The sequence below is a fragment of the Alligator mississippiensis genome, chromosome 8 (genome assembly GCF_030867095.1).
Source record: "Alligator mississippiensis isolate rAllMis1 chromosome 8, rAllMis1, whole genome shotgun sequence".
Classification (NCBI taxonomy): domain Eukaryota; kingdom Metazoa; phylum Chordata; order Crocodylia; family Alligatoridae; genus Alligator; species Alligator mississippiensis.
This window is the reverse complement of record NC_081831.1, coordinates 63,563,683-63,694,141: the sequence shown is the minus strand read 5'-3', so window position 1 is coordinate 63,694,141 and position 130,459 is coordinate 63,563,683. Positions and strand designations below refer to the sequence as shown.

The following is a 130,459-nucleotide window of genomic DNA, read 5'->3' as shown; positions in this document are numbered from 1 at the left end:
ATGGTTAGTGGGACGTAAGGTGCAAAAGGGTGAGAACCGCTGATCTAGTCCAACCCTCTGCTCAAAGCAGGACGAGCCCCAACTACATCGTCCCAGGCAAGGCTTTATCTAGCCAGGTCTTAAAAACCTCCAAGGATGGAGCGTCTCTGGGTGCCGTATCCCAGTGTTTTACTACCACTCTGGTGAGAAAATGCTTCCTAACATCTAACCTAAACTGAGACCGTTGCTCTTTGTTCTGTCATCTGTCACCACTGACAACAGTCCAGCTCCATCCTCTGGAGCCACCTTGCAGGGAGTTAAAGGCTGCTCTTAAATCCCCCCTCAGTCTTCTTTTCTTCAGACTAAATTAACCCAGTTCCCTCAGCCTCTCCTCACAAGTCATGTCTCCCAACCCCCTCATCATTTTCGTTGCCCGCTGGTGGACTGACTTTCTCCAATTTGTCCACATCCTTTCTGTAGCGGGGGGCCCAAAACTGGACATAGTACTCCTCACCAGTGCTGAATAGGGGGAAAAAATCACTTCCCTCGATCTGTTGGCAACACCACTACTAATGTCGCCCAGGATGCTAGCAAGGGCACATTGGCTCGTGTTCAGCTTATTGTCCACTGCAACCCCCAGGTCCTTTTCTGCAGGGCTGCTGCCCAGCCAGTCAGCCCCCAGCCTGTACCGGTGCCCGGGATTGTTCCATCCTAAGTGCAGGACTTTGCACTTGTCCTTGTTGACCCTCATGAGATTTCTTGTGGCCCGCTCCTCCATTTTGTCTAGGTCACTCTGAATCCTGCCCTACCCTCCAATGTATCTACTACACACCCCAGCTTCGTGTCATCCATGAACTTGCTGAAGGTACAATCCATCCCATCTTCCAAATCATTAATGATGATATTGAACAAAACCAACCCCAGGACCAACCCCTGGGACACTCCACTTGACACCAGCTGCCAACTAGATGTTGATGCTCCAGCCAGTTTTCTATCCACCTTACAGTCCATTCATCCAACCCATAATTCGTTATTTTGCTTACAAGAGTGCTGTGAGAGATGATATCAAAAACCTTGCAAAAATCAAGGTATATTATGTCTGCTGCCTTCCCCACATCCACAGAGCCAGTCCTCTCATTACAGAGGCAATCAGGTTGGTCAGGCATGACTTATCCTTGGTGAATCCATGCTGACTGTTCCTAATCACCTTCTCCTCCACATGCTTGGAAATGGATTTTTTGAGGACCTGCTCCATGATTTTTCTGGGGACGGAGGTGAGGCTGACTAGTCTATAGTAATACTGCCACCCTTTCCCCACCAGGGCAAACGTCCAAGCCCTCTTGGGTGGGGCATAGCTGGGCCACGAGCCTCACCTAGCACAACCAGGTAAGAGCCAGATCATGTCCCCTTCACAAACTCAGGTTGGGGTCAGTATGCACACCCTCCTCCTCCCAGTCAGGGCCACCCCCTTGCCTGCACCCAGCCAGGTTGGGGCCAGGGCAAGTCCCTTTCCACCATGAAGCTGGACTGGGGCCAGGCTGCCCCCCCTCCACCCTCTGCGTGGCCGGATGGGGTCCTGCTGGTGTAGCCCAGCTCCGACCCATATACATGGGACTTAGGATTTTGATTTGCCACTGCTCCCCTATCACCATATTTCCCAAGCCAAAGAGCACCCCACAACCCAGATACCATGGCTCTGCAGGTCACATCTGGCTCATGGGCCAGAGGTTGAGCACTCCTGGGCTAGGTGAACCCTGACCCAGTATAACATTTCTTATATTCTTTTGTTGTTAATGTAACTCAGTATATAAGATGAGCTGCTCAGACCTTATGTGGATCACCAGAGCTTTTCACAAAGGGAAGTAAGAGGGAATTAATGAAAAGCAACAATATCCCATAAAATCTAGATTGTTATTCCTTTTATAGATTTCAAGTAATACACTTTACTAAAGCTTGGGCTACAAAACTGCCTTGCAACCTGGATACACAGAAAGATGGCATTAAAGTGCATTATTCACCTTCTAGAACTTAAAAATGGTGCTCGACACTTAAGAGCACAGCCTACTCACCGAGGAAAGGCTCCGCTCTTGACCAGAGCTGGCAGGTTTCAGAACTCAATGAAAACAATGCTCATTAGCTACTAAGACAGCTGGCACTACAACTTTAATGCAGTGCAAAAGTCTATTCCCTTATTTTGGAGAGGGCTTTAGACCTCTAACAGCTGCTTGGAAATTGATAGTATAAGTATCTAGTAAGTTAATGGTTGTTTTAAAAGCCTAGAAATTGAGGGCTCCTTGTCAGTTTAATCATTTATGCTGTTAAAGGGAGTAGAATCAGATTTCAAAAGACTGGGGTTGAAAGATGCTGTGCAGGTAATCAGTTTATGCACTAAATTTATAATCAGTGCTTGTTACAATGTAAGCAGAAAGTTTTAGTCAACATATTGGGACTGGCATTGTACAATAAAGTTAAGCAAATTATGCCTTCATTAGATATGCACTGAAGCGGAGTATACTGCATCATATTACAGTTTTGGGGTTTCTTCCTAAGCCTCTCGGGTGATCCTATTCCATCATGAAGAGAGAGGATGTTAGTTGTGGAAATTTATCTAACTTAATGCATCTTTGTTATTACAGATACTGTATTTTTTATTTACTAAACTCTTTGCCTTCATACAATATCCTGCATCAGCAAATTTCACAGATTAATGATATGCTTTACAACACAGATTCCTTGTACTTGATTCTACATTTGTTTCATTTTATATTCATGGCATGCTGTCCTCTTAGATAACTAAGTTCTACTGTAATTACCATTCACCTAGTGCTGCCTCCATAATGAATATTCATGACACCTTGCCAACTCAGGGATGATGAAGTTTTCCCAGGCGTGTACCTAGAAACCTAAAATCACCTTGAGTTTGGTGAGAAGTGACTTCAGGAAGGATATCTTTGTATCAGTTGTGAGTATCATTCTACAGTTCCTGAAACTAGCAATTGTGATTAACAGGCAAGCTGAATTGAAAAAAAAATGGAGCAAAAAGACCTTTAGTTTTCTTTGCCCCCTTAGAAAGTTGGAAAGAACTGATTTTCCCTATTTCCTCACCATTTTGCTATCCATCAATCTAAGTATCCTAAGTCAGAGGTAATTTACTTGAAGAAAAAATGCTCACTATTACATAATTTTCCAATTTCTCTGACAAAACTCTTAGGACCATCTCAGTAAAATAGGTGGGAACCCCAAGCTTTCTAATCTGCCTTGCCCTTTGGGCACTCTGTCTCTGATGGGGAGGAAATGAAGCACAATGATATTCAAATAAGGAAATTTGTGAAGCTAAATCATCTCTGATATAATTTCATTTGATAATGCATTTGGTGCATTATCCCTGGTCTCCTCTTTGTTTGGGCTTGGAAAGTATGCTGCATTTCAGTCCAAAATTGTTTTTCCTTTACCCCACTGTGAGCTTTCAAGAGAGATTGTCTATTATTATTTTTATTATTATTTATTATTATTATTTAATAATAATCATGATGATGATGATGATGATGATGAATGCATATAGTGGTTGGCAGTAATGGAAGGCCACAGCTAGGTTTGGACCGATTGTATGAGGCACAGTACAAGAATAATCAATGTCAGTCCCTTTCCCCAACAGACAAGACAGTCCAAATGAAGAAACAAGTAAATAGGCTGGGACAAGGAGCAGAGGAAATGGGATAATAAATATAACAAAATGGGGACATTTCTTAGCCCTCCCATAGCTTTACCACAGTTCACCACCTGCTCAGCTGTTATTAAGTTGTAGAGGTAACTTTAGAAGAGGGACCTGAAGGAAGCTAAAGCGGCTTTTGACTGGCTTTTGAACATTTCCGCTGACTCATGTGGTTGCATAGGAAAAAACACCAAAGGCACAGAAATAGGTGATGGTGGCTGGTGTCACTGGCAGAGAGAAGGTATATTAGACTGCGTAGTTAGATGCGTCTAAATTTTGAGGCTTCTGAAAGCAGGAACAATAAGTTTGTCTTCAACATGCTAGAAGTGGGGGAACAAAGAAGGAGGTTTAAGAATGAGAATACAGCAATGAACCAGTAAGGTTGTTCCATCAACAGTCATGTTATGAATGTATTTGGGGACTGGGTGAAACACAGAGAAGATCATAACACAGAATCATAGAAAACTAGGGTTAGAAGTGACGTCAGGAGCTCATCTAGTCCAACCCCCTGCTCAAAGCAGGAACATGCTCAACTAGATCATCCCAGCCAAAGCTCTGCAAGCCAGGTCTTAAAAACCTCCAAGGATAGAGAGTCTACCACCTCTCTGGGTAACCTGTTCCAGTATTTTACTACCCTCCTAGTGAGAAAATTCTTCCTAATATCTCAAAGTAAGAGATGATTGGCCTTAGACAAGGCAGTCTCTTGACAAAGTGCCTTCCTTTTGTTTTTTCTAGTTCCAGAATGCCCTGCTTTCTAGTGATTTTCCAAGGGTGGTAGAAAGAAAAGAAAAGAAGCTTGATCAAACTCATAGCTCAGATAGGACCGAACTACATTTCCTATGATTAAGCTGAGATCTAAGCTCTTGGAATAGCTTTAAAAAAAAACCCTCTGAATTAAACACATCAGAGCATTGATTTGCTCATAAGGAATAATGTGTCTGTTGTGTTGAATTGAAGGCAGGATTTAGAGAGGAACAGCTGCAGTTCTAGGGTAACAAATGCCTGCCAGAAATTGACTCTTGGAATGAGAGAAAGAGGCTTCATTATTCCCAGGTTTCAAGCGGAGCCATCAGGCTGAAAGAGTACAGACAGTTGTGGCTCTGGAATGTGGCTTGCTTCTCCAAAGGGCTGCAATGTCACAGAAGAACAGCATGTGTCCTTCTGTTTCACCTGGTGCCCACACTTGCACCCATTTCAGTCCATTACAGAACTGGCTGGTGTGGGATGTTTTGCCTGGGGAAGCCCCTGGATCTACCTCAATTCAAATGCTTCTGCTGGGTATCACGAACCCCATTTTACAGATGAGAAAACTGAGGCAGAGTAGTTACATGCCTTGCTTAAAGTCATCAAGAGAGTTGGGGTCAGAACCATGGTTCCTCATATCCAGTCCACAGCATGTTCAGCCTATAATCTCTTCCCTTCTCCCTTAAGTCTCCATTCATTCACGTGTTCTACTGTGAAATCACTGCTGCACATATTCTTCTTTCTTGGAAAAGACCTGCAAATTCTTTTAGCTTTCAAATGAGGCACGTATTTCAATTTTAATCCTGCCATTCACATTATGAGCTATTGCCAGATGAGACTTCAGTATTGCTACAAACATTAATTTGGCCTTATGTATAGATTAAGCGACTTTAAGAGTCCTGGTGTTTGTATTTCTGGGTAACTGGATTTCCATTCTGAACCAGTCAACCTGGAAGATCAGCTTCCTAAAGCTGTTCTACATTCTGAAACTTTATTTAATTCCAGGAGTGCATATTAGGATGTCAGGGTGCTGTTTTAGTCTCTAGTGAAATACCTGTAACCTCATTTTTATTGTAGTCACCCATAATTTGGGAATCTAAGCAAACAACTAAGCTTCACCACACATGTTGGCCAACTCCCACTTACCAAAATGGTCAGGGTTGGGATAATTTGACCGATTGCATTTTGTGCAGGAAACATTTGGGGAGAACACTGAAATTCTTTATTGAGTTTACCAATAAAAAATGGCAGTTCCCAGACACCTGTATCTGCAGACTCCTGGGAAGGGTATGTCCAAGTACCTATTAACAACGAGGCCTAATTTAAAAGTGTTAGCAGAAGCACAGCTGCCACAGACAACAAGGTAACATGCTTGGGTCTGAATAAAGAAACACTTTTGGAGAACATGCACAGACCCCTAAAGAAGTGCTGGATTGTATAGTTTTGCAAGTAGAGATCTTAATACAGTGAGTGCCCTTGTGGATCATGATTCTCTAGTGAGTTACCATATTTTCTCATATAATACATGCCCCAGAATAAAATACATACTTTGTTTTGGGAAGGCAGAACAAAGACAAAAAGATATTTCCAGAGTTATGGCTCAATACAGCATGGACAGAGCTCAAACCAGTCGGCAAGCCTGTGAAATAGGAGAAGAAAAACCAAGAGTAGCTAGCACAGCAAAATTGCTACCAGAAGAAAGGCTAGCTTGATTAGCAAAACTTCAAGATCAATAAGAAGGAGACACTATTGTTAACACTTGTGGAGTGAAGAACAATGAGTCATTAAATCAGATGACTCCCTCAGCTTCCCAAAAAGAAATTCCACACTTCTGCTGGGTAGCTGGTTTTGAAGCAGGGATTGAAGTGGAGTGCTTCTATTTCAGGCAGAAAAATCAGCTTCTGTGCTTAAAACACACCCAACTTTGAGAGAGGCTGTTGGAGGTGGGGTGCATGTTATGCATGAGAAAATATGGTAATTCAGCTAGGCCAATCCTGGCACTGCAGCCATGTGTATTTCTGAAGTGTGTGGCTGAGACGAACATTTCAGAAAGAAGCAGTGAAATTTGGTCTGCCCTAACACTGTGACACCCACTGTGTATTCTAGGGGCAAAGTTCCTTGCTGCTGCAATGACATCCAGTTTGGTACAATAAGGCCAGGGATGAATTTGACCTTTGGTGTTTGTCTTTCTTGCTTTAATGCTCAAGAAATAGCTGTCTTTTTCAAGAGACTTTAGAGCCTTAGGGAACAGGGTAGCTTGGATTTTATCTCGTACTTTAGGATTTTGACTGGCACAAATATATTCTTAAGTGACTTCCCAGAGGAGAATATTTATAAAAGTAGTCCTGTGAGGCCAGTGAGAAGCTTAAAGGCAGAACTGGGTACAGACGCAGGCTCCTGCAATCTCTGCTGTGACCTCAAGAGCCTCTTTTATTTAAGACACCTTTCAGAAGAAGGAGGCTTTAAAGCAGTTTTCAAGACTCTTCAGGGGTGAAAAAAGAGAAAAATTCTGAACAATATAGCTAATAAAGTATCTTTATACGGATGTTAAGATGATAATTTAGATTATTTTCCAAACTAATCCTGAGAAAAAAAATTCTGTTTACAATTTAAACAGTAATATTATGTAAAAAGTATTAACAAATCCACTATTACAAGTTTTCAAGACTCTTCAGGGGTGCCCGGGTTTTGTTTTACTGGACGATTCCAGGGCACCCCTGCACAAAGAAACACATTTTTATGTAGCTTGGGGGGAATTCTTAAAAGAAGCGGGGGAGTCTCAGAAGAAAAGTCTGTATTACAGCTTTAAGTGGTGCCTCAGTGTCCTGAAAGCTTTTCCCTCACTTGTCCAACTTGGCTGGCAATCCTTCCAGACCACCGTAAACGAGCCTGGGTAGTAGCAGCCTTCTCCGTGCCAGATGTCTGTGTCACATAGGCTGGTTGCAAAGGCCTGGTCAGGGACCATGGCACTGGCATTGTAACTTTCAGAAATAAATTCTTGTGACATGAAGGACTACATTTTCGAATGCATGATGCTGGCTTTTATTTCACCTCTCATTTCTTCTCCAGGAGTCACGCAGCTAACACAGCACGCGCTTTCTCCAAGATGTTATGCCGAATGTCAATCGATAGCTGTGTCGCTTAAACAAAACTACCCAGTTGTGACTCTCCCCATCTAACTGCCTTGCTCTGCAGAAGAGGTGGCAAGAGCTAACACACAATAAGCAAACTGCACGGAGGGGTCTGTCGCTCACCTCAGTTAAATTCAGCACAATCAAATGGAGGGGCTCAGGTGTCTGTGGTACTTTTAAGCTCCCATGTTGCTTTTCTTCAGTTTGATAATCTGCTAGAGGACATGCTGTGGTGGGGCTGTGTCACCACACCTCCAACTCGCTCAGTCAGAGACTTTTCAGCTAATTAAAGCAACACTTGCAGAGACTGAAAACCACTAAGGAGACATCAAGTAGGAAAATGTTCAGATGAGTGTTTTTATTTTTATAGCTGTTGTGGCTAGATATGTTTAATGGAAAGAAAACAAAAGACATCAACATTAGCTCTGATGAAATCTCCTGGTACTAAGTCCACTTCCAGCAGAGTTTAGGAAGCTAATTGCTGAATGCGTATTTTGATGTGGTTTGTTGCTCTATGAGCTGAGCTGAATAATTTCATAATGGATAAATTATTCAGTGAAGTTGCCTGCCATTTCCTGGGAAGATCCGTGAACAGACTGTGTTGTTCTTAGATGCGTTGATTATTCAAAATTATACCACCAAATTCTTCTTAAAGGTTAAGTCTGTGTCTTGTGATTCAAAAGCCAGAATTCAACCTGGGTTGCTTATCTGTGAATGGTTCCATATTTTATATGACCCTGCCTCTTTTCCCTGAGTAGACACACAGTCCTGGAGCATAATGAGGCACATCCATAGAAAACTCACAGGCTTCAAGTATTGGAGGATGTGAGTGTAGAATTGCACATTCAAGAAAATCTCAGTTGACAAAGGTTGGTGGGATGGGATGGAGGACAAAAAATTCCATAGGCCAGAGCAAAAGCACTTACAATTTCAAACAAATTTCTCCAGAAAAAATATTCTTTACAATGTGTGTCCAGCAGTGCAGGCTAAGAATAACCTCCTAGACCCTTCAAACTTCACAGACCCTGGGCAATCCTGGCAACGCAGAATTATCCTCTCAGACCCCTATGGCTATGGTGGGATGTGCATGCTATTTCTTGGGAACATTCATCAAAGGGAATTCTGCTGTGCTGAAGGGCTCAGCTCCCAAGTATATTAATCTCTGAACAAAGATCCTGTGAACTGGGGCTGTTTTGTGTTCAGAAGTTCCTCTTGATACTGCCATTGGTTGCTTTAGTGTAAGTTAGAGGCTGAATTTAATTCACTATCTCCAGTTACATCTGAAAATAGGTAGGGATAAGAGCCATTTTATATGTTGCTTTGGACCTAAAATAGATAAGACACTTCATTAAGTTGATCTGACTAGGTCACCATTTGTGATTTCTCTCTAACAGAACTGCTTGTCTAACCAAAGATAAGAGAAGCTGTGCTTAAGAAAACAGATGTCTAGAAAGACTGCCTCAAATAAAATAGCTTTGCAATATCCACAAGCTTTACAGCCATAAACTGTTTATTCCAGTAAACAAAACACTGACCTAACCAACTTTGTCAGCAGTGGCAGTTTTATTATTAACTTTATTTTTCACTGGGTGAATATGGAGTCGTTCTTTTTTTCAAGACAGGACTCAGTCCACAGCGACAAAAGGTGGATTATCTGCCCCTCAGCAAACTATTAAAATTTATCAAAGTGAATTCTGCTGTGAGTTTAGGGAAGGTATTGAAAACATGCCAAGGATTGTGCTATATAGTCAGGGGGAGAAAGCAAGGTATTGAAATGGAGTATTATATTAGAAAGTTGGCAGCATTTGGAGAACTGAGTAAGAAGCTGTGCTTGGAGAATGTACAGAAAGGAATAAAATTCAGGACCAGAGCCAAACACGGGCTTTACTTGGCTGCCGACAGAATTTCGTCTGGGGTTTTGCCCTGTCACATTCAGAAAATTGTTCTTTCTTTTCCTGTAATGAAGCTCAGTTGCCAGAATGGACTGCAGGTTGGTAGTTTTCCTAGCGGAAGTACACTAGGGACCCAGACCATGTCCAGAGGTGGACAAAAGGACTTTTGGAGGTAGCAGCTTGTTAAAAACTAAATCAAAGGGGATTATTTCTGGTATCTTCATTGCACAATGTGTGCTGGAATGATTGTATATGTTGTCTTCCAATGTACATCTTTATGTTGCGCATCTCTGTGAATCCTGTCTTGTTTGCTAATTACCGTTCTAACCATTGCCATTCACATGTCACCTCCCATTGTAAACAAAAAGAGTTTTAGGCTCCATTTTCTTCTCTTTTTTTCCTCCTTCAAGCAGCTACGTAAATTGGCTTTCTTTTTAAAGTGACTGATTATTTTATTGTCAAATCATGTGTTCATTTAGGTAGCCTTATTGAGTTGAATCATTCCATTGTCATAGAAGGCACCCTGGGGAACAGAGATGAACAATTGTAGGTTGTTTGTCATCGGCACTGTTCCGTGTGCTCAAAACACACAGACACATAAACAGCATGCTGTATGCTCCAGATACGTAAGGCACATTCGACTGTTAGGTTGGAGTCCTAAGTGGTTACGTACACAGCTACGAATCCAGGACCCTATCCTGCTTCTATTGACGTCAGAGCGGGTGGGAAGCCAAATCAGAACGAAGTTTGCCTTTCCTTACAAGATGTTCAGCAGACAGAGTCTCCCCATGGATTGGATGTAGTCAGCCTCCAGAGGACCAGGTGGCAGCTATTCCAACCTGCCACATCTCTTAAATGTACAGAATCAGTTGCTGCACTGCACTGCCAGGAAGGCCAGCACAGAACATCTCTGGCATAATTTTGCCTTCTGATATGTAGGCAGTCACATAGGCCAAAACTGTCCCTAGCCAGATAAAGGCGACCTGGGGACTGCTCTAAGTTTTAGGTGTTTCCCAAATGCTGTCTTTTGTTTCCAACACAAGCCAGAATGCACTGTGGCCTCCTTCTTCAAACACCCCTTCATCATGATCCCCGCACAGCCCAACATCAGAAGTTATAGGAAGTTTCATGGGGTCCCTTACGCAGCCCAGCCCTGTGTCTGCATGAGAGAAATCCCCATCTCCTTACAAGGCCTGGTGCAGGGGGTAGAATCTCTTCCACAGTGTCTACATTGCAGCACTGTTTGAACAGACCTCTATGGGCAAACAGCAGCATAGAGGAGAGATGGGGGAGAAGTGTGCTCTACTCACCCATGGGAATATTCCACCAGAGGCATGAACAAGCCCTCTTCCTCACTTCCCCTATACCATGTGCTTCATATTTAATGCTGAATAGCAAACATGGTGCTAGGCAACAAATGTAACTTGGCCATTACAGAATAGGAGCAGATCCTAAATGGATACCAGGCCCAGGTTACCTGAACCCACCTAAGGAATAACATATGCATGCCAGCTATTTATTATTCTATTACTAGGATATTTTTAGAACAGTCCTACAGCTGACTTCTCCTGATACTACTTCAAGAGAGTTGAAGTCATATCCATACTTGTGTTAATGAGGGAATGATTCAAGTGAGTAAAATACCTGATCAGGCAACTTTAAGTAAACACCATTGAAGACAACTCACAAAGCCAAATTCTGTTTCCTACTGAAGTTAATGGCATCTGTTAAAACAGAATTTAGCCCCCGCTTTTACATCTAGAATTCTTCTGCTGTATGTTTTATGGCAAGCAACCAGTGGGCCATGTTGGTGAGACCTCCTAGAAGAAGTCAGAGACCATAATGAAATCTAGGAAAATAAAATATAGCAAGCACTCCAACTTAATTATCCTTTGATCTGCTGAGTACAGACATTTGACCTGGTACTGCAGAACAATTGCTTCTCTACTGGCCTCTAGTACAGATATTCTTTTTCTTGTTTTCTTTTTTCTACTGCCTTTTGTGAACCCGAGCTAGATCTTTAAATACCAAACCCATTACTAGCCATCAGCAATGAAAGCATGAAAAAGGCCTTTCATTTAACCGCCCCACACGTATTACACCTTGTTTTTAAGGGGATTCACTCCCAGACTAAATTAAAAACAACAAGATATACTGTAATTACTTTTTAGCCTATGGATAAGTACTTAATAACTAAAGAATAAGAAAAGTTTGGGAGGAAACCAAAGCCTTCTTTCAAAAGGAACTAAAGCTGGCTTCTTGCTTTAGCCAGGAAAGGGTAGTTTATTGAGTACTTGTTTTATTCAATTCTCTGTCACATATAGGCACAGAGAGAAAAAGGTATCAGGAGGCAGAGTGTAGAGGTTTAAAACATGTATCTGGTGAAAAGGGCAGCCTGTGTGTCAGTCCTGTCTGAAAGCTGTTTCTAGCCCACTGTTTGGTGCATCAGATACTGTGCTTTCTGAGCCTAATGCCTCCTCCGTGAATTGAATTCAGTGGAGTGACAGCAGAGAGAAATCTGGCCATTTCAGAAATAAAGCTGGACTGGGAGGCAAACATAATTCACAAGCCCTAAATCTTCTTACTGAGATGAGCCAAATCATTTGCGACATTGGCAGTTTTACTTGCTTTCCCTCTCTTTTGAAAGCGTTTCTTTCACTGAAGTCATAAACATGCAAATCAAAGCAAAACTCGCTCAGTTTGTGCACTAATCTTGGATTCCTCCATTTTTGTGGCTCCTTTTTTATAAATTATGTAACTAGCTCTCTGACACACCCTCCAAAGCTGGGGGATCTTGGATACAGAAGAAAAGCTGTTTACAGTTTTTTGCATGGCTATTTCAAGAATTCTTCCTTCAGGCAACACTTCCTATTTGTTTTTCCATTTATAAGTTTCCATTCTTGGTAACTTTTATAGACTTCTGGCAATAACTCTATACTTTGAAACATACAAACCCCATTTCTTGTAGTGGGAATCTGTACACACCTAAGAGTCTACTGTAGCGTGTCTTTTTAAATAATCAAGGCGTAAGTTCTAAGTACCCTTCTCCACTGCACTTCCTCCAGCACAGGTTGAATGACAATGATCTCATGGACATGTATAACTGAGCCTGTATAACAATTTACATTGCAATCCTATTAAGCTACAAATGTCGGTGGTGTCTATCATCATATTCCCTTCTGTATTTCCAAATGGAAAGAGTAAAAACTAAGGATAGGGTATCAGGTCTCCTGAGGTCTGTTCCACATTCTCCCAGTGATTCCCTGTGTGATCTCCCGCATTTGTCTCCCTGCCTGTAAAAAAGGGAAAATAATTATAATTACCTATATCAGAAAGGTCAGAGAGGGATTTGAGTTGAGAATGGGATTCCCAAGACAACCCAGCAAGACAACCCACAAAGTTTGCAAACAGCTATGCCACAGGCTCAAAAATCTGAACCTGCATGATCTTGTTAAGCTTAGAAATGTGTGAACCCCAGAATCCTGACTAACATTGCCCTCAGCAATCCTCAGGTTCTGTTCTACACACTTCTTACTTTGCAGTCATACCTGCACGTTGCACTGTGCATTCTTGCAGGTGTTTCAGTTGAATATCTTGGCCATAGGACTCCAAACTAGAACCTGTGGAGGACGGACAGGGAAGTCACTTTAAAAACAAATTGCACAGTAACATAAATGGGTGCCTGTACTGGAATGATGATTTAATGTGCATGTCCCGCATGAAGCTGAATTGCTATCCAGCTTGTAAGAGATCACTAACCATGATTTCACAGAGACTATGGGGTGGGTCAATATTGGGCTGACCAACAATCAGTATTCTGCTACAACTTGGAAGTCAATAAACACAGCTGTTGCCTTGGTTGTTGGCATTTTGACTACCAGCAAGCCTTCTGAATCTCTGTACATATCATGCTTTGGATTATAAACAAAGCACTGGACAATATGCCGTATGAAGCAATCATGAACTAGAAGGACAATGGAAATGATGATAGGTCTTCTCTGTCTGCAGTTTTTACTGATTATATTACATGAGTTTGTTATATTGAATCTTAGCCATGCCTGTGGTTAAAGATAGGTTAGCTTTAATTGACATCTGTACTCCCATGATCCTAGGTCAGCTGAGAGAAGATCAGTGTAAGGCAAAGCAGTCTCAAGGCAGATTAAAATTATCTCAGTTACCAATGGCTGTAAGGGACTGTTGTAACAGTAAGGGATTGACACAGGAAACCCCCAATCATGCTGTAGGAAAAAAAAATAGAATGGGGACTTCTCCATCAGCTCTAAAATGGGGTGATCTTTCTGTTTTTTGCTGCCTTGGCTTGAGGACTGCCTTGTGCACAGAACAAATAAACTGTAATACAGGGTGAAAGTAGGGCTATGAGTAAGCATCTTTCTCCATTCCTGTATCTCCCCTTTTCTTGGGAGGTCTGTCAGCATAACTCCCATCATATGAGACTAATTATCAATTACATGCTTTATTTATTAACGTTATAGAAAGGTCCAAGGTAAGTTTATCCAACTGAATCCAAATTAAGTAATTGGCAGGGTTTGGTTTTGAACATCTGCTATTCACACTGAAAGCGCCAACAAAGTTTTAGTGTCACATTCAAATGCTGTGCTCTGTGTCACAGGGAGGCAGCAAGCAAGTTGCCCCAACCTGCCCATGTCAGTACAATTCAGCCCCAGCCTGCAATAGCCCTTAGTCCACTGAAACGTCCACAGCATAAACCAGTCCTGACCTACAACATCACTTGCTATTTCAGCCAAGATCCGCTCCTATTTAGTCTACCCCTCTGGATAAACTGTGTAGTATTGTATGAGACTACTGAGTGTTGAGACAAGGTCACTAAGTCGACACTCAGAACTGTGTCTCACTTGAACCATGTTATCCATGAACGCAAGCTGGTTCTTTAAACTTAGGATAACACTTATCTCTGCCAATTCTCCCTGTCCCTGACTGTGAGGCGGCTAATTCCAAAAAAGCAATAATGCAGAGCATCTGATAAATACATTAATATACAAAAGTGCAAATCCACTCTGAAAAGTGTCTTGGAAAAAACAAATCTTATCAGAGTGGCACATGCATTGTCTATCAGTTGCTCCATTCCATAGTTGTTAGGAGAAAAAAAATCCTTTTACTTCTTAACTGAGCTATTCCCATACAATCAGCCTGGATGCATAAAAGTCAGCCTAGATCCAACCTCAATTGGGGTTCTTTCTGGCACACAGATCATCACTAGTAAACATATGGAGGCCAAGCAATGCCATCCAAAAAACTATTGCGTAGCTGATGGTTTGATTTTAAAATGAAGGGATTGCCCAGGTGGCTTTGCAAGTGGATCTTAACTAATACTGTTTTATCTGTAGATAATAAGTTAGATCCCTGCTCACTCTCTCAGCTCTGCTCATCCTAGATGACTAACAGGAGGACAAGAAGCAACACCCTCCCCCCCCCCCCCAAACCAAAAACTTGCTCTTCTCTCTAAGGGGACCCTCTGTAATTCTGAATCCATCCTGGAAACAGACCTGGCAAGTGAAAAGGTGCTCTTTTCACAATTCCTTTCAGAGAAAAACTCATGTCAGTCCACATCTCTAGTTGATATGAATCAGGCTCGTCAGTTTTACACAAAGTAGATTTTCACCTTGAATAAAAAAGTCTTGGCTGTAAATATTTTTAGTGATGTCCAAGAACCAGATATAACCCATGGTACCCTGAAATGCACCCCTGGCTGCTTTTACAGCATACGATATGACTTGCTGTGTCCCAGTTACAGAGATCCATGGCAGAGACTCAAGTCAGCTGTCTCCTTCAAATGGCTCCGTGACCATGTTGGGGTTTTATTGCAAAATTAGCAAGCTCAACCAACAAGCAGTTTCTCTTCTAGTGGGGGAGCTGAAAACATAAAGCTGGTATGGCTGCATGTGTCATTCTTCATTTTGGTGAATGCACAGATCGTCACCCTCATCTCTGGAAAGCTGCTGTGGCAGTCCTGAGTTTCCCAATCAATTCTGCCCCCTGGTGGCAGAGAACAACGACTGAAAAGCACTATCAGAATAGCCTTGTCTGGATTGAAAGGTTTGGACTAAGAAAAGGCAGATCTCGCTGATCTCCTGCTGTCTGGCTACTGATCTGTCAGTTTTACTCCCTGCAGCCTTCCCTGTTCGCCCTGGGGTTCTGACCTGCTGTATCTGTTTCAGAATTTTTGTGAGATAATGAGGCTTGGGAATTTACTGCTCCTGCATTAATCCAAAAGACAGATTAAGGTCTAATTTCCCCTCGATATATGCCTAGACCTTGTTGATGCTAGTGGGACCTGACATGCACATATTGAAGGGAGAACAGACATCTTTGTGAGAGAAGGCTCCGCAGGGTTTGTACTCTGCAGCTGGTGTCAGCCCCCTGTGCCAAATGGAAGGAAGTTACTGGGGGAAACTGCATAAATAAGAATCCATTGCTTTGCCCCTTTCTCTCCTGAACATCACTACATGCACATCCGCCACTAGTTGGAGCCTCCGGAAGAACATAATTCTTCAGCCTGCAGACGATAGAAATGCCTCACATCCGTGCAGGCTCTCGACATCTGTTCAGCCCACAGTTTCCCTGCTACATGGAGCACAGGAACATGCCAGCCACAAAGGACACGACTCAATCATCCTGCAGGTCTTGCTCACCCACAAAAGCACAATCATGAACAGCAACGTGGGATGTGTTGACAAGGTGCCTAACACATGGGTGCTGACAAGAACTGGCAGTTACGTGTTTGAACAAGAAGGGAACTTCTGTCCAAAACATGGTTATCGATGGGCTGTCTGTGCCCAGTGGCACCTCTACCACCAATCATGGTGATGACTGCTTACCTGACTAGATTTCTGGCTCTGGTACTACTTTCTTTCTAGTACAGTCCATGTCTTCATGCTCGGTCTGTGGTCTGTTTGGAGAAAGCTGTGCAGAAATAGAGCAAGCACATGACATGAGGGGTTTAAAAGGTGCTGAGGTATACGATCTGGTAAACAGTTTCAAAAGTATAGGTGAGATGTTAGTAAATACAGAAGTCATGGTACGGCACTGGAGGACTATCAGAATTAGGACTCCATACCACGTATTTCAGCAGTACCCATCCTGCAAAGAAGGTGGATTAGAAATTGTCATAAAAGCTAGGGACAGAACATGGGCAACTGGTGCCACTTTAGTCGGGGGGGCAAATGCCCCCCCCCCCACACCTATCTTGCCAACTGCAGGGGGGGGCGGTCCCCCTGCAGCCAATTGGAAAGAGGCTGTGGCGCTCCCGGAAGCGGCCACGGGGCTTCATCCAGCACTCCCACTCCCAGGCCGGCAGTCGCAGAGGGGGTACCAGCACTCCCGCCTGCCCCCTCCCCCCTCCCCCCGCCATCAGGGGGTGCATCAGTGCTCTCAGGAGGTGCGCATGCATGCCCATGAACCCCCTACGCATCACCCTGGGACAGAAGTTATACAGAAACTGATTTAAGTGATCAGAAACTGATTTAAACCTGTAACAGAATAGGGTTAAGTACAGACAGTCAAAAAGCCTGAGGCTGAATCAATTCAATCTAGGCAGCTTCCTCTAAGCTACATAGGTTGACCCGATAACCAGCTGAACTGACATTCAGCTTTCAATTGGGGAAAAAGCAGGGGAATGCCTGCGCTGACCCAGACCAGCTGGCGGGGGCCGCTACAGCAGCTCTCCCAGCCTGCTGGCCATTGCCAGCCTAACCAAATGTCCCCAAAACTCTGCTGTCTCGCCACAGGGGATTAAGGATCCCCCTGTCCAGGTACTGGCCCACCCTGGGGGAGCCTCCCCCCCAGGAGGTTTCCCCCAGCCTGGGTTCCCCAGCCCAGGCAGCCCTGTGGAGCTGAGGGGGATTCTTGCCCTCCCAAACACTAACCCCTTGCCTTAGCTGCTGCATGTCAGGGATAGCCCAGGGAGCCAAGGGAAATTCTTCTGTTCTCCTGCATTAGTTTTGCCTCCAACTTATAGCAACTAAGGCAAAACTGGCTGCAGAGAAGCAGGAGAATTTCCTTCTGCTGACTCGCAGGGACTGAGGCAAACAGCTCTGCAGTTCAGGAAGGGAAGAATTCCCCTCAGCTCCCTGGGGGTGCCCTAGGCTGGGGGGAAGCCCTCAAGGTGGGAGCTCCACAGTGCCCCCATGCTGGGCTGCATGGGCAGACACCCAGCCTGAAGCACTGATTCTCCCGCCCTTGTGTGGCAGCCCCTGAAGCAAATCAGCAGCTGGGAAGGGGGAGGGCTGCCAGGGTCTGAAACCCCCCCACCACAGGGGCTTTCCCTCCCCCCACATGCTGTGTAGACCTTGACTAGAGGGACTGGGAGGCTGCTCCATTGCCCCTATGGGCCAACAAATACAGGCAGGAAGTAGGCTAAGAAGCAAAGGGGAGGCAGTACACCTCAGGGCTGCAAAGCATCCTGGGATGCTAGGGGAGTGAGTTAACTTGAACTGGGAAAGGATTTGGAACAGAAGTTCCATAAACTGGTTTGACCTAAACCGGTTTATGAAACTTATGCCCCAGAAAACGTGACTCCAACATACACTCTCAGCCACACAAGCAAAATCAGGTTCAAAGCATGTTAAAACATTGAGAAGGGTTTTGTGTGGATGGTAAGGGGTTGATCTGAAACCTAGTAACAGCCTAAGTTTGCTGTTCAGTGTAGACTTACCCCAAGTGATTGCATTAACAGCACAGAGTGATTGTGTTAGCAGGTGATGAATTGTGCTAACTTAAGCTGTAGCTCACACCCCATGACAGGCCAGCTCACCCAGTTACAAACAGCACCACATTGCAATTAAGGGTTGTGTATGGATGGGACTGGAAGTAGGGGTAACAATCAAGTTACAAGCCCTTAATGGACCCAAGCCCTTGAAAAGACAAAGCACAAACATCACTAAAGCAACATTTCAGTCCTGCTCTGCTCTTTCCCTGACATTTGCATGGCATAATTAAGTAAGCCTCCACACCTAAGCCAGCCTGGTGTGAGCAGCCATACTGCAAAGCCCTGCTGGAGTTTATAGGTCCCCAGTAGTGTTGGTTCCATGCATGTGCATTTCTGGACACTCGGAGGACAAATAACACATCCCATGGCTCTTTGTGCTGAGTCTCTCTACGATTCTTTCCTAGTGAGTGGTGGGAAAACATATCTGACATGGAAGGAATTATGGGAAAACAACAGAGGACTGTTAGCACTCAACTGATTTAGCCTGCCTCCTCACTGCCAAGTAGGTAGGTTATGTTTCCATAAGAAAGTAGCATCCATGCTCCCTGGCCAGCCAGTGAATCCAGGTTTAAAGTATCAAACTTGTAAGAGAGGTTTTGTGTGTTGATAAGAAGGGGTTTAGGGATAATGTCCAAGTAAGGCTCAGTCTGCATTACAAATGTGCATAGAAACAGTTGTGCTGGTCAAAGCATAACTACATCAGCAAAGACCACTTGTGGTTTTGCTAGTACAGCTTGCTTTGCTTGGGGGAGGAGGGGCTGGAATAAGATACACCAGAATAAATGTAAAGTGGCTGGCATAAGCTGTGTCCACACTACAAGTGCTTGACCAGTATACCATATACTGTATAACTATACCAGCAAAAGATTTCCAAGCGTTGTCCTGGCCTAAGAGCCTGGTCTGCAGTACAGACATACCCCAAGAAAGTGAAGAGCAGCAGCAAGTGACCATGCACAGTGCCTCGACACAGCACTTTAAATGTGTTTACTTTCTTGGCTTGCAGATTATTCTGCATTATATCGGAGATCACTCAGGGAGACGAAGAGAAAGACTTTGAACAAGACACTAATGTAACACATGACAGAACTCTTCAGTGTCTTAATGACTGGGGGATTAAGTGCCTTATCTCTGATGCCAGCTTGGGAGAATGAGAGATTTTTCTTGCCGTTAGAAGAAAATGAAAACGTTGTTTAGAAGAGGTGATGGTCAAACTGCAAAAGGTTCTGAGGCTCAAGGCAGCTTTGATTACACACACAGAAGTGAGGATGTTTCTCTGAATGGTTTCTACTCTATTGGGAATAGGGGTGGAGACCCAATTTTAGCATAATTTCTGTTACTTCCTGCTTGTGTGCATATTGGAATGGCTACATTTGGGTACTTTTGCTTCCGGTCCCAGCTGGGAACCATTTGTATAAATTCTTTATTTTTTAGGACTTTTAATGCTGAGGCAGGGAAAAAAACAAGAACAGTGAAAACAAATTAGCTGAATTGCTCTGAACTTCCTGAAAGGTTTCATTTTTGGGGCTTGAGTTAAGGGCAACTGATTGCATCAGTGTTTATTTCATCCAGTTTCAACCAGCCTGAAGTTCTGATATTCTATGAGAGTCTAGATGTGTTTGCTTGCAGTTTAATACCATTCCCAGCTTCCCTTGCTTCATCCTGACTTCTCCAGGCGTTCATCACCACAGTATCATCTCAGTAAGAGTTGTACAGAACACATCGATTTGGGTTCATGCAGGTTTTGTCAAAATCTGTAGGCAGTTTGGGCCAAGTTCATCCCATGTGTCACTTCAGTGGTATTGTACCAGGAAAAAATTAAAAATAGTGTGGACACAGCCCTTTTCCTGCTCCTGTGGCTTTATGCCCCATGGCGTTCTGCTTTTATCTAAACCCATATGCCAGAACTGTATCTCATAAATGAAATAAGTGAGCTTCTTTTAGCATAGCTGATTTTGATCACGAGTAATTCTGAGTCACATCTGAACAAGCAACCTATAGGTATAAGGCTCTACAGCCTGTATTCCTGGCAATATACCCTGAATCCCTCTCACTGTAGGGCTCTATGGTTTCCTACATTGCCAATTAAGGGACCCACAGTAGTCGAAGCAGGTTTGACAGTAGGCTGTGCCATATCTTATCAGTGCCATCCTAGAAAGGAATTAAAATGATGGATTGTGACAAATGGTTCCAAAAACACAAGCCAGTGGAGATCCAAAACTCCACAGGGAGCATATGAGTGACCATAAATTCAGAACAGTGATAAGTGACTGATTGGCATAGAAAGTTTTTCTCCAACATGAGAGTTTCAGAGCAATTGCAGAACTGCCAAGGAGAACACAACTTGTGTCTACAGTGTGTAAGAACATGTCAAGAGAGAAGATCACATGAGACATCAAAGTCATTTCAAGAAACAGGCAGTAAACAGAAAGCACTATGAAGACTCAAACCGAAAAATAGAATGACATTTGCAACTCACATCTCCTATATCACCATTCTGTTCAATCCCCTAAACTCACTGCAATATCCATAAGCAAAGCTGTCCAGGCCAGCAATGCTGGGTCATTACCGTAATCCTTTTCTTTGGAAAGCACTCAGCCACCCTGATTAGGGTTACCATACATCTGGGTTTAACCAGACATGTCTTCTTTTTGGGTCTTCCTATCTCCATCCAGGCAATTTTTTAAATATCTACAAATGTCCGGGATTTTGCTCTGCTCAGCATTGATATTTTTCCTAGCATTTCCTGGCTTGCCCTAGCAAGGAGCTGCTTGAGGCTGGGGAGAGTGGGGAGAGGGCAATTGGAGGCAGGGGGTACCATGTGCATCTGCACATGCACACATGAACATATATGGCCAACATGCAGCTAGGCAGGGCGGTGGGAGCAGCCCTGGCAGCTGAATGCAGGTAAGTGTATGGGGTGTGGGGGCTGGAGGGCCAGGGCTTGAGGACTGTCCAGGATGTGTGTGGGGAGGGTGGGGGGATGGGTGTGTGAGGGGGGCAGGTACCTTCCAGCACAGGGGAAGCTGTCTGGATGCTGGGAAGGGAGTCAGGGGTGGGGCAAACCCTTTGGGGGCAGCAGGGAGTTGCATGGCCTGCCTGGCAGCACTGGGGCTGCCTTTGCTCTTACTTGCAGGGGCAGGGCAGCCAGGAAATGCTGCAGGGCTGAGGGGAGCATGGGGCTCTGGATCGGGCATGAGGGGCACCGGCAGGTTGGGGCAGAGAGGCTGTGGCTTGGGAGTGAGGGGCACCTGGGGGGCGGGGGACTGTAGATTGGGACCATGGGGCACAGGCAGTGCCAGGGGGCTGCAGGTCAAGAGTGAGGGGCATCAGTATGGCCTGGGGGGTGCAGTACTGTGGATCAGGACTGAAGGGCAGCAGCAGGACTGGGGGTCCTGTGGCTTGGGAGTCAAGGGCAGGGCACTGGCATATCACTGCCATCACTGGTATATCACTGGCATATCCCCATCATCCCAGTCCCCCCCCCCCACCCGTGTCCTCTTTGTTGAAACTGGAAATGTGGTAACCTAACCCTGATAGTTTAAAGGCATTGAGCCTTTTTTACTTTGAAGTCTTGTCTGGCTTTTAAACTCAGACTAGGTGTAAAGTAAAGGGCTGCTCCCCTTTCTCTGAGGGTAAATATGACCCAGAAGCTGTGGATCTCATTTGCTTCACCTCATTCCTTAGCCTAATGGAAGGCAAATTTACGAATTTCACTTCATAAATCTACTAGATACAAAAAATCATGGACTCAATATAGACTTTGGATTTATGACACATTACAACCAGCCTAAGGTCTGATTCACCAGGTATCTGCCAGACTTCACCTTTTATACTTTTCTTTCCCCTTTCCCTCCTTTTCCTAATTTCCATCCATTTCCTTATTCACATACAGCCTCTTTTCTACCTTGAATTACTAGTAGAGTCTCCAAAAGCTTGCAGAAAAAGATATTTTTTTGCAATTTCTCAGCTGGTCTAATAAAAAGTATCATTTTGGAACCAAGAGTTCCAGATTTTTGCATTTATTTTTGTCTCAGACCAACATGGCTACCACATACATCCCTTACTCACCTTTGGCTATCCCCCCCACCCTTTCTCCACCTCCCTTCCCTGCTTTACCTTTTGTCCTCCTAATTTACATTCTCACTGACATCCTGCTACACTTGTAGTTTCTTCTATTCCTTGGAGTCTCAGAACAGCAGAGACTCCCTATGCCTGAAGAAGGGTGACTGCACCCCAAAGCTTGCTAAGGACTTTTTTCCAACTACTCAGTTAATTTAATGAAAGATATCGCGTCTACTCAAAGAACCTTGCCTGAAATGGAAGATATATTGGAAGGGTCTTGAGCTTATCCCAGCGTTATCTCCCCATGCAGCACTGCAGGGCTGGTCCCCACATTTCCTTATGTTTTTCTTCACTGTCTGCAGTGCCACAAGTGACAGGCCTTCCACCACTCTTTTTGGGGGAAATGCATCCAGTATCTCATTGTGCCTTGATTACTGCAACACCTTTTTCTCTGCCCTCAACAAATGCAATCTTGCCACAGTGCTTCCATTCAGAACATTGCTGTGAGGGCACTTCCCTGACCCTATCGCTTTGATCATATCACCTCTTCATCCCTCCAGTGGCTCACTCTCCTCTATGGCCAGCTGCCCCTCTTGCTGTCACCTGGCAGGGGAGGACTGGAGTGCCATGCACTACTGGTGTCACCTGCACAGCTGGGGCTACATGCCACTGGGAACTTGCATGTGGGAGGAGGGGCACATGCCACTGGTGGGGAGTGGTGAAGCTGCCCCACAGCCTGTGGCCTGTGCAGTGTATGGCCTGGGGGCTGCATGACAGCAACATATGTGGCAGCTGGCTGCCAAGTTGATCAGCCCTGCTCTGTCACTTCACACACTTTCAGCACCTGTCATGGCCTGCTATACCCTAGCTACCATCTTGCATTCACTATCAAAATGCTAACTCCTGCCTCCAGTCAGTCCAGGATGCCACTTCCATTGCCCCCTTGTTAAACCTTTCTGGTTTGCCTTAAGATGCTCCTCATGAATGGGAAGAGCTCCCTGTGACCATCCATGAACCTGCCAAACCCCTCCTCCGCCATGATGTGTACAGAAGAGTGATTACTAGCTAGGTTGTTGGTATGCTCAGAGCACAGCCTATCGGTCTGCCTGTGAGTTTCTCATTATTTCCTTGCACTCCTTCTTTGTGTCCATCTGTGGTCCCTTGTCTCACATTCAGTTAATAAGCAATTTGGAGCAGTATCAGCTTTCTGGCTCTGTGTCTAATAGCACCCAGTACGCTGGTGTTGTGGTCCTCACCTAGAGCTGCTGGGAGCCTTGGGTATACAACAAAATTAATTATTATTCCACAGCTTCACAGACGTTCCTTTTGGACATATTTTCTAATCATTTGACAGTTGTGTTCTTATGAGTTCCAGTATCTTCCAAGATCTTGAACTAGGCATGTGAGACATGTTTCCTCAAATTGGCATGTTAATGATTAACAAGAGACCGCTGTAATCCAAATGTAGCTTTTAGGTTCCTCAAAACAGTCTTTTATATTCACCTGCAAAGTGCCAGGCAAACTCTGATGCTGTATAATAAGGACCCAGGGGATCAACTGCTTGTCCAATGCAGAGTTTTAAACAGAACAAGATGCCTTGTTAGATTTCCAGTGCTTCTTGCTTCTAATGTCACCATGACCTCAGAAGTGTTGTGATTTACAGAAATGCTTAAAACAACCAAAAAAATGTAAGCAAACTTTCTAATCTCCAAAAATATTTTGATCTGAGTTTGAAGTGAAAGTTTGAGTTCACTTCATGGTGTTAGACTTTAAAAATCAACACTGTGACAGGATTATGTCTCTACATGTTGGGCCTAAACTGCTGAGGTGCTGAGTACCTGTGGCTCTCACTGCTGCCAACTGAAGTTACAGTGCTCATCTGCCTTGAAAATTAGCCCATGGTATATGAACAGCCAGTCTTGTCCTGATGGGGAGCCCATTTAAGAACAGGAGTTGGGATTTGGTAGAAGAGGTGATTAAACAACTGGGAAGAGGTCAGCTGACAGCCTAGCGAACACTGGATTTCTAGAGAGACTGAGCGGGTTCAATTGAGGTACAGAGGTTTGCAGAAAGCAAGTTAGGTCTTGTGGCATTTAACCTGTAGGCAGACTGAGGAAGAGGTACCAGAAACAAGGAGACCCTGGCATCTCACCCTTGGGTCAAGGGAAAAAATAGCTATAGGATTTATACTGAACCGTGTTATTTGGGATTTGCTGAAAGCTGTTGCTGCAATCAGTTTAGTACCCTGATAAAAGGCCTCAATACAGACTTTGTTTTCAAGCTAGGGAGAGAGGCCCATGGCTTACTACCCTGGCGAGAAGGGGATGGACTTTGAAATGGTCATTGTCAGATTCACATTTTTTGCCATTAAGGCATCAGCTTTGGGATGGGAGGTTTAAAAAAATGTCTCAGGTTCTCTAGCCACAAGTCGTATCACTGGTGTTTGGCCATGCATGTTTTCAATTATGCACATGTATGCAACCATGTGTGCAAATCAGGCACACAGCTGTATCTCTACAAACATGACTTACCCTGCTGGCACCTCCCTTTTTAGCTTAGTTCAACATACATTTCTAAAGAAGCAGGGGTTTTATCATGTTCCTTTGTAGCTCACGGCAGGTAACTGATCACAACTACCCAACTAAAACCCAGTGGTCGCTGTAGTGAATTCCAAACCCAGGGTTTCTCCAAGACATCAAGCTGGGGCCTTGCAATCCTATGCATTCAAATACGGCCCTGCTCTAGCATTGCTAACCCATCCTATTGACGAAATGCAGCAAAGCGCCAGCAGGAGGCTGCTCACTGTGATACTCAGCACAGAGGTTAGCCAGAAGGCTTTGGAGAAGCAATAAACACTGCTGAGCAAAAAACAAGCAGGGGATGGTGCCCTGTTTCCATATACTTCCCTTCCCTTCTCCAGTCTAATAACTTTCTTTGTCTCTTCTTGCCTTGCTGCATATCCAGGAGCCGCAGTGGTAGACGTGAGCACTGTTCATTTGCTGATCTGCCTTCCCCCCAAGCATTAGCAAAATTAACTCAGTCAGGCAGGTTGGTATTTTACAGAGGGATATTATCTTTTTTAGTGTGAGAATATCTTGCTACCATATCCGGGGAGTGTGGGGCTGGGGGCAGGGAGGATCAGATTCTTCAGCGCTCACACAGCCTCCTCCTCTCCTCCATTACAGTGAACAAGGAAACAATTATGAGCTTCTCCTGTGGTTTCTTTATTATCCTGGCAGTGCTCAGGTTCTGCCAAATAACCCTCCGCAGCATGCCTCCTGGTCTGACAATGACGCCCCTTCACTAATCAACCTCCGCTAATGATCTGTGGAGAGAGGTGTATAGCCACCCATCACCTCCTCAGATGGGCCTCCTGGGCCTTAGATTATGCTGCTACTGTTTGTTTTCCAGCATCCTCCCCTCCGGTGAATTATAATGTAAAAAGCAGTGACATCATTATTATTAATAAGCAATCTCTGAGCTAAAGGATGTGCTCTTTAATACCCCACCTCTCCTCAAGCATTTTATGATGTCGAAATGACCACAACTGTAGGTCAGGAGTGGCTCCAATCCCCCAAATTCCATTAGTGTAGATGAGCAGAGAGGTGCAGGGGAGGGGAAGACATGGCACAACAGTTCAGGTGTCTTGCTATGGCTCCAGAGCTTGTGCCCCGATGCCCTGGCTGTATGTAGATAACTGGCAATATGGGCTTGGACAGTGGAGGCCATGCCAACCTTTTTGCCAGGCATGCCACAAATTAACACTGCACCCTCCCTGAGTGCCACTCTGATCCCTTTCCCTTGCATCGGGGGTGTCAAACTCATCTGGCCTTGCCAGCTAGATGAAAGGTGCAGGGCTGGTCTGCAGGCTGGACTGGGCCTACAGACCAGCTGCATGGCCAGGAGCCAGCACAAAGGGCCAGTCTAGTGCAGGCACCTCATGCAGCCCATGTACTGGGCTAGCGCTATGCACTGTGTGCAACATGCACCAGCCCCAGTACAGAGCTGTGCACAATGCCAAAATAGGACATGTGCTGCATGAGGTCCCTGTGCCAGACCAGCTTTGTGCTCCAGTGCATGACGCCAGTCTGTGGGTGCCATCCAGAATGGCCCCAGAACCATCGTGCATGGCTGGTCTGGCAGGGTGCAGACTGCATACTGCAGGGTGACTGGCAGTTGGGACCCCCTGCCTTAAGCAACCAGGCTGGGAACCCCTGCCTTAAGCAACCAGTCTCAATCTGTCACTTGGAGCTCCCTGTCTTCCCCCCATTTCCCTCCCAGTACCTACAGTGGGACCAAGCAGGAGCCAGGCTACACTCCCTCCTCTCGCCACCCCCACAGGGCTGGGTTAGTGCCAGGCCATGCCTCCTTCCCACATGTGGCTAGAAGAGACCCCTCCACACATGCCCTTGACTCCAGATCAGGACCATTGGCCAGATCCAGCCCACAGACAGACCAGGCGCTGCCCATCTGGCCCACTGGGCATAAAGGTTTGGCACCACTGGTCTACAGGAGCATGGAGCTCAGTGTAGGTTAATTTACCCAGTTTCTCTTTATGAAGTGCAAATAAACCTTTTGTTTCCTGGCTTCCCTCTGCTTTCACTCTCTATCTTCCTCCCCAGGACTCTTCATCTAGTCTTAGTTATCACCCCACAAAGCTCCAGTCCCCACTCTTACCTGATTTCTGCCCCAACCCCAACCCCAACTCCCAATCTCCCTGCCCAGATAGTTCCAGTTTCCCTGCCCCTTTACTCTCTTCTAATACCCATTTACCTCCCATTGCCCCATTGTGTTCGAGTTCCTGCTGATCCCAGTAACTAAACCAGGGCTCTAAACCTGTCCCTCGTTTCCTGGGCTTGTCCTATTACATGAATTAAGACATAATGGAAAATCACCAAGGTAGAACCTTGCACAGTTTCAACAGTGTCTTGTGACTGAGCAGAAACCTTCATTCTACTGGTCTGTCAAAGCAGCCAGAGGCCACTACGTATGCAAGAACTGGCCTCTGGCTGGTTTACCACTCCATCCAGGAACAGCACAGACCATCTACAGATATTTCTTCAGCCCGACGAAGGGCGTTTGTGCCCAAACACTTGCTAAGAAGAATTTTCCCAACTGTTTGAATTGGTCTGATAAAAGATATCGGATTTACCCAAAGAACCTTGTCTGCCTATGTCCGTAGATCAACATGGCTACAATCTACACCCTTGAATCATGGATGTGCAGATACACAGTACTGCACATGCCTGGGTACCTATCTTGAAATATTTGCATAATTTCTCAAGAGCAACATTTACTCAATAATTGCACTGGTGAAATGTAAAAGAGCAAAATGACTGTAAGGTATGAAAGCCATTTCCCAAAGTCTTTGAACAGGAATTAGCAAGACTGTTCTCAAGGGGATTAGGGGCATTTTGTCAAAGTTTTATTTATTTTATTTTATTTTTTGGTGCTGTTGGACAGATGATAAGAATGTTATCTAATGATTTACTCTGTGTTTATTTAGGGCCTGATACTGTAAGCCCAATCCTGAGTATCCTCCCCTCTCATTGACTTCAGGGCTTTCAGAATTTTGCAAAAAGTGCTCAGGATTAAAACACTAGACTGTATACTTCTAGGAGTTGGGACTGTGTCTTTCTCTTGTGCTGAACAGAGCGTGTAGTTGGGACTGAAGAAAAAAATGCCTGAAATCTGCTACTAATGTCAAACTTTAAACCCAAGGAAAGATTATGATTGACACCAAAGAACTGTTAGCACAAGGGAGTCAGGATGGCTGCAAATGAGGAAATTCTTACACTTTGCTTATTATAACAGCCATTTTTAATCAACTTGGTGCCCACATAACATTAACTGGAGAAAAAGTACTATTTCCCTAGTCAAGAGGAGCAGCTCTTCTGTCAAAGAATAGTTTTCTCTAAGGGTATTTCCATGGTAACTTCCAAATTCAAAGCCCAAGTTGTTTTGGCTGTCGGGATGCTTTGTATATGTAACAAGATTATTTGTCACTGTTAATAACATGCAATCATTTTTACTCTCCCTTCTTGCAAAAAAAGGCAGGATCACTTTTGTTCAAACTTTCCCCTGAAATGGGCACAGATGAAGTCAGAAAAAAATTCAACTTTGAAAGTGAAAGATTCAGAAAGGTGAGAGCACCTGAATTTAAGGAATGAGAACGGAAACTTATTCAACATTTCTGTAGCCATTTGCAACCATCAGTCACTCGATCCATGTAGTGCTTTTTATCTACAACCAAAATACAACCATTTCAGGAGCAAAATGCAGCTGCCAGATAGACAACCATCATAATTGTGTGAGAAGGGGAGACTGTGGATCAGGACACCAGGACAATGCCTAAAATGTATGAAAAATGTCCAGGATCTTCATGCCTTTTTATCCCAGTGGTTTTTAGCCTTTCTAGAATCAAGGCATTCCTTGGAAAATGTCAGCTGTTAGTTCTCTCCCATTTTTCCAAAAAACTCAGAAAGACCACAACAGGTCTGAATGTTTTAAACACCATGGATTCCTACTTGAAATCTCTAGGTTTATTTTGTGAATCATGTTTGTGTAGTCAACAGTCCTAACATTGCATAGCACCCCATGGCATCCTTGAAAGGAATTCAAGGTACGCTGGTTCAGAATCACTTTTTTATTCTCTATGCTAAATAAAGGCAGGTCCCCTGGAGAAAAAACACATCACTATGTCACCACAAACTGTCATAGTAAATATGCATCAGTGGAAAGAATTAAGGCCACAAAGGCAACCTTAATTTTCAACAGTAAAATAAATAAATTATGCATTTCCTAGACTACCTGAGTTTTCAGTGACACCAATATTCTTTTAAATTAGAAATGGGAGGATTATGTATATAATTATTATTGAAGTGTATTTTATTATGACAGAGCCAAGCAACTGCTCTGAACCTCTCAGGGTTTACTTTATTATTAACAACTAATAAGAAAGAGAGCAGTTAGTTTGGTTTAATGCCGCTGGAATTGAATATCTGTAACAAAAAGCAGAATTTGCCATATAGTAAATTTGACACCTTTTGACTAGACAGTATAGAAAGCACCATCCCAGTAGTTTATGGGCACAATACTGCAAACATGCTGCCCTCCCCAAATTCCCATTTCACAGGGATCTGGGGTGCTGAGTACCTTGTAAGCAGTACTCATAACTTTTCAGGATCAGGTCCTATGCAAATGTGTCAGCCTGGCTTTTGCAGAACTAAGATCCAGCAGGGCAGAATGTGCATTTCAGTTCACTGAGCAGCATTTGGAAAGGTTGCTAGTTAAATGAAATCTCTGCTTAGCTTTCAGTGTAACATTTCTGTGAGTAGGGATCTCTATAAACATGTTTGCCAAAGGGCCAATTAAAAAGTGATGCATGAAAAGTAACCGACTGCCAAAGGTGATGACAGCTGAAGTCTTTGGCAGACTGGAAATATGACTCAACCAAACCTATGAAATCATTAATAAAGCATAAATGTGCATGCTGTTTGTGTAATAATATAGCAAGAGAAATCCTAGGAGAGATAATTCTGTGCTGTGTTTCTGAGTCTGCATCACTGGATTCAGTCCTGCTCACACTACAATTAGTGGCAAAGCTTCCATTAAATTGAATGGGAGCAGGCTTTTGTGGGCATTCATGAATATTGCAGTTACATGGATCACTACATCCATGCTGAACCTTGACCTAGAAAAGGCCTGTGACTGAGCATCCTACCTGTTCCTTTCCAAAATACTGAAGTGGATGGGGGTCTCCCTGACCTTTGTCAACTGGATAAAGATGCTGTACACTGATGTGAGCAGCAAGGTGCTTGTAAACAGGTTCCTAACCTGCCCGACCATGGTGGAGTTGGGCATCCAGCCAGACTGCCCACTCTCCGATTCTTTTCATGCATGTGATAGAATTGGTAGCCCAGCAGCTCCGATAGGACCCTGGGAATCAGCACAGTTCTGATCCCCAGGAGCAACCAGGAAGAGACGAGGCTTCTAGCCTACATGGATGACCTCAATATTCTACGCAGGGACTGACCGAAAGAGCGTTACAAACACACCCACGTATACAGAGTGGGGGCAGAAGCCAAGCTTAATGTGAGCAAAAGCACCTGCCTGGTACTGGGTGAACTCAGGGACCTGTTGGCCCTGGGTGTCTCCGACCCCCAGGAGGGGCTAAGGATCCTCACGGTAGAGTTTGACCCAGAGCTGACTGAACAAAGAACATGGGAAAAGACTGAGGCTGCAGTCAAACAGAGGCTGGGACTGAGGCACTTGTGGCACAAGCACCACCTGTCAATGGGGGGCACATGGCACTCATGAGAATGGTTTTGCTACCAGTGCTTCTGTACACCATACTGGGCTTCCCCCCGGACCTCTCAGAGCAGGTCATCCATAGGATACAGAGTCACATGCCTTTTTGTCACAGGATGGGATCCTCAAGGATGTCCGTGGTACCCCTAGGGCTCCCTTGACTGTGCCAATAGAGCCCGCTGGGCACTCTATTCTCACCCACCACATCTTGATGTCATTGTAATGAGTAAAGGGGCTGCCTTTAAGCTTACTTGAGCACAGTCCTGATGGACTTCCTTGAACCCCCTGGCTCCCAGACCCCTTGTGGGTCCCACTTCAAAATAGATGTCCCAGGGACACCCCAGCCTTATGGGCTATATGCACTTTTACCATGGCTCCAGCCACTCCTTTACCATGCCCCAAGTCTTGCAGATGGCATTGACATTGTCTCATCTAGGCCCCAACGTGATTTGGCCCTCTTGTCCTCTCTGGGCTCTCCACAGCCCTGTCCCTGTGCCCTCACCAGCACCAGGGTCTGTGCACCCAAATGCCACGTCCTCACTAGCACCAGGGTCCCCACACTGCATTGGGCCTCCAATGAGGCCTCTTCCTTCCCCAAATAGCTTCACCCAAACCATTAGTGGTTATGAAACAACAAACAAAACAAGCCCCTGGGCTATAACATAACACACAAGACCAGGGTATGCTCTGCCCTTTTAAAAGCATCTAACTCAGTCCTCGGCACTAAGTGTCTAGGAGGCAAGGGTACCTGCCGAGCTCATGGAGCTCCATTAGCCCCAGGTGCAACATATCAGGCCGTTCCTACATCACTAGGCACTTTTCCCCCCTTGAAAGCTCTTCCCCCTCTAGCTACCAGTAGGGAACTGCCCTCCCTAGCTCCAGCCTGGGGTTTATAGGGGCCCAGGGCCCCGCCCCTTCTGGTCAGCTGACCACATGCAGGTGCAGGCTAATTTGCTCTCTGGCTTGTTGCCCTGGTAACCTGCACCTGGGCTTCTGTCTCTTTGTCTGGGCTCTCTCCCCTGGTAGTTTCTGCTCTTCTAGGAGCAGGGCACATTAGTGCCCTGCGACACTTTTCTTTTGGGGCTACAGATGGAAGAAGGTGGCAAGGACCACACAGTATAAAGCAAAAAAGTCTGGAGGCAGAAGAAGGCCAGAGGCCCTACAGTTCCTCGGGGCCAAGTACATGAGCCAGATCTGCAAATTGGCAATGGGAAGAATCCAAAACAGCCTGCTTTGTAAAGTATTTTGGAGGACACGTGCTGCACCAATGGCAGGTGTACATGACAACCAAATTGAGTCCATGGACCATGGAATTGCTGTGGTTCTACCGGATCTTGGAGCATTTCCAAAACAAATTTGAGCTGCAGGATGATGCCCCAGCAAGCCTGATGAACCACTGTAAAATGAAGGCGGTAGTAAGGACGAGATATTGTATTGCCCGTGGACCCACTACCTGCTGACAGCTGCCAGGCCATGTAGGAGTTACACACACACACACACACACATTTATATACATAAAAATAAATATTTTTGCACAAAAAAAAACAAACACTGCTGCAAATAGTCATGATATGGGTGTGAATATTTCATGGGCCTGATTTTTAAATGTGATTTGTACCAAAACAACTTCTAAAGGCATCAACGGGAACTGCAAACACTCAGGTTTTTTGCTCTGTCTAGTTCCTGGCTCACCTATGCCTGAGGAAGTTAGGCCTGTCCTTGAGAATTTGCACAACTGAGTCATTTTGCATGACTTAAACACAATTCAGGAACATAAAGATCATCTGTAGTGAGTACTTAGCCACCAGTGTAACTGCAGGTGACAGGTAACCAAACACAGGGGCTTTGCACCTGAGACCTACACTATAACAGGCTTGACCTGGTGCAGCTGCATCAGGATGGCTCCAGAGGCAGTCAAATCTCTAATAAAGGCAAGGTTACAGACAAGGCATAGTCTGCTTCTATTTACAACCCAAGCTTGACTGGTGTCAGCATTCCTGTTTTATAATGGGGTCTTGGCAACACAGGAGGGTTTTTTTCCTATGTAGATGCAGCCTACAGCTTCTTAAAATAGGCATCTTGTTCCCAGAAACATACATTTGAATTTGATTGCACTGTGCTTTATGAGGTACAATTCTTTGCAAGTTACAGCCTTCAGCTAAACACAGAAAACAGCCTTGCTTGGTGTTTTCAAAATGCATCTTTTACACTCAAATCCTGTTCTGTGTATTTACATAGTTGATTATCTACAGTAATCAAGGCAACTAGTGGCTGATCTTCCATGGTGTTGTATGCCTGCCCCTTAGCAATTTGTACCAATTACACTAAAGAGCCCTCTGGAAACTGAAGGTCCATGTGCTTCCTCTCTGCTTGTGAAATTTAATTTCTTACTTGTCATAGCCTATTGTTTTTCCTCACTCCCCAGCTTCTCACCTCTGACACCTCAGCTCATCTGCAGGCCCCTGAGGGGCTGGATCTGTGGAATCAGCTAGTTCTGGGCTTTCTGTATCCCACACACTTAAGTGTCTGCTAACTATGCCCTTGTCAGTGACAGTACCTAATCCAGGGTGTGAGATGTGCCATCCCCAGCAAGAACCAGTGACTCTTTCCTGATGGAATTAAGGATGGGGAAAGGGGGAGGGGGATTTTCGGTGGTTTCAAATTGAGTGGATCCTTGTTTGTTTATTGGGGGTGGGGGAGAGGGAACTGGAGGCAGGTCATTGGACAGGAGATAAATCAGCTGGGATCCAGGGAGGTTTCTGGTTACAGATCACTTAAGAGGTAGGCAGACTTGCAGAGCTGGGGATGACTTGAGTTTTTTCTTTTCTTTTGGATACTACAGTTGGGGGCAGTCTTAAGGAAGGAATCCTGTGCTATGGAGAGGGGGCTGCTGTGTGTCCTGGTACTGCTGATCATCCTCTGGGGGGCCTCTGGCCAGGATGGGGAGTATTGCCATGGCTGGGTAGATAGCTCACAGCTCTGGCACAAGGGTTTCCAGTGTCCAGAGCGCTATGACATCCCACAGGCTACCCTGTGCTGTGGCACCTGCAGCCTGCGCTACTGCTGCTCATCTAGAGAGGCTCGACTGGACCAAGGCTTGTGTCCTAATGACCACGAACAGAGCAGTCCTATGCCTCCATCAGGTAAGGGACCTGTATGGGGATGGATGAGCAGATCAGGGTGGATTTCTGGCTTGTGCTGTTTATAAGGAGTCTGATCCACTACCCCTAAGCCCTCCCTCTATAGTTGCAGGTGCTACCTAAGCAGCGCTTGCCTTCCTCTGCATCTCATGACCTTCTTTCCCTTTCCTCACTTTCAAAGCTGGTCAACTTAGGCTGTTTCTAATAGTCACAGACTCCCTCTCCTCACTCCTGTGCCCCAGAAGACTTCATTTAACTGTAATTGAAGGGAAATCATCTAAAGCTAGGGAGCAAGGAGGCATCTTTGCAGTCCCACCGATCTAAAACAAACCTTGTTCCCTTGTTGAGTGTAGAGTGCCGTGGGAAGAAAGCTGCCCAGACACTGGGCTAAATTGCAGGCCCGTCTGTTCATGGAATTAGTTCTGATTTAGCTGTGTGGACATACCCTCTCTGGCATGAGACTGCCTCAGCCCTATTAGGTTAACCCGCCAGGGCATGGTTAGTTGATCCAGAATAACTGTACTTTAGATTTGCTCCCAACAAAGCAGAAACCACTTCTGAGTGTGGACAACCCTTGTGGTACTGCCTGCTGGAGAGGGAAGTGAGAAATCCATTAGCAGGACTGATCCATTAGCAGGGCTGTTTTCCTTAATGGAACAGTTCATGGCCAGAAACAACTAGGCTGCCTTGGACTAAGGTCTCTCCATAAGGATTTACTTATGCTGGCAGCCCTATGCAGATAGCTGATGCCAAGTGGAAACCAAAGTGTTAGAGCTTCACTTGGTGCTCTTTTTTGCTTAGGTTTTGGAGCTTTTCATGTACATGCAAGGCATCCACATAGCATTGAAAAGCAACTGAGCAACAGTGTTAATTTTGTGTGACAAGGTGCTGTGGTGTACGTGCAGCTAGCCTCTTGACTGCTAATGCGGTTGAGGTTTGTGGACTTCTGGTCTTTAATGATGACTCTGGTTTGTAAGAAAAATCTTGGACACACAAATTGCATAGGGAAGCTTTACCTAGTATTCATGAATCATGCACAGCAAATTAGTTGAAACATAAGAACTGCCATTTACTGGGTCCAACCACAGGTTCCATCGTGCCCAGTACCCGTGTCACACAGTGGTACAGAGTGGATGCTGAAAGGGAGATTGATCAAGGCATGACTAGGGTCTTTTCCACTGTTTCTCTCTCACTTGCAGTCTCCAATATTTAAGGTTAAGTTCTGATTCAGAGGCAGTATCCCTAGCTCCAGTGTTCAATAGCAACTGATGCCCCTTTCCTCCAAGAATTTGTCCAATCCCTCTTTGAATCTGAGTAAACTGTCAGCTTTCACACACAGTGTGAAAAAACTTCCTTGTTGTTAAACTTACTACCTACTAGTTTCATTTTGTGACCCATAGTTCTTGTCTCGTGGGGGGGGGGAAGCTTGCTAAGAAGAACTTTTCCAATTCTTTGAGTTGGTTTAATAAAAGATATCAGATTTACCCAAAGAACCTTGTTTTAATAAATCCCTATTCGCTCTTCACCGCTTTATTTTGGAAATCCTTCTCGGGTTTCTCCTCAAGTGTCTCTTTTCCTAAACTGAACAGGCTTCATTCTTCACCTTTTTATGCCTTGTATCAATAATTAAACTGAAAATACAAGTCTCCTAAGCTTAGAATGCCTATTTACACCGGTATAACAATAGATTGAATATGGAAAGCTAGTGGAGTATCTGACTCTGTATTTTGAGCTCTTGCCAGCAAGAACACAAGCAATGGCTTTACTCTATCTGGGGTCTTGCTGATCTTTTTGGAGTATTAAAGGGTTCAGAGCTTCTGGTGATATATGCAAAATACTATGGCTCTCTCCTTGTGGGATGCTGTAAAATTGAATTGAAATGTTATAAAAACAAAATTCAGGCATTTGGGGGGCATGAGAGGTGAAAATACCTCTAAATGGGAGATGCTTTTTATATATAAAAAATTAATCAACCTCTTCTCAATTTTCTAGTGCCCATGTACTTGCCTTTCCTCCTTGTTGGATCTGTATTTGTGGCTTTCATCGTCATTGGAATCCTTATTGGACTTTGCTGCTGCAGGTGTTTGAAATCACAAGATGAGGAGCAGCAAAATGGGTCTGCACCAATCCAGAGTCGGCTGCTAGAAGCTGATCCTCCTTCTCGGCTCTCCAGTTCTAGCTCTAGTTCTGCCACCAGAGTTTCCTTGGGTGGTCATACTCAGACCAACAATATCTGCATGAGTATGGCTCCACCTTTTCCTGTCATAGGATGCTCCCAGTTCTTGCCACCTCCATCAACCAGTGGACTCCTGCAGGCCCCATGTATTAATTATGGAATACCAACTGATCACGCTGCAGTCATGACACCCACTCCTTTCCTTAGCAGAACAGTTCATGGCCAGATTTCTAACTCTTACTCCCTAAGTGCAATGCATGATGACGGAAGGATGTGTTCAGGAGTCTACATCTAAGAAAACTACCTGTAACTGTAAAATAGTGCTCCATGCTGCACACCCGCAGGTGCTTCAAGGACAAAGTAACTGAAAGCACACCTTTTTAAAGCATTAGCATGCATGAAATGATTCCTGGCTTTTTAAACTAAATTAAAAGTAATGTGACCTTTTTAATTGCTTAGTGTTTTAACCTCTGTGACTTGCAGTGCTGTTGAAAAGGCACCCGATTCTGTACCCATTCTTTGTTTTGACAAGAATTTCAACTAAAGCAATGGCAGTGCAAGCATCATCCAATGTGACTCTGCCCTCCCCTTGAGGGATCTTGCTTAGAGTTCAGATGCTCTTTCTGGCTCCTTCATTTCTTGGCAGAGCAGGTCTAATCCTGGTGGAGACTTTAGTTGTGGATACGACACCTGTCAGTGGGGAAAGTGGAGTAAGATTCTATGGTCCTTCACATACACAGGCCAGAAAATACCAAGCGGGTGGTGAAATGCTTGTTCAGTCACTAATCTAGGCTGAGTTTGAGCCAACTGCTTAAAGGGCTCTGTTGCCTACCAAATGCCATGGCCATTCTGCCACCTTAATGGGAGTAACTTTGCATTAATTTTTAACAACTCCAGTAATTGGAGAAGGCATTTTCTACAAGTCATTTTAATCTGATACTGTCCACTGAAGATGAATTGCACTTGTGTCAGGGGTTCTTAGACAGGACGTTGCAAAACAAGCCTATTTTATAACAAAAAATTATTAGAGGAAGGGGAGGTGGCTCCCCACCCCTTTAATTTTACTATATATTTTTTGTTTTTCTTTCCTCTGTGTAGCCTTTTGATTGTTGTGCTCCTTTATTAGCATCTTACATGGTCAGTTTCCTTATTGTTATAGACCTTTCCTATCAAAGATGAATTGAAATAATTTTTAAACAGGGAAAACTAGTATTGTGAAGCCACAAATCGGCAAAGGGATTGGAAGGCATGGGGAGAATCTGAAAAGACTTCAACTTTTTAAACTGACTGAATTCCAAGTTGATGGCGACTCTAAAGAGCCTCCCATCTGTTAAGTGTCGCTGCTAAAGGAGCTGAGTTTTTTGGTCTGTGGTTGTAGTTGTGTTGGTCTAAGGACGTAGGCAGGCAAGGTTCTTTGAGCAGATATGATATCTTTTATTAGACCTGCATAGTTGGTCTAATAAAATATATCGCATATATTCAAAGAACCTTGGCTGCTTAAGGAGCAGCTTTTAGCCCAACACTTTTTTTTCCCCATGTAAAAATGCACTTTTGTCTAGACGCTTAAGGGAAATAAGCTGGTGAAACATTTGCAGGTCCGACTACACAGGGCTGTTGTTCTACATCTACCAAAAAAGATACTTCTACTTGGAGAGGGAGGAACTGAAACAAAGCTAAAACCTCCTGTTACACTACCTTTTTGTTTAGCTTCTGAGAACATCCTGGAAAATCCTCTCTACTTTGACTTAAATACTGTAATGTTTACACTCTTAACAAGGAATTATCTTCAGATGTGCACTGCCTTACTGCAGCCATCCTTCACAGCAGGGATTAACAGCAGGATACTGATAGGAAGAAGTTGATAAAATATGCTACTGTAGAGCCTAATGCTCTCTTTGGTTAAAGAAACCTGAGTAATTGTACTAAAGGCATGTTAAAATAATTTCCTGGGTATTGCCAGCAGCGGGGGCCAAAGACTAAAGGGTGGGTGAGGGAGAGAAACAAACCTAAATATTCAGCTCACAGGCAATGATTACATAATGCAAGCAGTTTGGGTGATTTTTTTTTTTTTTTTTTTTTTTTTTTTTTTTTTTTTTTGCAACCAAATAGGGCTAAGTTACCTATAAATATAAAATGCAGAGGTTAGAGTATTCCTGCCTATAGTTCTCGGTAGGAAGATATCTTGTTCTAACTCCATTGCCTGTATTAAAAAGGGGCTATTAGGTACGTCTATTGAGTATTCTGGATTGTGCAGGGAAACTACTGTACTTGCGTTGCCACATGATTATGTCCAGCTCTCCTCCCATTTGCAGTATCTTAAATTAGGATAATTTACTGAACTGAATGAATGGATACTGGTATGAGTGAAAGATCTATTGGGTTCAGCATATCGGGGCTTGTGTTGGAGCCCATATCATGCTCTATTTTGTTGTATGGAGGGAGGCAACAAATCTTTAAGTTGGTCTTTTTCAACATGTCAGCTAACTTGAATAATTCATCATGGTATTTTACCTAAGGATGAAGATGGGAGACCACCTATATATACCCAAGACTGAACTGGGCAGAGGAAAATGGCCTAGTCTGTCATGTCACTGTCATTTGGTCACTGAATGCAATTTAAGACCTATTTTTATCACATTTTATTTTGCGGTGCAGAGAGTTGGTGTGATAAGAACAGTAACATGTAGCTATGCATCTGATTTAATGAAATACTTATTTTTATAGGTATTATTATTTAAAATGCCATGTTTTAGTAGATGTGAAGGCTCCTTTTATCACTAAAAATAGATGACATAAGGACTAATAATAACCATAAAAGCTACAATTATCTCTGTCTCGTTAGTATGTACCTGATGGTATTCATTTTTAAATAGGGTAAAAACACTATAACCAGTTTTCTTCTGTAGATTATTCTCTGTGAATCACTACTGCCAGCCCTCAAGTGTTTTAAAATAAGCATGAGACAAGCATGTCATTTCCCCCTGACCCCTCCAAAATCATAACCAAATTAAAAATCATGAGACTTAACTTTTTTTGCTTGTCTTGTATTAGCACTCTGGCTTTTTAAGCTTTGAGGGTACATTTTGGGTCATCTCTCAAAGCTGCTTTCACTAAGGCTAGAAACTTCCTTTTTACTCTTATAATGGAAGCTGAGATTATAGTGGAAATCCCTTGACTGCAGGAAGTGGGGCTTAAAAACAAAATGCCAAGCAACTTGAGAATCCTAACAGAGTTGCAAGAGTTGGCAGCGGTGGGAAATATTGTCAATACTAATACTGCTTACGAACAAGAAAGATTGGTTTTGAAGTCCTTTTTCAATATCAACCATTTCCACGCAAAGAGTTTTATGGGTGATCCACCTTTGGTTACTAGCTCTGCTATTGCCACAATCTTGGTCAAGTAAAGTTTCTTATGTGCCAAGTAAGGATAACACATCCTCCTGAGGCAACACTTAATGCAGTAATATTTGTGAAGTGCTGTGCTATCACTGAGAGGAGCTCTGGGAGCACAGAGTGCTGTAGAACTTATTAAAAAGATTGAACCAGTTTGGTAATCATGTTTCTTTTCCCCCCACCATCCCAGTTCAAGTGAAGACAGCTGCTGCAGTTTCATGCCTTTCATATATCAAGACCATTCTCTTCTAGGGTGGCCATCACAGAGGATAAAAATAGAGGACATAAAGGCATTGGGTTTCATATCAACAGAAGACAGAGTAGTAGAAAACCGGAATGTCCCCTATGATGGCTACCCTATAACCTCTCTCCAAACTTGAGAGAAAACTGTGGGAACAAGGGGAAAAAAAAATAAAGACAGAAGAGTGTTAAAACCCCCCAGAAATTCTCATAGAAATTAAAATGCTCCATGTTTTCTGCTATGCAGAGAGGACTTTGTAATAATTTGCTTTCCTTGGAGACTGGAAGAAGTCAAAACTTTCAGAGAAATGTTGCCTGGAGCACAATAAAAGCTGCTGTCACTAAAAACAGAGAAGATCTTACGGATTTAACAGTGATGCCTGTCAATAAATGGCAGATCAGCAAGATTGCTTATTCTTACAGTTAAACTTCACTTGCAGTTGCTGACAACTCACTCTAGAAAATGGTTTCTGTCATATAAACCGTGACTGTATCTGCAGTCGGGCTGTAAACACAACACAACACAGCAACAGCTTGTATCTTTTTAATATACAATTTTAATAAGAAAGGTTAGGCATGATTTGAGACAGTTCAGAGGCAACTGTCTAGGACTAGTTTTCCCTAGACATGCACTGTGTTGGAAGACATTTTAGAAGGATCTGATGTTCACGTATTATTTTTGTTTCCAGAGAGGAAGTTTACGTCTAATGGGGGTAGAGGTTAGAGATGGAAAATCCATGTTTCACCAGCCATCCCCACCAAAGCAAAATCTCTGTCTGGTTGAAACCATAATGCTGGAGGAAGACGTCCAGAGGAGTTTACAGTTAAAGTCATCTATACACTCTTCATACCAAACACTCACTGACTTCAGTGGAAAGTCTATGCATGGAGAGGTACAGGAACAGGTTTTAAGTTGAGGACAAAACATTTCAAGGCAGAATAAGTCACTTTAACCTTATTGCACTTAAGAGTATCTATATGGGGAGTAAGTGCAAAGTAGCTAGGCACTGTTAACACACACCTTTGTTTATCTGAGATAACTTTCCTATGAAGACAAGCCCTCAGACAAATAACTTTATCGTTCATGATGGCAGGAAGTGCTGGTTCAGGGAAGATGAGAGTCAACAAGGTATATGACGATGAAAAAGCAAGAACAATGTTGATCCATGCTGAGGGATAGCATATGTACTACATGTATAAATCACTTTGGGAATGTTACTTAATTAATTGTAAATTAGGACTGGCAAAACAGCAGGCAAGTATCACCATGCCCATTTCACAGGTAGGCACAGAGAGGCCAAGTGACTTAACCAAGAGCGCACAGACCATTCCTGTCAGTGAAGACGCTAAACCTCTGGGTGTCCTGCTTCCTGACAGCAGCAGTTTCTCTATATTCAAGATGAATAGATTTCCAATGCCATTTAGTCTGTGAGCCTTAGGAAGAAGAAGGACGATTAATTGGAATAAGAAGAAAAATGGATAATAAACAGAAAACAATGATTTTTACTTTCTTAGAAGTGCTTCATGACTATTATCAGTCTGTGGAACACTGGTTGGTAAATAGGGTTAATGCAATGCCACACAGGCAAAAGTTTTAGTTGAATAAACTTTTTACATCTAATGGTTTCATTAAGGATTGTGTCCCAAGAGAGGAAGAGGGAAATGGAGGGAGGCAAAACAGAGAGGGCAAGAGAGTTAAGTGTCTCTTTTATGCAAGTTCCATCTTTTACTAATTTTGCTTTTGGGCTTAGCCTCTCTTTCAAAAGTTGGGATATTTTTATGTTAATTCCCCTTTTCCTAAACCATTATCCTCAATTCAAGCTAAACAAGAAGTACTCAGCAAAGCCTAATAGTCTATTTAACACCTATTGTACCAGGTGCCTTGTTCTGTTTGTCTAAGGATCTCCCCCAGCCTTTCCCTGCCAGATCCTAGTTAAGAATTAAGTTACACTGTTTCCACCTTAATCCTCATTAATTACATGGGTGCTTTGAATGGTCCTTCCTGGATTGCTTCTGGACACAGGAAGGAGAACAGATGCAAGTAAAAATTAAACTAGTAAAGAGAGCATTAGCCCTAAGGTCCTTATGTCAAAAAGAATCCCTGAATGGAGACCCTGATTTTAATTAGAGGCCTTGTGTATATGCAGAACCAAACTGGTTTAAATTAAACCAGGGCAAATCCCCATGGTGGCATTTATTTGTGATTCATTTATTGATGATTCGTTTACTTTGCTTTAGCTTAGGCCTGTTCCTAATTAAGATAAAATAAGAGTAAAGCTAAAACACTGCAGGCTTGTGTGTAGACAACCCTTCTACATAACTAGCTCATCACAACATCCCTATTATAGATCTTCTCGTGAAACTGGCAATTCTGGCAGAAACCATGTCTGGTTATAACCAATCAATTCTATAAGGCTTATAATATCTTTTAGCACCTATATTGTGATGTTTTCAAACCCACAACCCTTTTGTGGATCAGGTATATATTGACCCCATTTTACAGTTAAGGAAACAGGCCTCAGGAAGTTAAATGACCTTCCCAAGGCCACCCAGCAATTCAGTGGCAGAACTCAGGCACCCTGATTCCATAACCCGAACAGCCGTTGGCAGAAATAGCAGGATTAATTCTACTGGGGGAGAATAACTGTTGATATCTGCCTGGCATTAGGTTGCTTGGGACTTCTTCTGATAGATCTGCTTTTATTCAGCTTCACTACAGTTCTTCCAGTGTCAGAATCACAGTAAAACAGGAAACCTGAATGTGGCTGATGCCCTATATTTCTTTTCATGTTTACCTCCAGTAAACAACAATTCATCCTCATCAAGTCAATTCAAATATGTGCTGAAATGAGCTATCACTCTTATTTTTCAAGGGAAGCTGCCTTGATTCACTTTTTTTTTTAGCTCAGGTTTTCTAGAAAAAAGGTCAAAAGCTGTCAGAGTGTGAAAGCTATCTAACTAAGCTGAAACCATGGAGTGGTTTCTTTGAGACATGGTCTATAGCTACATGATTCCTAAGGCCCTTTCTGAAATAAAGTGAAGCTGATTACAATATCATTAAAAGTTGTAGTGAAATAGGACTTACCCATACCCTGGCAAAGCTGCTTTGATCCCAAATACAACTTTTGTTGTAAATAGGTCCCCTGATTTAGTTACAGCAGTCCCATAAGTGACCCCTAATCAAGGCCTCATCTATGCTAGAGACATTTGCCAGTGGACTGGCTTAGCCTTGCAATAGAGTCCTTTGGCCAGCATAGCTCCAACTGTTTCTCCAATTCTGGCAAAAGCACTTTTCTGGTGGCATCAATGTATCTATACTGGGGTCTCTGCTGGTATGAAATATCACTCCCCCAGCTCCATTTACTAAGTAGGCAAAAGTTTCTTTTGAAGATATGACCCAAATGGGAGTGGCATGTTTCGGTGCTGTCCATAAGCCAATAATTCAGTTATTAGGCAATAGCAGTTTTCATACTATCCTCCTCCTGAGGAGTGTCACCTGGCCATGACTGTGTTTTTGGGAAGGCAGTGCTTTACGTTCAGAAGTATATCTGAAGGGGTTGGCACCAAAACAAAAACATACCCAGCTGCCTTACCTCAAAGTGCCATGGGATAACTGGTCAATATTCTCCATAATCCACTGCTGCAAATACAAGGTGACAGCCAAGAGCAATAGGGATGTACAGGCTGTAACCATGAGGGATGTGTGCATCATGGAACGGGTACAACTGACATGGTTTATTTGTCCTATGGAGGGAGCTGGACAGAGGTTGCTCTCTGAGCTGCTGGCACTGAGCTTCCACTAAAATAAACAGTACGGAGACTGACACCAGTAGAATGATATCTGTGAACTGATACGGGTCTGTTGTGATAGTCTGATATGGATCAAAACCATTGGCTCCACTGAGGTGGGTTATCTCATCACTGTTTTGAGAGCTGATTATTTTGTGCTGTACAGACTTCAGATTCCTAGGCCTGTTTCTATCCCTGATGAATGAATGAAAAGTCTCAGCAGGACCCTGCTCTACACACAGACATAACGAGGCTGTATTTTGCTAAGCCTGCTGTTTACTTTATCAAAGGCCATCAAACTATTAGTAGTATTTGGGGGCAAAATGAATTAATTCGCCATTTTAAATGCAAAAGCCCAGAAATGCTGTTGTCTATCTTTATGCACATATTGATTCATATTGTGGTATTGCTTAAAAGTCTTGATCACGGTCCAGGACCCAGTTGTGCTAAGGGCTGTACAAACATGGCACAGAAAGATATCCCTGCCCAAAGAAACTTGAGATTCTTGTGAAGATGCAACTTATTAGGGATTCAGGCATATTTGAATGCTATATCAACAAAGGAGTCCTATTAGGGAAACACTTATATTGACAAAACCAAGATTTGAACCAGGAGATCAAAACAATCCCCATGAGTAAAACTCAACTAGCTTTTATGGGCAGCTGACTGAGTCTATACTAGGGGCTTTGACAAGCACAGCTGTTATTTAGGCCTTGTCTCCACTTCCCTACTTCTGCTGAACTGAGTTCTTATAGTAGGAAGCAGGTAGGTAGCAGCTGTTGCTAGACCATGGGCACATCCATGGGCTTCTGGTAGCTCCACGTGGCTCCACTTCAGGAATTGTGCCAGGAGAGCACAAAGCAATCCCTCGGAAGATGCCACTTGCTGAGGAGGTCACTAAAGCAGACAAAAGGCACAGAAGTGTCTACACATGACAGCAAAAGCTTTATTTCACTCATGGAAGGGGTGTAATGGCTAGCAGGAAGAGAAGTGCTGCACCCTGGGGGAGATTTGAGAGTTGATGCACTTCTGGTTTTGCTGTCAGAATAATGCAGTGTAAACTAGACCACCAACCTCTCCCCACCTCAACTGAGGTAGCTATATCAGCCTGTCTGTATAGCAGATGAGGTGGACAGGTGAGGGAGAAAAGGAAACAGAAGGGTCCTTTATCATTCCCTATCTTTTTGCTGTAGATTCCTTTTCATTTTTCTGGAATGTCTGTTCAGATAGAGAGTGCCCGATTCAAACACCTCCTGGAGAAATGTGATAACTTTACAGATTGACCTGTTGGGTATTCAGGAAGTAGCTGTCACACCTTGGATTACTCTGTACTTACAATGTGAGCCATTCAGGATGACAGTACCTGGGTCCTATTTGCATATAAAAAAAACTAGAATAGATCCTCTCTCTCTGAAACAGAATGCCATTTAAAAATCAGCCCTGTGCTCTAGGATGCTGAAACCCGTCACCAACTTCCTTTTATAAGAGAGATCACATTCCTCTTCCTTTCCCCACCAGGTCTCCTCATCACATGATTATAGACAGAACTTTTAAATCAGGATTCCAAACTGGCTATTAGGTGAAGACCATGCATGATAAGTTTCTATTGGAAAAGCCTGAGATTCTTTGTGTATGCTTCTGGCCTAATCACTGAGAAAATTAGCCCAAAATCTTCCAAGCTCCCACTGCTGTGATCCTATCACACTGATACCTCAGAGGCAAGTTAAGATAAAGGAAAGGCTGATTTAGAAACTAATTCATATTATTTCCAGCTGAATCTTTTTGCCTTACAGACCTCAAATGGACCTGCTAGAATGTTTTTATCTTTTTGGTTAAAATAAAAAAAAGGAAAAAAAAAAAAAAGATAAAAGTATAGACATTTCCCCTGAGGTTTCAGGGACACTTTTCAATTAACTCTATTAAACAAGGTTTTTTTAACTTCCCTATGTATTTTGCTCACATTCCCTAACTGCCAAATTAATCTTTCACCTGAAGATATAACTTTCATGTGTACCATGCAATTTCAATAATGAAAAGAAAGGGAGGGAGATGAGAGAGCAAGAAGCAGTACATGGAAGAATATGCATCAGAATGCCGAAATAAAGACAGTAAATTACAATGATTTTCCCTGCAGAGAAGCCAGTGGGATGTTTTGTCTGTACCAATATTTTGCAGTACCAAAGTGCTGCAAAAGGAACTGAATGTTCTAAGCATGTTCATGGCCAGATTCTCTCTTGTACTAGGCTGTTGTTCATAGCTCCCTGACTGGGAGTTACATCCTTGGACCCCAACTAACACCTTTTAGAACTGCTACTGGGCAGACGTAATTTGTACCCCTAATGTAAGGACCTTAAAGACCCCTGCCCAAAGGTGGGGTGGATGGCGTAACTCTACCATACCTGCCTCTGCATGTACAGCTTGGACAGAGGCATAGGCCTAGGAATTCAGCACGGTAATGCCGTGCAGGGAGTTTCCTATTCCAAAGAAATTCTTAAGTAGGCATTTGTGGCCAAATTTAAAACGCTACTATATCAGCCAAGTATGTGGCCCTACATCTTCAAAGTTTTAAGTAAACTTTAAGTAATTAATTATTTCTCATAACATCCTTCTTGAGCACAGTGGTCACCATTAAAAGTCGATGCATGCGAACAGATCAGAGTATTATTTAATACCATGTACAGGGGAAACATGGAATGTCATGTAGCTTCTGTTCTTCCTGGTGGCAAATATTGACCTATTAATGGTGACCACATTAAGGATTTGTACCCCATTCAACAGTAAATCAGAGATTAAGGCCCACCTTTTCCAGGGTTGCCACTGATGTTTAGGGTTTTCTATTCTGGGGTGAATCAAGACTCTGCAGATCTGATTTTGAGAGGTATTGAAAACCCACAACTCCAGCGAAAGTGAAGCGGACAAAAGGCTATACAATCCCTCTGAAAGTTAAGATCTATCTGCCTCAAACTGGATACTCCAAAGCGCCCCAATCAGAAGCCAGTTATGGCTCCAGTACCTTGCCAGGAGGAGAGGCACTTCCAGAGCACTGGTTAGAAACCAACAGTTCCTGACGTTCATCCCTCTTCAGATCATGCTACCACTTCTCTCACTTAACTAAAGAAAGTATTGTACTAGAACAGTGCTTTGCATGATGCTCTGGAAACTATACTGTTGCTCTTAGTAGGAATAAATCTGTTTGCCAGGAGAATTTTTATAGATCTAAACCAGTTTATTTTACACTCTTAGCAATGCTCAAGGTTGGAATTAAAGAAAACCAGCCAAGCCAAACCCTCAACACCAAGCTTTTCCAATAGCAAAGCATTTCCGCAGGGGATTCATTGAATAAATCATACCAGAGGTTCACAGCACTGACTAAGAACTGTGTACTTATGGGAGTTTATTTTCTTTCTATGTTCAGTAAGTAGGGATGCACAGATTTCTGAAAGACATCAGTCTAATGCTGCCTGTTGCGAAAAAATAGAACCAAGTACATGAGGCTGTCCTTATTATTAGGCAGCCACTGATCTTAAGAGACTACACTAGAGAATACATGCAAGAATCTCCTACAGTATTTAATACAATTCTCCTCTACCTTCATTAGAACATCCCCCCTCCTTAAGCACCTGATTTTTGAGAGTCTCTTAAGATATTTTCTCTGTAGCTACAGAATGGTCTATACCACCCAGTGCAGGAAAGCCCACTGCTTATCTGTGCAAAAAGGTAAGTGGAATTCAATAGTCTTGGAGAGACTGACCTAGACAGGAAGTGCAGTAGTTCATAAGAAACAGAGGGCTTCAGATGGACATCTTCAATGGGGAAGAATGGTCCTGACTCTTCTGTGAATCTGAAGGAACAGAAGTACAATGTGAACAGGATCTAATGTGAGATTCCTGCAAGGACCTGGGCCTAGAAAATTAAGGGTTTTGTACATCAACAGTATGACCTGTAGGTGCCTCCACTGAGTTCCTGGTAGTTTCTGAAGTTCAGTGGGTGTGGACAGTCAGTTCCATGGCCCTTTACTGTGGAGTACTGTGGGATCTTTAACATTCACTCAGAAGAACAAGTGATTCCATACTTGGAATGATTCAGGAGCAGCTCCTGCACTTGAAATTACCCCTATCTAAATCTCTACCCAGTGGACACATCTACATGAGACGCTGACTGAGCAGTAGTCTGATACTACTGTGCAGTCGTGTTATGTGGCAAAAACTGTACCAAGGCACTACTGAGCAGTGGTATTGGGCTACTACACAATACCATCACTGAAAAGGTGTTCACCAGCACTATGACACAGTAACTCCAGTTACTGAATATTTTAGTACTTGCTTATAGAAGTAATAAATAAATGCGCAATAACCACTGCACAGTAGCATCTTGTGTAGACAAGCTCACTTTGAAGTACAGACAAGTCATAGAATCATAGAAAATTAGAGTCGGAAGGGACCTCAAGAGGTCATCTAGCCCAACCCCCTGCTCATCCTGACATCATTCCTTGCACCATGGCCTTTGGGAGAACTGAAGCTGCTGTTGCAGCAGATGGCACACGGTGACATAGCTTCAGCTCCAGCACAGGCCAGGCAGCAGGGGCAGGACACGTTACTTCATGCTTTGCTGCCACCACTGTATCATGCTTCACTGCCACCCCCACTGCATGTTTTGTTGATGATGATGCCACGCTCTGCACAGCCAGTGCCACAGCTTTCTTGTACCCCATGCTGGATCTGGCACAAGAAGCTCCACAGCCTGGATCTGGCCTGGGGCATAAGGTAAGTTTGACACCCCTGTATTAGAGGATAGGTCTAAGGAAGGTCTAAGTAAGCCTCAATATATAGTTTAATAATAGTCTACCAACCAGCAGTACTGAGTCCATCCACTGGAGAGCAGCAGTTTGTGGATGCACGCTCCCTCACACACACCGATCAGAATATTTTATTTGGGAACTTTCAGAACCTTTCAGATAAATAAGAAAACACATTGAAAGTCCCCTGTTACAGCAATGCTATGGACAGAAGACAGGGTTGTTGTTGAACCCATACACCCAGGGGAAAAGGAATTCCTTTATATTTCTGAATAAACACACCTGAGCCAGCGCAGCCAGGGACACAATTCATTTCCCCACTTGATATCCCTTAGGTGTCTTCACAGGCATTCCATTAGGTGGGCTTAAGTTAACAGGAGACTTTTTGCTGTCTGCTGACCGGGAAGATCAAAGACTCGTTTCTCATCAGAGACTTAGTTCTTTGCCTGCTCATGGATGATTTAAATACCTTCTGCTAAAATGGTTCTAAAAGAGGGAATGTTCACACAATCAGTTCATTCAGTATCTAGATATTTATCTAGGATTTATTTTGGTGCTCATCACCATAACATATCATCATTCTGGCGCCTTAAAAATCCCAGTGCCATGTAAAACACTGGGTCATAATGGGCTGGTACGCTGTTATGGCTGATAGTGAGGGATGTTTTCTCTTGAAAATAACAGAGGAAAAAACCAATACAAGCTGCTTGAGCATCGCAGGGTCTGCCTTCATGAAAGTTTTGCACGTTGTGTCACAAGTGCAAAGTAGGGAAGGATTCTAGTGCAGATGCATCTCTCTCACTTTTTGCGTGGGTGAAATGATGACACAACTAGCACAGCGATAGAGATTCGGGCCCACTGAGGCCAAGTCATGATAGTTTTTCCAGCATAAGTGTGTCTTAAGACTATGAAAGAAATTGCAATCCTCAGCTATTAGCTATGCTTGCTAAAAATGCTTCACCTCCTCTGTAGACCCAATTTATCCCACCAAAGGGAATCTTTTTGCCAGTACAACTTCTGTCATCTGGGTAGGTGGTTTGACTATGCTGACAAGATAACTCTTTTGCCAATATAACCCTCATCTCCACTAGCAGGAGATGCAGGTATGGCCCTACTGAGAAATATAATATATAATATAATAGTACTGAATTTCTTTCTATCTCTTCTCTGGGAGTTTGATCCCCATGAAAGCAGTGGAGGGCTATAGAATCATGCTGGAAGTAATTCTTCCGGTACCTGCTGAAACAAGGAGTACAATACAGAGAACATCAAATAAGTTGACCTGGACAGAGTCAGCATACATCTACCTATTTAAGTCCTTCAGATTTAGAGGGAGCAATGTTGCATAGAGTAGACATCCCTCCCAGACCCCCATCTCTCTTACATCTGCCCCATATCATTTACAGGATCTATGTATAAACTTAAAATGCACAAATATATTTTAAAACTATGTGCTGGAGAATGCTTCCCTTTTTGACAAGTGCTGCATTTGAAGGTCTGGGCTGAGGACCCAGGCAGCAGCCAGCTATTCACAGGCTTAACTCTCCCCCTATCATGGCTGATTATGTTTTGGATTTAGTGTAACTAAAACCAAGCTTGTGAAAGAAGATACCCCTGAAAGAATCTGCTGGACTTTTCACATGTCAGGGGTCCTATCACCAGTACCCCAGTTCAATGCCAATGAGAGGAATTTACATTTTGTCTCCATCATCAGCTTTTCTCTATGCAGCATTCTTAACTTTACTTACTGCCCCAAATGGTTGTGTGGCATTTGCTTCTTAGTGTTTTAAAAATCTGTCACTATCTACCTGGAAGGTGGTTGAGTTATGGTGGTGAGTAAAAGCTATTCCTCCTGGCATGGGGTACTGGAGTGAAACCTGAGACAGGTAGATAGATTACATAGACCTTCCCTCTCATTTGCAAGATGATGGGGGTGGATATAGCTGTAAGAGCAATTACTGGCTGCTTCATAATTTGGTCTTTTATATGTGTATATTTACCATTGCTATCACTGAAGAATGTAGATCTAATTTCTTCAGATTCCCTCTCAGACTGATCATTGCATTTTACACAAAATTCCCTGCAGAATTTAAGGACATCTCCTCTAGGTGCAGGGTCATTGGCTATTCACCTGTAGGTGCAGCTGGAAAAGTTTCCATCAATAGCGTTGTATATTCTCTCCCTCTAAGGTGGTGCTTGGGAACTAGCTAATGACAATGCACCTGTATGTAAGATAGCCACAAGATTTATCATTGTGGGGGATAAGTCAGAAACATGTTGAAAGAAGCCATGAGTTCTAGCAGCATTTGTCAGAGGTATCTCTGTAACTGTGGCTAGGTGGGTCCTGTAGCTGGAAAGGGTCACTCATCAGTTGGACAATTTGTATCTATTTTTTAGAGATAAAGCATATGCAATTACTCAGTGTGAACCACAGAAGAATTCAGTAGCAAAGATACCCCACCAATATACACACAGAAGTCCCATCAGGCAATAATAACAAAACTGATTATTACAAAGGGAACACATTTATTTCAGTGCCTCAACTACAAAGAACATAAGTAGCAGCACGATATGTATGAAAAGCATTTTGTCAAATAAGGTGTGATGCATCTCCTGAGACATGAGTCATTTTTCCTCATTGTTTCCCCTGCTTCTTTTGCTGAATAAACAAGCACAACTGATTTCCCTTCTCCAGATGATCTGTCCAAGCAAATCATCTTTTCATTTATTTTTCCTTGCCTAGGAGGAAATCTTTCTTTATTATTAGAAGATTGTAGCATGGGAATTTTGGTCAATGGGCTATGAAATGAGAGAAAGGAAAAGGAGAGAGAAATTCTTTGCTGATAATTTAGATAAAGATATCTCTAAAGTCAGTTGTCCCAGGTTATCCTCATTGTAACTATTGTTTCACAAACACAAGAGGGAATAATATTGCATTTGCTAGAGAATATATGTGTATCCCTTTTTCCTCTGATGAACTACATCAGAACTGTTCAACTATGCATCATACATCCTTTTTCTGATAAAAGCTAACGGAGATGATTCTTTAGCTTAGATCAGCCTTTTTAGAGCAGGAAACACTGAATTTCAGCACCATAAAGGTCTAAATGAGCCTCAATATACAGTTTAGTAACAACTATAAAATGACCAGGCAGTTGCAGATTTGTTCTGATGTAAATCAATGGTTTAAGAGAAAAACAGTGCTGTGTAACACCAAGCACATTTCATTGTTGTATTCAATTATAAACTGTGTGGTCCAAGTATGTTGTTTATTCCAGGTTCTGTAACACCATGTGTAGACAGGGTCCAGGACTACATTCTCCTGGTCCGTAGCTCAGGCTTTTAGATGCTACAGTAATATAAATAGATAGCAACAGGCAGAGCTCTCCACAACGACTAAGGTCACCTTGGCTCATACCTTGCCTCTGGTGATGAGCAATACATCTTGTTTCATAGAACCTATCAAAGTTGATTAGCAATTTTTGGGTGCTCAGCTTTTAAACATATTTAAGGAACTCAAGTTTTTGAAAGAGCTGAGCACTACTTCCTGAAAAACAGGACCCTTTAGGACAGGGGCAGGCAATTATTTTGGGCAGAGGGCTGCATACTGAGTTTTGGCAAGCCATAAAGGGCTGCATGACAAGCAGCCCAGGGCAGATTAATATTAATTTTCTAAATTTTTTAGGGGCCCTGCAGGCATAGAATGGCCTGGCGGGCCATGTCTGGCCCTCAGGCCACATTTTGCCCACCCCTGCTTTAGGATGCCTTTGGTTGGGGTACCCACACCTGGAGGCCTCTAAAGCCACCACTTATAGTTCAAAATCCTGATGCCTGGATACAACTACTGCAGGTGGCTATAGGGTTCCTCCCTACCTCTATACTAATGATGAATTCATACGCTAAAATAGGAAGCTTTATGATCTTTGTCTTTTATCCTACCTGGTGTGACTACAGACATTATTCTTATTCATATAATTGTTTAATCCTTATTTGAAGCTTCTTAAGCTATTTGCCTCAATAATATAAGCTTTATGCATACTCTGGGGTTTGAGGGAACAGAGCACAATGTCTCCTGCAAGAAAAATCCAAATGATGTTTCTTTGTGGCTGGAATTTAATCTATTATAAGTGGTGCCTCTGTTCCCCAGTGCTTTGCTTACTGAAGATTGCTTACTCTCTAGTGCTGAAAATGGAAGGTTTTTACCATTTATGTGGAGGCATGTACATGCAGGAACACAAATCAGTAGAACATGCAGAGATTCATTTAAAATAGTCATAAAATTATTGAGGTTTCTGAAGAGTATGCTGTGCTCATTAGTATAGCATCCCAGTAGCTCCCAAACCTGTGAAGGGCATAGTTACAGATAGGGCTATTTATCTCTTTTTTCCCATGTCAGCAGGGGCCAGTCTGACTCTTCTTCTCAGTGCTCTTTTTGTGGGCAAGTAATTCACATTTTGCCACAAAGTTGTTTCAAGATATGTGGTTATTTTGACCTCTGGGGGAGCATATTCTAGGTCAAAGGGTCGGTCATTCTTGAGGCCCCTTAGAAAATATAATGAAGGTTCCTGAAAGAGGCATTCTGTTTAAGATGCATATAGAAAGACTGGACTACAAGCAGGTAAAGTAACTTGCCTAAAGTAACAGAGTAAGTCAGTGGCAGAGCTGGGTATGCTGCTTAGATCTTAATTCCAGTGGTCAGCACATTCTTCTGACACAGCTGGCAGAAAAAGAGAAGAAAAGACAAATATCTCTCTTAAGCAGACAAGTGTGAACACAGCTGAAAACAGGTGGAAACTGGGTATTTCCATGAAAGAAAAATATGCAAGTTCTGTTACCAAAGAAGTGTGAACTACAGAGCAGGGGTGACTCTGGAGAGGAAGAAAAGCTGCAACCATATGTAGAGAATATCCCAAAGGATATATACAGTATCTGTGGGATGCCCACTGGTAGCTTGGCAGATTTAGCCTCCCTTCTCTCCTGCACACATGTCTAATGTATGTGTAACTCTACCTTTTGCTGCAAGATTTTGTTAAACTAGTGAACTAGTCCATATCATATAATGCTTTCCACAAAACCAGTCTTTTTGGCTATCTAATTTGAGTAATGTTACCTCTCCTCATTCCTAAGTAATTTTTTTTTTTTAATTTGGAGAAAGCAAAAGGAGAATGATTTAGTAAATTAAGCAAAAGACTAGGAGTGAAGCAATCCAGATTTCCCTTCTATCTCTACCACTGACTTTCCATATGACCCTGGACAAGTCATTTCTATGTCTCCTCCTCCCAGCCAGCAAAATTAGTATAATAGTGTCCATTTCACTTGTGGGGACTGGAAGTAAAGGTGCTTAACTCACTGATATTTGCAAAGCACTTTCAGTTCCTCCTTTGAAAAGATTCTAGAAAGACAAAATCATCTGTTTATAAATTGTAGCAGCTTTGCATATTCTGGTTTTGCCCACAATAGGATGTGGAAGTATTAAAACAACACAAGCCAGGCTTTTTTCACATTGTTTGAAACCTGCTGGAAGCACAAGAAATACTCTTCCTGATCCTGCAAGGATACATCATTCCCATCATGGGTCTGTGCCTTAATGGTTCAAACTGGCTTCAGTTCTGCAGATCCAAGGAGAACAGATATGTTTAAGCAGGGTCTGAATTTTGGGGTATATTGGAACTTAAATCCAATTCTTATGTGGGGCACACCCCACTATCACAGTGCATGATTTTGTGAAGTGAAGAGTCTGAAGAAACTGATTAAGAACTGCTCTTAGTGGTTGTCTTGTCAGGGCATGTACAGCCAGTAATATGCTGGGGTGTGGTAAGTTTTAGAACTAAATACATTACAGCTCCCGAGAGGATCTACTCACATAATTGCAAATACTTTTTTTTTCTAGCTGAACCTCATAACTCCAACCTACAATGATTAAACTGAAATTCCCATCCCTGATCCACAGGAGCATGAGTCATTAATAATAACTGTTGCATCTCAACATCACATCCAGTCATCTTAGCAAATTCTTTTACTATCTGCAATCAAATTATTAGCTAGTCAAGGGACTGAAATCTCCATAGAGTTTTTGTTGGTTATGGATAGGAATTTTACTTAGAAATGAAGCTCATGTCATCAGAATTAAAAACTGAACAAAAAAGCAAGATCCTTCCTAAAAAACCCAGGCATAGTAACAAGCAGAAACCTGACATTTGGTGTCTTGAATGCTTGACCTCTAAGTTACTCAGCAGTAAAAAGAAGCTGGTGGGGGATATTTTCTCAAATACATCCTGCAGTGCTAATCTAGTTCCAGTGCATTATTCAAAAAGAAAGCATTGCTTTAGCACAGCATTGCTTTGTCGTAATGAGCTTAAGGGTCATATCCCATTCTCCATGCCCTAGTCATCGGAGTTACCCTATGATTCTTTACCAGTGAACTGCAGGAAAACTTGTCTGCCTTACAGGGCAGGCAAAGGTTGCTGTGGGAAGGCACTGGAGGAGTATCAGCCCATAAGTGTTTTCACCTGAAAACCAGGCAGGTTACCAGTCCAAGCAAAAGCAGAACCCAACCCACACCTCAAAGTGGGCCAGCAACCCTGGGAGAAAAATAAGTAGAAAGCTGTACTGACAGGTTTTGGTGCATGAATGAGTTTGGTTTGAGCTAAAACACAAGCATGAACCTGGGTAACTGCAGTGAAGACAGAAGCTGAAGTCACGTCTACATGGTAAACTGACTTCAACTGCACTTCTCTAGGGCTACTGCCTTCTAAAACTAGTAGTATAGCTGCATCCCTTGGCAGGGGAACAAATTACTTGGCCCTGTCACTCAGCTAATTAGCCTGCCTGCTGCCCCACATGGAAATGGCTATGCTAGTTACAGTTGAGGAGACAATCTGTTTAAAGCAGTGTAGCATACTTGAGGGTGCCACATGATCCAAAAAAGAAAAGTCACTTCTAACTCCCAGAAAAAAAAACAGAAATTAAAAGAAAATACCAAATACAAGAAGTGGAATTTCAAAAGAACCCTCACATATCAGAAAGGAGTACTGAAGGGAACATGAGCTTTTTCTATGCGTATGATAGATCATCTTTGTAAACAGAAACATGCTGCAGGGGGTTCTATCCCTTTTCACACTGATGTCAGTGAACACACATTTAACACAGGGACCAGCAACATTTTTGAGCAGAATGCCAAAAATCCCAACATCTATTTGTAAAATGTTGGCATGTTAGGGCAAATAGTGGAGGAGCCACAAGGGGCCCAATTCTTTTTGTGGCAGTGCAATCCTGGCCCCTTTGCTGCTGTCCACTTTGATGTACATGTGCACCTGCAACCAGCACCTTGGTGCAGCTGCTTGCAGTCTTCTGGCTGACCGACACAGCTGGCCTGGGCTCTGGGTAGGTTCCTGCCGCCTGCCATGGAGCCTGGGCTGCTCACAGCAGGGAGGCTGCAAGCGGCTGCATTGGGGTCCGTGCAGCCCCAGCCTGGCTTGTTGCTGACGGCAGGTACACGAGTGCTTCAGAGCAGACGGTGGGGAAGAGGCTGGGGCTGCACTGCCACAAGAAAGATCAGGCCTCTTGGAGCTCTCCTGCCATCTACCCCGAGGGCTGGTGTGCCAAGCTAAATGTCTTTATGTGCACTCTCTGGCACATATGCTGGGGGCTGCCAACCCCCGATTTAACCTCTATCCTGATCATCTTTCTTTTGGTTAACTGAAGTTACAGTGAACACAGAGAACAGGCCAATAGGTCCCCTTCCTGTTATTACTTTGCTATCTGGTTTCTGATAAATTACACTAATTAAACGTGCCATTTTTTATTCTGCAGCAGTGCCAAGGAGGAGGAAGGCTTATCCAATGAGATGATTAAAAAGGGGTTGCTGCACACTTCTACAAGGACTGGATTTAATATCTGTAGGGTTTGCATACACCACAGCTAAGGCATGAAAGATACTCATGAGTACATCCCACCCACTCATTGCCATTCAAATGATAAGCAACAAGCATTTTGCTGAGTTAATAACACTCTGACCTCTCTATTTTGCAGGAAAGAAGAGAGGACCCATATACATGATGTTTTAAGGCTGCTCTCAGTGCCTGGGCAGTGTTCCACATCCTCTGGTCCAGGTGGAAGAGAGATGAAAGAAGGGCAAAAGGTAGGACAACAAACCCAGTTTCCCAGCTCACATACTTGTAGGGCTGCGCGAAGCTTTGGGTGCTGATTCAATTTGGAGGAGATTCTGCCCGATTCGGTGGCCAAATCTCTGAATCTGAATTGAATCAGAGGACCAATTAAAAGGTCCAAATCAATCTGGAAAAGATTCGGAGAGTTTCAGTGATTCGGGCAGTTCCTGCTGGCTGCAGCAGGGAGCTGGAGCCAATAAGTATGGGGCGCAGGATGGGGGGCTGAAGGAGGGGAGAGGGGACCATGGGGGGGTCCCCTGCCAGGCCCCATCCCCTGTCTGCTCCCCCAGCCCCCCCGATCCCCGCCCACTCCCCCAGCCCCCCCCACAGCTGCCCCACCCACCCCAACTCTGGCCCTTTAAGAAAAAACAAAAATGCACTCAGCAGCTCCTGCAGTAGTCTCAGCGCTTCTGGGGCAGCGCAGGGCAGTGGGGATCACTCCTCACTGGACAGGAGCCGGTGAGTGAGGGCTTTTTTTTCTTCAAACTGCTGGGAGCTGGGGTGGGTGGGGCAGTCATTGACAGGTCTGGGAGAGTGAGCAGGGGACGGGCCCTGTGTGATTCGGAGATTCGGCTGATTCGGCAGCAGCCAAATCTCTGAACCAGATTCAGCTGAATCGATTCGGGACAGAGATTCAAATCACCGAACTGAATCACTGTCCCCCAAATCGGCTGAATCCGAATTGAATACTAGCTGCTTCACACAGGCCTACATACTTGTATTCTCTTTGTATGAGCTATAGGTGAGCTCAGAGTTGGAGCGTGCCACGTAGTTTTAGAAAGAGCCATAATGCCCTTGTCAGGGGAAGTCAGACTCAGTAAAAGTGAATTCTGAATTCTCTCTGTGGAAATTACTAAGATCATGATGTCATGGCTGCTCCCATAGGCCTCTGTTGTCTTGCCCATGGTTACACAAGCGCACACTTCCATTGATTTAAGAGTATGTGCCAGATTATTTGCTGGCAAAACTGTATCTCTAGACTCTGCACTGGTGTTCTGTGTAACACGTCTCAATCCCCTGTGAAAAGTATGTAATAAAGTAACATTTTCTTTTATCCTATTAAACTGCACAATGCTTCTTACTAAAGGTATCATTCTGTAGCTCCCATTCAGTTCACATTCAGCAGGGACCTCTGGTGTGCAAGGAATGCAGGAGCTGGAGCTACATGCATCCTCCCCGGATCCAACCATGTTTCAAAGCCTCATCATCCTTGGTGCCACAGGCTAAGTTTGCTTATGGTATGTTGCAGTGCAGTCAATAGTTCCTTAAACCTTTTTGTTATTCCATTGATTGAGTATACCTTCAACCTTTCACTCCAACTAAATATGCTCCCTTGTACTTTATATCAGCAGGACTGCAGGCCTCTGGTAGAATGCTAAGTATTATCTCAGTTAGAGAGCAAGGCCAGATATAGTTGCTCAGAAAGTAAATACATAATACTCTCAGCAAATATTTACTGATAAAGACCAAAGTGTTGCTCACTACTGAATTAAAGCCTCATATTTCTTCATTTTTTAAACCATGAAAATACCATAAAATCTCTTTTTAAATAAATGGTAACTACGGCAGCTGACAGACACGAGGGAAAAAAATCACTTTACCAGAAGAGGAAGCACGTCATTTGACCCAGTTCCCCAGCGTCTGTATAGATTGAGCACTTCAGCGGGGCTTTTTTATGCTTTTATATCTAATAGCTAATTGAATCAGTTATTATATAAAAGTGCCAAAAAGCCCTGCTGAAGTGCGGGATGTGTACAGACACTGGGGAGTTGGGTCAAACTGATGTGATATCTCTTTTGGGCATGAGCTCTACTCAGTGCGGGAGCACGTGGAGCTGAAACTAAAGTGCTGTTTTTTTTCACGTCTATAAGCAGCCTATGAAATAAATACTATTAGTGAGAATTTGATGTTTACTTCGAAACTAGATTGCTGTAAAATGCAAACAGTGGTATGGACCTTGTCACTGTTCTTGAAGTTACTTGGTAAAAGGGAGCATAATTATCTGGTAAGATCAATACTGGCTGTAATCACAATGAAGTTACAGGTCTACACTAATCTAGTTTTTATTACCTTGTAAAGATTTGATTTACTGGTCTTTTTTTTATATATACCACAAGACCCCATGGTGGGCATAATGTTAGCTGCACTGAAGTTTTGCAGTATGGACTTTTCCTTCTGCATCACTGACTAGAAATTATGAAACCTTTGTGAAATCAGCAAGTGAAGCTGACCAGTCCTACTGATCACAGCCAAAGCCTGTGTCCTGGAAACTCTTCAGAGTCATGGCAAAGCAATGAGGAGTAAGAAATAGTGATTGAGGACACTCCCTGCTTATCATCCTTAAATTTGTCAAGGTGCAGCTGGGTCAGAAGCAATTTTACATATAAATAAATAAAATAAATAATTACGTTTTTTTACAAATGAAGCCATCTTAAAGCCCTTTATAGGAAGGGGCATGTTTTCATTTCAAAGCTAAATAAATCAATGTCCTTTTCTGATGAGATCTAAAAAGACAAACAGTTTTATAAGCATTATTATTTTAAACATATTCTGGTAACATATTCTCTCTCCACAGCACTGGAGTAGCATGGGCAGCAGCTCTATAAGCTTCTTCAACAACTCTACTAATACACTTCAACCCTAAACTGGAAGGACTGACTATAGAATGTGGAACAGTAATTAAATCTTCAGCCTCATTTATTTTTTGACCTCTCTGTCAACAGGAAGTAGACTTAGTATCACTTATCCAGGATGGTTTCCTTGTGTGTGTTTATGTTGGCCAACTCTTTGATGAAAACCAGTCTTGCAGCTCCAAACATCCCCTGGAAAGATTTTGACTAAAAGTACTTGGTAAGTCTCTGAATTTATAATAAATTGGACGGGAGCTCTTCAGTCAAGGTTCTAGGGTCACAAAGAAAATATACAGGCCTGATTGTCAAAGTCACTGAAGCACCCGTATAGTCCATATAGCTTCAGTAGTTGTAATGGGTTGTCAGAATTTAAGCAAGCCTTTGCATACAGAAAGTGGGAAACTGATAAGGATGGCAGTTCAGAAAATTACTGGTCACTGAAGGTGGGTCCACAATGAACCCTTAGACCTGACGACTCTAAACTCTGGGGAAATTTGCATCCAGATCTGAACCTTGCAACTCAGTTCTTTATGAACCATTTATATCCTAGTGATCAACTGATAGTGTTGGGAACTCTTATTTTTCATGTGTCACAGCAACCATCAGGATCTAAGAACCAGATGCTGATATTTTCAACGGTCTTCTACAGTGGAAGAAAGCCTTTAAACCAGGATATCAGTGTATTTTTCATGAGGAGTCCTGCCATGGGAAAATTATTTTGTAAAATCCTACGGTTCCACTAAGACCTGAGATGCCCAAATCTGATAGAACCTTTAACATAAAGGGTAGATCTGTGCCATCAGAGGACCACACTAGGGAACAGCACAGTGAAGTGCCATGCTCACTCCACAGGTGCTGTACCCCAGAACAGAGGGTTGCAGCCCTGACAACTGCACTAGCACGTGCCAATAAGCTCACTTTTGGGGGAATGCTGGCTAGCACACCTAGTGCTGCACTACAGCAGCCACATCCCATTTGCATGTGCAAAGTGGGCATAGTATGCTACACTGCTGTGTTCCCTAGAGAGGTATTTAGGTAGTGTGGCTATGCCTTTCACTTCCTTCTCATCACTAATAGAATCTATTTAGTTCTTCTATTTCACTCAGTTTAAACACTAAAATGAATCTGATCGTTTTCCTGTTTCTAGACATTTCATTCATTCTTTTAATGTTATTTTATTACACGTTTTCCTGTGGTACCCACCTCCATGTTATCCGAGTACCATAATAGCATAAAGTTACCAAGCACTGAAGAGGAATGGCAATGTCCAAACAAAATTATTTCCATTGACTTTATTAGTAATATTGAATATTATTTAAAACTAATATTTTGTATTAATATTGGACATTATAATCGCCCAGTCTTGTTTTTTCCCTCCTGACGTGTGAGCCTAAAATATTATACAGTGTTCCTGTGATGACAGGAAAATTTTTTAGAGATTCTATTCACTGCTGTGAAAAGAGATGACTCTGCTAAGTGCTGAGAAGCATTACTAACTGACTGAATAGACAAACTAATCTGAAGTTGTCCAGCTTAAAAATGGAAATTTATTCCATACAGACAGAGAATTTGACAAAGTGGAAGGAAGTGAACCCAAGACAAAGCCCAGAGGAACTCACTATCTGTAACTAAGCAGGGCTTTGAATAATGTGCTTTTATGAAAGGGACCTGTCACTGTGTGTTATACAGGTAAAATAGGAAAGAGTTGAAAGCTCCAGCATAGTTCTCAAGAAGTTTTTTTACTAGGATTTCATGGTCAGCCCAGCATCCCTAGAGGCACTCAAATATACAAGCGATGACATGGATATTCACCCCAAAACTGTGTCCATAAAAAAGGATGTTACTGACATTGTGGGAACTACTTCTGCATAATAAAATGCTTAGAATAATTTGGTACTTCCTCAGTTAGGAAGGTACCAGCTCCAGAGATGTTTGCTGAGCCTCATCTTTCTGGTCTTGCAAAGCTTAAATGTGAGGATCATACATGTGCAGCTTCCTAGAGTTTGATACTTAACACTGTATTATTCCTAAAATCAATGATCCCACTAGTCAGCCCAACATGTGGCCTGGTTTCTAACTGTATGGTGGATACCTTGTGAGATTACACCTGAGTTATGACAATGATTTAATAAATGTTGGGCTTGGCACCACCTGTGAGCTACAGGCCAAAATATACCTTCTCATTTTATGCATTAAACTGGATTGGAGGGGGGGGGGGGGGGAGGGGCAATCTGTGGCTCATGTGCCAGACATGGCACAGGCAGTGTGTGTGTGTGTATGGGGATTGGGGGAGGGGACAAGCAGGGTGAAAGAAAAGGCAGGAAGCAGAATGCAGAACAGCAGATTGGGCAGGCGAAAGGGGATTGGACTGGCATTCGGGGACAGAGAAGGCCTAATTTGTGGTATGCCTGCCCAAAAGTTTGGCCCCCACTGTCCTAAACATTAATAACACTATGGCCACTGGTAATACTAATCTCTAATAAATTGAATGAACTAAGACCTGACACGGCCTGTCTGCTGGTCTCTGTCTCGTGTTCAGTCACAAACTCCCTATGGCAGTGGAATACAGAGTGCACTCCAACCTTCATTTCTCTTGGACAACCGTCACTAGCCAGAACTCAGTTCTCCTCATCACTAGAGATCTCAGGAACATGCAGAAGTTAGTACACAGTAAGCTAGACATGCATTGAGAGTGCACCAAATATTCAGTCCTATTCTTCACGTGGACACTTTTAATGTGCATTAATACCTTTGTGCAAGGTGGCTGACTGCCTACAGTGTCTTGCATTCAGTGCTGTAGCAACGAAGTTTGGCACCTGGGGCAAAGCCTGTAGTGGCAGCCTGTCCTCGCCCCATGCACAGATCTGGGGGGCACATGCCCCCCCCCACTTGCCTGGGAGTGCATGCAGTGGAGGAGCTGCCTTTCCCCGATCCCCATGCCCCCTCCTCCCCAAATGAGCTGCTCAAGGCTCTGTCCTGTGCCCTGCCCTGGCTGGGCAGTGCCTGTTGGCACCCCTTCACTTTGGCGCCCGCAGCGGTTGCCCTACTCACCCCACTTGCATTTACCATTTGCTACAAGTGTATGCCAGGGGAGTTGGTGGAGAGGTTTAAGCACAACATCAATTTACACCCCTGCTTATTGTGCAGCGACTTCTCTCTGTAAGCAAGACCTCATTGTGGGATCTCTGTGGATACTGTAGAAAAAATTAGAGGAGGAAACCAAGGAAAAAAGAAGTTGCTGTAGGAGGTAACTATAATGGTATCTGAGGAATTATTATAATAAAATGATTGAATAACAACTAGAATTAGTTGAATAATTTTTCCAAATAATGTATTTGACTACTTTCAAACTGTCTGTCGACCAGATTACTGAATGAGTTTGCTAATAATGCAATTCAGTATTCAACCAGATCCTTGAAATCATAGCTGAAATCTGAGGCCTAATTGCAATAGAGGGGGGTATTCCATTCCAAGGGCAGATAACATTCCATTCCACTTCTAGCAAGTCAGATGCTCACATATTGCAACCCTTATAACAGACTTCTTCATTATACTTGATAAAACTGATAGTGCTATGTCCTAGGGGCTAATTAGTCACTCAGGGATGAGACTGCGTGTGTCTGAGAAAGAGGAATCCAACAACTAAATCATTTCACTTACGTAACTAAGTCAACATGTCATGGCAGTAGCTTTAACTTTTTACTAATATGACTTGGCTTTAAACTGGAAATCTAAAAGGGAAAGGCTTTGGAGCCCATTGCCATGTTGAATAAACCATTGCAGCAACGGGAGCTATAGAAAGCCATAAAACTGGTAAATACCCTCTCGTTCCTCCAAATTTGTTTTTGAAAAACAGCCTCGTTCTACATGTATGGGTCTCTCCCCAAATGGCCTATTAGTGCAGCCAGTTGGTAAGAGCCAATGCAATTTCTACCAATGATCCAACTAGCAGTTTTTTGATGATGAAACACAAACACCAAAGAAGTTCAAGTGGAAGTAATGTCTGATCCTGCAATGAGCACCCGTCCTATAGAAGCCAACACCTGTACCTGCAAAGACCATATGGAAGGACTGAGGATTTAGCCAACAAAATCTATAGGCCAGATTAGGCCCTTAATACAAAAAGAGCTATTGGTGATTCATTCAGGCCAGTTTCTTCAATTGTGGAATCATACTAGCTAGTTAGAAGGAATTTGTCGATATTGCACTGATCTGAAGTGAAAAGAAATTAGTGTTTTTAAAGAGAAAAAAACCTTTAAAAAATTTTAAAGACCCTGTAGCTGCTGGGATTTTAGCAGTCTATATCAAGGTCACCTTTTCTACACTGATGTTCTTTATTTTTAACACAAGCCTGTTCTTGTGTTTAATGTTCCTTGATGCTACAAAGGACTAAAATGATAATAAGACATTGTTGTAAGGACAAGCAATTTTATTCAGCCAGAGAGTTCATTTAAATACACATAACAGCTTCTGTTACATGTTAATGGTGCCACTGTTTCACCAGCTCATCTTGCTCTGTCAACTTCGTTGCTGAATTATGGTTTTAATATCTTAGTCTCTGTTCTGATTATGATTAGTTCCTAATTATTTTTTGGTGTGATTCTTTTGACTGGATACTGCACAGTTAAAGCTATCTCCTCATTGCCATTCATACCCCCTCCAGACATTTATGTGCATGGTGGAGGGCAAAATAACTAAAGAACAGAAACCTTCCTTTACACTTTGAAAACACAAAACAAAGCAATAACACCACATCAGTTTTTTACCTAAATTATTTTCCTATTTTAATTTTTTTCCATGGGACTTGCAAACAAAACGTAGGATTTTTCATACTTATTTGGTTTTAAATGTTACTATCAACACCTAAAAGTTACAATAGTGGATGAAGATGAGCAACACATGGAACTCTTAATTCTGCAAACATTTGTGCATGTGTTTAACTTTGCAGATGTGAGATGCTAACTTCCCTTGGGATTCCTCACATGAGAACAGTTAGATACCAAAACATATGCAAGTATTCAAAGGATCACAGTCTGTATTCTTACTACTAGTAACTAACAGAACTCTACATCATTGTTTACTAAATCAGGGGCTGATCCTGTGAGCTTTCAGTGGGTTATGCTATCATTGAAGTCCATAGGTGTTCAACACATGGAGAGTTTTCAGGATCAGGCCCTCACAGTAAGATATGTTCTTTGTTCCAAAGAGCTTACAGAATTAAAGAGACAAGGAATGACACTGGGACAATTCATCTAAGAGAAAGTACACAGAAGTGAACAGAGGTAGGAAAGATTCCTACAAAAATGGCCTTTTGGGAATTACATGAGGGAGCCAAGATGGTGCAGGCGGGGATATGAGATGCTTCCCCCTCTGCTTGGAAATATGAATTAAAATGTGAAGCTCAGATGGATACACAAGTTTAGTTCTTATGCAGGCATGAATAATAGGCCTGTGCAAAGCGGCTAGTATTCGCTTTGGATTTGAATTCAGCTGATTCAGGGGACAGTGATCTGATTTGGTGATTCAAATCACTGTCCCGAATCGATTCAGCCGAATCTGATTCAGAGATTTGGCTGCTATTGAATTAGCCGAATCTCCGAATCACACAGGCCCCATCCCCCGCCTGCTCTCCCAGCCCCGCCCGGCCCCAGCTCCTAGCTCTTTGAAGAAAAAAAAAGCTTCAAATTGATTCAGACCTTTTAATTGGTCTCCTGATTCGATTCGGATTCGGAGATTCAGTCACCAAATCGGGCTGAATCTCCTCCTAATCAAATCAGGACCCGAAGCTTCGCATAGCCCTAATGAATAATCAGGCAAGGTGTGTTGTGTCTGATTGGCCATAAAGACCTTTTGGTTTCTGCAAGCAGCACCTTCCTCTGATCTATCCATAGGTTGTACTACTTAACAGCAAGATAAAACCTGTTTCCTCACAAAACTATGTATCAGAGAAAACAGACCAGACCTTCTGCTAAGATTCTGTAACTCCCAGGGTTCCCTTCCAAGGACTGTTCAGTCCACACCTAAGTCCTCTCTGTAGAGCCACTACAAATTATCTCCTAAGAAAGTGTTATAATGAGCCCAGATCACAATGTGTCAGCAAAACCTACCTTCTCTTAGCAGGATCATCTGCTGCTAACAGCAACCTACATAACAGGTGAGATTGCTGGCCTCTGACAGATCCAAGAGACGACACTCACAGATACAGGTTTAGTTTTCCAAATAAAGTAATTTTTGACAGTGTATCAGAGTTAATGTAACTGAAGGAAAATATTCACTTTAAGGATACTTTGCCCATCAGCTTAATAAGGAGATTAGCCTGTTTGTTTCAGTCACTTCTAATTATCTGATGTGGAGGTACCTTGGGTTTATACCAGTGAAACAGAACAATCTATGCCCCAAGGCTGTATAATTTCTGTAAGGTTTTTATTTAAAATTTATGAGGACTGGCTTTCAGGTGTTTAAACCAGCACTGAAATAAGGGAGAGGTCCTGTTACAGTTAAACTGATTCAGGTTAGGGTTTTTTTAATTGTTTCTTTATAGATGTTCATTTTCGTCTGTGGTAATCCTCAGCAACCAACCTCTCATGATGGTTCTTATCAAAGAAACACGTGGCCTCAAAATAAACCCCAGGTTCTCATTGTTTATTGGACCAGACTTTGCTTAAGAGTGGGTGCATCTACACATGCATATTAATATGAAGTAATTAATATGGTGCATATCTGGTGTGTATCACTGGAGTTTATTACTTCTGGGCACCGCATTTACATGTGCACCTGAGACTGCAGCACATTGAGCTTGGTCAGAGCAGCCCCAGCTGGCAGGTGGGGTCAGCCTGCCAGCTTGGGGCTGCTCTGACCTGGCTCAACTTGCTGCAGAGGGCTGCCTGGGGCAGAAGGGTGCTTTACTGCAGGGCTAGCTGGTAGGCAGACCCCACACTGAAGCATTCTTGTGCCTCAGCCAGCAGGGTCAGCATCTACACATGTGCTGCTGTGCACTAAAAATTCTGCAACAGGTTAGTGTGTGTATTTACAAATACTAACCTGCTGCAGAGTTTATTAGTTGCTTGTGGCCTAATAAGGCTGCACCTGTTGATGCCAAGACATTTACTGCTAAGCTAATTAAACAACTCTGCAGTAAATGTCTCGTGTAGATGCACCCAATAAGAGCATACACCACCACTGGCATATTTAGGAAGCTAAGTTGATTCTCCCAGATGTTTGGGGCGGGGATTCATGATCAAGTGAAAAACTCTATGGTGAGATTAAAGCCATGGCTACTGTCAGATCAACTGGTTAACTTTCTACTGTGGATTTTGCTTGCTGGCATAGAAAGAAGAGGTCTATCCAGGCCTGGAATCATGCCAAGACTGACCTATGCCAGCAGTCTTGGCATGCTGGTGAATGAATAAAAAGCTGAATTAAAAAAAAATCCATAGTAATGTAAAAAGGAACCAAGATACCTCTCCCTTCATGGGGAGAGGTGGGCTATCACTACAGAGCTTACAACAGATGCCTGGATTTGGAAAAGTTTGGGAGTATACAGGTCTGCTGGTTTAGCTCAAATATGCCTGGATGCAGTCTCAAAGAATTCATCTCCATCTCCAAGTGACATGTAAATGCAGCCTAAAGTTCAGATAACTAAATTCTAACCCTAAAGTAACACCTTTTCCTTTTTATTTTTTTGTTGATATAGTAGAGTGATGCTACTGAAATTCACAGCACAGAGATCAATGTGATGTCACATAGAGAGGATTATGATCTGCCAATGCTCAAACTTCTATAAAATAGAGAGAAATGATGCATCTTGCTAGCTGACATAGAAAGACATTAACTGCACTTGACAGGATTTGTGAGCTGCTCCTTAATTCTACTGAAAATCCCCTTTTATGTGCAGATACTGGAAATCCCCTGTGCATTTCATCATTTAATTTGTCTGCCAAACTGAATATTAACATCCTGCTGTCTGTCTTCTTTCCTGACATCTGTCTCCACCCTCCTGTAGGTGGTTCTGAACGCCGGCAAAGTGTAAGGCATGTAATTATTCTTTAGCATTATCCATCAGTGAGCTTATTACAGTGTGGAGAGAACACAGGATTTATTTTAAGTATTTATCCTGCCATGTACTTGTGAACTCTATGTTGTAGTGATTCATTCTGCATGATAATGTATCCAATTTGAGAGGGATAAGAAATCTGAAATAGGAATTTTATTATCACATGACAAATGAAATGAGAATACGGAGAATGTGACTTGTCATAGTATTTGTCATAGCAGGGGTAAAGGAGTCAGGACTGGAATCCAGAATCCTGATTCTGTCAAACTGTGTGACATGGCCATTTAACCTCTGTCCCTCAGCTTCCCTCTCTGTATGGTTACAATACTAATGCTCACCTGACACATCTTTTGAGATAATTTAAAGTATCAAATGTCCTTTAAGATTCTGTCATAGCCAATAGCTATACAATGGTTGCTTTTTATGGACATTTTTCTTAGGTGAATACATAGTTAAATACCTTATATAAAAAGTCTTCCTAATCTGACAGAATTAGAGATTTTGAACAATTATTCCATAAACAAGTTGCTCATATTTGAGATTTCTTCTGTTAATGGGAACTCAGAGTTATATTTTTTGCAATGGTTAATATTCCCTGTCACCAACTAGCATGCACTGGAGAGAATGACAGATCTGCATAGTACCTGAAACATCAGTCAATCAACAGTTACTCAGAGGATACAAAAGAGAATCTGAAGGCATCATATGGTTGTTTGATGGCCTATAACTAGCTATCAAATAGGAGCTGGTAGCTATATGCTCATCACCATACTGAACATTAGTCAGAGCATGAAATGGTTTGGTGGTTTGATTTAGGTAGCCCTCCAGACCATACATCATGGGGACAGATAATTACCTCTTGCCGGACATGTCTGCTCAAGGTATGCAGACCTATAAAAATACTGTAAAGAAAATAGTGCAGTGATTGCAACCAGGTTCCAAATGCAGAAATTTGGTGCTAATTTTCAAAGCTCTCATTGGATTAAGCCCAAACTACACAAGGACCTTTTCTTCCTCATATAGAGCCTTCTTCAGGAGCTCTCTTCTTCAGAAACAATGAATGACAGCTGTGTTCAGGAGAGACAGAGGTTTCGCAATAATCTGCCCAATACTGTATATTTCACTTCCAGAAAAGATGTGCATGACCACAGTTCTCAGTGTCCTCATAACAAAATCACTTTTTCAACTTTGATTTCTCCAATAAAGGATTTTCCAATTAACAGAGGGATGTAAGAAGAGAACCAAATCACTGCTAATGTTATTTTAGTATCTGTAAGGCACTCAGATAACATGGCTATTAGCATGTATAAAACCTAAGAATCCAGTTAAAGATTTTGTTTATATGGTAGCTAAATAAATGATGGGTTAAACACAATGTTTATATAGAAAGGCTTCAATTTCTAATGAAGGCATTTACTGAAGTGTCAAAATGACTCATCAGTTTGAAATAGAGTCTGACATTCCAAAGGGAGTCAACCTATTATTGAAGAAAGCTGATTAGCTGCCTCCAGTATTGATCTGTGTAAAACTTGTGATGAGTTCTCGTTTTCCCCTTTGGAAAGCTCTCCCTACAGCAGAAAGCCGGTTTTTCAAAACTGTCCAAGAAAAATCACCAAATGAAAAAGAGAAGAAAACGAGCAAAACTGAAACATTTATTATGCATGTTCTGGATTCGCCTCTCTCAAATTCTGATTAATGTAATGCTCAGGGATAAACTCAAGCCACCTATCCACAGAAATGCATTAAATCGTAGAAGTGCTATGTTAAAACACTGGAGTGTAAAGTGTCAATATTCAAAGGTACTCGCAATATTTCCTAACCAACCATTTTGCACGGAGAAAAAAAATGCAAAAGTCCTCAGGCAACTGGTATCTGTAAATGCAGAATGGGTTAAAAAACTAAAATACTCCCTTTTGGAGGAAACAAAAAATGCTAAGCCATCAGACAAATAACATCTTATTTTCTTCTTGCAATGGTATAAATGAGGAATGACACCTTGAAAATGAGGGAGAGAAGAAAATTAGACCAAAGAAACTTAAAGGACTTTGAGGTAGAGATAACTATTTAAAAAAGTTAGTATTGGAAATAGGAACCCAATGTGCTTTGTTACTGAACCAATTATCCTGCCAAGTGCTGTTTGATAAGCAGATATACATATCCATATATTCTTTTGAACTTGTTGGAGAAATTGGCAAGAATTGTAAGATGAGTTTCATGAATTAGGTCAGGGCTGTCCAATTGGTGGCCTGCAGGTGACATGTGGCTCATGATGGGCTAACATGTTGCCAGTAGACTCCTGTCCAGCCACTGCTCCCCTCCTTGACTTTGATGCAGCAGCAGCTGGGGTCTTTGAGCTCCCCCTTTGCAACCTAGCTTCTGCTACCTGCCCCCACTCCTGTGGGTGGGGTGATACTCCAGGAGGGGGCTGGGGTGTCCATGTTGCACACGCAGTGGGGGAGGAGACTGGGCTATGCATGCATGGTGGTGGGGAGCTGGGCTGCTCCTAATGTGCATGATAGCAGAGTGGGGAACTGCTTGCCAAACAGGGGAGCTGGGATGCCGGTGCTGTATGTAGGGTGGCCATCGAGGTACCTCAAGAATACAGGACAGTGAGCTTCCATAGGTGGTGGCATCAGTGTCGGCAATGGGGGCAGGGAGCTCCCACAGGCAGCTGCAGTGGTGTCGATGGCGGTGGTAGGCTGAGCAGGGAGCTCCCGCAGGCAGCCGCAGCGGTGTTGGTAGTGGGGTTGGGCTGAGTGGAGAGCTCCCACAGGCAGCCGCAGCGGTGTCGGTGGTGGGCCAAGCGAGGAGCTCCTGCAGGTGGCCATGGTGGCGTCAGCGGCAAGGGTGAGGGGGTGCTGCTGAGTGCTGAAAAATAGAGGACGTAAAGGTGTCTGGTAGAGGACAGAGGACCATAAAACCAGACTGTCCTCTATAAAACCTGATGAATGGCCACCCTAGCTGTATGGGAGGGTGCTGGGCTATTCACACAGCAAGGCAGGGAGCTGGGCTGCCTGTGCTGCACATAGTAGTGGAAGGGGGAGCTGTCTGTATGGCATCCCTGGCCAAGAAACAGGGTCTTCTGGGAGTGGGATGAGGCTGTGTGTGCAGCGGGGGAGACCTAAGCTACCTGCATGGCCTATGGCGCCCTGTCTGAAGCTCACGATACGCACCCCCTGGCTGCCAAGAATTTGGACAGCCCTGATTTAGGTGATGCATTTTCCAAAGAGATGAGGTATCATATTCCCTGGAAACTTGGGAGACACCAGGGGTGCAGGAAATCACTGGATGCTGCTGTCAATAGTATTACAGGTTCTTGAACTCACGCATGCTCCCATCAAAATCTAAGTCTCCAATATGAATTTGTTTTAAGCTGGAGTATTTTCAGAGTTTGGTTTCTTTCCATACCCCCACTTATTTTTTTAATTAAGGTATGAATTTCAAATGGATGCAAAAAGATGGTTACATTTGAGGTTCTTCACTGAGTCTACAGTCATTTCGGAGTGCTGGTGGAAGGAACTGGGCTGCATTTTCCTATGATTTTTCATTAGCTTTGTTTTAACTCCTCAAACCAGCTTTGGGATTGTGCTATTTGATTTCTGGTCTAGTTCATCACTCATATTTGTTTAATTACACAGTAATTGTAAGAAGGGAAGGATAGTAAAGCAATTACCACTCTACATATGCAGCTCCCACGGCAAGGAGGAACACGTCAGCTGTTTCACAGCACTTGTCAGGACAGAAAGTGAATAATATACCCAGTTGAAACTGCACAGAAAAAAACAGGAAGGCAGAATTTAATTATCCAAATTGGAATGTGGCCAAGATACCCAAAACTAATAGCCAAGCCTTTGTGAAAACAGACACAGGCTATTTAACAACCACAAGTGGTCATTATTGTTGTGTGTGTCATCTCAATGACAGCAACACTTCTAGCACCACAATGCTCTCTAGTAAAACATGGAAGCAACAGGTTTGTTATTGACTTGGAGCAAAAAAAGCTAACTACTAAATCAGTTGTCTCCCTTCCTTCACAACCTGGGTTTTCATTAGAGGTTTCTCATCCAGATACTTACTCAAGCATAGGTATACCCATCTGTATACGGTACAAAAGCTGTCAAGATTACAGTACAAAATAATAGGGTTGCTTCCATGAGACAGCTTCCCTTTTTCACACAGATCTTTAGTCCATCCTACACTGGGGTTCAGTGCAAGCAGAGCCCTACTGTGGCTTCCAACAGTCAGGCAAGGCATAATTAAAAACAGCCACCTGCTAGTTGCTGCAATACCCTTACAGTAATGGAATGATTATGTGCATTGGCTCATGACAGAAGTTCCAAACATTTTTAACATGGAATCTCTTGTCCCTTCTGGCTACACCTGATACTTATTAAATGAAGTGACTTTGACAAGCAACATGTCCTTCAGCCAAATCCTCCTTTTAATCCACAAGTTTCTCTAAGATTATATCAACTGAATGTTTCCATGGCCTCCAGAATATGACTGAGGCCTTTTTTTCAGGGCTAAAAAAATTCAACATATATCCCTTAGAAAAAAAATCTTCAATTTTCTACAAACACAGGTCAGAAATGTTTTTCTGCTCTGTTAAACTTTTTTTTCATTTCATCCATGGCTCCATTTAATTCCTGTCTACTTAAAACTACAGAAATGGCAGCTAATAACATTTCATCTGTATGCACCATGGACAACTGCCAGTCTCCAACAACTCTAAGCAACAGATCAGTCAATTTCCTAATTGAGAAGGTGGATTAATGGGAATTGAAACCACCATTTTCAAATGCAGCAGGCCTGATGCAATAACCGCTCAAGAGACACATGTTCCCGATCATTTTCTGTGCAATATTTTTAAGCTATCCACTCTGCTCAATGATGGATGAAGTCTGGGTCCTACTTGGTAGCAGATAAAAAAAACAATCATTTTGTTGGTCTCTAAACACTTATTCCTCAAGTTTGAAAGAGTTTTTGCATTTGTCTTTCATAATTACTGAGTATAAACAGTCTTCATATTGCCTGAATTTTCATATAATATAAAATAGCAAAACCTCAGGAAAGTGAAGGAAATAACAGGGGAGTAGCTCATTAATGAGTTATATCAATTTTTACCCAGCATCAGAGTGTGGTGTGATGTCAATGGAATTAGCCATAATTCCACCACTGGGTAATGAATCTCATTATGAGAGCCCAATTAGTTCTGTCCATAGCAGTAACTGGATTACGGTTACCTGGGAAATGCATATATCTAGCAAATATGAATGCTTCTACAGTCTTATGGCTAAAGGGATATTGCAGTCTTGCCGGAAGGAGACATCAAAAATAATTTGCCAGTAGCAAGACATTCAACAAATGTGTTTAAATTTAACACAACATATGATGAAGAGATGAGCTGAATTAAAAGGCTGTCAGTTCCTTTGGTTCTGAATAGCACCAAATCCATGATACAGCATTAGTAATAACAAATTTTAATACCCTCTAGCACCTTCAAATCTTTTAAAACAAATACCAATTCAAATAATTATGCTGTTCAAAATATTAACCATCTAGGGACACTGCAATGACAAACTGACCTGTTTCAAGGAAGACTAATGAAAAGAATTATTGAATCTTCAAATCAAATCCTTCCAACTCAGACTGTACTTTCCTATGAATAAACATTGGACAAATAAACCTGATACAATATTCTATTTTTTTCATGTACCAAAATGTAATTTCAAAGTGATTGGGTAGATCTGAAGATTAAAATGGAAGCAAAAAATCTTTCATCTCCAGGTAATCAATTCAAAACCTAAGTCAATAATGAACTAAGGTCAACTGTTACCATAACAAATGGGTGACATAAATGAGGAAGTCTTTAGGGAAATTGCAGTGCCCTATGTTAGTTTCTGTTTTATTTAATACTTTCACTAGTGATTTGCAAAAAAGGGAAAGGGGGTGATATTTCTTCAGGACCCATCCGTTGATCACGTATGTCCCCCACCATGAACATTGGCAGTCTATGATCTTGGATTATTTTAGATTCTGTTCTTATTCAGTTCGTAATTTTGCTAAGATGTTTGCTTTACTATTCTCCCTCTCCCCCCACCCCAACATGGAAATACAGTAAGCAACAATCAATAAAAGGGGGAACCCTTAGGTTTGGGATTTTTTAATGTGTCACAGATATTACTAATACAAATTACAGACATTTCTAAGTATCAATAGTGGTGTCTCCCCTCCCGCATGCACATATCACACTAACAACATCTTAATAAATGATCGTTTTTGTGGAGCTCTCCCCTCTCGTACAGTATAATGCAACTGACTGACCCTGTTGCATGGATGATTTCCCACCCATTCACAATCACACATCATCTCTGTGGACATCTGTAGCAATTGCATGGATGGAAGAAAAAAGAACAGAGAAACTGTTTAATGAGAGGATCTTCTTTTAATTTGATTAAATGGGTCAAGCGGAAACAAGAAAGGTGTGTGCTGTATGAGCAGCCAGCTCTCTGCAGATGCCAGCTGTTATTCTGTAAACCAGTCCAAGAACTGTTGGTCTAAAGCATGCGCATTATCAGTCTACAGGACGGTCGAATTGTTTGACTCTTTACTGTAGCTAGGCATTTTTCTAGTCTTCTGCCATACCATCACAATATACAGCCTGTCGCCTTATACAACTTGCATAATGTTGGCAATCACAGATCACCTTCAGGATCTGGACTCTGCAAACGTGTCCGGTGCAACGAGAGGAGACCCAGGACCTCGCAGCTAAACGTGACCTTGATGTGGCGCCCAAACACGGCACAATATGATGAAACACGCCTGTGACGGGCATGTCACAGCCCGTGGGAAAGTCATGGGAAAGTCGCTAAGATTTGGGGACAGCCTTCCCTGAATTGTGCAACCCCCCCCCAAAAAAAACCCAAGAAAGGGTGGGGGGGGTCATCTTTACAAGGAGTTGTCTACTTGAAGCCCTCGCAAGGGAAATTAAAAAGGAAGCAAAAACCCTTGTCTTCAGTCACTAATACACAAGTCAATTTTACCACAACAAACCGGTGCCCTAAACGAGGAAACGACAGGGCCCCGGGCCAGTTTGGGTTTTATTTGCTACTTTCGCTAGCGATTTGGCAGAAAGGGGCAGCGGGTGGTGTTTGTGCAGGGCCCATCCCTCGGTCGCGATGGGAAGCCGGGGGCAGGCGGCGTCTTCCCAAATATCATCCCGGTTGGTTCAGAAGCGCTCCCAAGCGGGCATCATCCGTGGGAGGTGGGGGGAGAGTCGGGCCGGGCCGGGCCGGGCCGGGCCGGGCCTGGCCTCCAGCAGCTCCCTCAGGCCTGCCCGCTGAGGCGAGGCCGCGCGGGTTGCAGCGCTTTACCTTGGGAGGGTGACGGGAGAGGAGCGCCCGGTGCCGGGGAGGGACGGCCCCCAGCACCGCCTCGCCCCAGGCGCGCGGGCGGCCCCGGCTCCCGCCCGCATCCCCGGCGGCGGCGGCCGGAAGTGGAGCGCGGGCGGCGGGACCCAGCCGGCGCCGCGAGCCGGGGGAGGGGAGGCGAGGGGAGGCCGCTCCCCGCGCCGGGCCGGGTCCACAGGCCTGGGGTAAGCACAACGCTCTCCGCCGCCGGTCTTCAGCCCTGCCAGGTCTCAGTTAGGAAACGGGACACGATCGGATTTGCTGAAAAACTACCGGAGCAAAGGATGCAAATAAGTACACGCAGAAAGATGCAAATAAGCATTGAGGCGCTTCTGAGGGGAAATCCGGTATCTCTGTATTAGACCAACCCAGACAGCAGGGAAAATCCCTCTTTGCGAGCTTGGCTAGAGCCAGGAGGAGGCCGACCAGGAGGTCCCAGGACTTGGTGGAGCCACAGGTGGGGTGTGCATAAATGAAACGGTGCAGGGAGTAGCTGTGTGACACGGGCCTATTTGATTCATAGAATTAACGGGACCTTGACTCTCATGGAGCAATTGTTAGCCCCCCTGTTATGGGGGGAGGGATATTGAGTATACACCTGTTGATTTTGGGGGGACAACTACAGAGAAAACAAGGATGGGAGTAAGGTCAAAGGTTCCAAATGAGTGCCCCAAGGTGGGGACACTGAACAGTGTCCGCTGGCCCTCGAATGACTGCCCGGGGATGTGAACAGGCAAGGGACAGAAAGACAGCCCTGCATTCCCCGGGGGTAGAGCCAGCCAGAGCCTCCTTCCTGGTCAGGTATATTGCCAGCTTGGCTAGGGCTAGGAGGAGGTTGAGTAGGAAGTCTCAGGACTTGGGGCTGCAGATGGGGAGCGCGTAAACGAAGAGGTGCAGAGAGTATCTGTGTGACGCAGAAGAGTGGGCAAGATGGACCTGCGGTCTGACCCGGTACTTGGCAGTTCTTACATTCGCAGTGGGGATGATGACAGGAATGAGTGGTACGTGATGTGATCCTACGTTTTCATTAGCAAGTGCACCTCTCTGAACATTTGAATGTAAGACTAGCCATGTTGGGTCAGACCAATGGTCCCTCTAGCCCACTGGCTTGTCTCTGACAGCGGCAGAAGTAGATGCTATAAAAGGCGAGCACTGAACAAGGTGTCTCTAGAGTGATCTATCTCCTATTCAGTACTTTCCCTGGCATCCACCATTGTTGGGTTAGAGAAGCCAAAGGAAACCTCTCCAACCACTCTGTAATAGCCATTAATAGATCTATCATCCTTGAATGTTTCCAGCCCCTTTTTGAGCCTGACTTCAGTCTGCCTCCATCACCTCCCGTGGCTTCCTGACAGTTTTCCCTCCCCTGTAGTTTCAATGGAATACAGTGTTTAGTGCATCCTGTGCACTGTGTAGCTGTGGGCTGCTTGTGTCTGACTGTGTCCCAGGCAGAAATTGGCTGTGTTTGTAGTAATGGGGGAAACATCCTCACTACAGTGTCCAATGAGCTTTGGGATCTTGCAGTCCTGGTGAATGAAAGCTGCCAGGCATAAGATGTGTGTCTGTCTGACTTTCCCAGAGGCAAACATTCTTCCCTCCCATCATAATACTCTAGGAATTTGAGGGTTTGGCCCAAAGTCCTAAAATCATAGCTGCTTCTGACTGCTTTGTGGTCTGTATTCCTCAATGAACAGTTCCTAGAAGAAAGACGAAACTGCTACAAGACTGAACGTTGAATAAAGTAAATCTTTACTGTGTGGATGCAATGATTCATGTGGTGTTGTGAGCCACCTGGCTACATGGACCTGCTACAGTGAACCATTTTAAGCGTAGTTAGTATGCTGCAGCAAATTGCAAATTAGACTTCTCTGTGTAGACAAGCCTGGAAACTCATCAGAGAAAGTACTATGGTTTTCACTGAGAAATTGGTAGCTGTCATTACATGCAAATACAGCTTATTTCACTCTGTGCATAGACAGTAATGTTTCAAATGGTTGTTTTCCTCCTCTGTGAAAGATTGGCAGAGGAGAGTCCAGGAAACACTCCTGTGCAGCGTGCCCTCTGCTCTGTTTTCCCTTACTCAGCTGCCAAGACTCTCGTTACTCCCAGACCACCTCCCCAGTATCAAACACCTCTGCATCCCTAATTCATTAAAGGGAATTCATTTGTCAGCTCTTGCAACCCATGAAGAAATACCCCTACAATCTTTTATAGTCTCCCTCCTAAGCTATACTTCCCGACTTAACCATCTCTAACCCTGCTGGCTATACTGCTTGAACCCTCACAAGTTCCTGGCATCCTAGTCACAACAGCTTCCTCTACTCTGTGTATCAGTGTTGTATTGGGTTGCTTAGGACAGTGGTTCTCAAACTTTTTTTGTATCAGGAGTTATTTGTAAACATCAATGGCCAGTCCTGACCCAGTACTCTTCACTCCTGATGCACTGTCTCCCGCCCCCGGGCCCCAGCCCCACAGTGTGTGGGGGGCAGAGGGTGGGTGTATGGGGATGCAAGGCCCCAAGTAGCCCCTTGCAGGCTGGAACTCTGCCAGGGAAAAGCCATGGTTTCCCACATTTTTCTCCTTTAAAGGACAGTCCCTTTTTAAGTTTGTTGATCCATTTTTAAAGTTTGTTCGCAACCCTTTCATATATTCTTGTGATCCATTTTTGGGTCACGACCCATTGGTTGAGAAACGCTGGCTCAGAATACGATATACAGTTCAAGGTGCAGTCTCAATGTCACATAAGGAAAAGCAGTAGTTTCTCTAATTTGTCGTTTAGTACTTGGTAGCTTTGCAGTTGCCTTTTTTAATCTTAATTTAATGCACGGTGAGTTGCCAGTTCTCAATGTGTTCGCAAACTTTTATGATGAACTCATATATTTTTGGTGACACAAGCTAAATTAACAAAAAAGGTGATTTTTTTTTTTTTTGAAAAAATGATCTTTGCTATAAAATTAGGGAGTATTTTGAGAGGAAGATATAAAGTGTTACTGTTAGAGTCCTTGGGGAAGAGAGGGAGCTGTAGGAAGGTAGAATTAGTGTGGTTGATGTAGATCTGGCTCCCCTCCACCTAACAAGTTACATACCTTGGAAGTGAAACACAGTCAACCACTGTGCAAGTTAATTTGCCAACAGTGGCTCCTCATTAGAAACATGTTGCTGCTAAGACTACAAGGAGCCCTCAGGTTGGTGCCAACAGAGTAGGCTTGTTAAAAAATATCCTGAATACATTGTCTATGAAATCCTGCTCCAGATAGGAGGTTTGTCAGCTAATGCTGTATCATACCTTGTGAGAAGGCTTTTAAAGCTTTTAAAAAATATTTTTTCCTGCCCAGAAATGAAGGGACCACAAAGGGGTTTGGGGTGTTTTTTTGGAAATTTAGTTTGCCTTGATTTCTGCTACTGTAATTACACAGAGAAGAGTTTTTTGCCCGATTTGATTTGCTAGAACTATAAATAATTTGAGAACATGCTGGTCCAGTTAGGGTAGGTATTCTTGTTTATCAAAAGGGAAGACGGAACCTATTTTCCTTGGAGCTTCATCTGGAATCATCTCCCCTTCCTTTGGCCTTATACCACAGAAACTTGTTATTTTGCGTTGATGAAATTGGTGTCCCTGCTGCAGTTGGCAAGGAGACCAATTCAAACAATGTCTTCTCATCCCTCCCTTCCAAGAGCCCTCAATAGGGAGCTGAGCTTGCTGTCATAATAACTATCTGCTGCATCCTCATTATGACCAAATAAGACTTTGCAGAGGCAGATGCAACTTTAATTTGGGTTGTAAAATCCATTTATCTGTAATTTTGGCACTCTGCTATTTTCAGGCCCTGTACAGCCCTTTTTTTCTGCTAATGCTGCCATTGTACAGGCAGAGTGATATTGGTCCCATCTGAAGTTGTGAGGTGGTTCCAGCTCAAACAGTTCCTTCTTTCACCATATCCCTCTTGTTCACTTCTTGCCTAGCCCGTATATTCACTGAGGACAAAGCCTCGCTTAGCATCAAGACATTAAGTCAGCTTGTGCATAAGAGAACTAATTGGCTCTCAGTTAGCATTTCTTATTGTTATTATTCGGTAACCCCGATCTCATTAACTAGTTTCCCTCTTGCTTTAATGTTGGTGTAATGAGCAGAAGAATTACTTTAATGTTTATTAATATTAGAAGCTTAGATCTCAAAGTTTTTCTGACTGTTGGATCATCATTATAGCAAAATAGGAACCCTGTAACCATCTAATATCCTTTTGTGTTATGACTATTACAGGCTGTTACTTGTTCCAACTGTCAACAGATGCAGCCAAAAATAAGACATGAAAGTTATTTGCACTCCCAGAAGCGATTCTCAGCGCTTAATACATTAAGTAACATAATTGAGTCTTACAATCTCCATGTGTAATGTACTCCTTTTACGGATGGGTATAAGGACACAGCTTGGTTTTCATAGATACTAAGTACTGGCAGCTCCTGTGGAAAGCAGTTAGAATTGTGCATCTTTAAAAATCAACTCATTGGGTCTCCAACTCTCATTGAAATCGGTAGGAATCCAAAGCCTAACTGGATCTGGGACTTGAAAAGACTGCTAGAAACTAGCTAGACCCAAGAAAGGACTTAGGGGCTCATATCCAAAACCACAGTTCAAAAAAATCTTTGCTCAGTTGCTGCCTAACTTCAGAGGTGCCCAAGCTCCAGATGTGAGGTTCTTTACATCTGTAAGTTCGTTATTCTTTAACTGTAAAGTTCTCTAGGTGTGTAGCATTGCATCTCTGCACAGGTTTAGAATTGCCCCAGTCTTGACAGGGCTCAGGATTAGGACATTTAGCTGAGGCCTAAGTAAGCATGGTTGGAATCCAGAAATTAGGTGTTCCTTCAGCTATGTTTCCCAAGGTGCCTGATTTAGTAGGCCATCTCGGCTATCATTTTCCTTTGAAAAAATACAGGTATATGAGGGTGGTGGTCTCCTCTGTCCACATGTTTTAAAATATGACTGAGCCTTGTTCGGTTCTTTAAAAGAAATGGGGTAGGCATATGTCTTTAGGAGAGGGTCCTGAATGAGGTGCTTGAATTGCATCCTCCTCGCAGACTGTGCTGTTCCATGCTTTAGAATGCTAAATGTTTTAGCAATATGAGGTACTTAAGTCTCCCACTGAACTGTATGAAGACCCTAGAAACTTAGGACAGGACTTTGGCTTCCACTCCAAGGGCTAGTAAGCTTAAAGTCTTCTAAAATGCTTTATTTTTGCTTTATTTTTGAGCCTAAGTGCTCTGTTTGTCTTAGCCCTATCTTAAATAACTTTGGAAATCTTGCCCTAAAGTCTTTATCAAGCTTTCAGAAATTCACAAGTATAGAACTGGGAAAAGAACCTAGGGGTTCTTTCTGCCCTAGATGCCAAAACACATTTCTTCTTTCTAAATAAAAAGGAAACAAATAAAATATTTAACCAAAATTAAAAGAAAAATATTTGCAATTTAGGAATGGTGCTTCTTGCCAAGTGAATTTTGTAAAATTTTCTACTGAGCTAATGCAAGAACTTCCTTGATTGCTGAAATAATGGTTGAGCAGAGTCTCTTATAGCAAAGGGAAGGTATTATCTATGGGTTAGGCTGTGTTGGAATTGTTAGCTGATTCAGAATTAATATACATGGTCACAGGAGATGTATGGACGTTTGTGGTTCTAAGCATGGAAGAATGGGGATGTCAGGTCCTGTTGAGTGGATCTTGGTTCTGGGGCATGCACTGGTATCAGTCAGGGACAATATATACTGTTGAAATCAGTGGTTGCCAAATGGCAGAATTTACCCCTTATGTAGTCTAAATCTTTGGATAGATTATTGGATACATTTGCTTTGTAAAGATGATGACACTATTTAATGCATAAATGTGACATCTTGTCATGTCAGATGTTTACAGTTATAATGTACACGAGACTACTTAAGGTTAAGGGCAGATAATGAAATTCTAGAGGATTAACATTACAAAATTACAAATTGGTTTATCTCAAACCAAATACTGGTACCAAAACTGATTTTATCATTACAAAAGTTCCATGATTTTTTCGCATAAGCTGTTCAAATTTACATGATAACATTGATAAAAATAATGCTTTTGCAAAGGTATTAAGTCTCCAATCTTGTACCTGTAGATTTGCAACTTGACCTGCATAAAAAGGTTTTCTATTTCTTTTTAGAAATTACCAATATGTATATATAAACTAGGTTCAGATTAATTCATTGTGTAATACCTGTATTTTTAGTCCTGATTCTCCACTATTGAAGTCATCAGGAGTTTTGCCAGAGAGAACAAGATTGGACTCTTCATTCTGCTCTTCTGTTTGCAGGCAGATCATTGTAGTTAGTTTACTCTTAAATGAAAACTTTCACAGAACATTGAATGTGAGACAATTTATAAATTAAATCTTTGTATTGCAGATTTTTCTTTATCTGTTTTTAGGCGATGGGCTCAGCAAGGTTCACTAAGGTTACTCTTGCTTTATGATTTCAGTGGGAAAAAGGATTAAGCTTGTGATTAATTGAGTCTGGTCCTTCAGTTGTGTGGAAGAGGAATTTCCACTGGCATTAGTAATTTAATTTATTTGCATAGCTCAGTGCAGTGCTAAATAATCCCGGTAAAATTCTGACTGTTGAAGAGTATGGCAGAACATCCCTTGACCAATAGATATAAGAGCCAGGATGTCACCTTAAATGCATATTGCAAATGGAAGCATCTTTGTTAGTTGCATGTGATTGGGTGAGGTTCCACATCAGTCTTTTGCCCTGTACCAGTTTGATGAACATAGTATCATTTAAGAATAGTCTGTGAATGTGGAAGTAGTGACAGGAGTGTGCTGATGCTCCTGCTGGGAGTAAAACCCAGAGATTCCTGACAAGAGGATCTTGCCCTTCTGTTCAGGGACAGAGCAGTCACTGCCTTTGGGGTCGGAGAGGAATTTTCCCTCATGGCCAGATTGGTAAGGACTGTGGGAGTTTTTACCTTCCTCTGTAGTGAGGGGCATGTTCCCTTTATTGGATCTCTTGATTGTATTTTAACAGCTCTTGCAGAAGCTGGACGTTGACCACTGTTGTTCCGCTGCTTTATCTCTGGTAGGTTAGGGTGTTATTTGCCTTGTAGTTGTGTAACAGGGTTAAGTTGTGGACTTTTAGGAATAAGTGAGACAAGGATTTGTATAGGATGGTTTCGCTAGGGATGAATCTGCCTCAGGCAGGCGGAAGTTGGACTAGATGACCTCCAGAGGCCCTTTCCAGCGCAACTTCTCTGATATCTTTTAGCACGTGAATTTGTGACTAAAAAACCCCCTCATGTTATCAAGAAGGCAATGACAGTGACATGCTCATGTTACTCTTGGAAATATTTTAAAACACCAGTATCGCTTACTTTATCCTCTTCCTTTATGATGTTGTTTTACCCACAATTTGCTTACTCATGGAGAAGATTTGCTTCCACATATCTTCTAGATACTTCACTGGCGCTGCCCTCTTGCTTAAATATAATCATTTGTTGGTTTTCAAATCAGAGCCTTATTCATACACTTGGACATTGTTCCATTAAAGGGTCATTTTTGTCAATTGTTTTTTAAATTAACTGGGTCCTTCAGTATAAAGGCTCTATTCACTGACAAAGTTATTTTTAACATGAAGTACCTGTCTGTGAGTAGAGAATGTTTAGCCTCATTTAAAGAAAAATAATTACTTTTTCTTTAAGGAATAATTTGTTTTGTTAAATTGTTATCTTTTGTTCAGTGAGTGGTTAATTTGCATTTAAATAGAGGTTTCCTTTAATTTATTTTTTTTAAAGAAAGAAACTTGGGGATGTGAAGTTTGGAACTGATCTGTTTTACATGAATGAACAAGAAATGCAAATTGGGTGTAAAATGGATAACAAATTTTTTTGCTCAAGAAATATGGGATTAATATTTTATTAAACATTCTAAACTGAAGACCAGGGAGGCAAGAGTATCTGTGAGTGCTTTATCATGCAAAGACATTTGTAAGCTGTACAAAAACTCTATCAAGGTGCTTCTACTTCCCTGTATCCAATGCTATTATAGTATCTCAAATATACAGTGGAGCAGAGCATTTTCTTGAATAGAATGGAATTATGTCCTAATCAGTGTTTCTTCCAAAGAGAGGATAAAGTAAGTGAGATCAGTTCTTCATGACTAGTTACCTATATGAGTGTTTGTTTTTCCCTTGTAGTTTGGTTTTGTTTTGCTTTTTCTTTCCCTCAGACTTGGGATAAGCCTTCATTAATTTGAATGTATCAAAGACATGGTGTTTGTTATTTTTCCTTTTTTTTTCCACATCATAAAGTTGAGTAAACCAAGGACAGTTTGCATTTCTAAACGACTAATGAGAGGTATGAAAACCCACAGCAACATAATGTAAACATTTGATCTTTTTGTTTTTACATTCATATGAGAAACTGTTATCTGTAATTCATTTTAAAGTTTTTACACTAATTTTTACTAGCACAGTTGCATTTTTGTAAAGTTCTGTCGTGAAAGATGAGCTATCAAAAAGTAAATTGGAGGAGGTAGTCATCATCGTAAAGGGGTGGTACCCTGAATTCTTTACTCAGGGCTTGAACTTGGCTTGCATGAAGCAGTGCCATACTATGAGAGTAGCCCTTCTATGAATAAGGTTGAGAGAATCTAGTGTTTTGTTTTTACTTTGACTGAATATCCACTGACTTCAGTGATAATTTTGTCTAATTAAGGATTTCACAATTTAAGGGTTGTTTATAAATTTAAAAAAATGTTTAGAAGTGAATGTAACTACCTTTGCACATTGTTTGGTTCTGGACATTTTTAGAAATGAAATGTGTTTGTTCTGCAATAGATTTCATACTAAAATACCAAAGTATATGGCTCAATCTTTCATAAGCAACTGCAGCAATAAGATCATTTGGTGACGTCATGGCAGAAGTAATGATACGTACTTCTGTGCAGTAGTGTTTTAAAAGGTTGCAATGTCTGCAATGATGTAAAAAATACTTGGATGCATTGCAAATTTATTTGATGTATTGGAAATTCTTGAAATAACTATTTCATCCTCATGTTTTGACAAAAAACTTGGAGTTGAGCTGCATCCTTGAACACACAGAGGAAGGCTGAATCCTGTAACATCTCTTTGTAAGATGGCTATGTAAATTGGACTGCTAATTGCCAGGCTAGTAGCTCTACTACAGTTATGTTACTGACTCTGTTATGAATATTACCTTTTATTACTATTTTTAGTACTATCCTATGGTGACCCAGAAGCTGTGAGGACAAGCAGATGGAATTGGACAGTAGTTACAGTAGCTGTATTTCAGATTATTCAGATGATACATTTGAGTCCTTCAGTGAGGAGGAAGAAGCCTGCAAACAATATGAAAACGAACCATTTGCATCTTATTGTACCACAGAGAACTCAGAGTGTCCTGCTGTGTCAGATGTATCTGAAAGCACATGGAAGTCAACAAGTCAAAATGATGAAGGTATGCAAAGCTTACCACGTATTTCATCTAGTCTTAAAATTACACAGTGGGGGCGCAGATCAGCAAAAATAACAACAAAATAAAATAAGAACTACCTCCAGTTTTCTTGCTGTGTAAAGCAGTAGAATCCTCAAACTCTGCCTTTGCTCAGCCAGAGATATATTTTTGCTCTACCAAGACTTAATGCAGATGTACTGTGTCAAACAGGTTATTTAGGTTGGGAAGCCCTTATTCAGTTTTTCTATGTACTGGAGTTCTAGTGCTATGATAAATAGATCTGAAAGTTACCTTGACTCAGAATCGCCATACTGGAAAAATAGCTAATCTACAGTAGCTTCCCAAAAGGTTAGTAGAATTTCCATCACTAAAGGCATTTGGAAGTAGATGATATTAAGTTTCAAAAATATATTGTGGGCTGAACAAGCCTGCAGCAGGTAAGATTAAAAGGAGAAGGGAGTCGGGGACAGACCATCTTACTTAACAGGTCTCTAATTAAAGTTTCTGACTTATCCTGACTTCCAGGATAGTGTTCCTGTCCTGCCCTTTTACTCTTATCTTGCTTTATATTTAAGCTGGATATAAGTAATATTCAAGCTACTGATCAATGTATTTTTCAAACATATATATTCTTAGAATAAGAATTTGTCCTCACTAGAGTTTAAAAAAATGTTATCTAAAAAGCATTTAGCCAACATGTTTTAAAAGCTGATGTTGACAAGGAATACAGGTTTTTAACGTATGTTTGTATCATGGCCTGGGCTCCCACATTGAGTTCACCATGACCAAATAGCTTATGTTAGAAAACAGATAGCCTTGTCAGCACAGGGGTTTTAAGATCTGTTAGTTAAAACATATTAGCAAGCATATGCATTTTATCCAGTTGTGGACACCCATTTTAGTGTCTTTCCTTCCCTTTCTGATCTCCCTAGTGCATTCTTCTTTTTTTCTCTGCAATAACAGCCAGCATTGTGACAGTTAATGATTCACCATAAAACTTCTTTAGGTACACAAGCTCTACGTTATAGGCCAAAATTTGCCCTCAGATTCATATATCTGAAATAGAAACCATCTGTGCCCAGGGGCAGAAGGGTAGCCTTAAAAATCAAATTGTCAAAGATCCGTGTAATAAGATAATGTTTGCTTTGGTGGCTTGTTCATGAGATGATAAGCTGAGTAAGTTTGTTTTGAATCTGTTTTCATAGTGGACACATTTTAATAAAACCTTCCTTCTTTAATAGAATGTTATTAAATACTCCATTAACAGCTAGTGAAATCCTTCTTTTTAGCATCAGAGAACTAATCATTCAATTTACACATGTAAAATGCAAAATAAATTGATGAGTTAAAGAAAAGGTGATATGGCCTTTTTTCTTTGCCAAAGTGATTCTCCATAAAGCACTAGATCTACAATGATGAATACCAGTTAAAGGAAAGAGCTTGTAGAATGGGAAATAAATCACAAAAGCATTTTCTACCTATGATTTTCTACTGTGTTGTATATGTGTGCTAGTGCAGGGTGTGCAGTCCCTGATGTTGGGTCTACTTGGTGGAAGATTCCATCAAGTCCAATTAAAGTGGCATTTTAGGGCTCTTAGTAACTCGCAGAAGGTGCTTAGTGCACTGCAGATTTGGACCTACATTTGTCTCTGGAACTTTCTTTCATTTGCATATCTTATACTATTTTTTTCTCATATGAGTAGAGAAGAACAAATTAAGATATTTTTATGTGATAGAGCCTGGGTAATTTTACAAGCTGCTAATCCACAAATTTCCTTTCTACAGGCCAATAGTCTGGGGGGGTTTTTCCCTTGCCTACAGTGTTCCATTCACAGGGAGACATTTGTAACATCCAGATGGAGAATTTTTTGCCTTCCCTATTAGGTTGTACTTTATTTCATTTTGACTTTCTCAGATCACATTTTTTTATAGGTGAGCTCTTAGACTCTGCAACTATAGAAAAAGATTTGATGGGAAAATGGATCAACTGTCTCAAAAATAAAGCAGCTGGCACTGGAGAAAGCAAACCTGTCATGAGAACACGAACAGGTGAGGTCACAATCCGTATTAGGATTAGCTACCTGAATTTTTTTACTTCTTATTAGTTACAATACATTTTGGACAACAGTTTAATTTTCAGTTAAAAAAAATACACTTTAGAATTTTGAACTTCCCTTCTCTTCCCTTTAGTTTTGTTGACCAGTTATAGACCTGGTTGGAAAATTTTGATTTTTTTTTAATTGTTTCTCTCTAATTTTCTGATATGTGAAATGTATTTATTTTCTTGACCAGCTCTATTATTCACTGGCTATAACCTGCGCTGCTTCAAGACTGTGGTATTTCTATTCCTTTCCCCCACTGAGGGAGGCAGCAGTGTACCAGCTTTGACAGAAGCAAGGACAATGTAGCAGTATTTGAGAAGAGCGTGGGAGAGGGAGGGTGAAAGGATGCTATTTGTATGTGCTTGGTAGCAATGTCAGCAGTGGGTGGAGCTTAATTCCTCCAAGTTTTTTATGTAAAAGAGGTCGTGACTACTATTGTTAATCTTAAAAAAAAGTAATAGGACAAAGATAATTGAAGCAGAAGTAAATTTTCCTGAATCTCATATGTGAAAGGAGTGCAGACTCTCAAAAGCTGTGTGAGATACCTCTAATGTTCTGATTCAGAAATCAGTTGACTGAGATTGATCTTTGCACCAAAGTAGAATGCTGCTGTATGGCTTTTAGTTGGGTATAGGGGTACCTACTTCCATTTATACTCTTTGTACATATTAAGAAGATAAAGAGGCAGACTCCACTCATCTTTAATTGTGTAGCCAGTAGCCAGAGAGAGATAAGTCAGTGTTAAGTGTTCCTGACTCCCACTCTCTGGCTCTGACCATTCTGTTAATGAACTCAGGAGCACCATGTATGGCAGATATAGTTTTATGAAACATATTTTTACTAAGGTATTGAAGCTTTGTCTGAGGAACCTCTCTAAGAGCATCCTTCAAAAAATGTCAGAAATGTATCATAAATGTGTAATTGCCTGGTTTAGATAGCTATTTACATCCTGGAGCCTACCAATTTGGAGAACTAAATCTCTCTTGGGGTTGAGAGTAAGCCGGTTTAATCTTTTCGAACCATTTAAAATGTTTGGAGTTCCTCACAAATTTACTTTTGTGGGCCATGCTTTATGGCTAAAATAGGGTGGACTGGTAGTTAAGTTCTTTAGATCACTCAACTGCTTTCTTATTAATTTGAGATAACCTATCAGTGGTAAGAAATGATACCAGGCTCCTCAGTCTGTCCATCTTAGCACTCATCTTAAGAGTATCTCAGTGCTTCCTGGGATTCACACCTTGGTCTCTTTATTGAATTTGTAGAATGCTGTGATTTGATTACCTGGCCAACCCCAAATCTATTAGTATTAATCATGCAACTAGCAATAGACTATCTTTCAAAACCAGAATATTAACTTACTCGTGAAATAATCACAATAACTTTCATATTCTCAGATCTATAAATGTTTGTTTCCCTTGGACTTAATGAATCTTTAGTCTATGACCTTGGGAACTTCTTATTGTTTTATCTACGTGGAGACTCTCTTGATTACCTCTTAATTGTTTGTTTGTTTGGTTTTTTTACATATTTGTAGATAAGCTCACCTGGAACTAGGCTGCTGTATAATTAAAGTCCCCTCAGTAAACTTAGTAAAATTAACAGAGAATGCATTGAAGTATGACTCTGCGGATAGTGCTGCAGAACGTTGTTAAATGTGAACAAATCATACGTTAGCTCACAGGCACAGGGGCCGAGTACATGGGGGGCCTGAGGACCCTGGCCCCCCTCAGGAAGAGGGCTGTTGGGGCCCAAAACTGAGGAAAATGATGTAATATTTCCATATGATTTTATGTTGTAAAAGATGGATTCAGTTATGTTGAGTGTGCTAGATATAAGGTGACATGCTTAGGAATGATGACCGAGGCACAGAGCTGTTACCAGGAATCTGGGTTTTCCATTTGCTGCAGAAAAAAATGGATTTTCTCCTTTAACGGAGAAAAACACAGCTTTTCTCCCTTTAAAGGAGGAAAAACATGGGTAATGATGGGTTCCAGCCTGCAAGGAGCTGCTTGGGGCTGCGGGGAGTGGGGAGGGCGATCAGAGGCAGGGGGCATCCACACTTGTAGGGAGAAGATTAGAAAGGCTAAGTTGGTGACTGAATTTAAACTAGCAACAGAAATGAAGAACAATAAGAAGTCCTTCTTTAGGTATGTAGGGAACAGGAGAACTAAGGGAAAATCATGCTAGATAAGGTTCAGAATGGGCATGGTGGGAATGACCATTTTTCTACTGTTGATGTTGAGCTGGTGCGTGATCAGTTAGAAAAGTTAGACATTTATTAGTCAGCAAGACCAGATGAACTTCATTCGAGAGTGCTGAAGGAGCTGGTCAAAGTCATCATGGGACCTCTGGTGAAACTCTTCCAAAACTCATGGTGCTTGAGGGAGGTCCCTGAAGACTGGAAGAGGGCCAGTGTTGTGCCCATCTTCAAGAAGGGGAGGAGAGAGGACCCGGGCAACTGTAGGCCAATTAGCCTAACTTCCATCCCAGGGAAAATCCTGGAAAATTTCATCAAGGAGCCTATGTGCGATATGCTCGCAGAAGATAAGATTCTGAATGACAGCCAGCATGGCTTTGTTGCAGACAGGTCTTGTCTTACCAGTCTCGTCTCCTTCTGTGACCAGGTAGCTTGCCACCTGGATAAGAGAGAGGAGGTCGAGATTTGGGGGGGGGCAAGGCAACGTGGCGGGGGTTCATGCGCTCCCCAAGACTTCTTCATCCAGAGTGGGCTGCAGGTATGCAGTGGGGCTATACCAGTGCTGGGCAGGACCTGCCTCCACAGTTCAGCAGGTGGGACCTGATGTAGGCAGGAGCACCCCGTCATCATGGCCTCCGAGTTGAGGCATAGCAGTGGCTGCAGCCCCAGTGTGGAGTTGTGCCCCCCCTGCTGCCAGGTGGGCAGGGGTGCCTCACCTTGGTGGCCGTGGTAGCACAGCATTCCCGCTTGTGCCAGGTCCTGGCCTCTAGGCCATGTAGGCAGCTTCTGCTTGGAGCTGGTCTGGCCCGGCTGCAGCCCCATGGCCCACTGTAGGAGCAGAAATCTTGTGGGGTGGCACGTGCCTCCTCACCCACCCTGTTGCATTACCTGTGCTCCTTTTCACCCCCACCATGTGTTGCCTGTGCCCACACCCCACCTTCCCAAACACCCACCCCATTCCCCCCCCTCCGCCCCCGTTAGGGGGCAGCGGGCACAAACCTACCATCTGAGGTCACCCCCCGGCCAAAATAAAAGTTGATGCCTATGCTTACAGGAATGCCCTGAAATGCACTTGAAGTTTTAGTTTTCCTGCTTTCATGTTTCCAGATAAAACCAGGATGCTGACCTTAAAAAAAATGAAGGGAAGGAAGGAAGAGCTTCTGACATTAGTATTGTCTTCCCCCTCCACCTTAACCAGTTTCAGTAAGCCAATGGACCTCAGAAGTGACAGTCTAAATGATATATAGAGGATGTTATAAAACTTAAATTGACTAAAATTAACTCTGAAAGTTACTAAGCAAGCAGCAGTTTCTAAATGACAAATCTACTTCTGAAATTTCAACTGAAAAATTTTTCAAAGAAAAGTTTGAATGAGTGGTGTGTTTAGAACTCTTTTTGCTTCTTGGATTGTCTACCCAGCTTTTTATACTAATACCCATATTTCTTCCAGATGGTACCACTAGACCACTGTTAGAAACAATGAGAGAGTTCTTTTATAAGGACAAGGGGCCACAGGCATTTTAATCGCATTATGTTGCCCAGAGCTATGCGAGATTCTTCAGGGTTATATGATATACTTGGGCAGTCAATACTGGCTCTTGTGACATTACTGCAGTGGTAGCAACACTGGTAAATATCAAAGTAAAACTGTTAATATAGGCAGTGAGAGCATGTAACTTCTGTTGTTAAAGAGAGGGAAAATATGCATGTGTATGCTCAGTTACACTTTAAGGGGAATATAGAAGCATACTCCTGTGCATCCCAGGGTTTTTTTTTAACCTGATTTCATGTATTTCTGTCTGCTGAATAGATGAGTTATTTAGTCATTCATTCTTTATGCACATTCCCATATATTTAAGCATTTAATTAGTGACTTATTTAATGCACTACATGACTGGGTTTTAAGGAGCTGTAAGCAAACCATAACCGGCTCTGGGCTCACCCGTCAGGGCTGTGCACAGCGGCAGCAGCTGTGGCCTTACCATGCCAGGAAGTGGTTGCTGCTGCTGCCCTCCAGGAGCTTGTGCACTGGGCAGCCCAGAGGTGGCAGTGGCAACCTCACTACAGCGTACCCCATTCAGGTTGCAAGCAGCTGCAGCAGGGAGCCCATGGGGCAGGCGAGGGGCCACTTTTCCCTGCACTCTGCACCAGCTCCTCCCCTGCTCCCACCCACCTTTACCTGAGTTTCCCACGCTGGGGCAGCCACGTGGTCCCAGGCCAGAAGCCCCTGCTGGGGCTACCAGCTGGGCGGGCAGGGCCAGGTGGGCCCCACTTTCACAGGAGCCTGCTGAGGATTCCCCTCGGTCCTACTGCTCCGGGTTCCTGTAATTTTTGTCAGGAACCAAGAGCAGATGCATTTTAATTTTCAAAATTTTTTTAGGGGCCTCATGGGTCAGATAAAACGGCCTCGTGTGCTGGATCTGGCCCGCAGGCCTCATTTTGCCCACCCCTGCATTAAAGAATTAAATCTTACACAATCCCTGTGGCATGGCTGAATATTGTCTTTCTTTTACAGATGGGAACTAAGTGAAAAATGAGTGCATGACTTATCCTGTCATGACTTATCCACAACAGAACTCTGGTACTGCCAGAAAGAGATCCCAGAACTTTGGACTTTCCCTTTTCCCTAACTATGCATCCATGTTTCCTGTCTTGGATTTGTTGCCAGAAAAGCCAAAAAATTAATAGTTATGTTCTTTGGAATGGCAAATACAAAAATCATAATATGGAATACATGAAAACACTAGGAACTGCCACACTATCATTATCTAGATCTGGGGATTACAGCAGGATGCAGGAAGCATGAAAATCCTGCATTTGCTTCGAACAACCTGCATCCCTCTGTTGAAGAAGACATGGCATAAATTTAGCCTGTTTAGGTTTAAATTGTTATACTTTTGTACCACAATGACCTATGCTTGATACTTGGAGGTAGGAAGAAGACTTACTTTCATAATACCACCTTTGGTGGTTTTGCAATATGACTGCAAGGAATTACTTGAGTGACAACACTTTACCCTGTCTAATGTGGTCAGTTTGTTCCCTGAAGCAGGAGTGGTAGGTATATATGAGCTCCTTCCAGTAGCTGTGTATGCAGCGGGCCAGGTTATGAGCAAAAAGCCTACCCCTTTTTTAAGTTGTCTTTTGTCATTTTGGTCTACAATTTTGCTATTTTCAGACAAAAGCATAATACCTAAATATTGCACTTTTAATTCAAACATCCCAGAATGCTTTGCAAATATATACATTATAACCCCACTGAAATTCAGATGATAACTGCCAGGTAAATCTACATTATATAACTAGAAACTGGCAAGGAAAGTTGGGCCAATTAACCTATACAAATGGTTACCTTTACCAAAAGTACAGGTAGGTTATTGTGGAGGTTCACATGATGCCAGCAGAGAATCTTAAGTTTATAAGAGTTTTATATCAGAAATCTTGATCCTGAAATATGCCGAATGTCTCAGCTCCCACTGACACCTTACCAAATCTAGCTTCAACTGGTCAAACATTTATAGCTTATTTAATAACAATAGCTCGATTAACCAGATAGCTTATGGTTGCCTTATATTACGCACACAGTCACTTTGAAATTATTTTGTCTGTTAGGTATACATCCTGTTAATCAGAACTCTTACACTTAGTTGTACAAATACATAGTTAGACAATTGTAAAAAATTAGGGCTGTGTGAAGCTTCTGTCACTGATTCGATTTGGCCCGATTCGGTGGCTGAATCTCCAAATCTGAATCAAATCAGAGGACCCTTTAATTTCTCCAAATCGGATCGGAACCGTCTAAATCAATTCAGAGAGATTTGGAAAGATTCAGTAATTCAGACATAGACATAGCTTTAAATTTTTTTCTACATACCTCAAGGTAGCAGGTGGCTCATGAATGCTGCGATGGTGGGGTGGATAGAACATCCCACAGAAGCGTGGGGGGCTCCCCAGCGTGCTCAGCAGCAGACACGGAAGTGGACCAGAAGCGCTTCCGGTCCACTTCCAGGTCTGCTGGACAGCGCGCAGGGCCCCCCGCCTTGGTGACTGGTGCCTCTTGGGTTTGGGGGGGCACTTCCGGATTTGCCACCAAGCATGCGGGGGGTCCCCCCACGCTCCTGGGGATACTCCATCTGCGAGCTGCGCTGGTACCTTGAGGTATGTAGAGAAAACATTTAAAGCTGTGTCTATGGCTGAATCACTGATTCTTGGAATTAGCATTGAATCTTTAGATTCAGATTCAGCTGAATCAAATTGGGGACAGTGATCTGTTTCAACGAATCGAATCACTGTCCCTGATTAGGGCCAAACCCGAATCCAAATCGAATAGGGCCTGTTTCACACACCCCTATAAAAAATCTACTGTGAGATGTAGAGTTAAAATCCTTCTGAAAAATACTTACCACCCAAGCATGGTTGCTGTTTTTCACAATTAACATTCCTTTACCAATTTTACAATTTTTCTTCTTAATATATGGAAAATTAGTAGAGCAGAACAATAACAAATCGCTTGCCTTGTTTCATTTAAAATCAGAGTTGGATTTGAATGATATAAAGTGTAACTCGCTTCCCCCTGAAAACTAGTAGATTTATTTTTTATTATTATTATTATTATTATTATTCAAACTCAAATCATGTTAGAGCCATGAAACTTTTTTAGGGTACACCAATGCAGAAGCAAAACCCACGTAGGTCAGTGAATCATAAACCACAAAGCAGGGTTTGAAATGTAATCTCAAGAGACTTGCTGATCTACTTAGGTTCACACTCAGGGCCACTCTAACAACACAGCAGCTGATTGATCCACTTTGTTGTGCCTGAGCTCCTTCATGTTCAATGTTTTGTGATGTATGTAAAATATAGTTCTAATTTCATGACCCATCCCTGCCACACCCTAAAAGAGAGGGTTTGGGAATGACACCTGGTGGTCCTGGGCAAGCAAGCAGTAGGGAAGCATGCTTCTGGAACAGTAATCAGCACTGGCAGGGATTAAAGAGTGGTGTGGCAACATTTACTAGGTCTGGGCTAGTATTCATTTTGGATTCAAATTTGGCCGATTTGGGGGACAGTGATTTGATTCGGTGATTCGAATCACTGTCCCAAATTGATTCAGACAAATCTGATTTGGAGATTCGGCTGCTGCCAATTTGGCTGAATATCCGAATTACACAGGCCACATCCCCTGCCCACTGTCCCAGTCCCGCCTGCTCCAGCTCCCGCTCTTTGAAAAAAAAAAAGCCCCCATTCACCAGCTGCTGCTAGGCGGGGTTGTGATCCCCACTGCTTCATGTTGCATGGGGAGCTCTGCCAGGAGCCCCCGGACTCCCACCCACTCTCCCAGCCCCTCCTCCCTGCCCACCATGGCTGCCCCAGCTCCCAGCCCTTTTAAAAAAAGCAAAAAAAAAAAGCCATGACTTAGCAGCTCGTACCAGGTGTGGAGGGCAATCCCCGCTGCCCCACACTGCATGGGCGCTGTCATGAGCCCTGAGGCTGCTGCAGCAGCTGATGAGTCAGGGGTTTTCTGCTTTTTGTTTGTTTTTTTTTAAAGGGCCGGGAGCTGGGGCTGGGCGGGGCAGCCACAGGGGGGCCTGGGAGAGTGGGCAGGGGTCAGGGGACTGGTGGTACAGCTCCCCATGGAGCGTGGGGCAGTTGGGCGGCAGCAGGGATCCCCCCCTCACCTGGCAGCAGCCGGTGAGTGGGTTTGTTTTTTTTTTAAAGCACTGGAGCTGGGCTGGGTGGGGCAGGTGGCAGTCAAGAGGATTGGGGGAGTGGGCAGGGGATGGGGCCTGGCAGGGGTCCCCTCATGGTCCGGACCCCCCCCCCCCCTTTCCCCACCCCCTACTTACCAGCTTGGAGTCCAGGTCCAGCTCCCTGCTGCAGTGAGCAGGGACTGCCCGGATCGCCAAAGCTCTCTGAATCTTTTCCGAATCGATTGGAGAGCTTCAAATCGATTCTGACCTTTTAATTGGTCAGAATGGCCAACACTGTGCAAGAAAGAGACTTGGGGGTCATCATTGACCACAAGATGAACATGAGCCTGCAATGCGATGCTGCGGCTAGTAAAGCGACCAAAACGCTGGCTTGCATCCATAGATGCTTCTCAAGCAAATCTCGGGACATCATTCTCCCCTTGTACTCGGCCTTAGTGAGGCCGCAGCTGGAGTACTGCGTCCAGTTTTGGGCTCCACAATTCAAAAAGGATGTGGAGAAGCTTGAGAGAGTCCAGAGAAGAGGTACGCGCATGATCAGAGGTCAGGGAAGCAGACCTTACAATGACAGGCTGAGAGCCCTGGGGCTCTTTAGCCTGGAAAAGCGCAGGCTCAGGGGTGATCTGATGGCCACCTATAAGTTTATCAGGGGTGCCCACCAGTATCTGGGGGAACGTTTGTTCACCAGAGCGCCCCAAGGGATGACAACTAGGTTGAATGGTCATAAACTACTACAAGACCGTTTCAGGCTGGACATAAGGAAGAATTTCTTTACTGTCCGAGCCCCCAAGGTCTGGAACAGCCTGCCACCGGAGGTGGTTCAAGCGCCCACATTGAACACCTTCAAGAGCAAACTGGATGCTCATCTTGCTGGGATCCTATGAACCCGGCTGACTTCTTGCCCTTTGGGCAGGGGGCTGGACTCGATGATCTTCCGAGGTCCCTTCCAGCCCTAATGTCTATGAAATCTATGAATTGGTTTCCTGATTCAATTTGTATTCAGAGTTTCTGCCACCAAATTGGGCTGAATCTCCTCCGAATCGAATCAGCACCCGAAGCTTCACACAGCCCTAACATTAACATCTGCCACCACAAATGAAAAGGGAGGATTCAAGTATGTCTAGCCCCAAGATGGAAAGGCAAGAGAAGGCAGGAAAGGCAGACATGAAGTAAGTATTAAAATGACATGGCACAGTACAGTCATAAATCTTTCCCTCTTGGCATATGAAGGTCAAGCAAGTATTCTGTGTATATGCAGGAGTCCGGAAGTGGTCTGGAAAATTAGATTTTACAAATTTACAGTATGTGCTAACTTTATTTGTTCCTTGTAATACGTTGCTTTCTGTTTCAGTAACATGCAGATTCAAGATTCTTCAGCTGTTAATTAAAAAAAAAAAATAGTCTGACATCAGCTTGCTAGGATGAGGCATTAAAGCAAGGTCCTTTCAATCTCTCTCTGATACGGTGTGCAGCTGGGAGTTAGGCTCATGACTCATTAAAAAAAAAAGGGACACATTTTACTGTCTTCCTCAAAATTATTTCTCATAGGAAATTAGGGCCTTCTGTCTAAAAGGATGCTTGAGCTTTGCTAGGTGCCGTGGGAAGTTCCAGGGGGTGCAGTTGCCACCCGCCTTTGACTGTGCAGCACATGCGCTGTGAGTTCTGAGTTCAGTGACTTGGCAGCGTTGGTATGGCCCTGGGACCCAGGAGCTAACTCTGTCATTGCTCAGCCTCTCGCCTTGCCTGCTGCTGAATTCATAGCCCCACAGAGCTCACCACACATGCACTTGTAATGTGTTTTACTATCATTCCTGTTATCCTATTACTGTGTTCCTATCTTGCTGTTATTTGGCTAAGGAATCAATATGCAAAACTATATGGCTGCTGCTTCAGAGCCCTGCCTGAGAACATCTTCTATTGCCCTGTCATCCTACAGCTTCTATGCAGTGACCTTTCACTTGATGTTAGGAGGTATCAGGTGTGGGACAAAAAACACTTTCAGGGAGGCTGATTCTAAGAGTCAAAACACCCTGTTTTGTCATACTGTCAGGAATGCAGTTTGCTTCGGTGACTTACACCTTGATGCTTAACACTCAAATTAAGCTTTAACTGAGTTGGGTTAAGAACATTTTTTCCATACGATAATGTTTCTCACACCTTCCTCCCAAGTGTCTCATGATGGCAGTTGCAAAAGACAGCATCAAACTTAGGTGGACCTCATTTGGTGTGGTAATTCATATCTTTAACTTCTGGAGATGACAGCACATGTTAGTGAGAAGATGCTTAGAAGTGGCCCAAAGAGCTTTTATTCAGGGGGTTGTGTTTTTCCTGCATCAGTAGTTGATGCTATTATGAATGTAAAAAATAGCTTACAGAGGTGTAGTGCCTCCTGATGTTCTTGGTGCTTATGATGCCATCAGGGCCTTCCCAGATATGCTGAAGATGAACCTTTTTTTTCAAACTGACCTGTTTTAAACTATGTTAATAGATAAGTTTTAAATTTGTGGATACAGTCTGATTTGGGATTCTCTGAAAGCTGTTAGGTTCAAACATTCATTAGAGGAGCTATATCCTGTATCTCTAAGAAATAAATACACATTCTACATTTTTTCAATGGTACTGTTCTTTTTTAATTCTTTCTGAGTGCAATACATATGAACATGTGGATATTTGATCTGTATAATTAAAACTGAAGGCTTTTCTAGTGTCTTCTTGTATTAATAATTATAATGTGCCGTAGTTGTAAGGGAAAACTTGATGAGTAAAATAAATCTTTGCCAGCTCAAACCTCTTTGATCATACTGAAGAAAAAGGTGTAATTTTGTTGTATACCATTTTAAAGCATTGTTTGTTCTTATTCATATCCTAAATAGAATATGGGGTAATACTGTAGCTTGCTTTGTCTTTAGTACAATTGATATACGAAATCATGAGGTGGAATAAAGTGCTTTGCCATGATTGATTCTGAACTGTGGCAGTTACACTTACTTCACACATTTTCTTTGTCATCCATAAAGCAAGGCTCACTGATTTCAGCTTCACTTAATCTTAAATATAGGTCTACTTGCTCTTTATAAGGATAGAATGCATTTCTGAAGTGATGTGCTGTTTCCTTACAAGATTCCAGAGCTACATCTTGTGGACTTCACATTAAATTCATCACAGTATGCTTAGGAGATCTGATTAATTTTTTGGATTAGTACTCATAAGCACTCTCAGAATTAGGGTTTCGTTATGGTAGGTATTGTATAAACACACATGCAGTGTCTGTCCTGAAAAATTTACACATAGGTTTAAGAGGAGGCATTATAGTTGATTGGGACTGGCAATGGGAAGGAATTGTTTCAGTGACACAATCATGGCTACACATAAATGAGGTGGGGCACAATTTGATGTTTCTGAGTAATTTGAATTTTTTTTGTAAAAGATTCTGTTATCTGTGACTGTCCCTTCATTTTGCCATTATTATGTGGCTAATTTCATGCAGGTGTCACAGAAGTGAGTCTTGAGGAGCTAATCGAGCATTAGAATGAATTACTAGCAAAGGCATTTTTAATGATTTTAATGGTGTATTTTTACATTTCTTCCTCACAATGGTTGTATCTACTTTACAAGCTTAACAGCATGTAATTAAGTTTTGGCAATCATGCAAAAGTGAGATATTTAAATATAGATGTAGTGAAATACTCCTACTCTCCCTCATACAATGGTTGAAAACAATGCAACATCTTAAGACTTCGTGGAGCCTACTTCTGATGAAATACCAGATCTGTAATATCAAGAGATTTTATTACTTGTTTTATGGGTGTTTTATGTGCTGGGTTTCACATCCACTGAAGACAATGGAAAAATTCATAGCGACTTTAATGAGCCCTGGGTTGAGCTTTCAATTCTTCAATATCTTTTTATCTTAAATATAATATCTTGCTTTTTTACATATTGCTAAAAGTAATCTGAAAGGAAGTGAGAGAATGAAAGATGTTTAAACAAAATGAAGTAAAGAACGCATTAAATGAGCACACAAATTTGGCAGGAAAGTGTTTTCTAAAGAAATAACATTTCCTTAAAAAACAAAAAGTGTGAGGTTGAACTAGTTATAGATTAGATGTCCTATTTTAAGCTTTTTCTTTGCCCGCAGTTGCTTTCAGTAGAGCCTACCCTAACAAATGTGTATATGTGTTTAAATAACTCCCTTTCCCCTCCCTTACTTAAGTTGGAATTTGTCTGATTTGTACTTCTCACTTTAAATGTTAATGCATTTTGCTCTAGCAGATGGTAGTTTCTATTATGGAGAAGTTAAATCTAGATTCATCCTAAGACCTGTGTTATTTTTTGTGTCTAAACTGAAGGTAACTCCTGTCATCTCTTCAGTAAATCTCTATTCATATTGTCTGCTGTAGACTCAAGCACTCTCTTATATTACAGTATTTGTACCATCCCCTTTTTTCACAGATGACACTATTTTGCCATTTCCTACAGTGATTATTCTGATTCCCACGTAAATGGTGTATTGCATTTATGAACGCTAATACTTGCAAACTTGTCATTGTTTTGTAACAACCTGATAAGTCACAGTAGAGAGAAGGCTGATTCTTCTTGCCCTGAAACAATAATTATCATTTTTGTTTTGTTGATGCACTGTTGACAGAAATTCCTGAGGTACCAGCTGAAGAATTGGATGCTCTACAGAATTTCTGCACCATTAAGATAAGCCAGATCCATCATCAGTTGATCTGTGAGCAGTCTAACAGTTGCAAACACAAAGAGTTGCAGCATGGATTCACTTCAGAGAAGTCAGTGACAGGTGCCTTAAACTGTATTGTTCCTGATCAGCTAGTGAACAGAATCCACCTGAAAAATATCAGGGAGACAGTGAAACAGGTACTGAAACCAAAGACTAAATTTGCCTAGTTTTTTGGAGAGGGCTGCAAAAGAAAAACTAATAAAGTGAGGTCTAAATCCTGCAAGCCTCACTTGTGCAGAACTCCCGCTGGCTTGAGTTTTGCCTGATTTTGCAGAATTTGCCTTTCTGATTTTTCTTGTTAAAATAACTCCTGTTAGTAAATGTTAGTAAAGAATTATATAAAAATTTCCAGCTGACATTATGCTAATTTTTCAGTGAGATACTATATATGACATGAGAGACATGTTGAGGGGATGGACAAATGCATCTTTTAACCATTTTAAAAAGGTGTAGGGATTACTGCTACTTAGAAGTATGCATCAGCTGTTATGATCTGATACAGCTGCTTGAGGTGGCTTGTCATCTCTACTGCAAGAGTGCCCTCAGCAATTAAGATACAAAGTGCCATTTTTTTTGTCAAGGGATCATCTGTGCCAGGGTGTATCCCAGCACAGCTGATCCCAATTAATTGGCAGGTACATGTTGCCCAGGGTTGTTGTTTTACAGGGCTGGGTCCCTGCATCTTCTGGGTCTTCAGGGACCCAATCCTGTGTGACAACAGCCTGGTTGCCTGGTCCTGAGCCAGGATGCATACCTGGAAACACAGCATGGGAAACGCCATGGAGTTTCCTTGCTCTGCAGCATGAAATGTGTTGCCCTGAATCTTCTGCTGGGGAACTCCTAAGCTGGGCATCTGCAAGCACAGAGTAGAGAATTCCATGGAGCTCCCCTGTTCTGCAGCATAAAGGGAGATTCTGGGGCACACGTTTTCATGCTGCAGAGCGAGGGACCCCCATGGGATTCCTTGCTCCACACTTGCAGATGTATGTCTGGGGTGAAGAGGGGCTGGGATTGGGGTTGAAACAGTGGCTGTGGAATGCCTGAGTTCTCTATCCTGCTCTATTGCCAAGGATAAGCATTCAGATACCTTTGCAGTGTCCCAGGACAAACTTACCACATTTTTTGTGGCAGCAGATTTTGGGCCTTGTTCTGGTATACCTGTGAGGGATGTCTGAACAGGTACTGCTCTGTTCTGGAACAAAGCAGTTTGTCCTGCCACAAACAGGACATCTGCTTCTGCCCTTAGTCATATTTAGACAAGGGAAATAGAACTGTGGCTGGACATCAAGGCACTTTCACAAAAATAGAAATGCGAATAGCTATGTAATATATTTGGGGCCAGATTCTACCCACTTGCGTCCCTAATGTATAAGAGTGGAGGGTTCCAAAAAGCTCCTATCAGGCGCATCTACACATGATGATACATCACTGTAGCAATGCACTGCAACAACGTAGCATCAGTGGGCAAAAACAGTGACGATGCAGCTATGTTGCTTTAGTGATGCGCTCCCTCAGTATAGCACGTCGCTACAGGGACATAGCAGCTAAAAATCGTGCTGCATAGCGTAGTACAAGCTGTTATTGCATCATCATTGAGTAATTCTGAAAGGAAGTACTAAATGACAGCGCAGTAACAACAGTGCCATAGGAGCACATGTAGATGCTCCCACCATGTACCTCTTCCCTGCTGTTTGGTGCAGTGACTGGTCACAGTTATGGTCCCTGCTTGCCACCTTCATTTTGTGTCTCTAGAGTATGTGAATGTGGTCTGTAGGAAAGTTTTTTTTCTCAAAAAGGAAACATCTTGCTGTGTAGATATTCACCTTTGGGTCACGTGGCTGTTGGCATATGTGACATGCCAGATAGCTTAGCTTGTAGTTAGAAAAACTGGCACCCAGTTTTCTCAGTTGAAAGGTAAGATCTATGGAGAGGCAGGAAAGGTATTTCTGTCTTCAGTAAGGGTTTATTCACTGCTGCTAAGAATAACACATTAATTAAATACCTTCTAAACTAAGGTTACAGTGAGAGTTTTGTCTGTCTCTTGCAAGTAAAACAATCAGTGTTTAAAAAACTTCTGGTAGTAAAAACATTAGGTACCTGATCTTTTTTTTCCTACTTCCTCCATTTTAATTTTTAACACTTGCCTAAAGTATAACATCTTCCTGATAGAATTTGGGTTGCATTAGCGTATTTGTTAGGATGTGTATGTGTCATCTTAACACAGTTTGAAGAGCTTTTCTTTTCAACCACCCCAGCGTTCTTTCCTGTAAGACACAAACTGAGACAACCAGTCCCCCACTTCTGGGGGGTGTGTGTGTGTGTGTGTGTGTGTGGAATCACAGAACTGTTTTTTATTCACCAATGATCCTTGAATTCTAACTTGAATATGCTGCTGTGGCAATCATCACCTACAGATGCCTTTACCCATAAATCTGGGTCTTGGCAAGTACCTGTGCTTTTTTTTTAAACTGGTACAGCATGTCTGCATCTGGAGCAATAATTTTGATAGAACCAAAAAAAAGGTTTTTGAATAGTAATGACAGTCATTTATTTTGCTTCAAACGCTATTACAGACATTTGGTTTAATTTACAATCATATAGCATGTACAGTTAATTGTTAACATATTCATCAGCCCAGCCTGTGCCAGGCAGGCTAGGAATAGTATTTTTAAGTCAGTTACGAGGCATTGGCTGCTTTAATTTTTTTTAATGTTTTGAAATTATAGCAAGCTACCTCCTTTATTCTATCAATGCTTAGTAAAAAAACCAAACAAACAAAAAAACTCACCCCCACCCAAAAAAAATAAATAAAAAAAAGCTTACTAAATCTGTTAGTCTACTGGCCTGTCCTTTTTTTTTTTTTTTACTGTTATTGTTTCTACATGTATGAAACTGTCTAGAATTGTTACTCATTTAGTTCTGTACAAGTGAGATCAGACCAAAATTAGGTATGCTGTTATTTTCTGAAAAGTCTTCAAATTTTTATGGTAGATAAACCAACACAGGTATTTATAAATACTGTTCAGTGCATTGAAGGAAACTGCTTTTACAATTTGACACTAATTTTAATTCAGAACTGAACATAAATATTTGAATTGATACTGCTCCAGAGTTCTTTTTGTCTTAAAAGTTGTAAAGATTATCTATTAAAAATGGAATATGAGGCCAGACATACACTAGCAGAGACTTTTAGGTACAGAAATACCAATATATAATAGCAAAGCATGCCCCACATAAATACAGGGAAAAGTGTCCATGGGATAAATTTAACAAATCCACTGTGAGTTAAACAGGCTATGCCAGAAAAAGTTCAATGTTACCAGTATAATTGGGTGCCTATACATGAGCACTGAGGCTGCTCCAGCATGTTGAAATTCCAGTGCATTAGAACAGACTTGATTAATCAAGTCTGCTAGAGTGTGGCAGTTGCTGTGCTTCAGCAGCTTTCTGCGCCTCATGTATCAGTGTCCTCACACTTAAAAGTGGCAGTGGAGGCGCTTGAATTAAAGCTTGTTCAATGAGCTTTAGTTCAAGTGCCTCCATTGCCATTTTTAAGCACAAGGATGCTGATACATGGGACTTGGTAGTGCTTTAATTAGAGTAGCTCCAAGAGCCGCTCTAATTAAAATGCCACTTCCCCCTGCCCCCATCCCTCTCTGAGCCATGTAAAAGTAACCTTTGTGTCCTTACAATAATCTTCAACTGGTACATGTAGGTCAAGATTCCAACTTCTGCTGCCAGTTATGCTGGCAGCAGTCTTTGGTGTAGACAGCTTCTGTTTTAGACCAATTCAGCAACCGAAAGACAAAGCAGATATATTACAAGCCAGTGATATGATGGCTGGAAAAAAAACACATTAACCTTAAATGAAACTAAGTTATTGATGCTGAAAAGGGTTGCACATGGGGAAAAGCAAATGAAGTTCAGTGTAAAAGTCATTTCAGCCTGGTTCATCAAAAGTATACTGTGAAAAAGATTAAGTAACTTACAACTGTCTCGATGTGCAAACCTTTGTCTCTAGAAGTTTTACATATACACATATGTGTTTGCATACGCACATACTTACTGTTTTTTAATGGTTGTGATCAACCTGCTAGGACAGATATTACTCATTATTTCAACTTTTCATCTTTCAGGTGACTGAAACAAAAGTACACCAGACTTCGCAGTGCCCTGATTGTCAGAAGAAAAAAGCTGAACTGGCCAAGGTTACCTTTCTCAGACAAAGAAAAACACTTATGGAGGGATGTTTGCTTCAAGAAAAGTTGGAAGAACAGATATATACCAAAGTGAGCAAAAGTTATTCAAAGAAATGCTATGGCACATTTTACATACGTGCTGAAGTAGCCGGGGAGGGGGGGTGGAGGGGGGTGCTGAAAGTACACTATACATTATGACCATGATCACATTGACCCGAATGAAATGCAAGTCAGGATGGAATTTAAGCCATGTTACTACAGCATACATGAGGCCACATCCTCACTTCATGCAGCTGAATCAGTGGCACGACTGATTTGCAATGGCTGAAAATGTGGCTTGTGATGTCCCAGAATTCCTTTTGAGCTCATCTAGATTTATTTCCCTCAATCTCTTTTCTAGTTGCTTAGCCAGGTACAAAGTGTTAAATAATATGGTCATTGCCCCATGATGTTTCCTGCTTACATTTCCACAGACTTTCCTCACTTGCTTTCCAGCTGGTTGGCAAGGAATGGGGTAAATGGAGACTGCAACACTGCATGGATGCAGATGCAGCCTTATAATTTCAGAGCCTGTTCCTGGTACTTGTTCTTCACCACATCCCTATTATAGATCTGTTATTTGAATTTGAAAGAAGTGCTCAGTTATCAGATGGGGGGAAAAACATTTTTTTCGTTATAGTTAAACTGAGATCAAGGTAGCAGCATCTGGTGGATAATAGATTTGGAATAGCAATGTTTGTCAGTACAAAATTCTCCTGTTAGATATGCATGGTTTCTCCCTGACTTCGTGGGTCCTCCCATGCCCTGAGGCCCTGTCCAAAACCAAAAGCTAGTCCTATAGTTGCTAATTTTGTAAATACTGTTTGTGTGGACATAGGGCTTGCTGCTCCCTACTGTTTCATTGTCAGGTTCCTAACAGTATGATGCAGTGAAGGAGAGTCTAATTTAATGAAGATTGGCAGGGACTCACAGAAAAAGAAAGAGTGGGTCTGCAGTGAGGTTTCTCCACCTGTCAGTGCTTCAGAACCCTCTTCCTCCCTCCTCCTCTCCCATATGTTTAAGACTATGTGTTTCTAGAAGTGTATGGCCTAGAAGATGGCTGGTGTGCAGCATCTCCTACATATCCAACAAGATTTCTTTTTGAAAGGTAATATTGACCTGACCAGAATTCTGTCCTGTGAATTGCCACTTTCATTCTAAGAAATGACTCTGGAGTTGGTTTCAGTGATATCATGTTTTGTTTGGTGGGTACCTAGGCAGGAAACAAAAGGCAGCCTGCCTCCACATCACTGCCTTAGCTACCACAGATTTCCTAAAGTCCATGGGTTGCTGTATAGTTGGTTTGCTTTCATTTCCTGCTATCTGTGAAGTGGGGCCATTCCCTAATTCTTCTCATGGAAAGCTCTGCAGGATATTGTGAACTGAGACTCACAGTTTTTTGACTCTTCATAGGAAGGATGATTTGGCCATTCAGATGGCCATCTTGTCCAAGTATGTGACAAACACTAGGATTTTCCAAGATAAAATTTCTTATCACTTTCCTTTCATTTCAGGACTTGCTGACACTTATAGGATTAATACACAAAAGTCTTCCGAAGCTTTCAGATGACCCAAAGAACATATGGCAAAAACTGAAAGTGAAAGGTCAGAAAATGTAGGGTACAGTTGGGATGAAGACTAATCAAAGGCTGTAAGAGCTGAAAAAAGTGTGCTGCAGGCATTCATGTACCTAAAGCTGACTAATAAGGATTTGCTAGTGCTTGTGGTTAAATAGTCTGTAGGTAGAGCCAGATATACCCAACACAGTGGATTTTGGGTTATGATTGAACTCTGTGTCCTTCCTCAGTGCAAATACTGAAATATTCTGTAACCCAACCAAATGCATTTTTTAAATTTTGGAAGTCAACAATTTTTATTATTCTAACAAGCAATACAGTTTTTGTGTGGGCTTGCGTATGGGATATCAGAACGGCTCACAGCTGCTTCCAACTGTAAGAGAAATAAATGGTTCTGTTTTTTGGGCAGGGAGTTACTATTATTGGGTTTCAGCTCAATCTTTGCCCGCTGCCTTCTGTTAAATTGAAAGTGAGAGCCCCAGGTGGAGTAGAGAAAGAGAAGGTTGCAAAGTAACTATAGAAGGAGTAAAATGAAACAGGTTATTTATAGAACTGAAATAATGAGAATATGAACTGAAATTAGTCAGTAACCCTGAGGATGCCAACAGGACAAGAAATGATAATAAATTAATCATAGAATCTGTCTGGAATAGGTGGTTAGGCTGAGAAACAGAACAAAATACAGAATAAAATGTCAATTAAATAATATTTTTGGTATCATTTGCTGAATGTGCTTTTGGATTTGCTGTCATTTTCTATTGATTCCAGAAAGTGAATGTCACTAAGATTGTCTCTGGGTAAATCTCTGATACGATGTAGGAAGTGCAAATAAAAAGGTTTATGCAGGAGACCTCAGAGAGAAATTAAATCCTCTCCCTCATCCTAACCCAGAAGCAGGCATGCGGGAAGAATTACAGATACAGGAATCAGTTCACCAGCAATAGCTCTCTGCACCACTCTTGCAAGGCACTTGTAGCTAATGGATCCATGTGGGCCATAGATTCGGTCTGTGCAGCCTCCATGCTTCTTCCATGTATTCAGTGCATCTGGGTACTGTACAGCCCTAGGGAGCCTAGAAAGATTATCTTTTGTATATTAAATACATGCCTGAAGAAGGTCATTGCCTAAGAGGTCAGATGTTTGTTGAGCCATTAAAATGGCATTGCATTTTTTTTTTCATTTTGGTTCAAGAAAATCTATTGATAGAGTTGATTTAGTGTTCTGCTTAAACAGTTTCCAAGTACACAGATCTTAAATATGTAGTATATTATACTACCTATAATATATACCTATATTATACTATAGGTATGAAGCAGTGTATCTAGGGGTGCAAGGTGACCATGCTATTTTACAACTCACAAATCAACATTAAATCTAAAAGAGCATAAAAATAGAGGGAACAGCAAGTTCATTTACATTATCTCTTACCTTGTGATACAAATAATTTACCACAATTGTTTTCATAGGGAGTTTTGCCAAAGTATCATATTTACCTGAATCCAAGAAGACGTTAAATTTCACACAACACCCCCCCCCCAATAATTAGATTCTATATGTGGAAAATTATACATTTGTTATGATTTTCCATGTATGGAAATTAATTATTGGAGGATCATCTTACATTTGCTCCCCCCCCACCACCTTGTTGCAGCGGGGAAAGCAGCAACAGCAGGGGGCAAGCAGCAGAGAAAGCAAGGCAGAGGGCTTGCGACCTAGTCCTTGCCTCCTCCCCCCAACACACTACTTGTCCCCCACCCAGTGCCTGCCTCCTGTCCCTTTGCCACTTGCCTCCTTCTTGTCCCTGCCCCTCCCCAGCCACTTGCCCCCCAGCCCCTGTTACGTACCCTGTGTGTTAGCTCTGGCTCCTTGTCTGGCTATGGGGCGTGGAGCACACAGTGGCTGCAGCCTCAGCCAGGCAGCAGCAGTAGCTCCAGCCCCAGGCCTGGCCCTGGATCAAGGCTGGAGGTAATGCTAGAGCTGCAGCAGCTCCCCCACTACTGCATGGTCCTCCCCAGCACCTCTCTCACCATGCACCACGCTTTCCCCAATGTTCTCCCCAGGCCACACGCTGTGTGATCTCCCCCCTGCTTGCAGTCCTCTCTCTACCACACCTCACCACACAGCCCCATGTCAGGGCTAGAGATGGAGCTGCAGCAGCCTCCTGCCACAGGCCAGTACTTAAATCTAAGACAAGGTTTCTTTTCCCTCCATGTTGAAAGGGGAAGGAAAATCTTGTTTTGGACTTGAGTAAATGTGGTATGTCAAGTCTCAAGTGAAAATGTAATGCCATCTTGAATTCTTTAATGCTAGCTTCTCTCATTCTCTCACTGGCAGCTTATTCCACTTTCCAGCAACCCCCTGGGTATCACAGTTCATCTTAAGAGCCCCCTAAACTTTGCGTTCATTTTTAGAGCATGGCTGCAGGTTATATAGCTTGCTTAGATGATAAACAAGCTGCTATTGGGTTACACACCCTTAGATGCTCTTAAACCCTCTGTAACTCTCCTCTTTCTCAGTTTTATAAGCTGTTTCTTGTCAGACATTCCACTTTTGCCCCATCTCTATGTTGTGACTTGATTTACTTTCCTTCTGCCCCTTTCTAATAACCTTTTAAAATTTGGTTAGCAAAAGTACATGCATCACTTCACCAGATGTGTCCTTAGGGCTCTGTCACAAACAAAATGGGAAGCCAAACCTCCATCCCTCTGAAAATTTACATAGGCATAACATAGTGGAAGATAATACATCCGTGTGATTTTGTTTCACTTCCAAAAACATGGAAAATGAAATATAGGAATCTAAATACATGTCCTCTTTGTCTTGTCATGGTACAAACAGTGCATTTGAGCACTGCTTTGGAGGTCTAGATTATCAGTGGAAACCATGAAGCATTTCTTTCTAACTCTCAGTTGTCAAACACTTATGTAAATACATAGAACTCTATGTTTTTGGGGTTTGCTATCTGGCAATCTTATTTGTCTATAAAGCATCATTTCAAACTAATAGTTCTGTGTAAGTAATAAGTGCTTATTTACATACACAAACCTTAGAGAGGCAATTCAGAAAGCTTTTATGAAAATTCAAGACTTATGTGGTCTCTTTGTTGGGGGGGGGTTTATTGCTCTGTGCTGTAGTTTCAGTACAGCTCTGGAGTTCTCCTATTACATATTTTATTGAGAGTAACTCTGGGATCTGAATTCTTGTTATCTGTTACCTGGTTGCAGCTTTAGTAATGTATGATAGAAATCAAATGAAAGATCTCGCCCCATAATTGACTTATTTTGTACTCCTGCAGGGCTTGAAACTAGCAACTGAAGAATTTTGACATGGAGGCCACAGGACAGAACGTAGTTCAGTTCTCTATTTTTTATACTCCTCCTGCTCCCCTCCCATGAGATTTTTGTTTTGATCTGGAGAAACAACCTGAAAACTGCAATCAAGAAACCTTGATTTATTCTTCTGCTTCCCTTGTTTGTGCTTACTGGCATTTAAAAGGAGTAAAGTAGATCAAAGGTGATTCATGTAGTAAGCATATTTGACACTGAAACAAATTAATCCACCTATTCTTAAGTGTCTCTTGGAGGTTTTCTTTTTTAGTTTTCATATTACATACTCTGACCCCCTTTTTTTTTTAAATCCTCTAAATGAAGTGAAATATCAGAGTGTATTGCTCTGAACATCTTGCAAATGCAAAAAAGACACTTTTTGTTGCATACACTGATTCATTTTGTAGAGGTGCACCGATACATCAGTCTGATATTGGATTGGCACTGATATAAAGAAAACTGTTTGTATCAGAAATCGGCCTGATGTGGCTGATAATTTGGCCTATAAATGCCAGTGCATGCATGCAGCTGTGGTGCAGCACATAGGCAGCGAGGAGCACAGCCCGGCAGCTTAGAGAGCTGCATGCAGCTGGTAAGTCTGGTGTGGTGGAAGGGGAGTGGGGAGGGAAGGGGCATGGGGGGGGGAGAGATCAAGGCCCCTGTGGTGAGGGAGGGAGTGGGGCAGGGGCTGGGGCAGGTACTGCCCAGTTAGGGCAGTGCAGGGTGTGGGATGGAGCGAAGGTTTGTCCAGGGGCTATGGGGAGGTGGGCGCTCCTGCTGCTGCGTGCACCCCGGGGGGGGGGAGCTGTTCCCCTGGATCTGCATAGGGAGGGGGGCCTGCAGCTGTGGGCTGGGGCCAGGGGTTGCAACGGGCTCTTCCTGGCATATGGGGGGATGGGGGATTGGGCTGGGGCTGTGCTCAGGACCCATGGTGGCAGTGCTGGGAGGGGGCTATCAGGGGGATATGGCAAAATTTGGAGCGTCTGCAGCCCTCCCCCCTGTAGTCCCCCGCCTTTTGCCACCACTGCCCAGCCCAGCCCAACTACTGCCTGCCAGGAAGAGCCCTGTACAGCCCCGGCCCCAGGCCACAGCTGCAGCCCACAGCTGCAGCCTACCCTACCCTGCCCCATGCAGTTCCTGGGGGCACATGCCCCCTTCCTGTGCCCTCCTAGGGTGTGTGAAGTGGCAGGAGCTGCCCCCCTCAGTGTCCCCCGGATGAGCTGTGGCTCTGTCCCATGCCCCATCCCTCCCTGGCTGGGTAACGCATACCCCAGTCCCTCCCCCAGCCCCACTCCCTCCCTCCCCGCAGGGGCCTTGATCTGCCAGCCACCCCACAACATCCCTTCTCTCCACCCTTCCCTTCCACCACAACAGACTGTATTGGAAACTGGATTGGTATCTGCCAATATGCCTCCTTAAAAATTGGCTATTGTCTTTGGCCCTCAGATGTCTACTGGTGCACCCCTATCATTTTGCATGTGCATTGGTATTGGTATTTGGGAGGTTGCACTTTATTGGTCGCTAAACTTGCTGGTGAATGGTGCTGGCCTAAACTGTCTTTGGAAGGATCAGCTCCAAGGTATGAGGTTATCTCCATTTATTAATCCATTAATTCCTTAGACTGTCATCCAAGAAGCAGTTATGCTGCTGAACTCTGATGTGCATGCTTATACACTAGGGAAAGAAACTGAGACTTCTGTCTCATTCTCCAGAGGCCACTGGAATAAGTTCACCTGGTATTGATGTTTGAGCATTACTGACCTGGGCTGGATATGAATTAGGGACAGAGATAAAAAAAACCTGGCAGTACACCTTTCCCTGTCCACTTGTCTTCAACTCTTCTCTCCCTGTAATCCCTATAGCAGTCTTAAATCCCTTCACTGTGTGCAAGCCTCTGTGTGCTGAAAAATAGGCTTGAGATGCCGCAAGCTCCTCCAGGAATTTTGCCTTCTCAGCAATTCACCCCAGGTCAACTATCTTCAAACATCATTGGTGGGAAAATGACACATATTTTATAACTCTCGCCACTGCCACTGTAATTAATTCCTATGAAGCTTATTTGCTCCAAGTCATTCAGATTGGAAGCTTGGTAGGAGCTTGAACTGGTGGAACTGAATATGAAGTTATGCTGCTATAAGAAGCAGTGTCCTGCTATGATGTTGAACTGTCATGGTGACACAGGGCCCATCTTCTACACCAGGGGTTGGTAACCTTTTGCCACAGTGGGCTACTATTTGTGACCCAACCCGCACCATAGGCCACAATCCTGCACCTTCTTGGTAATCAACAGATACTACAGATAGAAATAGATAGGAAAAGGCATGCCCTAGGACACTAGGGATGTGCCCCCTGGTACAGCAGAGAACAAACTGAATTCACCAGGCACTAGGACCCTAGGGATGCTTCCTCCACGACTGTGGCTGGAGCGATTCCCTGAACTGACCTGGGCTGGCTCCAATCTACTCACGGGCTGGATCCAGCCCACAGGCCATAGGTTGCTGAACCCAGGGCCGGATTAATGCATAGGCAAGCTAGGCACATGCCTAGGGCCCTAAGTGAAGAAGGGGCCCAGTTGTGCTTATTTTACATATAATAATTATTGAGTTAAAAAAGTAATATAAATATAAAGTATTAAGTAGAGGCCCATGAGTTTATTTGCCTAGTGCCCACTTAAGGGTTAATCCGACCCTGACCGAACCCAGTACTACACTGCTGCAGATCTGACCCAGCTCCATTCATTTCAGGACAGTTTCCCCAAATTATCCGTGCTGCTATCAATGGGATTCCCTTTTTGTATATAATTTTTAAAACTAAGAATGCAGGAATTCTCCCAAATCACAACTTAATTAGTATTGGGTATGATAGTTCACAGAATGATTTCTTCTTATATCCACTGTCTACAAACTTGCCTTGACCTTCAATCCATGTGCAGATTGCAGCTGCATATAATACAGGGAGTATAACAGGCACACTTTATTAAAAATTCACAGTGTTTTAGGATTTTTTTTTTATTTTCAATCAGAGGTATGTAACAGGCTTGCTTTTTCTTCCCCCAGCCAAGTGTTCCTTCTCCAACATAGTCATTGTCCTGTAGCTCTTTGCCTACACGGATATGAAAATGGGATTGATGAACTCTGTGACTGTGGCAGAAGAGGGGGGAGGTATTGGGAGGAAAAACATTCAGCACCTCTGCCAATAAAGATAATGGACTTCTTCCTCTATTTGCAATGCATCTTTTCCAGCTGCTCAGAACATTGATCGAGGGGCCCTAAGAAAATACTATCCATCTTCTGGATGTGGCATTCACTGCTTATTTATTTATTTTGTAATAAAATAGTACTGTTTGTTCTCACATAGAGTAATGTGTATGATCCATAAATACATTGTAAAATATATCTGTAGCATGTAGTAGAGGTTTCCTGTAGAATATCCTATGAAAATCCATATTAGTTGATGCCACTGTTAAGAACATGTATCTCTTTAATCTTCTTGCCAGTTTTAAATAGAACATTTTTTTTTTTTGCTTACTGAAGCAGGTTTACAGCATTATCACAGTATTATAGCTTGTTTAAAAATACATACAGTATCAACTAATGGTAACTGCAAGCAAGCTATATGCTTAAGCAGGGGTTTTGTTTGTGTTTTAACACATTTTCTACATTTTAAAACAGCTACTTATACTAATGTTACATCCAACACTTCGTTAGAAAATATTACTTACATTTGCTACCCACAACAGAGTTGTCATCTTTTTCCATGACATAACGTTACAGGCTACGAAAATAGAAACACACCATTGTAAGCCTAGTTAAAAATAATTGCAAGCCTGGTTAGAAAAGTGCTTGCTTTTTACTTGATAAATTAGGGCCTGTCCTACATGGTGCTGAGTGGCCTCAGCTCCCATAAAAGTGGAATGTCACCAGCACCTTGCAGCTCCTGGACCTTAAATGTGAGAAATGGAACTATTATCAAATTACAACATGGTAGCAAATTTAGGCCTCAATCCTGGGAGCTCTCTGAGCGTGGGACTCTTGTTGAAATTATTGGGAGTTCTACACCATCAGGCTTCAGGCTAAGCTGCTCCTAAAGGAGATCCTGGGAACCTTATTCAGATACAGCTCCCATTAGTTTGTAAAATTCGGGGGTAGATCATCCACTGGTGCAAATCTGCATAGCTTCATTGATTTTCATCAGCTATGTAGATCTGCATAAGCTGAGTGTCTTGTCCCTGATTTCCATAGGCCATCAGAGGTTTGATAAAGTAGGGACAGCAGGGATGGACCTATGGTTTCTTTGAGAACCAAGTCCTGATTAAAATGCAGGGTTGCATGGGTTTTACTTCTCACAAATGAGGCAACTGAATATATCTTAGGCTTATAATAAAGCTGTAAGAAATTTCCAAACCATTAGCAACTCTTACAAATTAGGTAAAACAAAGATATTTTTGCTTGGATATTTCAGTGGCTAGTGTCCAGGCCTTTTCTCTATTTTCTTTTTTTAGGTAATGCAGAAATATTTCATATTGGTTCAATTGTTTATGAAACTAGTCCAGACGTGCTTTGAAACATACTCTTTTCATGGTCTTTCTGATATTCCTCTTGAGCTTTCTGCAGTTTTTTACCCCGCAGTTTCCACTTGTGGAAACAATAGGTCCCCAGGGATGTCATTATTAAAGAGAAAATAATAGTCAGCACTATTATCAGTGCAATAGTGGATGAGAGGGACCCCTCTAGCTGTTTACTTTCAGTGTCTCTTGTTGCATTCAGCTTCACAACATTTTCATATTCTGTTGAAGCCAAAAGTGCAGGTACAGAAGCTTCATTGAACTTGGGCCTCATTGGGATTCAGTAATTGTTCTCTTTCTTTCTCAGAATTTCTGAAGAAGCATGAACTATGATTTCCTCGTAGTCCAAGTTGTCCATAAAACAATTTTCTCTCAGCTTCTCAAGACATAGATTGGAGCTCAGAAGCGTTGCTTACTTATGAAGCCATGCAGTTTAAGAATAACAGGATATGTCACAACATTTACAATAAAGGTCATCTATATCCAGATGGGATGGAAGTCAGAAAGTGGTGCACATTATTGCCTTCTTTGTCAGGGGAAAAAAAAGGCTGCTTTAGCTGGCTGCCAGTTTTTGATTCTTTGTTTTCTTGAACGGATAATTGGAGAAAATCGAATCAATTTTCCAGTAACATTGTGGTGGCAGGGCTCATCCTTGGGCTTGAAAGAGAAATAAGCACTACAATGAATGTAGTTTACATCTTTTACATTTGTTCACAGTGCGAGTTTTGTTCCCTCCCAAGTATTCCCAAAAGAGAATAAATTCAAAGGCAATTTTTTTGCTGAGGGGTAGGCTTGCTTTCTCTATCATCATAGGAATGAACAGAGTTGGTTACAAAAGAAAAGCTTTCATTCTAATGAAGTTCCCCCCCCTCTTCTTTAATATTTGCTCTCAGATTCAGCTTTGTCTGGAAGGGATTATTTTCTTTTTGTCCTTTTTACAACTGGAAATTAGGAGATGTCTTCACTGATTGCAAATCTGGAGTCTGGAAAAATAACCTAGGTGAAAAATAACATAGGGTTAGGTAAGAGTTTAACTCTTGTGCCAGCTGTCGCCTGAGCTGAATGCTAGGAACTCAAAGCCTTAACCTGGCATACTTGTGACACAACAGTAAATGTATATGATTTGTTTGATTTCTGTCTTCCCCAGTCCTGCCAAAACTTACTCACACGAGCAATTCCACTGAAGTAAAAGAAGCTACTCTCATGAAGCAGGACAGCTGGGGTGAGTCAGAATTGCGGATCAGGCCACTATTATTCTTCAGGTGTCATTTTAAAGTTCAGTTTCAGGAGGGACAACAGAATGCAGTCCTCACTCAGTCATTTTTCCTTCCAATCAGGACAGCCAGATTTGTCCTAGGACATTTTTATTTGCTGAAGAGAGGTGGTAAAGATTTTTAGAGCTATTTATATGAAATAACAGATTGTTCCAAACCTCCTCCACCCTACTCCCAAATGCTTCAAGGCCAGAATTAGGTTTTAGAGATGTTGCCACACAGCCATTTGTTCTGAGATTCTCCATATAATAGGATGCAATTGTAATTGATCCTGCTCATGAAAATCCATGACTCATCCCACTCAGGCTAGCAGGGAACTGAGGGTCTCTTTTACTAATTAACAATACTTCTAAGCCATTCTCGTTTGTAATAAAAACTGTTTACTATAGATTAACATTCTGTTGGTGTTAAAAGATGTAAATGAGCAGTTCTTGTCTGTTAGAAACAATATGTTCACATAGTCAGAAATAAATGTTAATTTTAAAGAAAGTTTAAAAGCCATCTTTACCGTAGCTCAGAACAATAAAATACTTGTTTGTAAAGCTGATTGAAAGCCTACTGTATAGAAAAAAATACAGAGGTAGAGAACACCAGTTCCTTATAATTAGTAAATCTCCTTCTTGCGCTGCTGGTGTGGGGGTATCTCTAAAGCTTTTGTTCAGGAGGATGTTATAATGCCATGCATTTCTAGAAACATCACTGCTGTCATGCTACCTAGTAAAGGGAGTCAGGATGAAGGGATTTAAGAGCTGCTTCTCCCATTGGTTCCTAATGTTCTTGGATTGTTGACCACTGTCAAGCCTGAATTTATTGCAGACCCTCTTACCAAACTTCTAATTAAAAAGGGATGGGAGGTACAATGCATGAAGTAATTCCCATGACTTCACGGACTATCAGTGGACAACAATTTAGGAATCACAAGCCTTAGGCATCAGGGATGATATGCCTAGTATTCATGCAGGAGTGTATGGTATTGGGGCTGCTCAGCACCTTTGAAAAACAGGTTAATCTAACTGATAATCCATTCAATATGGATCCATCTTTAGCTGAGCTATAGCAGATACATTAGCAAAGTTTAAAACCATAAGGCATCTGGTCACTTTTATGATACTGTACCAAGAGAATGAGTGGGATTTCTTTGCAACTCCTTTAAGACAGTCATATATTTAAAATCTAAATGGGGATGCTTTTGTGGCAAGGTCTTTTGGGGCTGTGAAACACTGGTCTACTTTCAGCCTTCTATTTTTGGTTAGACAGAGGAGTTAGGGTCCTATGGTTAAAATGTTTGCCTGTAAATCAGATCTGAGGGTTCAATTCTTGGCTCAGCCTCAGATTTCTTGTTGGATTTTGAACAAGCTATTTAATATGTGCTTCCAAAATATATGTGTTAATGCTTCTGTTCTCTCTTCTGTCTTGTTTATCTCATATATGAGCCTTTGGGGCAGGGAGTATATCTCAGTATATGTTGGCACATGCCTAGTACAGTGGAGCCCCCAAAATCAGTCAAGGCCCATAGGCACTGCAGTAATGCAGAAGTAAATAACAATTTGCGCTACCTGAGCTCTCCCTTATGGCCCTTCTCTCTCTCTCTGCCCATGCCTCTGGCCACTATAGAAAGGAGGGAGATGAGACAAAGGGGGGACCACTAGATGTCCCAGACAAAGCTGGGGCTTTGCATTGTCTAGGTTGGGTCAGTGACTATTTCAATATCGTCACCTGCACTATTATGACCAGATTTGAACAAAGCCAACCATTGAAACAAAACCAGTTGTTGTTTACATGTGAAGAGCAGACTTTGTTAAAACCATTCTCTAGCAGTGCAGCAGTACCTCAGGAACAAGCCCTTAATAGTTTTAAGGAACTGGGGGGAAATGCATTATTTAGACAATGGAATTCCTTGGCAGGGATTTTGTTGAAGCTAAGAATGTAACAAGATTCTCGAAGGGAGTGACTGTTTCTACAGATAGGATAGTAATAACCAGAATTATGAAAGTTAAGGCTAAGAAGGGGAATGGGAGGGACATAGAACTTCATGCTTCAGGGCTTATGCTAATCAGGATAAAGATGAGACCTTCATGAGGGAGCAGATTATGCCGCATCTGCCTACTGCAAGTTTTTTTGCACCATCTGCTAGTACTGTCAGGGACAGGACACTGCACTAGGTGAACCACAGCTTTGATCAAGTGTGGCAATTACTCTGTTCCTACGGATGTTCTAAGTAGTAAATTAAATATTTTGGAGATTCCTACCTGCGTTCTCGAACACTGAGGCAACCTGGGAAAAAACAACTCTCCCACTAAAACTAAGGCATATTTCTCAGCCAGTTTATGCTCGAAGTAGAGGAATTAATAACACTGGTAGCTTTTATCTTAGTTCATGTAACTTCAGATAGTATTGCTATTCATATAAGTATTTAATCCTTTTTTATTTAAGCAAGATTATGAAAAACAGCCTCCAATAGAGGTTATTTCTTCCATTTCTGTATTCAGATTGCATTTATAAAATGCAAGTTCCTCTCTCTTCATCAGTTGTTTCTATCAGTCCTTTAAGTGAAAATGCAGTACTTTAAATGTGGTCACCTTCAAAGATCCTAGTCACCACTTAGCAATTAAACTATAAATATGATCTGGCCTCTTTTGAGTAAAAGGTTATCCGTTAAAATTTCTAACTGCAGTATTTTGCAAAAACTGTTGGGGGATGTTAGAACTTGAATACATTTTCTGCATGGTGGATTGTGTTTTATTAGTCTGTAATAGATGACAAATCATAGAGTCTACATTTATTGAAGTCTCCTATTGAAATTTTAGTTCCTGACTTCACTGATGACTTCGCTAAACATTAGGTCCTTAGTGCTTCATTTAAATGTAGCCATGTCTTTTTGGAACTGCATTTAAATCATCAGATTAGCTGCACACATTTGCAAAAATCGCAAGTGTCAAGTGGTGTATGTAGGGTCAAAAACTATTCCCATAAAAATATAGAAGCCACCAGATTCTCATGGGCAAACTTCCCATTTAAAAAATATTCAGCAGGTTCTATTATTTTCTTGGACACAAAGTTATACTTGCCATGTAGGACCAACAACTATTGATAACTTACTGTCCTTAACATCTAGGACAGTTCAGCTATATCTGTCGTATTTGTGGCTAGACTTGTGTTACAGGAAAGGAAAACTGCTTAGCTGTGGAGAATTCACTCATTTCTGCTCATTTTTCAATACCTAACATCTTGAGAATTGAAAGACTCCACAACAGTCAATGAGTTTTCCCATTGATTTCAATGGGGTGAAGAATTCACCCTTGGTTTGCAAGCCAGGGGCCCACTTAATTGAAATGTAGAGAGGAAAGAAGAGTTTGTTTCTAAATGAAATGCTTTTCATAATTCTCCATTAGGGATCAGTGCATGTTTTAAAGGACAAAAGAATCTTCAGTATGGAACATATTAAAAGCTAAGAATAATATTATTTAACAGTGAAGTCTCAAAAGGAATAAGAATGTGTTCCCTGAACAACAGGAAGTAAATGCATTTTGTTTGCCTCAAATATTGGAGAATAAATTAGTCTTCTGAAGTTTAGTTAAGATTTCAAGTATGATTGCAAGATTTACAGTGTCTCTCGGCTAAACATCGTCAACTCCTTATCTCATGGTAAACTCACATGCTAGGAACAGGCATACCTAATACCACCCTAGGAAAGTAGGGCTGGAAGGGACCTTATGAGGTCATCTAGTCTAGTCCCCTGCTGAAGGAAGGATTGTCCCTGACTAAAACCATCTCAACCAAGTGTCTATCCAACTTGTCCATGAAAATTTCCAAGGATGGAAATACCACAATGTTTTAATTCTTTTCCAGTTAGCATTCATTGAAGTAAGTTGGGCAGAATTGGACATTTTCACAAAATGTGTTAGTTTGGGATCAGAAAATACCAGTTTGTTAAAAGAAAAGCTTTTTGTAGCAAATGGTGAGTTTTGACAAATTTCTTACTCCTTCTACTCCCCCTTCCCAGAAACCTTTGAAATTGTCAAAATAAAATATTTTGACATTTTTTAAACAAAAAATTCCAGTTTTCTGGTTTGAAATGACTTTCACCATTTAAGCTAATCATATTAAATATATACATAAATTGTTAAAATCTAAACAAAACCTTGCAGACTTCTTGAAATGAATTGAGTGTTTCAAATCAACCAAACTAACTTTTTTTTTTTGCACATGTTCTTTTGTGGAAATTCTTGAGATTTTTTACTCTGTCCTGATTAGGGAAGAACATTAGAACATTTGTCAAAATCTCAAAGTGTTTTATGGAATGGGAAATCCAGATCCCACCTATGCCTAACAGTAGCTTGTATTAGGGTAAGTAAAGTCTGTTCATGTTAAGGTGATGAAAAATCTTTTACTAAGGGTGTTTAAGTGGCTGTTGAGCAGAAACATGGGACTAAGCCACTATAGTCACATCTATACCTCCAGCTGACTGTGTCCTACCATGGTGCCTTCAAACGAGCAGCACAGCTTCATGTGTGCTGCCACATAGACTGGAAATGGCATCACTGTGTCCGCTTGCTTAGAAGGCAGAAGGTTAATTAGTACTGCTGCTGATTATTTAGAGCTACATCCTACCTATTGTCCTTTGTCTTGGAGCACCCTAATGTATGAGGTAGGTTACAACTCAGCAGAAGTCGCTAGGGAGGCAGAATCTGTAAGGTTCTTTGGAAAGGGCTGGTCTTTCCTTTTGTGCTGGCAGGACATTCTCTGTGCTGCTCAGTGGGATTAGTGAATGGATTGGAAATCTCTTCCATTTTTGTGGGAGAGAAAAGAACAGTTATGGTTCACAGGAGAAGCATTTCTAGACTGTCTTCCCCATTACTACCAAACCAAACCAAACAAACCCTAGAGTGCTTCAGCTAAAGATTACTTTCCATTAGCCAGGTTTGGCAAAATGGTTCAAAGCTGAAAATGACATTTCTTTGTTTAATGCTAATCAGCAGCTCAATGATTTCATTGAGAATTGCCTACCTGCATGTGAGGGCACCGTTTGGCCTCCTCTGTTTGTCACTTTTCTTTTTATTAATAAACTAACAATTTGCTTCTGACTCATTTACAGAATCCTTTAAAACTAAGTGCAGGGTGAGACGCAGGGGCTTTCTTTGTGGATCTATGTTGCAATCAGGCAAGGACAGGCTGGTTCCTGTGAGGTGCTGAAATCTCTCATCTCCATCAGAAGGATCAAGTTAGGTGTGAGACATTTGAATAGTGAGTCTATTCATATATACTCTAGTTGTTTCTTGTTAACCTAAATCCTCCTTGTTCGACTGTCATTTTATCAGTTCAGTCAAAGTGGGCTAGAAAGTCTTATAAACCAATCTGAGGAAATTGAAGATGGAGTTATGCACTTAGTTACCCAACATCTTCCCAAAGTAAAGGCTATTGGACCAATGATATAATTTTGCTCCAGGTGAAGTCACTAGCAAAACTCACTTTGATTTCAATTGGGGGCAGGATCTGTAGTTCCTGGTTTATAATTATTTCTCTCTCTCTCTGCATTTTCAAATAAAAGAGCTTTCCTGAGTGGTTGTACTATCTTAAATATGTATTGGCTTTTGTTAATAGAGTTGTAGTCTCTCTTTCTTCACTTGGCTTCTAAATTTCCCTGCTGCCTTTTGAATTGTATCTTCTGTTTTTATTGCATTATGGAAAAATGTTCCCAGTTTTTCCTCTATTTCCATCCTTTTAGTATAAGGATATTGGAATGGTGTGTATCCAGCATAGTATAAGCCAGATAGGGAAACACTGCTTCTCTTGGTTTAGCACTCCAATGTGTGGCAACATTGACTAATTCTGTCACACTCAAAAGAGCAGATGAAATCCAGAGGGGAAGTGAGCAAATGGAGAGCAGGGAAAGACTCCAAAGAAGAAAACAGTTAGATGTTTCTGTCTTTCTACCTCATTCTGGCTGCTTGAGGTTATTTTTCATAATCTTCTGCTTATGGGCTAAGGGCCAAATTTTAAAAGGCATGCAGGTGTCTAGAGATGCAGAGACCCCTTCTGGCATTTTCAGAATTGCTTAGGTACATTTATAATCCCCGCTATAGGCCTAGCTGCATATTACGGTACCTAAATGCCCCTTTGTAAATCTGGCCTTACGGTTTTGAGCCTGCGATGTGCTCAGCAGCTTTGACTCCCACTGAGTGCCAGTAGAGCTCTGTGCATCACAGAAGGCACCGAACACCTTTTAGGATCAGGACTTAAAGGTAAATTCTGAGCTATTGCAGAGCAGCAGCCTCATCACAGTAAGCTTGTAACATTACCAGCTATAGAGGTGAACGTCTGTTCAGTGTATTTGAGAAGCCCCAAAATGAAGTGACCCTTTTTAACTTTAACTTTCCCAATCATAAATCTCAAAATATAACCATAACCTGATCCTCAAACCTGTTCATTTACCCACCCCCATAAGCTCATTTCAAACAAAAACCTTTCCGTTATGTCCCGTATAATAGCAAGAAACTTAAATGAAGATTTAAGCAAATCAATTAGTCCTTTAATTAAGCCTATAAAATACTAGCCCTAATCTCTCAGAATACTTTATCCTATTTTTATCTTAATGAGCAAAAAATCTCTGCTTTTAACAGTTTTCAGCCTGATCGTCCCTTTTTGGCTTCATTAAATTACGTTCTGAAATATGACTTGTTTTTTTTTTCCTAGCTCCCTCTGAATGGGGTGGGTTTTCTCTCTTTCTACTTACTGTTGCCTTGTTCACTGTGAAAAGCCTTCAGGTTGTATGTAGCCTTATAATAGCCTACGTTAATATATTCATTCATAATACCCCTTTCAACCTTCGTGTGAGATTCAAACCAGCCCCCACCCCCGCAAAAAATACAACCAAGGGCCCAATCCTATTCCCATACAAGCCAACTCTTACAGGACCCTAGCTCTGCAAACCAAAACTACAGTATGTTCTAATACCTTTGAGGGACATATTGAGGCTGACAAAAGTAAATCTCTTCAGAGCTGAACCATTGTTCTAGGTTGGTTCAGTGGGCTGAATTCTGAGATACTGAACACGCATCTGCTGTTGCTTTGGACTGGAGTTGCAAGTACCCAATACTGCTCCAGATGTGGCTTTCTCCCGTCATCATATATCATGTGTTAATAATGACTGGATTTCCTGGGCTTTGTTGATTTATACAAGATTTTTCTGGGTTAGATTTCCAGCTTTCTTAAGCATTTCATTTAAATTGAATAGAACTTAAATTAAGTTGGAGAACTGAAGTAACAAATCTACCATATCTCTGTGCATTTCAGCTATGCCTTAAATTAAAATTAATCTTTCTAGCTTCAGGGGTTGTTTCTACAACTCTAGTGGTCTGTAACAGGGTCCCACCCCAGGGTTCACCATAACACCCTGCAGCCTCTCTCAGTCCTTGCCACTTTTACCTTCCTAGGGTAATCTCCCTTTCAAGTCACCTGCCTACTTGATGTAATTATGCTCTTTAAAAAGGGAGGTTGGCTTAGAGCTCCCCAAGCAAGATCTCAGCTCATGAACACAGGTGTCACTGCACATCACCATAAGGGCTAATTACATGGCCTCCTCATCTCTCCTTCTAGCCATGCCGAAGCCTCACAGATGTTACCAGTCATTGGGCATTAAGCCCCATTTTCCAGTCCAGTCAAATCTCTCATCCATGGGTCTTCAGTCTGGGTGTCAACTCCACAGTGAATGTGGAACCTGGAACAGTGTCCATCACTGTTGGGGCCTCCAGCACTGGTGCCTTTAACCATCCCAGCCCTTCTTAGGCTCAGGCTTCAGTATGTACCTCAAGCAATCTCAACCCCTCTTGGGCATAGGCCTGCATTCTCTGTCCCTCTTCAGGTCAGGCCTCTACCTCCAACAGATTCTGCCCTTCTCAGTCTATAGGTCCCCTGGCCCTGCTTGTTCTCACCCCTCATGGGCTTATGAGTCCCTGACCCTGGCTCTTGCCCCTTGTGGGCTATGGCTCCCTGTCCTTGGCTGCTCTCATTACTTCAGCTGTGACCTTGTTTCTTGGCCTTGGTCCCTATCCCTCAGGCCCTGGCCCATCTGCCAACCAGTTGAGACCTCCACTGATCCTACAGTCTCAATCCCTAACCCACCTATCTTGCCCACCCCAGATCAGGTGTTAGTCAGGAGCCTTTCTACAATCCTTCTGCTCAGGAGCTCCTCTCTCCATGCCTTCCAGGTCAGACTGCCTGTACAGCTCAGGCCCTGGGCTTATATCCTAAAAGCTCAGCCCTTTTTGGGTCATGTGACTTCCTTGATTGCCTTCTGCTTCACCTGTAGCCTGCTTCTTCTGCAGCCTGTCTTCCCTTAAAGTAGGAGCCCCAAGCTCCCTCCTACATGATCTCAAGTGTTTATTGTGTACAGCCATGACGTAATAAACCTTAGTGGCTTCTAAAGTTTAGTTATCGTCTCTCATGCAACAGTCTATGCTGACAAATGTAATGGGCTGTGTATACACAGTGTATGTAGATCCCTGTGACAGTTGCTATCACCTATTTCCAAGGGCAGATTATGAGTAGACTGTACACTGGATTAAATGTTTAGTGATTTCCATCCCCAGTGCTGCTCAAGTTATGCATATGCAACACCCGTTTTCACTTCAGTATAAGTTTGGGTGAAAGGCAAGTTAATCACCTTGACCTGTGTATATGCCGTGTTCTACAGAACAGATGTGGAATTAGATGGAAGTAATAGTTGTGGTGAATGACCTTTATGTATACCAGCAGTTCTGTGCTATAATGAAACATCTTAGGAACTGTCAGATGTTCTCATTCCTTTTGTGTATCTATATTCAGATTTTTATAAAATGCACAGCAGTGAACTGGTATCTGGAGAACTGTGTTGTATCAGAGCATCATTCTCTGTCTATTTGAATGAGTCTGTTCCTCCAGCAAGTACACTCTGAAGTAGGCTTCACTGCAGCGTGTGTACAATTGTGGTTGTATTTCTCAAACCTGCATACAGTATTACTGTCTTCAAAGGATGGATCTGGCAGATAAGCCAGCATTTTTTTCCCTACCAGAAAAACAGTCTTACATAATCAGTTCCAAAATGCCCCTCATGTAAGCAGGTGCATGCATCTTTGTTATCTTTGGAAATCAGTTTCCTTGGTCAACTTTATTTCTATCTTTTCTTCTGCATTCTTCTTCACTTAGCCCTACACAGATACTCCTTATTCCACCTCTCAATATGAGGAGCATCTAACAAGCAGCCTAGGAGTTCTGTCATATTTTTCTGCTACATTACTGTATGAAGACATAACTCTGCATTCTGGATACCCTGAATGCTTCCCACAGCCTGCATAACCAACTCTTAAAGTCTCTCACAATGAATGTGCAATAAGTTTTTAAAGATATCTCTGTCCCAGTGCTCCATCTTGCATCTCTCAGAGTCAGAACAAGTGTTCAGCAGCCCAGATACAAATAGACTATTTTAGTTTTTCCATAAATTGCAACATGGATTTTTTTTTTTTTAAAAAGGGAACATGCTTGCACCTGCATTCGATTTAACAGAATGCAGCATCCTCACAACATCAGTTAAAAAAATGAGACCTTCAGTACCCTTTACATTAACTATAGGTTTTTATTGTAGATTCAGGAAGGTTCTGGGTCTGAACTAATTGTCTGGTTGCAAAAGAAGAATGACTGAATGAGTCTTTTTCTCCTGCCACCCCCTCCCCCTCCCCCTCCCTTTTTTCCTGCACCATTGCTGGTGAGGAAAATAATTATGGATAGGATGTTTCCACTGATTTTAGATACAAGAAAGATGCTTCAAGAAGATAAACTCCTTCAGGGATAATATTTTTGAAAATGCCAAAGAGAGAAAAAATGTTTGAACATTCAATGCTCACCTAACTCATTTTAAAAAGACTTTCTCCTTCCAGCCAATGTGTCTGTTCTGGATGACTAGATCCAGCCAAAATTGTAATGTATTCAGCACAGAGGGTGTTGAATCTTCCAAGATGTGCAGGAAAAATAACAAGTTAGCAGGAGGGAGAAAGCAGGAGATGGGGGAGTGATAGATGGCATTTTGGATGCTGCTGCAGAGCATCAATGGATGTCTGGAAGGAGATCACCTTTATTTGCCCCCACCAATAGGATAGGGGATGTCTGGGTCTTTAACAATGCATTCTGAGTGAGTAGAAGCATCAAGAACCCTTTTTGCTCCTCCCAACCTCAAAACAGAAGTAATAATTTGGGATGGAAAAAACTAAGGTGCAATGGAGCTAGGCTCTGTGTGAGCTGAGACTGAAGAGCAATGCAGTGAGGGAGAAGGGAATAAAGACTTTCCACAGCTATTAGAGGTGTTCTAGTGAGAGTTGACTTTGCCTTTTACTTGAAGGCAGCGTGAAAAAGTGAGAAGTTAGAGATCCGCATTACAGATCAATGGGCATGATCTATATCAGGGTGGTCTATGTTCCACGCCTGTACGTCTGGGTGGAAGGTGGAGATGAATGCTATAGCTATGTGTGGAAAGGCATGCCTGGAGCGTGTGGAAGGGCGGGGTGCATGTTAACGTGGAAGGAGGAATAGTGGATATGTGGAAGGGCTGCCTACTCGGTGCATGTGTGTAGAAGGAGGCAGAGAGGAGCCACATAATACTTGGATGGAGAGGAGTGCATGTTGCATGGATGCACAGATTAAGCTGGCGGGCCAGAGGTGCATGGTGGCTTTATTCACGGAAACGACGCCTGGTGCTGTGTGGAAGGGAGTGGGGCACAGGCTACCTGGGTGGAGGTGGATCTGGCAGCGCATGTTACATGGGTGAAGAGGTGCGTGTGCGACAGGCAGGTGCATGGGCTGTGCGTGTGCCATGTGTGCGAGTGCTGCGTGCCTGGATCGCAGTCCGGCCGGCCGGGCAGGGCGCCGCCAAGGGGGCAGGGCCCGGGCCGGGGCTCCGCGGAGCTGTCCAGGTGCTGAACCTCCCGCGGCTGCGGGCAGCGCCTTGCGGTAACACTACAGCAAACGAGCAGCCCTGCAACTTCCCAGGAGCTGCGCTCTTTGCCATGCACCCGCCTGCCCAGCCGGACAAAGGCACGTCTTGAGCATGCATTTTCTAGGGCTCCCGTCTCCTCGGGCTTCTCCTTCCCATCCCCGGGTTAGCACGGAATTAACTCATCAGGGAGATTTCCTGGCGCAGAGCCACACGTGCCCTCTGCCCGCTTTACCAAACGGGAAGTGAGGAAGCCTTTCGGTTCCCTTGGCTGAAAAAAGAGCAGCCCACTCCCCCTCCACACAATGGATTCAGCATAACCATGCAGCACTTACCTTCCCCGGCCACATCTTTCTCAGCGCAATGAGCTACTTTGGAGGGGAAGGATTGTCAGGAGCTTTCTCGGCTGTCAGCACTGGGAGCCCCACGCTGAAGGCAGGTCATGCATGAGGTCTGATACGCTGCCGGCTAACCCTTCTCATCTCCCGTGGTCTTAAAACCGAGAGGCTGATCGGTCTTGAATAGGCGGTTGATTTGTGCTGCAGACCCAGAGAGGCTGAAATAGCTGCACACACCAGCCACCTCAGCAGCACTCACTGAGCCTAGCCAAAGGTTTCAACTTTATTTAGGGGGAAGAATGGATCACATGAGGAGCTTCACCAAACTGGGAGGAGCATGTTAGTGCAGAATCAGGTCACTCACATCAAAACCCGGGAGTTAGTCACAGACACAAAGATTAATAGTGTTAGCATAATCCAGGCGTAAAAAGCAGGCTGAGACAAAGCCAGGAGATGCTCGCAGGAATTAAAGGCTTTTCGTTTTCTTCCCTTATCTTTGTCATTTAGCAGGTTAAGCTCTTGTTCTTTTGAACAGGTGAGTTTTGCTAATTAAGCGAAGCAAAATGCTGAGTGGGAAAATCAATGTTTTCACTTTCCCTGTGTTAGTCCAAGATGTTTTACAATTTGTTTTGAATAGCTCAAATACCTTGTTTGTTTTTCTACCTATGCTCTGGCTTTTTGGAGGATTTCCTGTGATTTAATCACAGATAAAGAGGGAGATGCCACAGATCCACTCTGAAATAGGACAGAAATCTCACACAATGGTATCAGTTTTACAGTGGTTTCTGATTCAAATCACTCATTTGCATCTCTTGATCAGACAAAGCAGGGTGGGCTGGTGGCTAAGGTTTCACCATCCCATTGGCTGAGAAGTGGTGGTGGAATCAAATTTCTGCAGTGCCCTACCTTGGACAGTGGCCACCATCTACTTCCCTTGGGAATGGCCAGAGCCCAGGTGGGGCAGAAACTGAAGGAGGTGTTACAGGAAGGCTTGCAGTGTGATTTCTGCAATTTTTAATCAATGTGTCTATTTCACCACTAAAACACACATTCAAATGGGTGAGTTAAACTTGCTGGCCAAAATCTTCAAGCTCAGATGCCTAAACAGGCATCTAAGTAAGGGGCCTGTTTTTTTAAGGTGTTGAGCAACTCTTGTTCTTTTGTTTGGTCTCATTTCCTGGCACTCTTCCTTGTGCCGCCTTTTTTGTCCTCATTTGCCTTTCCATTGGGAGCTTAATGGGAATGGAGAGCAATTAGCACTCCTGAAAATAAAGGCACATTGTTTTGGGCCCAAATAAATTGTCTCCAGCATAGATTACAATCTAGAAACTGAATCCAGCCAACGGGAAAGCAGGAGAAGGATGGATATAACTGGGTACAACTGTTCATTGTCATCCAGACTTGCAGTACATGAGCCAGCTTTGGCAGTTAAAGATGGAATCAGTCAAAAAGTTTAGTTCTTGGCAGTCAAAAGGTTAATTCTTATTAAAGGAATCAAATTAGTGTATCTGAGGCAGCCTGCTGTTAGAATTGGTGCAGTTTCATCATCCCTGGGAAGCTAAACCACAATGTGGTTGAAAATATGCTGCCCTGAGTTCCCAGCTACACATAGTCCTTTGCTACTTACCTTTTGGGGATACAACTTATACCATCTTCTCCCCACTGCAGCAGTCCTATTCTTCAGCTCTTGATTTTTTCTTGGCAACTTCCATGTGCCCTTAAGGGTAGTAGGGGAAAGCACTTCCAGTATTCTACGGGTTGTTCCATATGCAGGCACTCAACAAAGGAAGTGAAGAGAAAACACTTTGCACATGCTCCTACAACATACACCTGCTTTAGAGAGAGCAGCAGTCTGATCCACAAGTGAGATTGCTTTTCAGAGTCTAAAATGACTTAGGTTTCTGGGTTAGACCCTGGAGCTATTCCCATTCTGCTCCCTGTTTAACTTCCTTTCAAGTGGGTAATGGATGGGGTTTGATGTGATGCATCTTGTTTGTTCCAGTGGGGTGTGGACAGCCTGAGGCATTTGCTTTGTTTTACACTCTAATGTGAGGTCAGGACAGCAAAATAACAAGGCTTGATGTCTACTGGTGGAAGGCTTTCTGGAATAATTAAGCCTTGCCCCAATGCAGGAAAGATATACTGCTAAAAAGGCTGCAGTAATGTCCGTCAGCCCTGAATCTACAGGTGTAACCAGAGGAAGATTTCTCGGTTCATGTACTGCAGAAAATGCCATAGAGTTGCCAACTGAGGTCCATTTTGCAAGTAGAGGTGTAGGAGGCAAAAATAAGGGTGGTAGGGATATGACATAAGCAGGGCCAGTTTATACCCTCTAATGCAGTCCCCCAAAGCCTCCAGGCCTTGTCTGGGTTATATCAGGGGCCTGTCAACCCCAGTGGTGGTTCAGGTTGGGAAGGTGCAACTGTGGCTTTGTATACTCCACTGTCATTTTAGTCCTGGCCTGGTCTGTCGGTCATTTGCCTCTGAGGTGAAGCACAGAGTCTCATCCCTTGTGTTTAGGCACAAGTAGGAATGTATTATCAATCGTGTATGTGCACACGTGTGCATGCACATGTGCACTCGCATGCAATCCCCTGTGCGAGAGAAGTTTATTGTCCACAGTGGGGAAAAGTGATTGACAATGGGATTTAATTTCTGAAGCTGTAGAGGGCATTATTGCCTGTTCTCAGATACATTTTCAGCCCAAGGCCAAATAGCTTTCCCTGTAGACCATAGCTTTCCATTTAAACCTCCTTCTAAAATGATTTTATACACAACTTTAAAACATTTTTGTTTCTGTTGAAAGAGCTATGTGGTTATTTTGACCAGTTACAGAACCTGAGAAACAGAACCTTCTACCTGTTTGGATTAATGTAGGTAAAATTTTCTCTCTGTTTTTGTATGCATTTTTTTCTTCCTCCGCATCTTTCCCCACACACTCCTATAAAAGAGTTATTTTTCTCTGTGAACACTGTTAGGGTAAGCAAAGCCATCCCAGTATCTGAGGGAGTATTTGAAAATGTTCTCATTTATTTTTATGCTACACAGACTCTTACTTTTTCCAAACATTTGTTTCTGATCTGACAACATGACTAGCAAGCTAAAATGTGACACAGAATCAGATTTGCTGTTTGCTGAACTTTTCTCTTTTTCTGGTCACATAACCATAACCAGTCTCAGCCAAGCTGAAGATGATCACAGGGTCAAAAGACTGTTGATCAACTATGGGTCAATATAGGAGATATGTTTCATGTGGCATGACCCTTTCTTCTTCAGAAAGACAGTCTTTGGAAACCCAATGGAGCAATAGATCTTCTATATCATAGTCATGGCAGTGAGGGCAATGGGCCTACTTTAAAGCCTACTGAAATCAACAGAAACACTACGTGCATGCTGTCTTGAAAATGAACAGCTCACAGCTGCTGAAACACTTAGGCAGCAATTCTCTATTCTCTCAATCTGCAGTGAAAAGTTCCCTTTTTTATTATCATAGAACTCTTTGGAGTTCCAGTCAAATTATTAAAACTTAAATTGCTTATCATTTCTAAATATCATAGACTAATAATTAGTAACGCTTCACAGTTCTAGAGTGCACTTTAGCTAACCATCTAAAGTGCTTTATAAACACTAATTAATTAAGTCTTGCACCATTTCTGTGGTGTAGGTAACAGATACAAAGGGATTGCTTTCAAGATAATGCTTTATCCTTTTTTACTTTCAACACTTTCATTGTTGTCAAGGTGATATCTCATTATGTAAAAATTCAAGTAGAATACCCTTCAGGTGTAATGGTTACTGTTTCACCTTTGTACATGAAGGAAAGAAATATAGGTTTCCTTATCATTCCTGCTTTATATAGAAACTATTGGAATCCAAAACTGAACAGACGTACATTAAAAAAAGAATCACTGAAAGCTAAATTTCTCATCCAAAGCAGGCCATCAAATCTCCACTTCATCTGGTAAAGTTATAAATATTGACTGCATGGGAAGAGCTAAGATTTGTTGCCAAACATAATGAAATAACAACAGGTTGTGTAAAAAGTTTCTGTGGATTGTACTGCTTGTTTGGTTCTCTCATTGGTACCAAGGAGAAAACTTGATTTTATTGGTAGACATAGAACTAATGTCATTGAACAATTAGTTTATCTTCTACTTCTGTAAGACTACATAGTGCAAAAAAATGCTTCTCTCCAAGCTGCCACCACATGTATTATCATCTTTATCTTTAAATGAGCGTTTACTGGTCACAAAACACGGAGAGGGTTTTGGGTGTCTTTACAAAGAGACAAGGATTTCTTAGGGTGATATCTTTTATTGGACCAATTGTGTAGCTGGGATAAAGTTGGACAAGTTTTCAAATGTAAGACATCCATCATCAGGGTCATTCAAAAGTTTGTCTAACTTTATCCCAACTACATAGTTGGTCCAATTAAATATATCACCTTAAAAAATCCTTGCCTCTGGGCCATCACAGCTACAACATCACTCTTACACTACCAAGAATTTTCCAATAAATTGTTGATTGAAAGTTATCAGCATATTGTTCTGACAAGAAGTGTTATATTGTGAATGGGTATTCATGGTATTCTATATGAGAAAAGAGGGAAATATTGGAAACTGTTTGTTTCAAGAAAGAAGCAAATAAGAAGGAACTTGATAGAGCTTATACAACATATTGAATACTATATAGAGAGTAAATCAGGAGCTCTTAATTGTTCCATGTCATAAAACAAGAACAAGGAGACATTCAATGAATGTGAAGGGCTATGCCCTCACTACAAGATATCATTAAAGCTGAGAGCTTAGTAGGATTCAAAGAAGGATTCAACATTCACAATGGGATAGCGAGCATCCATAGTTAAAGAAAGTACAGTAATGTAAAAGGATAATTTTGGAAATGTTTCATAAGAGTTTTAAATTCTCATGCATCAGATCTTAAGCAAGTAACTGCCTGACACTGGTTAGAAAGAGCGTTTCCCTTTGGGCAGGTTATTCATTGCTTTTCCATTGCCTTGTTTAACGTACCTTTCTCTGAAACATTTGGAGTTTGCCAGTGTCAGGATAAGAATACTGAACTAGAGGGACTGTGATCTGATCCAGTATGGTAATTCCTATGTTTCTACCATAAAAACAGGTCTGGTTTCCTCTGATGTCTTCTTATTGCATTATCTATACCCCTGTGAGATAAAGGAGCAGATTTTGATTTCAGCAATCTCTATATAAATTTGGAATGAATCCACTGAGAGCAACTGCCAAGGTACCGCTGTATGAATGTATAAGTACCTAATTGTCTATCCTTAACTCTGTTAAGGATTTTGGAAAGATCAGAAAAACTATCAAACAAATCATGGATCAAATAATGTACACCCTGGAATGCAGAAATAAGAGCTTTCTAATGTATGTAGAATAGGTACGTCTTGTTTAACACTGCTATATTGCAAAGGTCAGAACTGTTAAAGTATCTGACATGTTTTCAGAAATGACCCAGAGTAATCCCAGAATAGATCTCTGCCAGCACCAACTTTGTCATTTCTTGGATTTTCTTTTATTGTTTCTCTTGCCTCATAGAGAAAA

At 42.4% G+C, this 130,459-nt stretch overlaps 3 protein-coding genes and 1 long non-coding RNA gene across 6 annotated transcripts; 2 read left to right on the top strand and 2 right to left on the bottom strand.

The window, feature by feature from the left end:
• Positions 1–33,280: 33,280 nt before the first annotated feature.
• LOC102565396 (protein shisa-1) lies at positions 33,281–36,343 on the top strand. The gene is made up of 2 exons (XM_006270109.4): positions 33,281–33,719; positions 35,709–36,343. The coding sequence occupies exons 1-2, from the start codon at positions 33,452–33,454 to the stop codon at positions 36,185–36,187; spliced, it is 747 nt and encodes a 248-aa protein (XP_006270171.3). The 5' UTR covers positions 33,281–33,451; the 3' UTR covers positions 36,188–36,343.
• A 32,242-nt stretch (positions 36,344–68,585) lies between these two features.
• On the bottom strand, positions 68,586–80,709 carry LOC109283252 (uncharacterized). The gene is made up of 5 exons (XM_059733121.1): positions 80,605–80,709; positions 78,747–78,829; positions 74,333–74,588; positions 70,633–70,727; positions 68,586–69,827 (listed from the first exon to the last, which is right to left on the bottom strand). Exons 1-5 carry the CDS (start codon positions 80,707–80,709, stop codon positions 69,428–69,430), a joined length of 939 nt encoding a protein of 312 aa, XP_059589104.1. The 3' UTR covers positions 68,586–69,427.
• Positions 74,463–130,142, top strand: C8H8orf48 (chromosome 8 C8orf48 homolog). 3 transcript variants are annotated; one of them, XR_002090350.2, is made up of 8 exons: positions 74,560–74,825; positions 83,617–83,858; positions 85,788–85,904; positions 98,511–98,743; positions 102,743–102,895; positions 104,359–104,449; positions 107,717–107,934; positions 130,020–130,142. XR_002090350.2 is itself a non-coding variant. In XM_019487858.2 (7 exons), the coding sequence occupies exons 2-7, from the start codon at positions 83,657–83,659 to the stop codon at positions 107,734–107,736; spliced, it is 816 nt and encodes a 271-aa protein (XP_019343403.1). In that variant the 5' UTR covers positions 74,463–74,553; positions 83,617–83,656; the 3' UTR covers positions 107,737–107,986. The 3 variants fall into 3 exon arrangements, 2 of the variants coding, with proteins under 2 accessions (XP_019343403.1, XP_019343402.1); XM_019487858.2 differs by lacking the exons at positions 74,560–74,825; positions 130,020–130,142 and adding an exon at positions 74,463–74,553 and having other exon boundaries at positions 107,717–107,986; XM_019487857.2 differs by lacking the exon at positions 130,020–130,142 and having other exon boundaries at positions 107,717–107,986.
• On the bottom strand, positions 113,227–125,121 carry LOC132252161 (uncharacterized). The gene is made up of 2 exons (XR_009463986.1): positions 124,881–125,121; positions 113,227–113,307 (listed from the first exon to the last, which is right to left on the bottom strand). It is a non-coding gene; the product is annotated as an uncharacterized LOC132252161 (long non-coding RNA).
• Positions 130,143–130,459: the final 317 nt, after the last annotated feature.

Bases quoted from the DNA above. Each gene is read 5' to 3' on its own strand.
- LOC109283252 (XM_059733121.1), bottom strand. From the start codon at position 80,709: ATGATCTGCCTGCAAACAGAAGAGCAGAATGAAGAGTCCAATCTTGTT. The intron at 78,830-80,604 runs GTATTACACAAT...TGCTTTCCACAG, and splicing joins AATCAGGACTAAAAATACAG to GAGCTGCCAGTACTTAGTAT. The intron at 69,828-70,632 runs GTAATTGCTTTA...TCTATTTTTCAG, and splicing joins GGAGCTGCATATGTAGAGTG to CACTCAGCAGCACCCCCTCA.
- LOC102565396 (XM_006270109.4), top strand. From the start codon at position 33,452: ATGGAGAGGGGGCTGCTGTGTGTCCTGGTACTGCTGATCATCCTCTGG. The intron at 33,720-35,708 runs GTAAGGGACCTG...TCAATTTTCTAG, and splicing joins CAGTCCTATGCCTCCATCAG to TGCCCATGTACTTGCCTTTC.
- C8H8orf48 (XM_019487858.2), top strand. From the start codon at position 83,657: ATGGAATTGGACAGTAGTTACAGTAGCTGTATTTCAGATTATTCAGAT. The intron at 98,744-102,742 runs GTACTGAAACCA...TTCATCTTTCAG, and splicing joins TCAGGGAGACAGTGAAACAG to GTGACTGAAACAAAAGTACA. The intron at 104,450-107,716 runs GTCAGAAAATGT...GTACTCCTGCAG, and splicing joins GCAAAAACTGAAAGTGAAAG to GGCTTGAAACTAGCAACTGA.